The sequence below is a fragment of the Phoxinus phoxinus genome (assembly GCF_949152265.1).
Source record: "Phoxinus phoxinus genome assembly, chromosome: 17".
In the NCBI taxonomy this organism is placed as follows: domain Eukaryota; kingdom Metazoa; phylum Chordata; class Actinopteri; order Cypriniformes; family Leuciscidae; genus Phoxinus; species Phoxinus phoxinus.
The window spans coordinates 16,935,954-17,080,132 of record NC_136892.1 but is presented as its reverse complement, the minus strand read 5'-3'; the positions used below and the strand labels follow the sequence as shown (position 1 = coordinate 17,080,132).

The following is a 144,179-nucleotide window of genomic DNA, read 5'->3' as shown; positions in this document are numbered from 1 at the left end:
AAATGATCCAAAGCGTGAGAAGAAACTTGGTAAGCAATGAATTTTATTAATCATTATTATGAAATCAAATAATTAGGACTAGTAGTATTTTTCAAATTTGTCTTTCATTTACAAGCATTATCATCAGGGACAGCAAAAACTGCACATGTTGATTTAGAAGACTTTATTATTGATTTTGTTTATTGATACAAATGTGTCCTCTCTTTCCAGATCTTTATGTATTTGGAGTTGGAAAGGATGTAAATAAATACGACGTTAATGGCTTGGTGTCACTGAGGGACCGAGAAAAATATTTCTTTATGCTTCCAGACTTGGACAAGGTGCAGGAGACGTTTGACCACATGCTTGGTACCGTAGCTATAATTAATATTTAATATAGATATACATTTTTAGATATTATATTTATAGATATAAATCCTTCCTGCTTCTGTTCAATTCAAACATGGTGCCTCATAGCAGGTTTGACACCATTGACGGAAAATGTCATTAATTCTCGTGTATTTGTATGTGAGAGAATGCATTAGTTTGAATATGTGGAATGGACAATGGGATTTTCTTCAAAATGTCTACTTAGTCCTACAGGTTTGGAACTACATGGAGGTTAATGAATGTTGACAGAATAGAGAACTAATGCTTTAAGCATTGACTTAAGGAACCTCTAGTTCTCATCATGTAATGAATGATTGTTCCTATACCTGCTTCCTTACACAGATGAGAGCACCAGTGTTGAATTGTGTGGGATTCATCAAGACTATGACGACGATAATAAACGTCGTGCATTTCCCTGGTTGGCACAGATTAATGTTGTTGTAAGCATAACCTTTTTATCATATGTATATATATATATATATATATATATATATATATATATATATATATATATATATATATATATATATATATATATATATATATATATATATATATATATATATATATACAGGTGCTGGTCATAAAATTAGATTATCATCAAAAAGTTGATATATTTCAAGAATTCAACTTAACAGGTGAAACTAATATATTATATAGACTCATTACATGCAAAGTGAGATATTTCAAGCCTTTATTTTAATTTTGATGATTATGGCTTACAGCTTATGAAACCCACAAAATCAAAATCCCAGAAAATTAGAATATTACATGAAATCATACAGTAATTACACAGCAATACCATGGTCATAGAGCCAGGTTTTGGTTCTTTTGGCAGTGTGGGCAGGTGCAAATCCTGGTGGAAAATGAAGGAAGCATGAAGTGCTCTGAAAATGGAGGTTGGTTTTTGGTAGACCCTGAACCAGCTGGGTAGACAGCTGCGTTGACTCTGGATCTAATAAAGCACAGTGGAGCCTGTGAAACCCCGGCTAAAGTCGCAGAATCTAATTATGAGTTTAAGAGCGTCAAAGTAGTCATAGCCATAAAAATGACAAAAATAGGTCATGTGTGTTTATTGCTGTAAATGATAGATTATACCAAGGGTTTTGAGATGCAATACTCAATTTTTCATTTATAACATGATAAATAATGAAATTAATGATTTTATTGACACTGTTATACTTTTGCGAGAGAGAAAAAAGGACGTGGGCATCCTAAACATTGATTTTCAAGTCCTCTTTTCTGATGAGAGCAAATTTTGCATCTCATTTGCAACTCCAGCCGATGACATGGCTCCCCGAACCAACACAGACAGTGGAAACTTCACACTGGACTTCAAGCATCTTGGATTCTGTGCCTCTCCTCTCCTCCAGACTCTTGGACTTTGGTTTCCAAATGAGATGCAACATTTGCTCTCATCAGAAAAGAGGATGTTGGTCCACTGTGCTTTATTATATCCAGAGTCAACACAGCCGTCTATCAGGACATTTTCAGAGCACTTCATGCTTCCTTCATTTTCCAGCAGGATTTGCACCTGCCCACACCGCCGAAAGAACCTAAACCTGGCTCAATGACCATGGTATTACTGTGTAATTACTGTGTGATTTCATGTAATATTCTAATTTTCTGGGATTTTGATTTTGTGGGTTTCATAAGCTGTAAGCCATAATCATCAAAATTATAACAAATAATGGCTTGAAATATCTCACTTTGCATGTAATGAGTATATAATATATTAGTTTCACCTGTTGAATTCTTGACATAAATAAACTTTTTGATGATACTCTAATTTTATGACCAGCACCTGTATATAATTATATATATATACACACAGGTGAAACTCGAAAAATGAGAATATCGTGAAAAAGTTCATTTATTTCAGTAATTCAATTTAAAAGGTGAAACTAATATAGGCCATTATATAGACTTATTACATGCAAAATGAGATATTGCAAGCCTTTATTTGTTAGAATTTTGATGATTATGGCTTAAGTTACAGCTATGAAAACATTTTCACAATATTCTATTTTTGAATTTGGGGTTTTCATAAGCTGTAAGCCATAATCATCAAAATTATAATAAATAAAGGCTTGAAATATCTCACTTTGCATATAACATATTAGTTTCACCTTTTAAGTTGAATTACTGAAATAAATGAACTTTTGCACAATACTCTAATTTTTTGAGTTTATATATATATAATAATATATATTCATGTGTATAATACTTCGCCCATTTAAAAAAAAAACACACAGAGGCAAAAAGTTATATGGCAATAGAGATGAAGCATGACAACATCTATCTTCTCTGCTCTTCATGTAGCGTTCTCCACACAGTTCTAGGTGCATGGGGTCATTAGTTACCTCAACTTACATCTTGACAGCAGCTCAGTGCTTCAAAAACGGAGACACAGCTGATAAGATAACAGTTCTTCTGGAAAAAAACCTGAAAGGTAATGTTATGTCCTGAACTGATACACCCGCATTGTCAGACGATTAATGAAGAAAAATGTGTTACAGCATAAATCTTATCAATGATGTTTACTTGTCCTTTTGCAGTTCTAAAAGTGAAAAAATACATACTTCATCCTAAATATAACAACACAGCAAAACAGCATATGAAAATAAAGGAATATTTTGAATTTGATGTAGCTCTTATAAAGCTGGAAAAAGCTCTTACGATGAGTGCTAATCTACGGTGAGGAGTATGTAATGTGATGTAACTTTATTAAGAATATTTAAAAAAGGCTGAATTAATTATTTAAAGGCTGAAATAATTAAGAATATAATGTGTATCTCTGTACAGACCTATCTGCATCCCCTGCACCAAAGAAACCAATGGAGCTCTGAGACTTTCAGACAGTGAAGGGACGTGCAGAAAACATGGTAAGGTGCCAGATAAGACATCTGTCAGACATGCTGCATGCACATTAGAATCCTATCAAAAAGTGTGAAAGATGAATTAAATGAAGATATGTTTAACATGTGCCATTGCTTATACAACTAAATATACCAAACATAAAATGTCATATATTTTGCATTTGTTACAGAGGAATTATTAATGAGCAACGAACTTGTGGACGCTTTTTTTACGTCCAAAATGGAGATCGGAACTGATGTACCACGAAAAATAAGACACATCACGATCAAGCGTGGGAAATATGTAATGATTTTATTTTTGTTTCTAATCTGATGTGTAGTAATTTAAAAAGTTTCTCTTTAAAAAATGTATCCAGTGCATTATGAGTATAAGAAAGCAGCAAAACTTTAACTTTGATTTAATGGGGCCTAAATGTCACAAAATTCATATACAGCAAAATAATTTTTCTAGGACTTGAATTTAATTTAGCCATTTAACATTAATTATGTGCAATATGCAACAGAAAACATATTATTTAAATATATATATATATATATATTCTTGGTATACTTATTCTTTAGCGGGATGCTTGTGTTGAAGATGCAAAAAAAGCAGAAGGAGTCAACGTGACAAACGCAAGAGATGTAGTTACAGACAATTTTCTGTGCAGTGGTGGTAATGAACCACAAACAGATGATGTTGCCTGCAAAGGTATGTTTGATTTTTGCCATTGTGACAGCAGCTTATATTTGTCTCTAATCTACCACTTAGGTCATAACTAACAAACATTTAGTTGAAAACATTTTAATCAGAGATCTGAACTTAATTGATATAATTCTTATATGGTTCCTTGTGTCTGCATGTAATTTTGTAATAGGTGAATCCGGTGGGGCCACTTACATAAATAAAAAAGGTCGACTGATTCAGGTGAGATTTCCATTTCCTGTTAAAAACGTCACAGGTTACGTATGTAACCCTGGTTCCCTGAGAGGGAACGAGACGCTGCGTCGAGACGCGGTGGGAACGCCTTGCGTGATTGCGTCGTGAAGCACGTGTAAAATCAGTCCAATGGAAAAATGAGACGTCATAGGCGGGTGACGTCATCGACCAGGAAGCTATAAAGCACCCTTGCGATCATACCACATTAGCTTGGAAAAAGCCTGAAGCAAGTCGATCACAGGCATGCTGGGAGTATGGCAAGGCGACGCAGCGTCTCATTCCCTCTCAGGGAACTAGAGTTACATACGTAACCTGAGACGTTCCCTTTCAAGGGAACTCGAGCTGCGTCGAGACGCGGTGGGAAACCCTATACCCACGACGCCATATGACAAATGCCTGTTCTGTATGAAGACCATGCGCACACTAAGAAACAAGCCCCCTGGACCCTGGAGTGGAGTCATAAAAATTGACAAATGTATGCGGTGAGGAAACAGCCTGCCGCATTACAGATGTCGTGGAGAGAAACTCCTGAAATTAAAGCCTAGAGGCAGCCATACTCCTAGTAGAGTGGGCCCGGACAGCCAAAGGTGAAGGCTATCCAGCCGCTACATAAGCAAGTGAGATAGCCTCAACTACTCGCTTGCTCAATATCTGTCTTTAGCTTTTCCTGATTAAGGTGGAGGACAGAAGGCCTGCAGCACAAATGACCCGCAAATTGAGTAGGGACCTAGGAATACAACCCGGCCTGGGGTGAAGAAAGACTACCACCATACCAGGTGCAAATCCAAGTACGTGCAGGCCTCAGCCTCATGTACCACGAAGAAGATCTCTCCTCAGAGATAACCCAGCAAAGAAACATTCATTGCAGAAATCAAGTACTGTACCATAGGGCAGATAGCAAGATTCAGAAGGTGTTCTCCGCACCAGGCAGAGAACAGTTTACATTTCAATGCATATTCAGTCTTCTCGTGGAGGGAGCTCTAGACCATAGAGTATGGTCTCCACGACCTCAGTTGAAAGACCTGAATCTATGAGCTGGGCCCCCTCAGAGGCCGAGCCCACAGTATCCATGACTCCAGATGAGGGTAACTCCCGGGAGCAAAAGATATCGGGAAATGTGTACAGGTGTAGCCTCGACCACACCTAATACAATTGCATCCAGTCCAAGCGGTGCTGGATGCATCAGGGATAACCACAAGGGCAAAGTTTTAACCGAAGTTCTCCCAAAGAAGCTCCACCACCTCGGGGTGAAGTCTCCATTCCCTGGGCCTCAGCCCCTGGATATCTGCTCTGATATACGAGACCATCAGTGTGCTGTCCAGAAGGAAGCATCTGTCGATAGCATAAGCGCCGTCAAGAAGCCCCCAACACTGGGCCTGGGCGAGGAACTAAGGTTCTTTCACATGACCGAGGCACGTAGGCATAGCCGCGTGACCTTGATCATACGAAAACGGATTTCCCCTCGGAGAAAACCCCTTGATCCTGAGCCACCACTGCAGGGGTCTCATGTACAGAAGGCCAAAAGTAATTACGTTGGACGCAGCTGCCATAAGACCCAACAGTCTGAAACTGTTCCACAGTGAGTGACTGGCCTAGTTTTACCCCATTTACAGCGAATCATTTATAACACCTGGTAAAGTGGTCCTCTGAGCTGGGAGGAGCACACTCTTCTTGGCGTTTAGTCGCAACCCCAACATCTTTAAATGAGACAGAACGACATCTCGATGCCGAACTGCCATCTGCTCAAATTGAGCTAGGATCAACCAATCGTCGATAGTATAATACACGAATGCCCTGGAGTCTCAGAGGAGCCAGAGCTGCATCCACGCATATTGTAAAGGTGCAGGGTGATAAACCTAGGCTGAATAGAAGAACCCGATACTGGTATGCTTCGCCCCCGAAAGCAAACCTCAGGAACCTCCTGTGATGAGGATGGACAGATAAGCGTCCTTCAAGTCTATTGTGAAAGACCAGTTCTCGGGCTGAATCTGTGACACAATCATATTAGCGTAAGCATACTGTAAACATGAGATTCTGAAACCTGCTATTTAATTGACACAGGTCTAGCAACCCCTCATCCTCTTTTGGAACAATGAAGTAGCGGCTGTAAAAACCCTGACTGTCTGCTGGTAGGAGGAACCCCTTCTATAGCTCCTTTTTGCAGAAGTGTCAGTACTTCCTGCTTCATAACCAGAGCCTGCTTGGGGTCCACCACTGTGGGGAGGACCCCTAGAAATATGGGCGGACGAGAACCGAACTGAATTCTGAAACCCTTTTCTATAGTGTGCAGGACCCACTGAGAAATATGTGGCAGTAGTTTCCACGCTGCCAGAAATTCTGCTAAGGGCACCAGTCTCTCGAGACTGGCCTCTGGATTTGGTTGAACAGTCACTTCAGTGCTCTGAAGCGGCGAACCGGCAGGGAACAACCGAACTGACCGCTCTACGACCCTCCTCGGAGGATCGTTTGGGGATCCTCCTCAGAGAGTCGCACGCCAGAGGGCGCAGAGGAGAAACGATTTCTCAAAACCGTTCCTACCCCAGAGGAACCCTCAGAAGCCTGATAGCCTCAGCATCAGGACTTCTTGTCTAAGTTTCACTAGAGATAACGACAGTCCTCAGATCTTGCCTACCTCTAACTATCTTAGTTCATACGACCCACCTCGGAGGATCGTTGGAAAAAGCAGGCACCTCGGCGCCCTGAAACGGCGAACCGGCAGGGAAATCGAACTGACTGCTCTACGACCCTCCTCGGAGGATCGTTTGGGGAAGCTGACACCTAGGTGTCCTGAAACGGCAAACCGGCAGGAGAACCGAATTGGCAGTGTTGCGACCCTCCTCAGAGAGTCGCACCCCAGAGGGCGCAGAGGAGAACCGATTTCTCAAAACCTTCCCTACCCCGGAGGGGACCACCCTCAGAAGCCTGCAGCCTCAGCGTCAGGGCTTCTTCTTCCAAGCTATTTTAGAAATAAAACAATTCTCAGATCTTGCATATCTCTAACTGGCTAGATAGCGACCACCACCCAGGTCCCTCTCGATTGTGGATGAGCCCGAATGGCGACGCTCTATTTTGCAGCACTTTATTTGGAGCTTTAGTAGGCTGAGACTGCTCCCGCTCAGCAGTCTCAGGAACATTAGATCGGTGAGGAAGACACCTCTGGAACGCCGCTGGATAGTTTATATCTTCATTTTGTTGAAAGCGAAGTGTTCATAGAACTGACATATTTTTTATTTCTTTTTCTTTACATCAGAAAAACGTATATATATCACTCCGTGGCCACCAGCAGGAAAACAACCGAACTGGCAGTGCTGCGACCCTCCTCAGAGAGTCGCACCCCAGAGGACGCAGAGGAGAAACAATTTCTCGAAACCGTCCCTCCCCCATATAGTTTATCTGTTGCGCGAATAGTGTCAGTGCTAACATCCTCACATTCATCCATGTCCTTATATAGTTTACCCACCAATGCTGCCTAATAATATTTATCTATTATATATGATGGCTGGTGGATTAAGTCGGGGTAATGATGACGCCGACTCGGGAGAGAGATAGCTAGTAAGCGTCTCTTTAACCAGATGCACTGTCATATCATGATATTTAATACCCATAACATTACTATAGTATACATTTTGGGGATAAACACATAAAATAGAAACCGGTTTATTCCACGATCTCAACTCCTCAGTGTGGAGATAGGAAAAAATGGCAATCCCAGACGAGGAGGCTGAGATATAGAGATTTGCTAATATTCTCACTCTCATAATGTTCAGCTGGCCAGAAACATTTAACTTGGCAATCAGCACAAAATAAAACCTCCTTTTATAAGCTCCTCTTTATACAACAGAGTTATGAGACTTATTTATGTATTCCTTGAAAACTCACAAAAATCTGCTTTATTATATACACATATATCCTTCCTTTTTTTTTTTTTTTTTTTTTTTTTTTTTAAACACTAACGATCACAAATTCCTCGGAACTGGAGATCGCAGCACGAGTGTCTCATCCCGGGGAGAAGAAACCGCAGCGCGTGCTTCTCCCTGAGATAAGGCACTGGATCTAACTGGTGAAAGCTGAGATAGGGCGGCGCCCGTCTCAACCTTCCTGTTGGATCCATTTCCATCCCTAAGATGCGCGTCGCCCCTGTGCCTCGGCAGCAGCGGGACTCGCGCCTCGGGGAACGCGCACCGAACCGTGCTCCTCGAAGAACGCCCGGCGGGAGCGAGGTGATTTCTTTTTTAACAGACAACCTCTCGCAATGCTCAGTCAGCCCCCTCGAGAACTGACTGGGTATGCTCTACTCCCAAACAAGCAACGCAAAGCTGATGCGCGTCCCCACCCGAGATAAAACGAGGGTACGGAACAACACAACGTTTGAATTCTTGTTTCTCCATAATATATATCTAGATACTGAGACAGACAACAATAAATAGACATGGACATCACAGAAAGCGCTTGCTGAAGGCAACAAAGCTAATGTGGTATGATCGCAAGGGTGCTTTATAGCTTCCTGGTCGATGACGTCACCCGCCTATGACGTCTCATTTTTCCATTGGACTGATTTTACACGTGCTTCACGACGCAATCACGCAAGGCGTTTCCACCGCGTATCGACCCAGCTCGAGTTCCCTTGAAAGGGAACAGTGTTGGTGATGTGGCAGTGAAGTCTCGTATAAAATGGCTCTTCAGGGAGGGGACGCCGTTAAATAGGGGCATTCCAAACTAAAGTGAACACCTTCATGAAGGGCCCTTCCACAAGTCCGTCAGCGAAGGGTACATGCCATGCTCACTTCAAAGGAAGTAACTTTACCATTTATGGTCATATGACTCAGGGTGGTGAGTCCTCGTGATTGGATGGTATGAACAGAGTTGATGTATGAACAGAATAATTCAAGTTGTTTTTTGTTTTGTTTTGTTTTTATCACATTTTCATCATACATTATTTAAAATAAGTTATGTATACGTGAGAAATACGTTTAATGGTAGAAACGTTATGTTATGTGATTAACTGGGTCCAAAGAAAAGACGGCAATTTTTGAAGAGCAGAGAGGAAACTCTCACGCATACACACATATTTATGAATTTAAAGATTCATTTGAGAGAAGCTGAGAAATAGGAACCTTTTTTAATATCTGTAAAATCTTTGATAGGTTGGTGTCGTAAGCTGGGGAGTGAAGGACATCTGCACAAGAAAAAACACGGACCCCGTTTCGCAAGCAGCCACCAGAGATTACCACACAAATCTTTTCAGTGCGGATATACTATCATTCCTGAAAGACCACCTAGGAAATGACCAAATAGGCAACCCTCTAACGTTCTTCTGAATGTTTTAGCAGACTGAAACTGTGTGAGTGCAATTTGATACAATACTTTTATACATTTTCATTGATATATTAAAACAATTTTAAGTCAAATAGCTGATCTTTGTTAAACATTAATCCAGTTTATTATCAACAGTATTTCATATGTTATTCTTTTAATTTTATGTCTATGTTTGTACAAGACTGTACAAGATCTGTATGTCCAACCAATGGCAAGCAGGGGAGTGTCATTCTTTTTTTGCAATTTTGTTTGGTGATGCCAGTTGTGTAGAAATTGTACGCTGCAAATGTAATTACAAAATAATAACCACTGACACAGAAGTATATTTTGAAACAGTGCTTTCGGGCGTTTTGGTAATAAATAAATAAACCTACAAATTGCTTAATCTCTGTGCATGCACACACAACCTTTAATCACATCATTTTTAAAAAACAAACTTGTCTTCAAGTCTTTTTAAGAGAACATGCCTTGATATAATATTGTTTGTTCTACGCTCTAATGATTAACACAAATATAAACAATATTATCGTTCAGCAATATATATATAAATTTGGATGTACTGTATAGTGCATACATACAGTACACTCACATAAAGCAATACATTATTTATATAAATAATATCCCGGCTGTGTGATTGCATATATGTGACCCTGGACCACAAAACCAGTCACAAGGGTCCATTTTCTTTAAATTGAGATTTATACATCATCTGAAAGCTGAATAAATAAGCTTTCCATTGATGTATGGTTTGTTATGATATGACAATAATTGGTCGAGATATGACTGTTTGAAAATCTGGAATCTGAGGGTGAAAAAAGACACATTGAGAAAATCGCCTTTAAAGTTGTCCATTTATGTTCGCAATTGTGCTGCATTCACTTACAAATATAAATGTTGTATATATTTGCGGTAGGAAATTTACTAAATATCTTAATGGAATATGATCTTTACTTAATATCCTAATTACAGCGATATTTCAATGATTCCATCAAACTGTGGTTTACTGTTACCAGCAGGTCCCATGAGAAAGATTCAGATCTCTGAAACGTTTAGATTTCATGCATTTAAAAAATCGGATTATTGTGTGTGTTTCTTTGCTGGACCTGTCCCAGAAAGGTCCAATTAAATGGATTTTATGAAACTTTGTTGTTAAACTTTAACATAATAACACATATACAGTATATAGCCTATATATAGCATGTTAAAATTGTAATATGTAATATGTTACGTTGGACAGACGTTGTATTGTGGTTGAAAATGTAATTTCCAACCAAAATCCAATGTATTTCCGACGTCGGATGTTGACGTCAACTTGATGTTGGGTTCTAGAAGTGTACTTAAGTACAGTTCTCAATTAAATGTATTTTGTTACTGTCCACCTCTGAATATAAGACGTGTAAAGAAACAAGGTATACCTTGAATATAGGGATGTAACAATAGACTATATCGCAATACAAAAAATGTAATGTGGATAGCGACAATATGCATCACATTACCCAAAATTTATGTCTATACAGGTTTAATTTAGCATCAAATATTGAAATGGCACATAAAATATTGTAAACCCAGGTGGTCACACATTTGAGCTTTCATGTAAATTAAAAATAAAATTCTTTATTCAATAAAATACAATATTTAAAACTAATGTGTGCAGTCAGTGACTGAGTGTCTAACATAATTCTGTATTTTCAGCTAAGCAGAATCATGAATATTTCTATTCTGGTGTTATCATTTCCCTGTGCATGGAGGAAAAGGAAAAAAGCCTATTCAAGGCTGTTCAATACCAAATTTAGCATTTTTTATAAACAGTTAACTGTTTCTCATGTCTTAGAAGTAATAACTTAAAAATGTAACTATATTTTGGCTTTGTTTAAAGTAACGTGTGATCAGTCTTTTGTATCGAATTGAATCATGACACAAGTGTATTGTTGCACCCTTAGTAAATATCACATGTGAGCAGAATAATTTTTTGTGGTATTTCCAGCCAAGCTGTAAATTTAAAGTGTGTAAATATTATTTTTTAATTATATGCTTTTTTTTAAGATACTTAAAATGCTAGTTATGAAATTAGTCTTAGCAAGACAAAAGAGTTCCAAAATGTCATTTCAATCACAGATTTTTGAGAGGAGATGACAGTGTTGGGAAATTCAATTCATTTCAGTAATAAATAAAGATAAACATATATATATATTTAATTATCCTATTGTGTATTTACTGCTATGTATATTCAGTACTGGAACTTGATAGTGCGAAAAGTATGATTTAAGAGTCCAGAGAGCCAAAATTGCAAGTACACTAATAAAAGATGTCAAAACATCTAAATGTCATAAAAAAACTTAATTATGAATTAAGGCTTGGCTGTAAGTACATTTGCTCAGTTTCAAAAGCTCCTCCAAAGTTAAGCATATGCTCCTCATGGACCCATTTAAGTGTCTGTTCACATCAAGTCAACTGTATCACGACTCTGTTCTCACCAGAACACATTTCTCATTTTACACTCAAACACTCAGTCATGTTAGCGTTACACGTCTGTTGTTAAGATCAAAAGTGTGTGCATTTCCCACTGGAATCTTTTTTAGGACGGAATCCTGCTTTGATCCCCCATTTCCTTCTGTCAGCAGATTCTCCCCATCTCTGTCTCTCTCGTTCTCTCTCTCTCAGGCAAGTCACACAGAGAAACAGACAGCATAGCATGATCGCAATAAGATTATAGATTTGCTGGAGTAGAATCAAGCCTGTGTGAAATTGTCTACAGACCAAACAATTCCAGAGAGGATGTTCTCCAAACGACTTCCTCTGCACATGAGTTCACAAGCAACCTGGCAAATACATTATGTGCATGCAAAGAACAAATGTAGATGCTTCTGATAGCTTTGGGTCATGCTCAGTTTCCCAAGCTTAAACTGGTAAAGTAGGATTTCAAATGTAAAACTATAGGTTCCCTTTTCAGGGAACTCAACGCTGCGTCGTAACATTGACGTTATAGGAACGCCCCTTGCGTGACCGGTGTCTGAAGCATGCTTGAAAACACGGCAATTGATTGGCAGATGGCAGATGACCGAAATAGTGCGCGCGGGAGCACACAAGCAAAACAGTTTTGTAAAATTATATATGAATAATTTTTTATTTTATCATATATCATTTTACAAAACACTATTTCGGTCACAACACAATCCGAGGAGAACGGCGCTGAATCCATCAACTATCGATGCTGTTCTCTTCTTTCATAACCCGAGAAGGATATATTTGTGTAAATAGTTGTGAAACACTGCACAAACTTTGTTTTGAAGTTTAATGTTTTAGTTCCAGAGGAATTTGTGACTGTTTCACCTGTTCAACCACAGCACAGTTTCGTAATTGGTAAGTCCGTGCTTTTTCTCTTTTTTTTCTTGTGTGTTGACTGCTGAAGGGGCCACTGTGCCTTGGTGAAATTGTGTTTGTACATATATATTTGTTTCATTATCGTTGCAAGCAATCATAAAATACAGCATATTGCCAAAAAAAAAGTATTTACTGTGAGAAACAGACCTCGGGTTCGGGTTTAAAATATAACCATAATGGTCGGGTCAGGTCGGGTCGGGTTAAATGATTTTGGGTACGGGCCGGGTTCAGGCTTCAGTTTAAAGCCTGTGCAGACCTTTACTCTCCGCGCTGTATTCTCTTTGCCAATACAATCCTTGACAATACTAGTTACTCTGCTCTTGAGGGAGCTGAATGCAATCACTGTGACGGAACATGGTGAGAGATTCTTTTCTTTAGATATTAGAATCGACTCGTCTGCATCTCGCAGCTCGTGCTCCGTGTTTGCTTGTGCAGCGCGGCAGTTTTGAACTGCTGAGAGCAGCGTAGGTGAATGTTTTTTGCTTCTCTCACTGGCCAGGCCGGGTTCGGACAGATATTTAGAAATGATGATCGGGTTCGGGTCGGTCACATCAGCGCGATAAGGCATTGAACATTTTACATTTAAAACAGCTTATTATGTAGGTAGCCAATGTGCCTGTTTCACTTGATGCAAAAGTTCGTTTTTGTGATTAAAATACATGTAAAATTTTACTCTAACATCCGTCTTCCTGTGTGTGGAAATTTGTTTATGCAGCTGTGACAACAAAACACGTGCATGCGCGCCTGTGTTAACATGCGCTTGTTGCTCCGTGCACACTGATGCGCTCATCTATTGACATTTCCGAATGCCTTCCTACAGTTGCTTAATAAAAGCGGGCTTTCCACACAAACAAACGTTAATGTGTCATTAGTATGAGAAAAAAAATGAGATTTTAACTGTCGGGCTCAGACATAAATATCTTAATGCCTGTCGGGCTCGGGTCGGGTTCGGTTACTGCTCTGTCGGACGCGGGCTGGGCTCAGACAGAAAAATCCGGACTCTGCAAGGCATGTGCAGAAGCAGCTCTGGCCATGAGGCTCTGCAGATAATTGGGTTTGTCTAGTCTCCACTCAGCAACACTGCTGGAGTATGAGCCCACCACCACCACCACCACCACCACTCCCTCTGTGGAGAGTATGGGGTACTGCTCGCATTCCAGACTATCCTTCTGAGGGGTATTATTTCCTGAGGCAGTCCTAAAAAAAGCTGCATAGCCACAGGCTAGCCCTCCATGCTGTGTAGCTCTAAAAAACTGCTATGGTGGCTGCAGAGAGGCGTCTGTTGACAAGAAGAATTGTAATCTTTCCCCTTGATGCTCTGATCTTGCACTCTGGCTTCTTCAGACTGCCTGTGAGACGTGTGGACGTCTTTTTACTCAGCTAGCAACTTTTAAGGAAATATATCCCTCTCTGGGATCTATGATGGTTGAAGGATTAATACTATGTAGCAGAGGTAGAGGAAACATTTCTCTCACGCTTTATAGGCGTCCAGCCTATGCCAATGTTGGGGTTGGCTTTCATGGACCCGCAGGGTTTTTCCTATGGAGAAGTTTACGAACAGCTCTATTGCAGCTATATTGGACATAGTGGATCTAGGTAACACATTTCCTAATGTCTGTGAGAAATAATAAGACAGAGTATAAAAGTTTCATAGCGCTGTGGCGGGCTACTCTCTGTCCTCTTCGCTGGAGCTATGGGAATAGGCAACCGTTAGCTGATGAGGCTATAGAGCTTGGTCCTCCCCAAGCATTTTTGGCTGATAGTGGGGTTTATAGGCTCCCCAGGGTAGGGTGTGGGTTGCTGTTAATAATGCCCTTCCTCGATAGGTCACGGTGATGTGCGTGAATTTTGGTGCTAGCTCACTATGATTATGCATTTCTTCACAGCTTAGTGAGGCAGGCACTTGTGTAGCATGAGGAATTGGGTATTAATGTTCCCAAAGCGTCAACATTATGACGCAGCGTTGAGTTCCCTCAAAAGGGAAAGTCTAGATTATGACTATAACCTGGGAACTAATTATCAATTATAAGGTTACTCTAAGAGACGGATTCATCATAATTTTTTATTATTATGATGGATAAACCCTCTTGAGTTCTGTGCTGATGTAATATGGAGCTGATAAATGGGCACTTGCTCATTCTTGCTTATCCTTGCTTATCCTACTACAGTAGAATATTCTTAAAAATAAGAATATTATACATTATTAGAAGTAGCCATCCTAATAGAACATTATTAAGAACAATCAGTTTCTCACAACAGTTTATAATTACTCATTAGTTCCCAATAAATAAAAACATAAATAAATTATGTAGTGTAGAAAATCAATATATACTATGTATACACAAATATCCTTATATTTCTCATCAATTGTAATCTTTCCATATAGTACAAAAGGAAAGTACAATTTTGGACACCAATCAGTCATGATAAAAACTTGGCACAGGGGACTAATATCATGTTTAGGAACTTGGTTGGAGCGAAAATGTTTTATTGTGAGCGCTGACAGTCAGAGGCTGTTGTCATGTAATGGTCCATCAGTTCCTTATGGGGGCCTTTGTAGAATTAGCTATCCAGTACAGGCTGCTGAGAAATGATCTCAGATGTCCATATGCAGGGACGCACACACCTAACAGAGCAGATAAAAAAAAGAAAAAAGAAAAGCTTCTGGCATGCAAGTACTGCCAGTCAGTCTTTTTTTTTAATGGTGTGATTAATTACCATATGAGTTCTGTTTCATCACACATGTAATTAGGAGCCAGACAGTAAATCAACTAGAGTTGATTTACAGTTGTTTTGGTTGTGGGAGAATGTATTTAACTAAATATGTTTAATGCATATGGACAAATGTATGATAAGTATTGAGACAACCAATTTGGAAAAACACATGCAAGTATTTTCTTTCAGTATCAGTTCTTTCGTCACATACTCACATACACAAAATGTGTTAAAAGAAGCTGAATTTATCAAGTCGTTGGCCCTGCAGCCTGAGACTCTTATACATTTTTAAAGATGTGTAGGAAGGGTGATAATTTGTTCGCAGTGTGTGTTCACAAAGGTATCTGTTTTACCAACTAGAGCCAATAATTATGTCATTATCACTAATAGCACCATTCAGAACTTGGATAGCGGTTCAATTTGGGCTGAGACAAGTTTCGTTTCAGCTTCTGTCTTTTCCCATCTGCAGGTAGAAGCATGCCAATGAAACATAGCTATTTCTAAAGTTGGCTAAATGAAAGAAGGAAGTGTTCTGATGCTCAGAACATTTTTGTCCAGATTATTGGCTCAAAGTTGATCATGTAACTGTCACAAAATGGGAAATCCTTCATATTTGTATATAATACTTTCGGAGTAGTCTGTGCCCACAATGTTTACAAGTAGATTGTATATACCGGTATGCCATATCAGCCTCAAATTATATGCTAATGCTGTATATCAAATAACATAACAAATAAAAAATATACTACTTGTATATATTTAAATCTTACCACAAACTTTTGAACAATATGTGTATATACACATATGTTGGGTTTTCATGTTTTATGGGGACATATAGACGTAGCTCGAATAGGACACACACACACACACACACACACACACACACACACACACACACACACACACACACACACACTACTGTTCAAAAGTTTGTGGTAAAACTTGTATTCAGAAAGTATGGACAAAGTCACCATAGTGATGCATCAGCTCTTCTTGTCCAGAAAATCATAATGAGTTGCTTATATAGCTCTCCAGTCACTAATATACTGCAAATGTTTTCCTGTGACCACGTGTAATGAGAGTTTCTGTAATAATAATAATCACCCAGCTGAGCTGTTTACCATCCTTCATTATGAATATCACACCAAGAGTCTTTTCATCTTCATCAATGCTGACCCACGAGAGAGCCAGGAGTCCCTTTTTGGGGAAACGAGGAGTATCTCTGATCCGTAATTAAAACATTTCAGAAAAAATGTTTAATGAGGACATGCAAAAAATAAAAACATAATTTAGTTTTAAGGGTAATTTCATAATAATAATCTTTTACCATTTTTGTATGATGGAATGATAATGTTGTCCAGATGTAAGTACCATTGTTGTGGCACTGTGTACTTTATGCAATCACAAGCAAATGCATTATTCACCCAATGTATTATTCACATTAAGTGAGGAAACGTTCAGCAGAGTACAAAGGTACACAACTTCAAAGCTCAGCCTTTCCCAGCATGCATTTCCTATGATGTTATGGAGTCTTCCAAACTGAGGGACTGCTCTGGACAAAAGACTCAAAATAATTATAATTCAACAAAATATTTTAACCGCAATGCATATAGAACTACAAAAAAACAGAATGTGCAAAGTGTCTTTGACTTGCCTATACTGCAGCAAAGCCTACAGTATGTTGAGCCAGTCAAGCAATAAGAAATAGATCTTCATGCTACCAGATGGAAGGAAGGAGTCTTGCCATCCTTTCTTGATGTTGTCAGAGCCATTACAACCTCTGTGGAACAACATGTGGGACATTTTAACACAGCACAGCTTTTAAGAACAGACAAAACTTACAATCATTGAGCTACTTGAAGGGTAACAAACAGAAAAAAAAAAATAACCAATTAAAGCACTCTAATGCACTTCTTTGGCAAAACAGTTCCCAGTCAAGGACTTTTGAAGCATAATTCTCCTGCCAACCTATTCTCTGTCATTACCTTTTTGTTTATGATGGCTGTTTCGTCTCCAAAAGGACTGTTGAGAACTCTTAAACACATTGTCTCTTCATTAACATGCAAAATTCAAATGTACAGATCTGACTTGCAAATGCTGCCATTTACATTCCCTAATGTGGCCAACATCACAGTCGTGTTTAAACAGCAAGTACAACTACAAAGGAAGCTCCCATTACACAATATTCAAAGGTAAAAAATGAAGCAAGAATGACGTGAAGGTCATTATCATGTTCTGCTTGATTTGAACCAATATATCCCTTCAGTGCAGGGCCAAACAGCAGGCACACTTTCATCTCAAACAGAAGCCATAAAGCAGATTACATTTTAAAATGAGAACATGTGGCATCATCACATATAGAAAATACAGATCACTGGCTACAGCGAATCTGAACTGCTGAATGTGGCATCATGTGTCGCCAAACCCACCACATTGGCTCATGCAAGATTATGGATGATGTTTACTTCATTCCCGACACGAAAGACAACATTACACCACATTCAAATTAGTCTTTTCTTTAGGAATGCATTAATATTAAATGCTGGTCTATACTGATCAGCCCATGATTATTGTTATGCTATGGCCAACAACTAATAAACTTACTGCAAAAAATAAGTTAAAAACTGAAATTAAAATTAGCCTTAAGCTAAATAGAAATACTATTTTGACAGAATGGTTTGATGAACATGATTGTGAAGTTGAACATCTCCCATGGCCAGCTCAATCATCAGATCTAAATATTATTGAGAGACTTTTAGGTGTTTTAGAGGAGCCAGTCAGAAAACGTTTTCCTCCACCAGCTTCACATAGCGACCGGCCACTTTTCTGGAAGAAGAATGGCTCAAAATCCCTCTGGCCACAGTGAAGGATTTGTGTCTGTCATTTCCAAGACAAAGTGATGCTGTATTGGCTGCAAAAGGAGGCCCCACACCACTAATAATAAATTATTGTGGTCTAAAACATATATATCCTCTCTAATAACAGAAAAAAAATCTCTGATAACCAATTTGGTGGCTCTATAATGTGCATCCCAAATATTTACAGCAGCAAGAACCTTTATTTTTACATTTTTTTACAGTAGCAAGTTAGCAACTCATGGTAGTTTTCTAAAGAGCATTTTAAATTGATTCTTGGTGTTCCTTTTCAGTTTATGTGCATTTCTGTTTACATGACAGAGAGACGGAAATAGGGACGGATGGAGCTTCCTGAGTCACCAGTAGTTTTTAACCTATTGGCCCCTCCACTTTTACTGTTTGTACACCTACTATGTGCTCTATATTCTCCACAGAGCATAAATGCTCAGTTGACTAACAGGATTTCAGAGCCAGTCCAAAGCTGATGTGTGTGCATTTCTCCTTCAGGTGAAATGTAAGGAATCGTAATCGAGAAAGTGTCTGGGAAAGCATTTCTACAGCAAGAAAGTGCCACACATGCAGAACACCACTCACTTATAAACCCATTGAGACCCCAGTGGAGCTCTAAACGCTCAAACAAGAAAAAAAAGTCGACATGAAGGAGTCTTGCTAGCCTTGCATTGTGTTTCGTCCAGTCTTGACTAAAGTTAAAAAAAAAACAGCCTTAGGTAAGTGCAGTAGAATGCCAAGATGCCACAGAAAATGGAGGCACTTCTCTTTACTTAAAGTCACCCTGTGGTGAAAAACATTTTGTTTATATGTCTATGTGGTGTTTTTAATGTGCTTTAAGACAAACCATGTGAAAATTCATGTCAACACCATTCCTGAGTATTTTCTCTTTAAAACTACTGTGATCTAAAGACAGTTTCAAAAAAGCGTTTTGAAATCGCTGGTGTTTCTGACATCACTAACTACCTTGTAATCAATCACGTCATGAGAGGGACGGGCTTTAGCATATCATCAACTGTTCTCTGAAGCAGTGGAGTCTCAAGAGAAGCCAGGTTATCCCGGTATAATTTTCTGTTGATCTGAAAAATCGGGTCGATTTAGCAATATAGCGGGGGAATTATATATGATGTTACAATGTTATGATGAACTATATGCCTTTCTCCACTAAGGTTCTATAAAGTTCAAAGCGTTTTTAAGGATACTGATTGTTAAAAGGCAGTTGTCTAAGTAACGCTGAGATGGTGAACGGGAAAATGGTTTGTGTAACATTAGCTGCAGCACATTATAAGTTGTTTGATAACGTAGTCATGCAAAAGGCTAATCGTATTAATTACCATTATGTGTCCGACATTGTAAGAGCGTTAAGGTTAGGGTTAGCCATTGTGCAGCGTTTACCTCAGTAATTTGACAGAGTGATTCTCTGAACTGGTGTGAGTGAATATAGAGGCGGGGCTAATTCGCATTACTAATTTGCGTACACTAAAAGAAGCAAGGGTGCAGAGTTACATTCAAGCTACTTTAAGGCATTACGATTTTTTTTTCACAGGAAGATCAAAGATGAGTTTTAAGGGATGGAATTATTGACTACAGGGAGACTTTCAAAATGCACCAGACAGTGAATAAATAATTGTTTACTAGGGATTTTCCTCAGGCAATTCAGTTCGCTTCTCAACTTAGTTTTGCATTTTATTTTCATCTCCTTTTTTTTTTTACTCTTTTCTAGCATCTCATTTTATATGTATGTGAGTCTTTATGTACAGAGCCCTCAAAAATGTTGGAAGCACCAGGTTATAGCAATATCAGCAACAGAATATGATACCACATTCCATAAAAAAAAGAGTGAATCCAGAACACAGGGAAATAACTGTGCTATTTGAAAGTGATTGAGATTACTACATTGCTACATCCAAATTCCTGTGTCAACTAGTAGCTATAGCCGCAACCAAAAGCATCTGAAAAATGTAAATAAGGGAAATCATCAAATTTGTCAACTATTTTAAAGAAAGTAAAAGTCCATTAGCTCGCGCAGTAGGCCAAGTATTATAAATATATAAAAGAGTTTGGCCTTCTGCATATGCTAATCTTATGCGATTCTCAAAGCACAAGCCACCTGAAGCCGGACTGAAATTTCAGCTTAAGAAGTTCAGCGGGTCCTCTGGCAGCCGAGTCAGCTCTCTGTCCCTCACGTCAAGCCAATGATAGAAAGTCAGAAATAGTGGAATCATAACAGGAAATGGAACATCTGCTGACAGCATGACACATCTTCATCACCAACCCTCAGAAAATCTGTCCGTGGAGAAGTGAGAGCTAAAAGGAGGGCAGCGATAATCTCGACAGCCAAAAAGATCACGGAAAAGAGATGGAAAGATGAAGTCCAAGAGCTGCCAAAACCATCCAGACGCTATATTTGACAGAAAAAAAAGATAAATAACCCCAGAGATGTTGTTCTAATGGCTTTCCCACATTTTATTTTAGAAGTGTTATAGCTGCTCACAGATGGAGAGGGGCTCCCTTTGTTTTGTTGTTTTGTGTCAAGAGACGTGGTGCCGCTCAGCAACATTTCCTGACATGACTGAATGAGTAATAGGTTCCTGAGCTGCCCATTCCCTTAATCCATATTTAGCCTTACATTTGCAGACTACATGCCAAAGTGCTGTTAACTATCACAGTTAATGCTCATTTAAACCCACAGGGACATCGCCATCTGCTAAATGCATGTGACTAAAGAAAAAGGCTGTTTTATACACCAGCTATATTTTTAGATGCACTGATTTTAAAAAAAACAAGTCAATAATAATTTTCTTGTTTGTGGTGATTGTGCATTGATGCCATGGGTAATATCAATGTTTAGTTTCATGTTTAGGTAGAAAACTGATAAATATAAAAATACTATAGTAAATAAATTAAAACTAAAACGCTAAAAACTTAACTCAGTCATTTTGAATGATACAAGAGAATTTAAGCATTGTGACATTACAATGTAAAGTATAAAAAAAATGGATATTCACAAGTCTTCACAACGTAACTGAGCATTTCATGACAAAATTAAATATCCAATAAAAATTTCTAATATTGGCCGCTAACCTATATGGTGCCTACATGTTGTGCTTCCCTATATTTTTGCATGGTCTATAAAAATCATCCCAAAAATCATTGAAAAAGAGCTGAGGAAAAAGCGTAAAAAAATTGGCATCTGAATAATTTGGCTTTAATTTTAGCTTACGCCACACAGAGTCAAACGTGTGGATCAAACGTGTGGATTGCGGCACGAATAGTTACCGGCTAAACCAATCAACAAACATCCTGAAGCCATGAAGCAAAACTCACTTTCAAGACTGAACTATCGTATGCTACGGTGTCACAAACCATAGGTTTAAGAGATTATTCAAATAGTGAACAAGTGCCATATGGCCATTATATGAATATGCATATTCATCATAAATATCCTTCTAGACACTCATTTGTCAAACTTTGACTCTTAAATGATTTTCTGAAAACAGAAAACATAAACAGGGACGGTAAAGATGCAGCAGAATTACATAACTTCATCTATGTTATTGTGGGCTTTATGCCAAACGTCACATGAACAAACAGGAAACAGCTGTACAAACTGGCCGCGATATCCATGGACTTTAAGGTAATCATCTAACCTAGATAGTTATTTTAATTGCTGCCGTTTTATTCATTTTAAATGTCTAAATGTTAGTGAGAAGAAGAAAAATAAAATACAAAAATTAGTTGATGGTCATCTTTGCTTGCTCCTTTGAAGGCATCTTGAAAACAGATATACAACGAAGCACAAAAGACCTGAACCAGAAATTATGCAACTGTTTTACAGAATATGGAAGTTTGTGGCACATAATTCTGCTATCCGCAATACAGGATGCTGTACTCCCTTTCTGGACTATGAAATTAGGATTAGTATGAAATCATGAATTGTTTTGCTCCTTTACTTCTAAATGTCTATAATTATTAGTATTATTTTTACATAATTATCTAGAATGTAGGGAACTGATTATCTTTGCATACAACACCTATGTGAACTTTTTTGACTTTGAAATATAATCCTCATCCATAGATTAATAACTAAACAAAACAAAAAAAGATCATATATCCCACTCATTAAACAACTTTAGTCACATGAGTGGGAGGACGATGTAAGGGAGGGAAATTTATGCACTATTGACAGAGGGAACGCAATTTCATCCCTGTTCTCTAATGACTGTACTCAAGAACCGAGAAATATGGAGAGTGGGCCATTTCAGACATGCTTAATTATTGCTCAAGGTTAGTTATCCAGTTAATGGGACATTTGGGATATAAAGATGGTGTAATATGCAGTGATTCTAAATCTAATATTATAACTTGTGTAGGAACAAACAGATGCATTGCTTGTTTTCAACTCATCAAAAAATATTAATAAACCATTCTGTTTGTCCTAATTGCTTGGTTTTATTACATTGATAAATTGCATTGAATTTGATAGTAGTTGGTAGTGATTAGAGAGAACGCCGCTTTTCCCCAAGGAAATATTGCTTACCTGGCTTATTTACCATTCGGGAAAGACAGACAACCAATCGTGAGTGCCTCAGTATTTACCTCATTAAATATTTATGGACTTTGTTTAGGAGAGCAGAAACTCTACCGCAGTGTTTTGAGGGGATCCGTTTGAAGAACAGCGACTACAAACGCAAAAAACTGGGGTGATGCGACACTATTTTGTAGTATGTTTTCAACCACTTAAGACATCCAGAGAGGATTTGCATTGCAATATTTCCAACAACTCAATCAACTTCAATAAACGTTACTGATCTTATTAATATGTAGCCTAAATAAGAGCTTTAACTCAAAAGGTATTAAATCTTGAAACAAAAACAAAAAAAATACTAACCCACATTAAAGTAGACAGGCCCATGAACACTGTGAACAGGCATTTGTATTGTAGGATAACCTAAATACTTCATTATAAATTAGGCAGCCTGTCTCATTTAACTGGAAAAACATTGTTAAGTAGGCCCAATTATTGAATTATGTATTTTCTATGGAACAAGTTAACTCATTTGTGCAGTTCCTGGATCACCTCTTTGAACTAAACCTGCCAACCTTTGTAATGTTGACTGCTAGTCTTCTTAGCCCATCTTTTGTAGCCAGCAGGAGGGAGACACGCAGTATATCTGTCAGTGCACTCTGACCATCCTTTGACAGGAGCTTGCCCTGTCTCTCTCTGGAAGCACAGAGTTCTTCCGAATCGTCCTACCCTGAACATCAGTTCTGCTGAGGTCTTTTGTGATGCCTCAGGCATTTTTTGCTGTCAGCCTCATCAGGAGAGTCTGCAGACACTCACACATTATCTTGTGTTTGTTTGGGACTTCCTGGATGCTACTGTATGACTTTCTTTTAAAAATATTGAGTTCAGCTGTTGTTATGGAAACTTTCTGACCACTCTCACACTTTTTGAGAACTGACGCCGCAATTCATTTCTGAATACTCTGAAATCTTCTCACATGCCTGTAAATCCAAAACTGTACTGTTGTCTGCACCATTGCAATGCATTTTAGAAAAATTTGTAAATGGTATTAAAATCCTGGATGTAGATGTTACTCTGTTATATTGCGTGTGTGGGTATCAGTATAGTGAGCAAGTGAGCAAACGAGTGATGTTGTTCAATGTGTGTTTAGTGTTGTTATATTTACTTGCTTGTTCTCTTTTCTGGTTCATTTTCCACTTTCCATTCTTGCAGATTCTGTTAAATAACACTTATTAACATCAGTGATGATGACACCCCTGGTGTGATTGGTCAGGGAAAATGACACCCGCAGCAAACACTAAACCTCCCTTCTCCTGATTCAGTCTGCTGTTGTAGCTATTGTTGTGTTTACGCTTTGTTTGAATGGCAAAGTGCCTTAAGTTTGGTAGACTCCATTATCATTCTCAATTGGTTTTCCTTCGTTCAGATTGTTGTAAACAAGAGTAAAAGGTGGCCGTAAGGAGTGCAATTTGGGGGATGGGTGCAATTTTCTTTTTTAGCAACATTGTTTTCACCTGTTGTTTGCCAGAAAGGTATAGCTGCAACCATAGTTTCCATTTATTTATGTTTTTCTCTTAAACAGGTTAAAAGAGAAGATCTCTCTCAAAGAGATCGATGACTAACTTCCCCCATACCAAAATTGTTATGAAATTTTAATTTAATTAAATGGTTTCTTTGGCTTTGCAAAACCTCACCGTGAACTTGAAGTGCTGGAATGGTAGAAGGAGCTCCGACTGCAACCTTTTTAACTTCTCCCCAACGCTAGACTGGAAAGAGAAAGGATGGATTTGTTATTGGTTGGTGAAAACTTGCCAAGGACAGGCATGACTGTTCAGACAGTAAGCTGACAGGAAATGAAGACCAGGAGGGCATTTAACTCTCTTTAGAAAGTCACACACATACTCATATATACATTTATGGGATTACATAATACAAACATCAGGTGATCAGGACAAACATCGCTGATTTATTAAATATGACAAATCCTTAAGCCCTTAATTAAACCATGTCAAGGTCACAGTTTTTATAAAAAACCACTCCTTTCTAAGGTTAAACCACATATATATTTGACTTATTTGAGCTAATTCATTCTTTTCTCAGTGGGATATTACATTTTTATCTGTGCATCTCAAAAACATTATAGGCTAGCACTTTATAGGGAAAATGCTTATATGTTTTTGGAACAGTGTTTAAAAGTCAATTTATTGACTTCCTAAAATTACTTGTCGCAGGTCATACGGGTCAACAAAATGCCAAGCTGTGAGTGTTGGCAAAATTATGAAATTTGGTGGGTCAATGCAGAAGCAAAGAGACTCATGATGAGTGTCTCATGGAGAGTGGTAACCATAGCAACAAGCATCCAAAGACGAGTCCCAGCTGAAAATCTAAGTTATCTTAACGTGTATCATCAGAGAAATGCACTCTATCCCACAAAAATCTGACCAACGCTGACTACAAGCATGTCTGAGTGAAGTAAATAAATAGTGCACATTAATCACAACAGAAGATTAAAGCATTTCACGGACTGAAAAAAAAAATTTAGCATTCATTCTCACAAATCTAGCCAGATTTGATATTGAAGATGATGGTATAAATTGAAAAGTATATTCTTTGTATTTTAAAATGTATGCATTTGATCAATACTGGCATTGTGACAAACTATTACAACTCACTTATTTGAGTTTCATATTAAAAACGGTCAAAGGCCACAACAACACAAGAACAGATCAATCACAGACTTACAGAACAGGTCAACTTCTATTTAAGGAGTTTTATCCTTTTGACCTCATTGATTTATCACAAAAGCCTCTTGGGAATTTGATGAACTGGCTACATGTACATAGATGGGAGTTTTACAATGTGGCTAATCACAAAGGAATAATGCATTTTTACCCATTAGCCTGGCACCTTAAGGCTAAAAATTGTGAACTTTTTAATATAATCAAGAATAACAGTTGAGCGGACAATATGATGGACTTGGAGCCTAAAATTTTCTATTATATCTGCTCTACTGAAATACGTTGCAGGTAAGGTAAAGCATCAGCATGCAATGCGTTTTTATGATATTAATTTGCTTATATTATACTGTGGGGGAAATAATTATTTGATCCCCTGCTGATTTTGTAAGTTTGCCCACTTACAAAGAAATGAAGGGTCTATAATTTGGATGGTAGGTTTATTTTTACAGATAGAGACAGAATATCAACCAAAAAATCCAGAAAAAAAACACATTATATACAGGTTGTAAATTAATTAGCATTTGACCGAGTGAAATAAGTATTTCATCCCCAATCAACCAGCAATAATTCTGCCACCCACGGATTGGTGATGTGCCCATGTGGAACACAGATTAGTCCTGTCACTTTAAGAAAGTACTCCCACTGTCCTAATGGCAGTGGACACCTGTCCACAGAATCTGTCTCTTCCATTCCAACCTCTCCACCACCATGGGCAATACCAAAGAGCTGTCAAACGTCAGGGGCCAGATTGTAGACCTGCACAAGACTGGAATGGGCTACAAGATCATCAGCCAGAACCTTGGAAAGAAGGAGACTTACTTGTTGGTGAGATTATTCGGAAATGGAAGAAATACAAAATGAAATATAGCTGCAAGCAGCCATCACGGGGCCAAGCGCAAAAGCAGACGACGAGACATGCTAAAGTGGCTGGGAGTGTGAGGCCAACTGCAGCAAGGAGCAATTGAAGACATTTAAAGATGAATTTTGGCAAAATGGTTGAAAAATCACATACATTAACTAAAAATATGATTATCACTTTCGACCAGTAGGTGGCGCAGTTACGAAACAGATGTGATGTGGTCAGAGTGAAGTGACAATGACACATACAAAGTTTGGTGTCAATCTGTCAAGGCATTGCAGATATAAAGCCTGAATAGTCATTTTGGCATCATGCCTCAACTTTGCCACTGCGGTATACGAAAACGGTTTTGTCTATCGACACGAAATCCATAACTTTTACTCGGCACGGTCTGGAGATGACACGATCCGATTTTGGTGAAAATCGGACGTTCGGTCTAGGAGGAGTTCGCAAAAGTAGGTTTTAAAAGAAAATAAAGATGGCGGACAGGAAGTTTGGCTGACTATGGCAAAATTGCTATCTATGTTTTCAGCATAACCCAAGGAATCTATTAAGATCAGTGTCATTACTATAGGCAAATTTATTCAAAAGTTATTAGCATTTTTGGAAATTTCATTATAACTTTTGATCAAAAGGTGGCGCTGTCTCTTAAATTTTTGAGTACCTTTAGGGCGTTGTACTGATGACTCATACTGAGTTTCGTAATGATACGTTCAAGCGTTCATAAAATACAGCATTTTAGCACATAATTCAAAACGGCCGACAGCCAAAATGGCCGATATGGGAAAATTGGATATCAGTCAACTCAGCACGACGCCCTGAATCTAACGAGACCACTTTTGTGATTTTTGGACAAACCGTTCAGAAGTTATAAGCAAAAACATAAATTCTTCATATCTCCGGACCAGTAGGTGGCGCTGCGCCGAAACGCAGCATGTAGCCTCAAGTCATGCTTGTGATAACATGTACCAAATTTGGTCTGAATCCGATAAAGCGTTGTGGAGATACGGCCTTACGTCGGTTTTCGCAAGCGCTACGTAAAATTTATTTGAGCGGTATTCGAGAACGGTAATTCGAATCAACTTGAATTCCATAACTTTTGGTCGTCAAGGTCTGGAGGTGATCTGGTTCATTTTTCGTGAAATTCGGAGCAACAGCCTAGGAGGAGTTCGAAAAAATAGGTTTTTCGGAAAATTCAAAATGGCGGGAAAACTATTATGACGGAAAATGACGTCATAGGGTGCAGTCGAATCGTCATGAGCTCAGGAATCAGAGGAAAAAAGAATTTTGTTTCTAGCCCTTGTGGTTCAAAAGTTATTAGCATAAACATGAGTGAAACTTTGAACAGCTGGTGGCGCTAGAGGGAATGAGTTGGAGACTCCAAATTTGCTATGGTGATAGTTCAGGCTGTCCTCTATCACTGTGCCAATTTGTATAAGTTTCCCGCAAACGGTTCTATAGGCTGCCATAGACGCCCAGTCGGAAGAAAAAGAAAAAGAAAAAGAAAAAGAAAAAGAAAAAGAAGAATAAGAACGGGAACAGATACAATAGGTGCCCGCACCTTCAGTGCTTGGCCCCTAAAAATCCATCGCCCTCAGTCTGTAGCTCCATGCAAGATCTGGCCTCATGGGGTAAGGATGATAAAGGTGAGGGATCAGCCCAGAACTACACAGTAGGAGCTTGTTAATGATTTAAAGGCAGTTGGGACCACAGTCTACCAAGCAAACCATTGGTAACACACTACACCGCAATGGATTGAAATCCTGCAGCACACGTGCTCAAGAAGGCACATGTAGAAGCCCGTCTGAAGTTTGCCAATAAACATCTAATGTTTCAGAGAAGGCTTGGGAGAAAGTGCTGTGGTCAGATGAGACCAAAACTGAGCTCTTTGGCATCAGCTCAACTCGCCGTGTTTGGAGGAAGAGAAATGCAAGAACACCATCCCATGTACCGTCAAATCTTGGACGAGAACCTCCTTCCTTCAGCCAGAACACTGAAGATGGGTCGTGGATGGGTCTTCCAGCAATGACAGTGACCCAAAACATACCTCCGAGGCAACAAAGGAGTGGCTCAAGAAAAAGCACATTAAGGTCATGGAGTGGCCTAGCCAGTCTCCAGAACTTAATCCTATAGAAAATCTGCGGAGGGAGCCGAAACTTTGAGTTGCCAAGCGACAGCCAAGAAACCTTAAGGATTTAGAGAGTATCTGTAAAAAGGAGTGGCCCAAAATCCCTCCTGAGATGTGTGCAAATCTGGTAACCAACTACAAGAAACGTCTTACCTCTGTGCTTGCAAAGGTTTCTCCACAAGTACTTAGGCATGTTTTGCTTGGGGGTCAAACTTATTTCACTCACTGAAATGCAAATCAATTTACAACCTTTATATAATGTTTTTTCTGGATTTTTTGGTTGATATTCTGTCTCTATCCATTAAAATAAACCTACCATCAAAATTATAGACCCTTCATTTCATTGTAGGCAAACTAACAAAATCATCGGGGGTTAAAATAATTATTTCCCCCATAAGGATGAAAGAAGTTTGTGTTCACCCAAAAATTAAAATTCTTTCATCATTTAAACCCTAAAGTAATTTTTATCTTTCTATCTTCTGTAGAACAGAACTTTTTTCTTTCGTCAAATCAACTTAGATAATTAATGTGGTTCAGATAAAATCATATTTTGAGTTTATATTTATTAAACCAATCTCCTTCATTGTGTTAACTAAAAAATTTTATTTCAATGAACTCAAAATTTTAAGGCAGCCTGGCAACTTAATTTTTTAAGGTAAACCAACGATACTTTTTTTTTTTTTTTTTTACAGTGAACACATACACAAAGCTATTTTGGAAAATATCTTTTTTTTCATATACAATGAAAGTCAATAACAATATTTGAATAATGTCTTCCATTGTATGACTAAAAACAGTTTACCTGTTCTTCAAAATATCTTTCTTTTGTGTTTTCTTTTATGTTTCACAGAAAAAAAGTAAGTTGTACAGGTTTGGAATTAGATGAGGGCGAGTAAACAATTATAGAATTTAAATTTTTGGTTGAACTATCTCTTTAAAGTATAGCCAGTCAATCATTATCACAAATTAATAGACCAATTTTAATAATGTCTTCTTTTGTCTAATGTTCTAATGCTTCTGAAACTTGCTTCTTAAATAGTGAGCGAAAACTCATTTGGCCGCCCACTCACTCCATTAACGCACAAGCACAAAGAAAATGTCCTGCTGATACAAAAATCCCTGCTTTTCCTTTTCTTTGTTATTGCTTGGATCATGTTTTTAGTCTTTTGCTTCCTGTAGCCTCTTCCCATAATCCTTTGTAGTGTGTCTGTCCAGACTGCAGCTATAATGAAGAGAAGAACAGCGGGAAATGCAAGGAAAGAGCATTATAGACCAGTCCGAGATTAAATAAACATCAGTGCTTAGGTCTGAAATGCAGCAGCTCTGCCACTGCCAGATAAGACGTCACTGTCAAAGATGTTCTGTCACACAAATGGAAATGAAGACATTCAGAAAGCTTACTGGATTGTGCCAACAGGAAAAAAAAAATGCTGCATCTAAACGAGTGAATAATAAGTGTCTGAGCGGAGTGTGGATAGCGCTTCAGTGGTCATTGATTTAAACAGCCATCACCAACAGCACCAGCTGCAACCCAATAATTGAGCGGAGTTGAGAAGTCGTTCACATTCAGGCCTATTTGAAGATGTTTTAATGGATAGACGCAGATGCAGTTTATTCCTACAGTGGTCAAACTGTGGAACTGAGTACACAGACTTGGCAGCAGGTGGTAATAGTGTGTTCAAAAGAGATTTAGCAGTCCATAACATGACTAGCGGAGCTGCACACTGCAGTTGTTCCCCACATTAAAAAAAGGCTCTTTGTGTCAGGAAGCAGATAACACGCTCCTGATACCACCACACTGTTCTTTTGGGAGTTGGAGTTGATACAAGGCAGAGAATATAACAGAATAACAAGGTTGTGCAGAATTGAGAAGTGAAGATTCAGCTTTCATGAGTGTATTTTTGAATTGAATTAATTCACATCCCACAAGAAGTTTGAATTGGAATTGGAATGAATAGAATGAATAGAGTAGAAATTTGAAAAAGTGAATATTCAAATATGATGAAATGTTTGAACTAAAAACCAATTTGTATGTTGCATTTCAAACATCTATCTATCTATCTATCTATCTATCTATCTATCTATCTGTCTATCTGTCTGTCTGTCTATGTATCTATCTATCTATCTATCTATCTATCTATGAAGACTGTGTTTTAGCTCTGAAGAACAAAGCTGAAGTGTGTGTTGCACGCCGGCCGCCTTATGTCTTGAGGGCGTGGCCAGACATGCAAATTCCACAAGCCAATTCCATTGGCCTTTTCTGAGTGACCTCTCATGTCCATATTTCAACACAACATTGAAAGTGACCGACAGAAAGGAAACCAATTTTACTCACTTATGAAGCAGAAAAAAACGCAACCTCTGCTTCCGTTTTCAGGCCTTCCCGCTTAGGTCTCTCCAGTGCTGGAAAGCTTTTCTAATATTAGCGCGGGTTCTAAAGCTCTTGCCTGATCATAACCCTTCTTCTTCCAATTATATTCCTCTGAACTTTTCTCTTTTGTAATGTCTCTCAGCCGTCTCTCTTTCTACAGTCTTTCTTCAAATCTCCATCTTGCTCACTCTCTCTCCTCCCCCATCATGAGTGCACGAGTGCTGCTCGGCCCGATCCACTTTCAACAGCGTTTCTCAGAAATCGCTTACTGCACCTTTAGCTTGCATGAAATGTTTACCCAGTTTCAAAAATACGGATATGTGAAGTGAACAGAGCTTAGGAACATTGACAGCAGTCTTGAGAGTGGGATATTGCTAGATACAAATATTGGAACTTGTCTTTACATTTGTCTACATAAAAAAATCTATAGCTACTTATTAGCGGTGAGCTGACATGACTTTTTAATGATGTTATTCAGTGAAATTAAGGATTTGGAGCTTAGGGAAAGGTTTCTTTTATCATTTTTTCTTTTTTTTTTAAACAGTTTGTCATGATGAATTTTTCATTTTCATTAAAGCAGTATGAATTTATTTTACATCAAAACATTCTAATTTGAATTGCAAATCTGCATCCTGCTTGTCGATACAAATTCAGGAATTGAATTGGAATTTAAAAGGCATTCTCAATTCAGTTCTGAATGCCGCCAAAGTCTGAATGGGATGAGATTTCGGTTTGCAGTCCTCCGGTCATAGTCAACAAGACACACAAGTCACATTCGAAAGACATTTGCTTCATAAGTCTCAATCCCACTTGAGGTCGTCTATAACACAGTATTGATCTGGATATAAATAAACCATCTCTGGCAGGCATTTACGTAAGCTGACATTTGTGAGGATCAGTGACAGTAGATCATAGGTCATTCACAGAGGACATCAAAGCTAATGTAGTCATAGTCACATTCAGTTTCAGTGTTTGTCACCTATTCATAATTAAGGGCAGCAAAGACACATCTTTTCCTTTAATGCATCTATTAAAAACTTCATAGAGATTTTCCAAATGGCTCCTTAAGAACTCATTTAGGGCTTAATTGAGGGCACAAACGATTTCCTTTCCCCTTGCTGAAATTCAAAGCGCGGTTCTAATTCAGAGATGCTTTTCGAAGCTCAGACGGGGAGGAAAACTGACGGCTGCTTTATCTGTGCCGTTTCAGTGTGACTGTAGCAGGCATTAATCATGTCTGTCAAGTCATGAAGGCAGTGCTTAGAACGGTGAGGAATGAGAATGCTTCATATGTTAGGTGACATTCATTAAGTATTAATACAAACTATGCAGAATCTATGAGGGCAATTTAAACAGAATGACAGCTGTGAGCCACTGGGAATCCAACTGCACAGTACAGTGTGTTCTGTTGTACATTCCTGTGGGGCTGAACTACAATATCAGAGGTCACCAATCCAGATCCAAACTTGGGATTGGTTCCATTCGGACTGCAAATCAATTCTCTTAATTTAACAGAATTTCTATCATGACGACTCTTCCCATGCCATGGGAACTAACTGAAATAAATAAGTTTATGCTGAAGTACTACAACTAAACTGAAAACTGAATATACAGTATAAAATAAAAGCATACAATATAATAGTAGCCTATATAAATAATACTAAAATAACACTGTTCTAATTACAAAAAGGTATATAATCTAAAACGATATTGCTAACTGAATTAGCTTCATGATTTTAGTTGATTTTGTCAAAAGTGCACTTTAACTACATCAAATTATGAATTGCTTGAAATCTACAATGTTCCACAGGACTTTTTTAATGTAGTGAAACAGCAGAAACGTATAAGCGGTTGACTCTGCTGCACTGTTTATACCCCTGGCATGTTACGGTGGCTTTAAATACAAATGAACTGGACTTTTTTTTATCACTTTCTCATCTTTTCTGTGACTTTTAACTCGATTTCCAAGCCGAGGCATTTGTCACAGGCCACAGCAATCCGAGCGTGGTTTCCCCAGAGGCTCAATGTGTCCTTAACTCATTGGCTCATTAGGTAAAACCCCTGCCCTCTGGCTCAGAGAAACATGACAAGCTTACACTCCACCGTCATCTTTTCAAGCCCTCCTGTAATTAAATCTGTCCATGCTAATCACAGCTGACCGTCACCATGACAACACACAAGGGGCTAATTATGGTCAACATGAGTTTAACTGCAGGGCACACTTGCAAAGTTTTGGATTCAGGCTGTAAGTACCGAACATAAATTGCATTACAGCTGTGGTCTCAGGACATGGGAGGGTAGCGGTGGCGGATTTTACTCACTCACTGTCTATGAAACCATGCATTAAAACTCAGATCAATGGTCTCGGCTTTTGTTATGCGGCTAAAACAGCCAAACAGTGGGTGGAAGGGGCTCTTTCTTTCAATTATTTCGCTGGGTGACAGAAGTGCAGGTGGTAATTTGAAGCGCTCGTTCCCAGGTGCAGCATGCAATCAGATGTAGAGATATGTCACTCATTTCTATATGGAAAGTGCGGTGACTGGTGCAGCTCTCCACGCCCACTTCAGAGAACATGACCTTCAACAAGAAGAACTGCATTAAAAAGGCCCTGGTTATTTCATTTTTCTTCCTTACTTCATTCATTATAACATCACACAGATGAACGTTTGCATAGGTTTTTCTCAAATAGTTTTATTTGGAAAGTTTGGGAGGATTGTGTAAGTGTGTTCAAAGTTGCATCTTTAATTTCAGCAATAGGCCTAGGATTGAGCAAAATTGAGAATTTGAGGAAGCAGCTCTCATTCAATCATGTTGGAATTTACAATTCCACAGGACATTGAATTGGAACTTGAATTGGAATAGGAAGCAGAATTTACAGAATTGCAATTAAAAGAAATTCCACACAACAGGAATTTGTCAGAATTTAGTCCAAAGTAAAAGGATAAAACATATAATTAAATCATTACTTTTGACTAATCACACCAAATGATTTATGTCATTTGTTTCCCTCAATTAATTAAAATAGACATCAAAACACTTTATTTTTGTTGTAATCTAGAACAATACCATTTTATCTAAATAATATATCTCTATAAATAAATGAATATGTATTAATAAAGCATTGCAATAATAAAAAAAAATAATGGTCATTTATTACCCTTATCTGTAGGCCTACTTTACAATACATTTGTTAACTTTTGTTAACATAAACTAACAATGTAAAATACTTCTAAAGCATTTATTAATATTAGTGTTAATCTCAGCATTTACAACTAAAATAAAAAGTTATATATGTTAAAACTATTTAATGGTTCTGAGCTAACATGAACAAACAATAAGCAGTTTTAATGTAATGTAACATTAACGAAGATTAATAAATACTGTAACAAATGCATTGCTGATTGTTAGTTACTGCATCATCTAATATGAGTATAAAAAAAACAATTAAACTAATTGTGAGTAAGAAGAATTTTATATATCTGTCTGAATAATATCTGTCTTTAAAAGCCAATGAATAATTCTCATCTCCCAACAACACTGAGAATGGAGTTATCTGTATTACTATTGGACAATACGTTAAGATGAGAATAAGCTATCAGAGGGGGTTTCAGATGAGTCTGAGAACTGCTGCTAAGTAAATAGTTTGTGAAGGAACAAAAGGAATGAGGAAACAGACAGCAGGTTCATTCAGGGATTGCAAAGATCAATCAAAGACAACAGAGGCCTGCAGATTTTTGAACATGGCTGATTTCCCTCCAAAAAATGAAATCTTTGTCTAGCTGTGAGACTATGAATACAAATAGAGGCACAGTGCATTTCATTGGTCTTTGAGACATTTCTCTGGAAAGTTCTTCACAGAAAATGAAATATATTTCAACGGCATATTCCATAGAATATTCTACTGTTGGAAAGCAAAATATCCAAATATTCTAGAGTGATGTGGACCAAATATAATAGTTAAAAAAATAAAACATGCTTAATATATTTAAAACTTAATTTATTTAATACTTATGGTGTTATTCTGCTGGAGGACATGTGAAAAACAGTGATGTGCAAGTGGGACACACGTTATGATACATGGTGCTTAATATTTATGCACAGGGACGTGACTCGCATATATATTTCAGGAGGAGCATACAGGCCCGTCTCTGTTTATCTCTCTCTCTTTCCCTGCATTTTGCAGCACTTGTCATTTTACATGGAGAAAGAGAAATGTGAAAGTTAATCCACACTAGGTGCTGTCATTAATATGTTGGCAAGAGTTCAATTTACAATTCTAATGTGTTGATTTGCACATATGCTCTGCCGAGATATTATAGCTGCAGAAGTCACTGAAAACCAGAAGCAATGTATAGAATGGGTAAGTTGGCACTTCTTTGATCAGCACAACAAAGGAAATAGCGCATTCTGCTCAGTCATGAGGATGATACGGGCTGTTTATAGCGAGGCAGTAAACACGAGACTAACTTAATCTCATGACATCCCTCTCTGACTTTCCCAGCTGCAGACATTTAAATTTTTTATGTTTATAAGCCACTTATTGTGTTTCTACGTTGACTTCTGTCCAGAAAGCCAGTCATGCTCTATTTACTGAGCAGTATGAACAGCGGTAGCTCTGTGATCCTCTGCTCTACCTCAGGGCCACATGCTGCCCTCACAGAGCTTCTGTTCACCAGCCGCCTGCCTGGAATGTGATAGTAGCCTAGGCTGCTTTCTCAGAGGACTTGAGCCCCGCAACATCTGTAACAGCTTCAGCACTGGAGAACTCAGGTGTCAGAACATTTAAAACCACTTCTCTGGGGTGCATAAGGAAAAATAGGCTCCGATGAAACCTGCAGCAAAATATTCCTGTCCCAAATGAAATCACAGACAGCCGTTTCCAGGTCACCGTCTTGGCTCCTAGGTAGGTTTTTTTGTTTCATCCCAACAAGTGAGAGAAATAGGTATGATAATTACAAGAGGATCTGAAGGCAGCTAAAATGAAGACACTGTTTGCATGAGCTACTGTAAATCTTCACTCTATAGAAACAATAATTGATTCTTTCAGTTAATGGTTCCTCAATCCATTTATGAACAATGTGTGCAGTGTGCCTGGGTGAGTTATCCTGCAAAAAGAGGAACACCAGGGAACACCATTGTCGTGAAGAGGTGTCCCTGGTCTGCAACAGTGTTTAGGTAGGTGGCACGTGTCAATTTGACATCTTCATGAATGGCCGGACCCAGGGTTTCCCAGCAGAACATTGCCCAGAGCATCACACTCCCTGCACTGGCTTGTCGTCATCCCACAGTGCATCCTGGTTCCATCACTTCCTCAGGTAAACAGTGCACGCATACACGGCCATCCAAGTGATGTAAAGAAAATTGGACTCATCGGACCAATGCTCATGTGTAGGCCCTTTCGACAGTGTATAGGGTTCATCATAGGTACTGTGTGTTATGACACATTCCTCGCAAAAACCATCATTTAAATTTTGTGTGACTTCTGCCATAGAAGACCTTCTGCTGGCTCAGACTAGCTTTTGTTGCCCTTGTGCATCAATGAGCCTTGGGCGCCCAACACCACGTTGACGGTTTATGGTTTGTCCCTCCTCGGAACACTGTAGGTAAATTGTCACCACTGCTGACCGGGACCAACCCACAAATCTTGCCGTTTACGAGATATTCTGACCCTGCCATAACAAATTGGCCCTTGTCAAATTTGCTTAGATCTTTATTCATGCCCATTTCTTCTCCATCCATCATATTTTCTACAAGAAATCGTTTGCTTATCATCTAATGCACCCAGAACTTGACATGTGAACTTGTTGGGAGATAATCAACTAAATTTGCTTCACCAATGGATGGACATACTGTTTTGGCTTGTCAGTCCCTCTGTAGTCAATAATTGTATCCCTTAAAACTCATCTATATTTACCAAAACGTTTTTACCTGTGAAAAAAAAAAAAATCTTCATGCCTTTCAATAGCTTGAATGCAATTTTTTTGCACCATAGGTAAATTATTGTATTTACATTTTTCATATAAAAAATATATTAATATGATTTGATCTATTCATACTCCAGAAAACACTGTATCACTACATATAATGAAAAAGAAACAAACACCAACCTCTCATTGCTGGGAGGGATACACAGTCCTCACTGCCAGTCATTATCATCTTTCCTATACCATCACCAGCTCTAAAGCCCACTCTGTAATAAAACCAAGTAATACAATGTCAATGACACCATAGAGAAATTAACCTATATCTAGTTGATACAACAGAGCATAAAATAGACAGGCATGATGGGACCACAGTCCACATCTACGATCAGAAAGTCCCACTGGGATCTATTTCTCGGTCCTGAATTGTGCTTGTGAAGACAGCATGCGGTTACTGCACACGCAAGATATGCGCGACTGAGCGAAGATGAAGCACAAGGACATTCGCCGTCATGGATTATTGCTACTCTACAGGGGCTGATGCCCTACACGTGACCTTACAACAATGGAGGAATAAAAAAAGACAGCATTGGTATAATGCAAACATTACCTATATGCTGAAACGCACTACATCACAGTGCTGTTATAACAGAAATGCAGCCACAAAACGCCCTGTTGAGCAAAAGCATGTCACATCAAACATGTCAAAAGCATGACATATGTACAGGTGCTTAATCTACAATGTCAGTTGACATTTTAAAAACCTTTAAATTTGTACAATCATAACCCCTATTCTAAGGGGGTTTTCGCAGTGATGCCATAGAAGAACCATTTTTGGTTCCCCAAATAACCTTTCAGTGATCAGTTCTTAAAAAAACATTTTAAAAAACATTTGATCACTTTTTGTAGAATGGAAACATTTCATGGATGTTAAAGGAACCACAGATGCCAATAAAGAACATTTATTTTCAAGAGTATCAGCATGCCACATCTACTTTCCTGTGCAAAATATGCATAACAACTCTGAAATGATCAAACAGTTTTGTTCTGTTTCACATGGCTTTTCTTTTTGAATTAATATCCTAGCATCTTTCCCACAAGCTTCTATCAAATATGAGACCAATGCTGAATGAAGAATCAATTAGTTTTAAGAGCAAATCCATCTAAATGTTATAGATTTAATTCATATATTATACCTAAACAGATAATGACTAAATAGATTCTGGAGACCACAACAAAAAAAGTGTGAAAGTTGCAAATTATGAGGAACTCAGTCAGTTCCTTTTCTGACAGGAAGAAGAACCTTTTGGAAAGGCGAGACAATGCCTCTGAAAGCTTCAATGGCGATTTCTCACACTTCAGATTATCTGACAACTTTTATGACAAGGCAGGTATTCATCTAGAGAGAAACGTTTTGGGAGAATATGCAATTACTATTCAGGTTTTGTGTCTGTTGTCAAATTTTAAATTCTGAACTCGCCACTATTTTGTTGTGTTTGCAAGCGCCATGCAACAAAAGCAGAAATGGTGACGGGGAGCTGTGGTGAATGTTTTGATGATTTAAGCAGTACGGCAATGTCGGCAATGTTTCGAGCATCTTACCCTTGAGAGAGATAACAGAAAGTGAAATGAACAGCCTCTTAGGCACAACACAAACCTGACCGTGTGACATTTCACACTTTTGCAGCTGTCATTGGGTGTAAAGGGAACAGAGTATGAAAACTTCAGAGCTGCTTATTATACTGAATGTATAATGAGAGATAGTGAGAGCAGAATTTCAACAACTTGAGAGTCTAGGAACATTTTAGGCAACAATTTCACTTATTTTGCTGATATTTAAGAAAACTATGATATTGCATTGAGTGACATATTTATACATCATTAGCCAGCAAGTGGCTAGCATATGTGTTATTTTAAAGCAAGCAAATGAGTTATTTTAAATGATTCCTCAGGCCAATATACAGCGCTTGACACTATCAATGCTCCGAGTGGGGCTGCTCTCTTGAAGTACCGCCTATGTAAGTTTTGAGAAGATGCACCGTCTTTGGCCAGGTCATGTGACCTGGAGAACGAATCACTTTACGACCGTCACGTGACCACAAGCTCTGATATACTCAAGGAACGCCTTTGCTACTATTTTTCCGCCTGCTCTACAAGGTACAAGTTTAAAACTGCTTCTGAGGAGGCAAAAAAGAGAGGGAAAACGCGAGAGGGATCTTGGATGTCTTCTTGACTTTTGCGACAGTGCTGCGGCTCTTGTGGCCTCTAGGGGCGCTCAACGTGAAAGTTACAGGTCTAGCGCCCCTAGTGGCCAAAATTTATGCGGTGTGCCTTTAATATAAAAGTTTATGCTAGCCTTGTTTTGGTTTATATTTACTCTTTTTTTTGTTGCAGTCGGTCTTATTCTTAATATCTCAATATTTCCTTCCATTACATAAGATGGCATATCCCGTAGGCTAAAGATTGTTGTTTTTTATATTCTTCCTAATACTCTGAATAGTTTTTTAGTGTATGTATCAAGTATATGGCTCTAAAGAAGATCAATGTGGGTGTGAATTTACAGTATATGTATTTGTGGCTAAAAGTTGTTAATTAATTACAATTAAAAATGACTATACTGTGACTCAAGTACGTCAAGTATGCCTAAATATTTACCTTATATACTTCACTTACTGTGTATCTGGAGTATAAAGTTTAATGCCAAAAGGAGCACTAGTCCCTATAATAGTGGCAATAGCATGATGGTGTTTTTTTGCAAACCAATCCAAACATTTTTATGGTTTCCTGAGATTCAAAAGTTTTCAAGCCATCTGGTTATCTCCAGTCAGCTGGATTATATTTTGTCCTTATCAAACGCAAACAAAACAGGAAATAATTTATACAAGCATGAATAAATATTTCTGAAAAGAAATTAGAGAGCTCCTTGTGCATCATTTTATGAGTTCAGTCTCACCCACAAGCATGCAGATGACAAATTAAATGCAACACTGATTGTTCCTCCTCCTTTATTCATATCTCACTGGGAGCATACTGTTCGGGAAGCGAGATCAAAATGGCTCCACTTAATCTATGCCTCTGAAAATATTTCCGAGAAGCCTTTGCTGAAGCTTTCAGCATGACTCAGTTATTTCACCGCAGTCCATTTATACCATCAAAGTTGATCCTCTCAAAGCACGGTTGGAAAGAAAAAGTCAGCGTGCAGATTTGTAGCAGGAATACTGCCTGTAAGGTGCTCGTATGTGCAAACTCGCGTGTAGCTCTGCATCAGGACCAAAAAGGACTTTATGTACGGTTTTTGGTTGTTGTTCAAACTAAGTAAAGAACTGAAATTGCTCACATGCAGAGTAATTGGCAAATTCAACGTCTGTCTTTTCGGAGTACAATATGTAATTGCTGCTGACCCCCTCATCATTGATCTGTGAGAATGTTGATGAAAAATGTCTAGACTCCCCTTTGTAAACCTTATGATTTCAGATTATTATAGTTAACCCAGCCATGAAAATGCAATAAAAAAGAAGAATAGTAGCATGTACTCATGCTGAAATTGGAGCCTTCAACTTTAATGACTCATTCAAATATTGTCTAAACAAAATGGCTTCTACTTCGCAGACTCTCAGTAAATCTGTGAGAAATAGTCTTCTGTGCACCAACCGAGCCATTTATTTTCATTACCTTAATCACCGAATCAATAGAGTGCCAAATGGCCCACATTCATCTCAGCAGAAAATAATATATGGTCTTACATGCAAATACAGAGCATTGCACAAGGCACAACCAGATTAACAGCACAGAATGGAAATTTATTTTAAATAGGTGTACAAGGAGGCAGGGGCTAAACAAACATTTTATTTCTTTGTTGACAGAACTGTGGAGAGGCATCGCTCTTTTCAAATGGTTTCAGGTTCATATATTAATAACAGTACCAAGTTTGTAGGCTAAAAATGAGACAGGCTGGTGCCTACAGTGATCCTGAAAATGTTATTACTGGAGGATATGGTTTAATCCCCAGATGAAAATGAACTGAATTAAGGTGTTCCAAAATTTATAGTAAAGAGAATTGCTGTTAAAAGTGAACTGTGGATTTTTGTTTGGGTAAAAATAAACACAAAAAATGATTAAATGATTATATTATTGAACAAGTAAATAAAAATGTGTTCCTGCTCAATTCGGTGTACCTACAATAAAAGAAAAATTTGAGCAGTCAGTCCGGTTTGGCAGGAAACCTTAGGTTACGTCATTTATCCTTGTGTGTTATCATGTAGGCCTATGTAACTATACTTAATTAAATAATTATATTAATTTAATATAATGAATTATAATATAATATGATGATAATATCATATACATAAAAGTAAAAACAAACCTTTGTTTTTTATTCTTGATCAAGAGATTTAAGGGGTCTTTTTGAGCTCTTACTTTTTCAACTTTAGTTGGTGTGTATTGTTGCTGTTTGAACATAAAAAAGATCTGCAAGGTTACAAAGCTCAAAGTCCACTCCAAAGGGAGATATTGTATTTAACATAATTCACTTTCCAAGAACTACAACAAACGACTCATTTGGACTACGTGTTTTTTCTGGGCTTTGTGAAGTCACAATGTTACTAATTTAAATAATTCCTGACAAACTTTGATTAAAATCTATTTTAAACACTGTTCCTAAACATTATAATCCCAATGTTTATCTGTGTGCAGCACATTTTGAGAACAGAGAACAGCTTCAGAACATAAGAGAGTACAATGCAGGCTAAGCACAAAAGATTTTCCTGAAATGGAGCAGTTCCCATTGTCGGGACAATCTGTTGTTTGTGGATCACAACTTGTAAGTGTGTCTCATTATTTGTAGTTGTTTCTATTAACAGTTTCAATTATAAGTTTTATGTTGTTGCTACGATCTAAAGAAAGGGCAAAGCTTTGCCTCCACTCGCCTGCTAGCCAACAGTAGTTTTCCGACAAATATCATGATTAAATAGTGTATAACATTGTATCTAAAATGTATACTAATTTTTTTTTAAAAACCATACCACTCTGAAACGTCCTGTGAAATCCGTGCTTGCAAAGTCCATGAAATCCATTCAGGGGGTGCGTTTCCCGTACAACAACAACAACTCATTGCTTAACTACCATAGTATGATGCATCATTGAAGAAATCAAGTAGCTAGTGACAACTCTTTCCCGAAAACATATTGTTGCATAGTGGTCGTTCAACCACATTGGTTAATGATGTCACGCATGTGGTGGAGTAATAACTTATTTTAATGAGTCTGTTTGAGATCGAATTAATGCTAGACGTTTTGCTATAAATTATGGCACATGGCATATATTACGGACATGGCATATGAGGACTATTTCTTTATATTTTGCTTTATTTCCAGATTATATCATAGGCTCGTTCTTACGTATTAGAGCACGTACGTCGTACGCACATGCACACTCTTCAAAAACTGCACTTTAAATCTCGACAAACTAAAAGACGTAAGTGACATTTGTATTCTAAATAAAAGGTACAGATTGTACTGAATGTCAGCTTGCTAATTTAGCTCAAGATAAGGATTTATTGAGTCCACATGGCATGCAAACAAGAAACTACAATGAACGAGTTAGACTTGGCTTTTTATCTAAAAGAGAAACAGAAGACGGCGCTCGAATCATTCCTTTGCAAGAAGGACGCTTTTGCTGTTTTGCCGACCGGATACGGCAAGAGACTAATCTACAGTTAGCTCCGCTGGTAGCTACGCATATGGGGCTTAGACAGTGTATTGTTGTGATTGGTCGTAGTGTTATCCAATTGCGTGCAGTGAGATTTTCAAATACATGCTTGGTGCTGCCCCTCGAGTTGGGGCGATTTTCATTACTCAATTTGGGTCTGGATTTCCAGGCTAGAATCAGGCTTGAATTGGTTTGAAATTGACGCCATTGTTAATATTTACATATCTGAGTAGAGATAACTCTGATGTAAATATTACTTCTTTCAGATAAATCCATTAAGGCTGTAGGTATGTGTGCGTATACATATATAGGTATATATATATATAATACTGATACGCCCAACCCTCAAAAGCAAAAATCAAGGCGTTGAATTACGCGTCCTTCAGGTCGATCACTGCAAACCAATCTTGAGGGCGAATGCATGTGAGAATGCGTTTCTGCGTTAGCATCTTGAACGGGAGCTTGTGAAGTGCTCAAGGTCAACACTCACAGATCTAAGATCGGCCATAACCCACCGCCTTTCTTGGGTACGATGAAGTAAGGGCTGTAAAACCTAGGAGTGTTGAAATTATTCGTTTCTACGATACTTCGCGATGCGGATGATTCTGCATAGACCATAATTATTTATAACATACTGACGTTGTTTCTGATGGCATAATTATGGTCCACATGTTTTTGTTTTCATTGATCCTTTTTCTTTTTTTTTTCATGTACGTGGGTATGCTTCACACGTGTTGGCTGTTGTGCTTATTATTCCCCTCTTTCTCTAGTTCACTCTCTGTCTACTCTTAGGTTGCTGTGATTGGCGGGATCAGATGCCCATCATCAAGGCGGTGCTTGAAAGCCAATTTGATGTCGCCCAGCTGGGTTAAAAGGACGGCGTTTTTCATTCCTGGGGCGGCTACCGAACTGAGTTGTGTACTGTCTGTTCTGTTTATTTGTGATTCAGTATTTGTTGTAGTTCAGTATCTGAGCGATTAGTTTGTTTTCTGTGTCTTGCTCACCATTGCTCGGAGTTAACGGCTGTAAAGCTAATTTTGGGAAAGCAAACAGGTGAATGTTTGAAAAAATGTTAGACACCCTAGGCAAGGAGTGTGCGCCACTCTTTGTAGTTTTGCTTTATTAGGTAGGTTTAGTTAGGCGCCGGATGCGCCGAAGATTTCGGTTTTATTTCTACATTTTGCTTTGGTTAGTTAGGAGTAGAAATAAGGAGTGTTTGGTTATATTTCGTTCTTTGCTTTGGCGCCACTTAAGTTCCTTTCCCTATTTCTTTTTATTTGATTGCATGTTTATTTTTCTTTCACTGCACTGTACATAGTGCATTTCTGTAACTGGATCTAGTGGCTTCGGCTTGTGGTAATAAATATCCAGTTGACTTTTCCCTTCAAGTTGGTCTGACATGTGTCTTTCTGCTCTATCCCATCCACCAGTGGTAATATGATATCATAAATGTTACGGTACAGCCCCTAGATTTTAAAGGTTCATAACAGTCGCATACTCGCTTCTTAAAATAGCGGAGGGAGACAAAACACAAAAGCGAGAATAAAAAAATACACCCACTATTACCATTTACAGCGTGCGTGCGTGTGAGTGCGAGTGTGTGTGTGTGTGTGTGTGTGTGTGTGTGTGTGTGTGTGTGTGTGTGTGTGTGTGTGTGTGTGTGTGTGTGTGTGTGTGTGTGTGTGTGTGTGTGTGTGTGTGTGTGTGTGTGTGTGTGTGTGTGTGTGTGCGTGCGTGCATGTTTGCGAGTGTGTGTGAAAGTCATTGTGTCTTAAGTACACTACTTGACAGTTTCTAATCAGCTGAGCCTAATAGTCTGAATGAGCCATCAGGATGAGCTGGGAAGCACTAGCCAGGCTCCCAGACTTGGCGCGAACAACACCAGAGAAACAACCATCATTCCCGCAGAGGGGCGGAGAGAAGGATCGCTGAGACCCAACCTGGGAAGTGGATTGTCCCGAAGAGGCAGTGAGTGTGACAATTACCTGGGTCCAAAGATCCCACCAGGAGGTGGCTAGATGAAACCTGACTTCTTGGCCTGTGGCGAAAGGGGCGTCGAGGCTAGGAGTGAGGAAGCGTAGCATCGCTCACTGCCAGACCACACCCAGTATGACCCAAAGACTGGGGAAGCTGCTCTTTTATTGAAAATTTGGCCCAGCAGCAGAACAGAAATAAACCTCTGGGGGAAGGAGTGATGCGATCAACACCTCCTGGTTCAGAGCAGCTCCTCCATCTCTGGGTCGCTCGTCTCAGAGCCGCAGGGGGATGCCCTCGCCGACGAGCAGACTGAGGGCCAGCCCTTGGCGGACACAGATGACACAGATGTGTCTGATGGTCTCTGTCTGCTTTGGGACTACCGAGAACTGCTGGGCAAAGTCCTCAACGTCCAAAAGGGCATTGAGAAAATGAGAAAGGGCTGAACCTTGGTATCCCACTTCTCTTCAAGGTTCAGCCAGAGATGGCATTCCTGAACCAACCCTAGCTCAGAACTACCCTTGTGCAGGTCTTTGAGTGCTTTGGCCTGATATACTTGCAGGATGGCCATCGCATGCAGGGCGGACGTGGCCTCTCCACCGGCACTGTAAGCCTTAACAGCCAGGGCTGGCGTCAGCTTACAGGCCTTGGACGGGAGCCACAGACGGTTGTGGCACAAGTGCACTACGGGAAAGCATATTCAACCCAGCGTGAGCAACCACCCCAAAGCAAGGAAGCTCAGCCTTGTCTTCATCCCCAGGGGGCAATAGCCCACTTTCTGATGTAGCTATCGACATCTGGTCCCTGGCCGGAACCCTGAATGACACGCAAGAGAGATCTTCCAGCAAGAAAGTGGATGCATGCCTCCATCTTATATACTCATATGTACGGGGAAGTGCCTTGGCATGCAAATTTAGCCATTTTTCTAAAACTCTAAAAGTATTTTGGGCTCACAAGTGAGACCCCATTTGTCAGTCGAAATAACGTTGAACATGACTGACAAAAAGGGAACTGAACCTTGTACTGTACAAGATTGTACAAGACATTATTACGGTTTAGAAAAAAACCTTCCAATACCAATTTATGCATATAGCATTGACATGTTCCCTTTAAGAAAATATTACTACATTTCAGTTGCTGCAGTCCTGAAGTTACAGACTTCTGCAAAGGCAAAGCATATGCTCTCCTCAGAAGTGCATCTTAGCCCATCTGCAGTCATGAGGGAACATCTTTATTCAATGTGTGCTCTATCTGTAGCCATAGCTGCAGGGCAAAAAAAAAAAAAATTGGCTACCAACAGTACCCCAACAAATGCTCAGCAAGTACTGGGTTCTTCAGAAAGTTGCACATAAACATTGTACAAAATGATATATAACATGTAATTTAGTCACTATATAAACAGATTATGTACACTCATAATATATGTGAACATATATTACTATGTTCCAGTTTGGTACCAAGTTAATTCCCCTGTCACTCACCACAACAGGATTACTGAGCACCTCCCCCCAGGACTCATCAACATTTCTCCATTAAGTCAGTTTCACAGTCTAAAACCAAAAGAACAGATGCTCACGTATAGAATAACTCCGGCAGTCATTTCCTTAAAGTGAATATATCAATGGCTATATGCATAAAAGGACTTGAAGTCAAAAGAACACTAGTAGTTTTGTCTAGCATTACCTTTTCATATGTCTAAAGGAAGTCAAATGTTTATGCTTTCATTGCAACATAAGATGGTCTTTGGATCATTCTCAGATAATGTTGGAGATCATTAGGTTTTACACAACTTGTGGAGTTTATACTGTTTAAATGCTGCATTAAAAAAAATACAAATACATTCTAAAATTCATGTACTTTTAAGTTGATAATATCATTTGTAATACACTTTTGTGCAAAATAGAAGCATTTTGACTACTGGTCTCAGACCTTTGGACCCCATTACATGTAAATATGTGTAACACAAACAGTTGCATCTATATTAAAGAAAAGCAAACCATATATGGTCAGCATCGAAGAGGGAGATCGACCGTGGCACCAGTGAGCCTGATGGATTTCTGAAAAATATCACTAAATTGGACTCCCTCATTCCAAATTACAACAAATGTCCTTCCAATTGCTCGTAATCTGGAGGTCAGGCTCCGGTGGCTCTGGTAATTGGGTACATGCGATTTAGGGCAGAGTGAGTCTAAGCAATTCAGAACCCCAATTCATCTGCTTCTATTCACGCTGGTCTACCAGGACAGTGCCAGAAAACCACAGCATTCAAACGCCATTTACCTGGATTGAAATTAGATTATGCAAAATAAAACACGGCCTGTTACGACCAATTTTGTGACCATTTATTTCTAGTTTCTAGTTTAATCGCAAACAGCAGAAAGAAGAGCCAAAGAGTTGGTTTACTCACAATGCATTTTTGAGTTGCGCTCCATCTGAATTGCTTTTGACTTTACCACCATTCCACCGTTTTGTCAACATACTGCGCATGTGAATTAAAAGAAAAACCTTTTTAAAAAACTGTCAATAGAAAAAAAAAAAAAAAAAAATTTTGTTGTGAAAATTATGTGATCTAAAACCTTATGATCTAAAACCTTACAATGTGCATGCCATTGTAAAGACTGTCTATCCCGCACAGTCTTGTTTTCATCTACGTTAAATTCAATATGGTGTCTAACCTGACTAGGGTCTGTAATCCGGACATACTTGTACATTTGTCATTATCATGTGACATTATCATGTTATCCTCACCCGTGGCCTCATGGGATAGTACAGTGTCATTGGATGCACACTTTAGTATCTCACCGAAAGTAGTAGGTTATCCTGTTACTTTTTGCCTATTGTTTTATGAATGCTGTAAATTCAGACATACTACTATTTATAGGCTATAGTAGGAAAGTATGCACATTTGGATATACCATATGCGTGTGAAGTGCTTCCAAACCCTGCAATCTTTTCCATTCCTTAGTGGCACGTCTCGCATTTTTAAAGGCAAAGACGAGTTCTGTATGAAAGGCACCTGCAACCACACGCAGGCTCTGAGTTGACTGATGTACAGCTGCTTTATCATGCACCTGTCAACATGTTTCACAATATAATATAAGGGTCTATATTTCACACACCCACACTTCTTCCTGTCATTTTTCAAAAGAATTGCCTTCTTTGTGATATTATAGTTCATTGTGGAAGTCATATGAAAAATCTGGAGCAGTAGGTGGCAGGAAGTTCCCTGACACTTTGGGATGATAGATTTTTGAGCGGGGGGTTAAAAATCTGTTTTAGCAGTCACAGTTTCCGCTCTTTCCCTTTTTCTTCTCTCGAAGGACCCTGATGTTATAACCAGTGATTATGCATATTGCACAAAAATGCAGCTGAAAAGTATTGAGCAATGGGTTGTTATGTTTCTTCATCACTGTCCCTGTAGGGCCTCCTAGAGAGCTGTGACGCTGAGTCATTTTGATTTGATAATAACAGCCATAGATTCTTTACGAAGTGGGCGTCTTAATTGTGAGTCACACATTTGTGCTTTTGAATGCTTTTGTTTTATCGTTCTTTAAGAAGGGTGGCCTTTTCCTGCCATCTTTCAAGTCAGACTCAGCAGTGCTTATGAATAGGATTGAAAGGCACAGAAGGCAGCTTCCTGAAACAAAAGATTCCTGTATGACACTAATGTATGCCCTCATTATAACATTCATGCAAGTTCATCTAAGCCAATCTAATCAAACTAGGATTTATATAATGGCAATGTTTGTGTTGTTCTTCTGTGGAAAATATGAAATAATGTAAACTCCAGGGAGATTTGAATAGGATATCATGGTGTCTCTCCTTCTCTCTTTTTCTCAGTCCCTGAACATATTTGCCAACAGACCATAAGGCTCTCCTGGGGAAACAAAGGTAAAACTCCTGGGACCTTGTGTTTCTGATGTTGCCACACACCATCCCTGTGGGTATTTTCTAAGAACAGATGTTTCTGTGTTAGTGCATCAGCTGAAGGCAGTTTGAGCAACCAAAGGACCTTAAAGCTGACCGTAAACAAAGTTCCATTCAGGCAAGTCATTTCACTCAGCGGCCATCTTTGAAACGCCTCACGGGCAGTCATGCATGTGCCGCTATCTCTTTAAATGGGGAAACATAAAAGTATCCAAAGCTGTTCACCAAGCTTATGATTAAATGTCATTGTGCTCACCAATGAAATCTGAGAACAACTGTCCAATAAATTTGTTTCTAAATGCTCAAAACAGAATATTTCAATCTGGATCAGACAATGTACATGCGCAGTCCTAAGAAACACTGAGACTGTGTTCAAAATCATTACCTTTAAATAGGGCACTATTTGAAGGGACAGCCATTTGTAGTGATGTCTGAATGGCGCCACCAGCGGAATCATCCATCCATTCATTTTCCAAACCGCTGGTCCAATGTGGCTACAGGGTAATATCATACAGATATAAATTACTTTGTAATTGATTATTAAAGGATGTTTTATTAGCAATGTTCAGGAGGACCACGTTCAAATTGGAGGCTTATACTGTATATATAGCCGACTCACCTTCCTACATTACTGCCACCCTGACGACTCACTCTCAGCTAGTTACTATCCCAGCCAGGGATACGGGGGAGTACTCTGGGTTTGAGCCACATTCCGAGTTTGGAGCCCTCCCCCAGAACAGCACGCCAAACACATACTATTTTACTCTGTCTAATTATTTGTAAGTGTGAACTCGTGAAATTGTTTAGTTAAGTTTATACATGCAAGTTTCCATGACAGAGTTCAAGATCAATCTTTTCATTACTACTGGGGCTGCCAGTTTGCTAGGTTTCAAATGATTATTAAACAGCAACTACCCAGCAGTGGGCAGCCATTTGCAGCAGTGGCCGGGGAACGATTGGGGGTTAGGTGCCTTGCCCAAGGGCACCTAATTCGTGTCCTGCCGGTATTGAGAATAGAACCCGTGACCTTCAGGTTACAAGTCCGAGAGCTTCTAACGGCAGCTGCAGTCATGCAATGACTTTACCAATTACCAGTAATGTTTTTTTTCTAAGGCACATCCATAAAAGCTACTTACATGTCCTAATACATAGTTCCTACATGACGTCACAACATACGGGCATTTGCCGACCCGGCGCCATTTCTGTGGGCAGAACATTAGAAGAAGAAGCTGAATCGAGTTAATTTTGTGATAAAAAGTGAAAATGGTCATCTCCTGCTGGGTCAATGGATGTTCAAATCGTGCCGGAGGTTCAGTTAAATTTGGATTTTACAGTATACCGATTCAATTTGCAGTTTGAATGATGTCCTGTATGAACAAAATGACGAGGTATTAAAAACATACAAAAACAACATTGTTTCCACTGTTTGATCGCGCCCGCGCCTCTCTCACTCACACACACACACACGCGCATTCCAGCATAGCAATCTCAGATTATGTCCCTAAAGAACCCGCATATAAAGTAGTTCCGCATTATATTAATTCATTTGCACGCAAATTTTATTTATTTTTATACCGTGTATATTCATGCACCGAACCGTGACGCCCGTACCGTTTCGGTTCAATACGAAAACATGTACCGTTCCACCCCTATTCTTCAGTGTACAAATAAGTACATGCATATTACAGAAAGCACCGATGACTGTTTTAAGGAAGACATAGGAATTAAGTTGTGCAGGCTATGGCTTTTTAATAGACAGATAGTCTAGCATCATGCTACATGCCTTCGCTATGATGACTACTTTTCCATCGATTGCACTTGAGCAAACTTCACCAACCCAACCCTCGGCAAACTGATTGTACGCCTCCAGTGATTTCCAGGCTCGGAATTGCTCACATTGTGTAAAAACTCCTAGCCAATACCAGATAATGGTACACATGATAATACTGTAACTTATCTGAGGCAAAGCTGCATAATCAGTTCTCAGTGCTTCCTTCGTTAGCGCATACGGATCCACACCATTTATGACTGAAATTTTCGCATTGTACCTCTCTCTGTCTTGTGTTAATAGAGCCTCTTTATAATCTCTGTCACTTTGTCTCTTCATGATTTTCGTAACATTATAAACAGATAGAAATATTCGAAATTTGCTTGTAAAACTTTGTAAATACAGCAGCTTATGCCATCAAAGATGGCGTCTCCGGGGAGGTCACGTGACATTATTTGGCCTGTGGGAACTATGTATAGAAATATAGGGCCTAATCCCGACTTTATCTAAGCCCTGTCTGTGAAATCAGGCCTTAGATTTTATAAATGTGCCATAGTAAAAAACTACTGGTGTGCATCTTGAGACAAAACAATGCCAGTGACATATTTTAAGGATATGCCAGTGCAAGTTACTTTCAGTTAAAACAGCTCAAACATGCATTTTAGTCTGGGACTAGGCTTAAAATCTGATTTTAACAGTATTTAAATATTGAATGTATACGGCTCAACACCTAAGAGACATGCCAGTGAAAACAAGAAACAGTTGACTTGTGAGGAGAGCAAATACATGATTTTTTTCTAAAATCAAAATAAAATTAAACACCTCAATATTGCAATAAATCAAGGTCGACACAACAGCCTGCTAATGCCCTTGCATTGAAGTAAAAAAATAAAAATAAATTAAATACATTAAAGTAGCCTCGATGACAAGTTTCAGTAAAACACAAAGGAGTACCTTCAATGTCCTGTAGATGGCAGTATCACTTATTTTGTAGCAGAAATAAACTGGAGCAGAAAAAGTTAGGTGCCATGCAATATGTTATGAGTTATTGCATTACTCATCACAAATGTATTGGAGTAAAGAATACATAGGCCTATACTAATTCAAAAAAATATAGTCGAGTAGGGAGTAAAAGTTGTTCATATCTTTGATACTTCGTAAACTACAAAGTAGCCAAAAAGACACTTAACAACACTGCACTACATGGAGATTGTTTCAGATTCAGATTTCAGAGTAGAATTTTACCAGCTAGAGATTTTAATTAGCCAAAGTATGAGTCTATAAACCCATGTTCTGATTGAAAACGTTGCCGTAAGGGAGAAAGAAAGGTCTGATGACCGGGGTGCCATATTGAACCCCTGGAGAAATTTGCAGGTGAGTGCTTCTCTCCCGTGAGCCAGTCACGAGTCATTTCCCAACATGTGCCTTACTCTTCAGGCATAGTTGGGAAAGAGATGTCTGAGTTACTGCAGGCAAATCACCCCCGTTACTCCAATTGACAGGAGATGAAGAAAGACGGGATGCGTCTAATAAGCAGGGGGAACATGGTGTGATATGTCAGGCACAATGCAGCATTGTAACGCAGCCTTGCACTACAGCACTTATGTAAACCTCCTTCACATCCACAGCGTGTTTACGTAACCGTGCGCGAGAGAACGCACCTTCAGACAGACTCTGATCTCTCATGCGCTCAGACTGCTCGTCTCCTTTCTGCCACTAAAAAAATCCATCTGAACACAGCTGGCCCTTCAATACTGTTACAAACACGTCCAGCCTTTGACACAGTCTTGCACAAAACCAGCCTCTTCACCATTTCCACTCTGCTTTTGTCCTTCACAGCCGCTTGCATGTGACTCCGTCAGACCTGGACGGCGTGTGCAATCCCTTTGTCATGACTTCCATTAGTACACAGTTGCCATGACAACTGGCTCTTATGAAAGCTCTCCACAGTTTCCAAGGATGGATGTTCTATTGGCTCTTTTGAGATTTAAACGAAGCTTTTTGGCGCAGACTGACTCGCACGTCAGTGCTGCCCTAGATTAGTTTAAGCAGCAGAACGCTTTGTGATTCACACCTGTTAGCGGTTTTAAATCTGTTTGAGCCATTCCAGAAGTACAAGGTCAGGAGAGTTTTTAATGCTTTGAGGTACCAATTAACAGGAGTTAATGGAACACTCCAGATTAAGTATAAGTTAAGGCATTTGTGGTATATGTTGATTACCACAAAAATACTTTTTAAAAATACTACAAAAAATACGTACAAATTTTTTTGTTTGTTTACTTTTTACGCATTATGTTGGCAATGAAGTTTAACTTTTCACACTAAAATCATGCAACATGCATATTGTTTAGCCTACTTCTTGTAGGAATACTTAAGTGAATATTTAACCATTTACAGATTGGCCCCATTTCCGGCCTACCTCTGTGACCCAGATTTTTGCCTTGTGAGGGTCAAGTCGAAATCAATTTTTGTTGTTTTTAACAAAAAATTGTTATACATTTTATTTATGTCACAAGTGCCACAATCCTGTATTTCTGACTTTCTTCTGCAGAACACAGATTTTCTATTTTGAGAAATGCCCATACAATGGAAGTCAATGGTAACCAAAATGGTACCAACATTTTTTAAGATTGGCTAATCTTTTAGGTTCCACAGAAGAAAGAAACTTATACAGATTTGAAACGACATGAGGGAGAGTAAATGATGACAGATTTTTAATGTTTTGGTGAACTTTAACTTCGATTGAACCCGGAATATTCTCTAAGGCAACAGTTGCACAAATAAACAGGGTTATTTTGATGTCCATGAAATGCTCACTGAGATTAAATTGTTTCAGAGTAATTGTGCCAGAACGAAATCCTTCCAGTGTTGAAACCTATTCATGTTTTTTTATAGGTTTAGCTGAAATAAGCAATTGAAACATTCGTGGCAGAGAGCTGGCGGTTAATAGTGATTTGCTTCACTGCTTTGTTTGTGAACGTTTGTTTCTATTCAGCACTCTTTATTGATGCCAGCTGCATAAGGCCGGCTTGTTTCATCCCAACTTAAATTTTTTATACATTCCTATGGCTCTTTTATTACTCTGTGATGAAGACCAACACTTTAAACTCCCATTATGCACTTAAGAACTTGCATTTTTGTTTCCATCTATAGGGTACTGAATTGGGCCTTGAAAATGTAATCTCATTTACAAACCAATGGATGAATGGATCAACCAATGGATAAAACAGGTCTGGAGCTTCTATCAGCATTTAGTGTGTGCAGGTGGCTTCTGTGTTAGTTAATATTAAGCATTATTTCATATGTCACTCCTTTTATAGTCTACCATTGACAATTTAGAAAAATGTGATTCATGGACTTATCAAGTTGTTGCTCTTGGAGTTTATAAATCACTTTTTAAGATGCACTACAGACGACACTCTCAATGGCGATGGTTGAAGTTGTATGGATGAAGAGGTGCAGGGGTGGAGGCAGGGTTCATGTGGGAAGTGGACTTTAAAACGGGTGAACATTGCAATGCTCTGTTAAGCACAGCTGCGGCACGTCGAGCGGCAGCAAGGAGGAGGAAAGGGGCCGATCTTTCTGCAAATGTGAGGACAAATCTCTTAACGCAGCCCCAGGGCTTTTATGGGGTTATTCAAAGGTTATGAATAAACTCTCTCTCCATTCAACTCTTTAATTGTGACTAAAAGTCAGTCGGGTCGCTATATTCAGTAATTTGCCATTGGACCAGCTGTCCACAAAGCAGATTATATTGTGAGGATTTTTGCTTGAACATGAAAGGCCTGTTCCGTTGTTCCAGGATTATAAACTTGGAGTGATTTGGGTCATTTTGAATGAGCAAGTTTAAGAGCAGTGAGCAATGCTAAACAATTATATGCAGAGCACAATAGATTAAGTCCATCACCTTAATGATTTGGCCACCTCATCTCCCTCTACTGGCTGGCTGTTTACCCAAGGGCTTCACCCACATCTGTCATTTCAACCAATGGCATGTTTAACTAATTGGTTCTATTTCATAAACTGTAAATTATACCCTTGATATGGGGATAGTGAAGAGAATCTCAGTATAGATAATGCTGTGTAACAACAAACAAATGATACTCCCCAACACACACACACACACAATAGCTCAACAACAGTTTTCTCAGATTGAGTCTTTCAATATCAGACGTTAAAAGAGTGTGTGAGCTTTGAATCAAAAAGGGCAATGGTATTTACAAAGATTCAACTTTCAATGAAAAACGCTTTATCTTAAATCCTTTCCACATGTTCTAATGCATTATTTCTGGTAAATGTGCTGTGGTGATTATGCGTAGGTGAGCACAGAGAACCTTACATTTGTGTTTCTCTGGATCCATCTGGTGGTGAGAATGGAAAATATACATTTTTGTGAACCCATAATTAAAAATCCCAGTAGGGATTACTTTAGGGGTGTAAAAAGAGTAGGGGTGTAAGCATCCTGGCCAAATTAGCCCAATGACCTCTGTCCATCATGGCCTCCTAATCATCCCCCATATACTCATTGGCTTCATCACTCTGTCTCCTCTCCACCAATAAGCTGGTGTGTGGTGGGTGTATGGCTGCCGTCACATCATCCAGGTGGATGCTTTATAAAACGGCTAAAAATAGGTAGCCTATCACTACAAAAGGTGAACGTGATTTCACCAAGTACCACATGCTCCTGGAACAACATTCCAATCAACCAATCAAATTTGAGGGACAAGTTTACAGTTTATATCAAGTTTAGGTTTAGAACCAGAGTTAGGTGCTTCAGCATCAGTGTTATTCACCTATCGTTTCCCTCTGATTTAAGGGAAAAGTTATGGGTAGGGTAGGGTTAGGTTTAGGGGCAGGGATAGGATGAGGACTAAATTTAGGGACAGGAATGTTATTCCAGGATCAACAAAATATGTTGATCCAGGAACATGTCTTAGCCTACTTGGCAAAATCACGGCGACCCACTAGAAAACACCCTTAGCAATCACTTTTAGCAACTTAAACATGTGTTTGTTTTCATTGATATAGGCCTAGTTAATTGGTTAAAGAAGTTTACTGTAGGCTAGTAGCTAGAGATTAGTATTGTGAGAGATCGAGTGAGAGAGTGTATTAACGTTACCTGCCTTTAGATATAGCATTTTCCTTCAGGTCAGTCCTATGTTCTTAATAATAAAAAAAATCCGTTTGAATGTCCGCTGAGATATCTTATCCTTTAAGGGTTTTTCCCGTCCCTGTCAGTTTTGTTGTGTCAAGCTCTGTGTTCACGAACTTTCAGTCCTTTCCTTTCACGGACTGACTCACTCATAAAGAAAGTCTTTGCCGCCATCTAACGGCGTAATAATGTAACTTCTGTTGCTGTTCACAGCAGGGGACTATTTTTTCCAGCGGAAGGGAGGTTTTTAGTGATTTAAATTTACTTTATAAAAGTTGCATTTGTATTGTATGGTAACTGTTTTATGAAAGCATTAAGGTACTTAAGGTTCTGTTTCGTGAATAAGTCACGGCTGAAGGGGTTGCCAGCACTCCTCTTTGTGTCATGGCTAACAACGCCTTTCAGCCATGACTTATTCATGATACAGCACAGCCTCTTGTACCTCATTGCTTACGTAATGTATTCAAAATGTATAAAAAAAATGTAATGCTTCAAATAATATAAATTCAGACAAAGATGCTGAAAGAGATCTGATTTCTCTAGGCCTTCTGAAAGGTCAAAGGTCTGTCTCTTGGCCTGGAGAGCAGGAACAGCTGTGTGGTGCTTATATAGATCTCTGGTCATTTCCTCCCTATAGGGATCAGCTCAGACACAGCTGCTCTGAGGCACCATGCGTCTGGTGTTGGATGACTCTCTCTGTGTGGGACACAGCAGCTGAGCCGGGGGAAACACCACTCTGTGGTCTGAAGCAGAACTGGTTCATGTTTTTACACACTAAACCTTATGTTTGCCCAGAGAGTCATGCAAGTCGAGACATCCTTTGTCTGAAATCATATAAAAAGGGCCACTTACTAAATAAAGCAAATATTTCATGTAGCCTATGTGCGTAAACACACACACGTCAGGATCCGGTCACCTTGATCGGTCTTGTTCTTAGTTATATAATATAAGTTATATATATATAACTATATCATTTATATGATATTGTATGTAATGAAATCTAGCATATATTATAATATTATGTTATATATAATGATGAAAATGCCTTATACAAATCGTATATTTACGATACTGTAAAGTGCAAAAAGACCATGTTATTAAATTGCTACTGCCTAGTGAACAATACTTTTATATATTCAACCAGAAAACATATATACACACACATATATATATATATATATATGTATATATGTTTTCTGGTTGAATATATTTTTTAAAGTCGCTTTTAATTAGTTTAATGCGTCCTTGATTTATAAAAGTATTGTTCACTCTAGGCAGTAGCAATTTAATAACATGGTCTTTTTGCACTTTACATACAGTATCGTAAATATACGATTTGTATAAGGCATTTTCATCATTATATATAACATAATATTATAATATGTGCTAGATTTCATTACATACAATATCATATAAATTATATATATAGGCTATATATATAATCATAATATTTTACACTAGTGTGTTTGTCTTTCTTTCTTTCTTTTTTTAGGTTGTCCACTCCCTAAATCTTTCACATAATTGTGTCTTATTTCCCTAACTGAATAAAATCTGCTACACCCCTCAGCATGTGCATGGTCAGCAGATTTACAATTTGAAATCTGCCCCTCCCTTCCAAGTTCATGAATATTTCATGGCATGTGAGGGGAAATGAAAGACAAAGGGGGGATGTAGCCAATCAAATAACCCTGTGGACAGTGAGGCGGTGTAACCCCCTCCTCATCCCACACACACACGCACACACACAAGGCAGAACCTGCTGCTCATCCAACCACACTTTCTCTTTCAGCTCTCGTGTCCATACACTACATCACGGTAAGACTTTCTACACTCCAAACTTCTGGAAGCTTTAGAGTTGTCTTTGTGTTCTTTCTACTTATTTTCTGTGAGAGAGAGTCTGAATTGTCAAGAGATATAAAGTGAGAAGCAGAGAAACGACTCTGAGAAGCAGGACACAGAACAAAGACAGAGGCGTGACATTCCCAGTTCCCAGAAAGAAAGGATGGTCAACAGTCATCATTATGTATCAGATTGGCAATGGTTATTAAGAAATACGTTCCTAAATATAAGCAGCTGAATTGTCTTATTGATTGAATGAATGATTCTATTTTTACACAATTAAAATAAAAAAGAATGGATGGGACTAAACGAATATGAATTTATTTGTGCAAGTAATATTACACAAATTAAATATTGAACTTGCATTTTTTTTGTTTATAGTCTAAAAACATGGATGACAAACCCAACATGACGGAAATCACATCTTTTGATAAAACTAAACTCAGGAAAACAGAGACCCAAGAAAAGAATCCCTTGCCAACCAAAGAAAGTAAGTATCTGATCCCGAAACAATGGCCAAGGATGTCATTGTGATTACCGTATGTTAAGATCAATGCATTGTTTTGTTTTTGTATAAATATATTGTTTATGTTTTGATTTAAAAAAATATAATGACAGGTACAGGAAACCTACTGCATGTGAAATTACCTAGAATCATCTATTTTTTTCCCATATTTTCATTTGGAAAGTAAATAATAAAAAAACACGTTAACACGTAATTCATTAGGCTAAGTTGTCTGGCTCCTTTTCCTTTTTTTCACAGTAATGATATCAAGTGATTTCACTCATTTGTTTCTTGCTCTAGAAAAAAAAAAACTTTAATCTTAAATCACTGTAAACACTTCTCAATGTCTGTCTTTCTTTCTGTAGCTATTGAACAGGAGAGGCAAGGAGAGTCCACTCCGTGATTGATGTTTGTAACTGAAGTCACACAGCAAAGAGTGAAGTGAATGACTGAGATCAACAGAGAAGAGACTGAGAGAAATCTAACTAGTAACTGAGATGTATTTGGTTTTATAGATTTGTTTGTTTGTTCGAGAATGAAATAAAAATGTACGAATGTGTTTCATCGAGTGCAGGCAGAAAACCAATAAAATACTTGAAAAGCATGACGAGGTGGCCGAGTGGTTAAGGCGATGGACTGCTAATCCATTGTGCTCTGCACGCGTGGGTTCGAATCCCATCCTCGTCGGAAATTAATATTATGGTTATATAATTCACAATAAACTTTCGAAACATGAAGAGGGTTAGAAAACAGGTGTATAAAAAAAATTAATCATTGGTTATTCCAAATGTATATCCTGTAGATGTTTTAATCGCGTTGTATTAGCAAAATGCGTCAATCAATTCTTGGTAACAACGCGTCTCCAAACCAAACGAATATAGGTATTTATGATTTTATTTTATCAGTAAAATAATGCATTCCGAAACTGCTGACACAGCGCCTAACTGTACCACTAGATGGCACTATAGACCAGGATTAACACACTGCGATACACAACTACTGCAGCTATTTGTTTCTAAATGGCCTATAACTATCAGTGTTTGGCAAGGTACTCTAAAAAGTAATTTATTAAAAGTAATAAGTACTAATTTAAAAAATGTCATTTTATCATTAGTTAACTTTTTTTTATTAAATCCTCTATTGTTTTATTTATAATTGTTCTATAGTCCACCAATACAGTATTTAATGCAATTACATCAGAATTAACTAATTAAATAGCAGACAAAAATAGGAGTAATACCTTAGGCTACTTTACCTTTTCAAGGGATAAAGAAAAAAAAATTGCCGTAATTATTGTAATGCATTACAACCAATACTGATAACTATAAATTATTAGTGAACAATTACATGCTATTTATAATTAATAGCCTATTAAATACTAATTTTATATTTTGACATGGTTTGTCCTGCATTTCAGCTGTATTTTAAGTATATGCCTAGCTATGGATATACAGTCAAACTAAAATTTATTCAGACACCTTCAATATTTCTCACATTATCACAGTTTATACGCTATAGTTTAGAAAATGGTTAACTATTAATAGTTATCAAATCAATTAATATTTCACTGGCCATCCTTCCATTTCCATTTATGGCCATCCTTCTGTTAGACTGTCTCACAGATGAATTAGGTTGAATGGCTGTCAGCTGTTAAATTTAGGTCAACCAATAACCAATGCTTAAACAAGTTGTAATGCACTCATGCTTCATTCAGTGTGTCAAAAAGTATATAATACACTAAAATACACTAATCCACCCCTCTCGCCATCAATATATTGCATTTAATTCCTTCACAAATGCTGAAACCCATATGCTTGCAATCTGTCTACGTACTAACAGTATATGATATTAGGCCTATTATATTATCTTCCCCACGATCCTAGGACAAGCGGTTGTGCAAATGTATAGATAATGCAAGACTACATGCTACAGGAATGCATGTGTGTGTGTGTGTATATATATATATATATATATATATATATATATATATATATATATACACACACACACACACAAAATTAAAAGGTTTACATGCTTCAGGAGATGCAGTCTGTTTAGCTAAAAAATAAAATTAAATAAAAAACATGAACATTCAATATGGTAGTAATGAAGTAGCAAACTCAGTAGGCCTATTGACAACCAATCTGACGCATCACTGTAAAATAACTTGAGAAAATAAATCGGCATCAGCTGGTGTAAACATTGGCCTACGTGATGCCGGTTAGACCAACGAAGAACTTCCAGGATTGAGTCTCAAGGTTGAGGACGAGAAGAATGATAAGAAGCTAAGCAAAACAACAGGTGGTTTTTGTGTAACGTTACCAAAGACACTATCAGCAGGTCGTTCACTATTAGCCTGACATCATGCGAGTTCACATCACACGTGCTTTAGCCAAACTGGCATTGAGCCATGGCCGTGTCCGTTTTCAAAAGCAAGATCAATAGGCTATAACAAAATTATTTAATTCTAAACTAAAAGAAAAAGTTGTGTGATGGTGACCAAAAAAGAAACATACGGGGAAAACAATCTGCTGATCGTCATGACCTGGTCAAGGTAAACAAGTCTCTCATATAGGCTAACCGCCAGATAATGAGTTTGATGTCCACTCATATTTATTCAAGGTGCAGTGAATATAGGCCTACAGTTGTGAATGAAATTATTAATGTTTCAATTGGTTTCCCCAAATTCAACTGAAAATGCCACTTTTAATGATTTCTGCAGTCTCAAAATTATTCAACCCCTGGCAAGTATCTTTAGTATTTAGTAGCGTTAGCTACTGAGGGGAGGGCAGGGCGGGTTCATAAGAGACGCTAAGAAAAGCAGGGATTAAACTCCAACACCGACTTGAATTAACCGAACAAATAAGTTGGGGCTAAATCTGTTTCATAAAGGGTAATTGAAGTAGGCTACTACTAATTTGTAGAACTTTAAATTAATGCCACTAATTTGATCCAGGTTTATAGAGGTGCCTGGATATCATTTATCATGACAGAATATGCTAATCAATGACTTGAAGATGTTAACTCCACGTGAGCTACATAAATTCATAAACTAACCATTCAGAAACGCCCTGTTGCATTCTACATGTCACTTCTTCTTGAGTCTCTCCATCACTGTCCGACTTTGGTTTGTTTGAACATAAAAGGAAGAAAATTTTCTGAATTTTAAAGTCGGCATGAAATCAAATTGACCCTATTTACTTTGTTAGCGGATACATGCCAACCCTCCCGATTTTTCCGGGAGACTCCCGAATTTCAAAGCCCCTCCCGAAAATCTCCCGGACCGACCTTTCTCCCGAATTTCTCACGATTTCCACCTGGACAACAATATTGCTACACCATCCGTCACTGGGCGCCGTTTCAGACCGAACAATAATAAAGGTACACACCTAGAAGTCAAGCGCGGCCATAGACATCATATAGATAGACGCCCTATCGACCGCTACTGCCTATTAGCGCGGTCGAGCCGTGGGGCCGCCATTTTAAACCGGTCACCCGCTCCACTCAGTGTAATCTGTATGGCAGGTGCAATGAGCTGTTTAATTAATTTATATCTCACTGAATACCGAACTGATTTTCACGCGGGGTTTTTTTCTGCAAATGTCATTCATGTAGCCTAGCTATGATACAGGACACATGGTTCGGCATATTTTAATATTTATAGTAGGCTTAACAGTAATATAATATTCTGATATAAGATATAAAGTGCCAGACGTCCAAAATCAAAATATGTGATGTAGGATATAAGGTATTTTATAAATCACACACTATAAATATGATAAAGAAGCAGAAACAGATAGGCCTAATTGCAGCTAAGTAAGATATTTTAATAAGTTGAAGAAACTAATGATTTGTGACACACACACTTACTCTCTCTCTCACACACACACACACACACACACTTACTCTCTCTCTCACACTCACACACACACACACTCGATTTGCGCATCGCCGTCATGTGTGTATTACACAGGTAACGTTATTAAAGGGTTAGTTCGCCCATTTAAGACATGAAGTTGTATGCAATCCTTACCAGCACTTGCATACACACTCTGTGGTAACCTCCCTGGTCAGAGTTCTGGCCGCTGGAAGTTTTTCAAGAAAGTAGTCCTGGTTAGTTTCCGGGGCCACAAAACTGTGCGTTTCTACGTGAAAAAATTATTTGCGTTTCAAAGCTTGATTAATTTACATCACAAAAAACACGCCGTACAAAATTCATACCTCAGTTTTAATCGGCACTATTTTATTTCCATTTCTATCAATCCGCGCGCGCTGCTGTCAACGTCAACAGTGCGCACGTTCCGATCAGCTGCTGATAGCGCGACTCGCTGACAACATGTCTGACTACGAAACTTCTGATGATGAAACCAATTTTAGCACAATGTCAGACGGAACAGATGATGATGAAAGTAATTTTAGCACAACGCCAAAGGGATACCTTTGAACCGGAGTATACCGATGCCGAACTTCAGCAAATGGAGATAGAACGGGAAGAGAGAGAGCGAGGACAGAGATGAAGTTGTCCAAGTTGATGCTGGGCCCACAGCTGTAGCAAAAGCCAGGATGAACGACAAATGGTGGTGCACTTGTTCAAATTGTCAAGTTATGCCAACAGAGGTTGAAAGCTATTGCTGCCTGCCACGAATGGGAACTCATTATGCCACAGATACAAAACCTTTTGATTGACGAGGAGACTAACGCAGCGTCTGTCTGCATTACAACTATGAAGTTAGTAAATAGAGCTTACCCGTGTTACTGGTACAGCAAAACTTTTTAAAATTTGTTTTTTTTTATTTTTCTTCCTTGGTTGGGGATGTAATCGTCTTCGCTGAAGTGAGCACTGCACACACGAAAATCCTTGATTCTGGATATTTTTGCTCCCGCAGTAGCCGATGGCAACCAGCCAAAGCTGTCTATATCCGAAACAGGAAAACGATGGAATGTGAACGGTGATCCCGGCACATTCTTGTGGTCACAACCTGGGAATTTACAAGTTGGCACCATTGTTCGTTTTCTACTTTTTGCGTCTTTGTCATTCGATCGATTGTGTAAACACAATCTGAACAGCTGATCAGAACGTGCGCACTCCAAGGGGTGGGCGGCACCCTTAGCATTTGCCTATTCCGCCTATGCCCAGGGCCGGCCCTGGGTTTGCTTATAGCCCCCCAGCTCAGCCACCATGTGTTGCCGCCTTCAGGTCGGGGATAGGTCTCTCACTGTCGTGTGTGCCTACGGGCCGAATGGCAGTGCAGAGTACCCGGCCCTCTTGGGGTCTCTGGGAGGGGTGCTGGAATGTGCTCCGACTGGGGACTCCGTCGTTCTACTGGGGGACTTCAACGCCCACATGGGCAACGACAGTGACACCTGGAGGGGGGTGATTGGGAGGAACGGCCCCTCTGATCTGAACCCGAGCGGTGTTCTGTTATTGGACTTGTGTGCTAATTACAGCTTGTCCATAACGAAGACCATGTTCAAGCATAAAGGTGTCCATCAGTACACGTGGCACCAGGACACCCTAGGCCGGAGGTCGATGATCGACTTTGTGGTTGTTTCATCCGACCTCCGGCTGTATTTCTTGGACACTCGGGTGAAGAGAGGGGCGGAGTTGTCAACTGATCACCACCTGGTGGTGAGTTGGATCCGATGGCGGGGGAGGAAGCTGGACAGACTCGGCAGACCAAACGTACTGTGAGGGTCTGTTAGGAACGTTTGGCCGAGTCTCCTGTCAGAGAGATCTTCCACCTCCAGCTTCGACTGGATTCTGGAGTCCGGAGATATTGAGTCCGAGTGGACCGTGTTCTCCAACTCCATTGTCGACGCGGCCGCTCTGAGCTATGGCCGCAAGGTCTCCGGTGCCTGCCGAGGCGGCAATCCCCGAACCCGGTGGTGGACACCGGAAGTAAGAGATGCAGTCAAGCTGAAGAAGGAATCCTATCGGGCCTGGCTGGCTTGTGGGACTCCTGAGGCAGCTGACTGGTACCGGCAGGGGACAGTACCTATGGGCTGGCAGACCGGGGTGGTGGTCCCTCTTTTTAAGAGGGGGGACCGGAGGGTAAGTTCCAACTACAGGGGAATCACACTTCTCAGCCTCCCCGGGAAAGTCTATGCCAGGGAACTGGAGAGGAGAATTCACCTGATAGTAGAACCTCGGATTCAGGAGGAACAGTGCGATTTTCGTCACGGTCGTGGAACTCTGGACCAGTTCTATACCCTCTACAGGGTGCTGGAGAGTTCATGGGAGTTTTCCCAACCAATCCACATGTGCTTTGTGGATTTGGAGAAGGCATTGGGAGTATGGGGTCCGGGGCCCTGTACGATCGGAGCAGGAGCTTGACTCGCATTGCCTGCAGTAAGTCAGACTTGTTCCCGGTGCATGTTGGACTCTGGCAGGGCTGCCCTTTGTCACCGGTTCTGCTCATAATTTTTATGGACAGAATTTCTCGGCGCAGCCAGGGGCTGGAGGGTGTCAGATTTGGGGACCAAACGATTTCATCTCTGCTTTTTGCGGATGATGTTGTCGTGTTGGCCCCATCAGACCAGGACCTTCAGCATGCACTGGGACGGTTTGCAGTGTGGCTGGGATGGGAATCAGCACCTCCAAATCCGAGGCTATGGTTCTCAGTCGGATAAGGGTGGCTTGCCCAATTCAGGTTGGTGGAGAGTTCCTGTCTCAAGGGGAGGAGTTCAAGTATCTTGGGGTCATGTTCACGAGTGAGGGAAGGATGGAACAGGAGATTGACATACGGATCGGTGCAGCTTCTACAGTAATGCGGTCGATGTACCGGTCTGTCGTGGTGAAGAAGGTTCGATTTACTGGTTAATCTACATTCCTACTCTCACCTATGGTCAGGAGCTTGTCCTTTTTTTCACCGAAAGGACAAGATCCCAGATACAGGCGGCCGAAATGAGCTTTCTCCGCAGGGTGGCCCCTTAGAAATAGGGTGAGGAGCTGCTCCTCCACATCGAGAGGGGTCAGCTGAGGTGGCTTAGGCATCTGTTCCGGATGCTTCCTGGATGCCTTCCCGGGAAGGTGTTCCGGGCGCGTCCCACCGGTAAGGGGGCCCCGGGGAAGACCTAGGACACGCTGGAGGGGTTCTGTCTCCCGGCTGGCCTGGGAACGCCTCGGGGTCCCCCCGGAAGAGCTGGAGGAAGTGTCTGGGGACAGGGAAGTCTGGGCATCTCTGCTTAGACTGCTGCCCCCGCGTCCCGGCCACGGATAAGCGGAAGATGCATGCATGTATGATTTTAAAAAGCTTTTTAAGATTGTAAAGTTCTAATGTTCTTCTAATAACCATAAAAAAGTACTACAGCTATACCAAACAAATCCAGATAGAAATGTATTCATAAATCTTTAAAACATAAATCTTTAAATCTTGTATTCTAATCTTGTTTTATGGCACAGCCCTCTGGTGCAACTAATAAAGCCCTTGATCAGTTGCATCAGGTCAGGTGTGCTTGAGACGACACCTGTTTTGCACATTTTTGCTATTGTGAGGGATTCTATTCAGGGGGTTGAATAATCGAGACTGCAGAAATCAGTAAAAGTTGGATTTTCAGTTAAATTTGGGGAAACCACTTGAAACATTTGTTGTGTTGAGCTATTTGAATTTTATTTGTTTATTGCTGAAATTCTGTCAATTTTGCAAATAAACCTGATTTGCAATGGGGGTTGAATATATTATATTTTTACCCGATGGCAACATCAAAATTATATTTTGTGTCATTTAATTTAAACTTTTCTTGAAAATGGTCTAAAATAAAAAAAATTGATAGAATTTAAAATATGGAACCAACATAAATAGAAAGAGTACATTTCGGTGAACTTTTTAAACTAGAATTTTTAAATATTTTTTCTTTATAATGCACTCCTATACCTATATGTCAAATCCAATTAACAGGGAAAACAATCATCCAAATATCATTCTCAGACACGTTTTGTGCATGAGAAACAAACTGCTTTCAGGAGGATGGGCTAGACAGTTACTGGTCATCGTTCAGGGACAGAATGTGCATTACCCTGGCAGCACTTCATTATTTCTCAATATCGACAAAGGCATTCTGGAACAGGACAGGGTGTGTGGCCAAATTCTCTCATGCTTAGGACAAAGTGCATGCTCAGGACTTTCTGTATTGAAGGTGGTAAGACTGAAAGGACATTACACCAAACAATGGATGGGTGGAAGTTCAAAAGAAAACTTCTTCACATCCTCATTACAGATAATAGTATTTCATGCATGGGAACATATTTCCTTAAAAATATGTTGCTTTATCCAAAACTAGGTTAAATGCAAAAGAGGCACCTTAACCACGAACAAAAGCACTGCTGATATTACAGGTGACCGGTCTACGTTACATTGATGGGAAGGAGTCCAATTAACTGATCATGTTCCAATACGTTTTTAATTACTTCGCCTAATCTCAAAAAATATGCATAAAAATATGTTACAGAGGAACTTGCATCTGAAGTCAATTGAGCCTATTTGTTTCAATAGTACAACAATATGCGTTAACATGATTTTAGGTTGACAAAAAATGCTTGCTAAACCTTTCTGTCTAGTTATACCTAATTTTACAACTTTGTTGCTGGACAACATAACACCTAAAAAAAAAACTAACATGCCTATAAAATTATTTGAACTTCACAGCTCAAATACAACAACATTTTTAACAGAATGAATGAATGTAAAATCATATCTGCTTTTACGTCCTACAAAAGTTGGGGTAGCACTTTATTTTACAGTCCCTTTTCCCCATATACATACCCAGATATTGCAATATAATAAGTATATAGTAATAACTAGGTGCCAACCCTGAACCTAACTTTAACCCATGTAGTTACCTTATATTAACCAGTACCTTCTTAGGCAAGTACACAGTAAGTTCATATGCTAAAGTAAAGTGCAACCAAAGATGATGCATTACTTTATTTTGAAGAAAATTAGCTATACATCAACACTTTTTGTTATTACCAACCACAAATGCAGGGGATTTATATAGAACTGTCGAAATTCTTTTAAACTATTTGAATGCAATACATTAACCCTACATGATACAGTATGTGTAATTTTAAAAACTTGAAGACAAGTCAAAGACTTGTTTAGTTTTATTCCAAAAAATCATATTATATCCAGAGAACAGTACAGTTGATTTCTGGCATTCTGGATTTTCTTAAATGCCCCTCATAGGGTCATAATTCCATTACAAAAATGAGATAGCTGCATTTGAACTATTCTCAGATATTACCTTCCGAATGGTTAAAAAAAAAAAGGAAGGGACTGAATCGCAGCTGCATTTTCAACATACTACCAAACTCAAAATGCTCCTCCCCACAACAGACACACTTGCTCTGAGCAGTTCATTATTTAGGTAGAGTGAAAATAAAGCATGGAGGGAATAATGAAGGGATCCACAGCTGGTGTGATCTTCCCTCAGATCATGAGCACTGGTAGAACAGGCTGAGACAGTCCATTTTTCCACAGGAGCTGGAGACAACCATCATATATCCATCACAAACTGGCTGTCATCAACTGAGGAGAGAGAGAGGGGGGGGGGGGGGGGGGGGAGAGGGAGAGGGAGAGGGTGTGCAAGTTAGAATGGGTTGAAAATGTGATCTCTTCTATAAAAATCCTTTGAACGGTGTCACCCCTTTCACACAAAGTGCAGTACACCATGTGGAAATCAGACTTGCCAATAGTGAACAGGTCAGGTGCATTTTTGTTTGCTTTTCTCATGAAGTGACTTCACTGACACCAAAATGTGACCTTGAGCTTAGAATGGAGAAGAAAAACAGTGTTTTTTTTCTTTGATAACTGAGTATATCTACTCCAAATCCTACTGCATTTGAGATGCCTGGGGAAGTGTTGAAAATAATGGGGGCACATTACATGACAGACATTTTAGTAGTTTGGCATAATGTTGTATTACAATTTCAAATAGTAATAAAACTATAAAAAGTAATAAAACGCTAAAAAGTAATGTGCGATATTATAAAGGATTAAAACCAGATTAAATACTAATTACTAAAAAAAAGAAAGTGTTTCTTTTAAATAAAATGTGTAATGTATTCTTGATAGTGCTGTGAAATTGATCAATGACGCTTAATCGATTCTAAAATAGAAGTTTGGCTTTATATAATATATTATATATGTATGTGTATATGTATATAGGCTATATAATTATATAAATGTGTGTATGTGCACACAGAAACATGTACATATATACAGAAGTATATAAATATATGCGTGCGTGCGTGTGTGTGTGTATATATATATATATACACAAACACACACATTATATATACACATTATATAAGCAAAAACTTTTATTTTAGAATCGATTCATCGATCTGACAGTGACAGCACAGATTCTTGATTCTTGAAAGGTTTTTCAAAATCAAATGAAACCAGCATGGAAATAAAGAGTACATTTTAATCTTTTTTAAAGATCTTTCCTTATCATTATGATCACTATCATTTGCCACTGACCCATATACTATACAGAAATTTACACGAGACTTTATCCGTCACATACTGTATTCCAGTAGACAACCATAACGTGACATGCAACTTAAGTATATTTATCGACTTGCAGCAAGAAAAGAAAAATGCAATCAAGCAGGCTTTTGCTTGAGGCTGTTGATTTGGAAATCGAAAATGGTATACATTAGGCCATATGTGAGACGTCAGATGAGGTTATTAAAAAAAAAAACATGCTTCTATAGGTGGAGGAATTACCAGATAGTTCTTTGCTGTCATGCTCCTGCTCTGCTGGTTGCAGTGAGGGTCTGGTGACCCCTGGAATGTGGGGGAGGCAACAGGGTGGGGTGCGTGCGATTGGGGAGTTTCGACATTCCAAGAGAAATTTTCGATCATAGATTATGCGAGTTCCTACAGGGAAAATACCAATATTAGTTTAAGAGGTTCAGCCTCAAAAAAAAAAAAAAGTTGGCACAAGTTCACAGCATTCTTTGCATCAAGGGACTTTCTTCCTGCTGTGTTCTGTTTGAAAAACATGTTATGTCACCCAAGTGAAAGCCTATAGTTTGTTTCAGATCATGCTGGAGTAATGGAAACGGGGTGAAGAACTGACTAGGGTGCTTTCTAAAAGCATGCAGGTGAAAACATTAATAAAAACAAGGTGCCCCTGTTTTGATGTCCTGAAGTAACCCAAGCAGCAAGAAAATTTTGCAACACCACCCATTGCTACATAAAGACCCAGCGTGATTGGACAGACTGAGCTCTGGCTCTATTAACAATGTCTAAAACACTGATTAAAATAAGCAAGTTTCAAACCCAAAATAAGAAATGAATTAGTTCTTAGATACGACTATGTTTTCAAGTCAATTTGATTTGTTGGACATCTCCTCTGATGACCCAAGCACATGGTGACCCAAGCTCATATCTATATGAGATATGGTTCCAAGCAGGGTGGGTTTTAATGAAAAAAATTATTGTAACTACAAAGTCAACTGATGGAATAACATTTCAACACGTAAGCTTCAATAGCCATGTGATCAATATTGACAATTGAGGTGGTACAAGTCTGTATGGGTGTTTATTCTACAGGAACTTGAGCTCTGTGTAGTATTTTTGTTTTGTTTTAAGCCATGCCATAATATTTTTTAAATTGTTTTATGAATTTTCTTTGCCCAACAGACTACACATAACATTTATAAAAATACATTTAAAATATTTCATTTTCCACAGTGTGAAATAAACAATTTCAATAAATCATTCTGAAAACCAAATTACAATCCGCTTCTAATAGCTCTGCAAAAATGTGTGTAGACTTATTTGCGAAGACAACATCGATGTCTTGCCATGACTATTAGAAAATATAAAAAAGTTAAGGTAAATATTATTTATTATACCATGTATAATTTTCGATCAAGGTATTCTTGTCTACTTTAACAGCACGAAAAATATATTTGCGATATAGCCTATCGTAAAGTAGTCAGCAAAGGAGTCAATTTAGAAATTGTCATTACAAAAAATGTTTTGTAAAATGATGAAAAACATTTTGTTCATGTTTGATGTGGTGAAAATGACTGATGAAAACGTTAATGGATTTCAAAGAAGTTAAATGACAGTTATCCTGTGATGCACACACGAGTAACGTTGAATGGAAGTGAGCAGACAGCTAGCTTGTGGGATAAAAAGTGCGCTCAAGCAACGTGCAAAAACTCATACACATAGAAAAAGTACTATTCAAGAATATTCAAAACATTAGGTCGACATCTTACCCCCAGGAGTTGTCGAAAACAGAGTTCCTCCTGGAGTCTGACTGTAGCTGTCCGGGAGTGGAGACCAGCTTTTCTCATGGATGGAGCGGCTCGGAATCGGGCAGGTAGACGAAGCTTCGCAGCTGGTTGACATGACTGTAAATCTAACTCGGATATTTTAATGAACACACGCTAAAGACTTGGTTGATCTGCAGTAGCGCTGCGTGTCTGTGCGCTCCACATGTTGGAACCTTCGAGGGAGGAGATTTCTCACGTGCTGCAAACGATCCAATCAGGCCTATCAGAAAGACAAATCCACCCCTGCCCTGACGACAGCACTGAGGCCCTCTGTAGGGAGCAAGTGTTTAGAGCCATTTCATGGAATGTAAACTCCTCGAACTGCACGAGGTTTTCAGAGTGATTCAGTTGAGCACGTGATATGAAAACTACTAGACTATATGACAAAATATGTGCTGTACTAAAAGCATGAATTTCCACTCTACATGCTTCCTCGTAATGTTACGGATGCCTCCCCATATTGGCAGTGCATCTTGGCATTTTCCTGTATGAAAATGCATTTTATATCCCAATTGTATTTTTCTGTTTTACAAGATGTGCTGCCTTGTGCTAAGATGTCTAAGATGTTTAAATTTCTCATAGGTCATCTTGAGATTTAGGTCAGATTTTCACAGCGCAAGTCATCTCAAAATGTGAAAACTGTCATCTAATTACATCCAAGAAAAAACATCTTTATTTGGACTTGCCATCCAAAACTAGTTTTACTTCTTTAACCAGTAATATGCCTTACCATACAGATGCAATAGATACCTGTTGCAAGCATTAACATTCTTAGATTGTCAGTGGTTACCCATGAAAAATCAATTGACATCAAAATAACTTTCACACACCAGATACATTTCCAACTTTTTATTGAATATTAAGGTAAATATTTCACATTAATACAGGCTACATAAAGTAGAGCCACTATACGACATGAAATTTACTCTCATTTTTAACCCTTTTTTCAGTATGTAAACAATTATACAGGTATTTACCACTCTAAAAGGTCTGATTTCATTCTTTACGCAATCATCTAGGTCTTGGCCAAGTATAAATAGCGCACTGTCCTATTGAGCCCTGCCGACCAAGAACACTTTTACGTGGGGCTTAAATGTCAAAATGGCTATACTACTCAGAATGTATCCTGTTGAACAGGCAATCGATTTGTTCATAGACAGTGGTAAACACGTTAAATCCCACACTGGATTCTTTCTTTTTAGTTAGGCACATCGAGGGTGTCCATCTCTCAAATTTCTTAACTTGTTTAACATTTTTGGGGGGACACATCTAGGTTAATACCACGTCTCAGTAATTAGGTAATTATCTTGTTCTTTTTAACGTGTTTCTTGTTACTGCTCCTAGGCCTCTCGATCACTGTTTAGTTGACATGATTCAAATGCACATTTCCCACATGTGGGGCCCAAGTGCCTGGCCATACCTGCAACAGCAAGGATTTCAAGAGTTAGACAACAAATAAGGCTCTAATTTGCAAACACATTCAGTTGTGGCCAGCTAAGAACAATTACCTGCTGTGGGTCGGAATTCTCAGCAGAGTTGGGAACAACCTTTAGGATGGGATTCCAGGCAGGGTCAGAAGTGTGAAGACCATTGTATACAGGGCCTCCAGGACCCTCCGCCATCTGAGGATGAGGAGGGATCATCGTGCCACCGTACATTGACATTGGCAGCCCCTATACAGTCCATGAAACAAAAGATTTGTCATTGGAGCTACACATTAAAATTCTCCTTATTGAATGAACAAAACAAACCAAAATTTAATTCTTAAAGAGAGTCTCTGTACAGTGTACCTTTTGAAAATCCATGAAGTTGGTGGGCATAGGTTGGTGGAAAGTATTAGAAGGAGCCACAATCCCAGTATCATCTCGCTCCATAGCCTGGTGCTGAGAGAAAGCTGATGGCTCCTGCATCTGCTGGTGCATCACTGGCCCTCCCATCAGGGGCTGAGACCAGCCTGACATTGTCTCTGTGAAGAACAGAGACATATTTATTAAGTTCTTTAAATGTGGAGAGTTGGTATTGGATCTAGTGCAATTAGCTATACAAGCGAAAACAATTGTCACTGAATATGCAAATATGTTCCATTTCGTAACATGTAGAGCAATTTGAGAATGCCTTTTACATTTCAGTCAGACTCACCGGAGGCACTGCCCACTCCAAAAGACCAGATTCCACCCTGTCCAACTGGTGGGGTGTAGCTGGTGGGCAGCATGGTGTGGTTGACAGAGCCAGTTTGCCGGATTCGGGCCAGGCGCTCAGTTCCAATGGGAGGGGGCACTTTGCGGTCCTGCTGGTTGGAGCTACTTGCTTTTGCCTGGATAAGAGCAGGAGTCACCGTAGATGTGCAAAGAGGTGAGGATGCCCCGGAAGAGACAGAGGGCACTGGAGACTCACCTAAAATCAATGAGAAATGAAGGGATAATCAGAATGAACACATGAGCACTATCGTCTTATAAAACGTGATGCTGTGCTTTAAGCATTTGCGTTAAAATAACTTATTGACATACAAGAGGTGGAGGCACTCCAGGGGTGGGGAGAGAAGTGCTGACGGCTGAAAGACGGTGTGCCCACAGGAACAGAACCCTGCAGGAACACAGGGCTGGCAGATATGCTTGTGGTAAAGCTGGTGAGCGCAGTGGATGAGGACATGGAGTTGTCCATGGGGTGTATTCCTGTGGAACATAGGGAATAGTATTACTCAGAGGATTTGACCCCAATCTCAAAACATAGATGCAAGGTCATCAGAAATAGTGGTGTCTAATCCTGCTCTCGGAGGGGCACCATCCAACAGAGTTTAGCTTCAACTAGGGATGGGACGATTACCGGTTTCACGATAAACCACGATAAAATGTACTAATGGTTAGTATTATCGTTTAAAATGTAATTATCATTAAAACCGTGTTTGATTATCGTGATTTTAATAACTCACTGTAGCCTAAATCCTGTCCAGCCAGCAACAGTCTGACGCAGGCGCTGCGCGGAATGTTGTTGTTGTTTTTTTATTTGAGAAGGAGTGGTGGTAGGTAGTGACCGTGTTCAGGAGATTTTTCAGCCTTTTAAGAGGACCAAATCTGAGGTGTGGTTATATTTAGGATTTTACAAAAGTCCTGAGGGAAACTTAATCAAGGATGGTCACCCTGTCTGCAGAACAAAAAGTCGCTGCAATAGAAACACTTAAGATCTGCCGAGTCGTCTTGTGTGACCATCACCCACTGTTGTATAGCGAACCGCAAGCCAAGTTAACTTTGACCTCAATACCAAAACTACGTCTGGGAAATAATTGGGCACGAAATGTTATTTTGAGTTGAAATATTTTCTCACTCGCTTGAAATAAACGTGAAGCTTCCGCGAAGAAAAGTTTGCAGCAAGTGGCTTTGAGCCAAAGACGAACGAATAAGTGCAAACAAGACTATTAAAGAGTGCCATTTATGGGATAATAATGTATAGATACATTGTACACTTATTACACCGTTTCTTTTTTTTTTACCACATAATTACGGAGACGTATTGAATTGAGATTAATGTTTTAAATCTTACCCGTTTATAAATCCATTTTGTACAGCGTAACGTTACAAAACTATCGTCCAGAAAAGATGATCACAACAATATTATCAATCTCTGTAAACAATAAATCAACTCTGATTTCATTTTCAATACAATCAAAAACGGAGACGCAAGACAGCAAGTTGTATTTGAATAAAACGAGAGAGCGCGCCCGTTGTGATACATGGATGTGCGCTGTGTTATAATACGTAATAAATACGTAAATTATAAGCCAAATAAATAAATAAATAGCTAAAGCTATAACTCTGTTTTCTTGTAACAAAATACTTTTGAAAAACAAACAGAACTATACTCCATTGTGGAGATGATTCGAGCATGTTAAAAATTCTTCTGAGGTAACCGAGGCTTACTGTCGGTGCTGTAAACCACAAATAATATATTGCCTATTCCGCATGACCCGCATCTCAAGCGCAGGAATAACGCTTGCCACAAAGTGAACGCGCCTATATAGAGAAATGCACACTTCCTACGAATTAGCATAAGCCGCCATTTCTTTATGTTTTGAATTAACGTTAAATCAAGTAAAAGTATTTCAAGCTTTCTAAGTTTCGATTCGTTTATGAGGTGAGCTCCAGTTCACGCACGCGCCGGTGCCACACACACACACACACACACACACAAGCAAACACCGCACGCTTTGCTCACTTGCTCTGGTGTTTGCTTGTGTGTGTGTGTGTGTGTGTGTGTGTGTGTGTGTGTGTGTGTGTGTGTGTGTGTGTGTGTGTGTGTGTGTGTGTGTGTGTGTGCTTGTGCTTGCGCGCGCGCGTGTGTGCGTGTGGGGGAGAGGTGCGATTTTTGAATAATAATCAAATGATACCCAGCGATCTTCGAATATTATTTTTGCTTGAAATTCCCATACCTAATATGTAAAAGACCCCGTCACAGCCCTAGGATCTATTCTGGACGAGAAAGATAAGTCTGGGAAGGGGTGTGTCGATCGCGATCTGCCTTCTCATACCGCGACACAGGTTCGTGGATCTGAGTGTCGCGATTTCGGTTTAATATCGTAAATCGTTACAGCCCTAATTGATAATCACGATAATTTTGGTCACTATAATCGTGATATGAAATTTTCATACCGTCCCATCTAGGGCTGTAACGATACAGCAAACCCACGATTCGGTTCGTATCCCGATTTCTGACCCACGATTCGATACAAACCGCGATTCTTGCGAGGAGGGAGGATTTTAAAAGCCAAATAAATAAATAAATAAATAAATAGCTAAAGCTATAACTCTGTTTTCTTGTAACAAAATACTTTTGAAAAACAAACAGAACTATACTCCATTGTGGAGATGATTCGAGCATGTTAAAAATTATTCTGAGGTAACCGAGGCTTACTGTCTGTGCTGTAACCACAAATAATATATTGCCTATTCCGCATGACCCGCATCTCAAGCGCAGGAATAACGCTTGCCACAAAGTGAACGCGCATAGAGAACACTTCCTACGAATTAGCCTAAGCAGCCATTTCTTTATGTTTTGAATTAACGTTAAATCAAGTAAAAGTATTTCAAGCTTTCTAAGTTTCGATTCGTTTATGAGGTGAGCTCCAGTTCACGCGCGCGCCGGTGCCACACACACACATACAAGCAAACACAGCGCGCTTTGCTCACTTGCTCTGGTGTTTGCTTGTGTGTGTGCTCGCGCGCGCGCGCGCGTGTGGGGGAGAGGTGCGATTTTTGAATAATAATCAAATGATACCCAGCGATCTTCGAATATTATTTTTGCTTGAAATTCCCATACCTAATATGTAAAAGACCCCGTCACAGCCCTATAGGATCTATTCTGGACGAGAAAGATAAGTCTGGGAAGGGGTGTGTCGATCGCGATCTGCCTTCTCATACCGCGACACAGGTTCGTGGATCTGAGTGTCGCGATTTCGGTTTAATATCGTAAATCGTTACAGCCCTAGTCCCATCCCTAGCTTCAACCCCAATTAAACACACCCGAACCAGCTAGTTAAGGTCTTCAGGAATACTAGAAACTTCCAGGTGGTTGTGTTGAAGCAAAGCTCTGCATGAAGGTGGCCCTCCAGGAACACGATTGGACACCCTTGATTCAAAGGTTGCACTCACCAATGGGACTGGAAACCATCCGCTGTGAGGTGCAGCGATACCCTGGAGCTTTTGACCCATCAGGAGGCATGACATTTTCCATCTGCCCCATTCCCCCTATATAGGCATTAGGTGGGGCATTGTAGGGCTGCTCCTGTGGAGTACGTGTAGGTAAATGGCAGGCACCCCAAACCTGGTTGTTGCCCACCTGGTTGTTTTCAAAGATGCTGCTGAAGTGATTGAAGAGAGCCGCAGGGCCAAAGTTGGGGGGCAGTTGCGCTTTTCCACTGTGGAGGTGCATTTGAGAGCCGTTTACCATGCCCATGGTGGAGGACATTGGAAGTGAGGGAGGTGGCATGCCTGTCGGAGCCATGTTTGGCTGAGGTGGAGGCTGTTGTTGTTGTTGTTGCTGCTGCTGTTTGAGGGACTCCTGTGAGGCTCCCTGAGGCACAAACACAGACTGCTGCTCCTGCAGGGCCCCTGAAGCCATGGGGTAGTAGGATGTGGGTGGCTGCATGCGGGGAGTCACACCAGGTGCAGTGGGGTTGGCGTAATGAGGTAAGGTGCTGCTGGTATTAGTGACTGTGCTGCTGCAGGTTGGAGGTGGCAGGCGTGTGACAGGGTGAGATGATCCTGGCTGAATTGAGGAAGAGGAACTGGATTCTGAGCTGGAGGTGAAGTGTGACGAAATCGGTTGCCGGCTGTCGGGCTTTGCGGTTAGCATCGATGGGCCTGAGGGAGATGAAGTGAAGTGCAGGGGAGCGGAGGAGCTGGGCCCATCAGATGGAGCTCCTGTGGCAGGTGCGGCGAGCTCTGTGACAGGCTTCTCTTTAGCAGGGGTACTAATAAGGCTGGCCGGCTCTGGCTTGGGGGGAGGATGCTGCGGAGTTGGAGCAATGGGCGCAGATGGAGATGAAGGGGTCGTAGGGGTTGTGGGAGCACAGCTGATGGGAGAGGGAGCCACTTGCGCAGAGGGAGCGCTGCTGCCGCTAGTGGCCACAACAACTCCACTCCCAGACCTGGGCTCTGTTGAGAAAAGCTGCTTCCTGACAGAAGAAGGCGTGGGGGTGTTAACAGGTGCGGTACTGATGGGAGAAGTGGTGGAAGCAGTGGGAGTCGAGGTGCTGGACAAAGGAGCAACAGGATGCTCAGTGTGGGTCGAAGTAGAGCTGCCGAGACGCAGTGCAGAATTACCGCTGTGTTTGGGTGAGCTGTTAGCACTACCAGGGCTCACTGGACGCACAGGGAAAGGACCCCAAGTGTTGGGAGAGGATGAGAAAGTGCCACCAAACTGCGCCATGGGCAATCGAGGGTGGCGGATCTGGTTCATAGTCTGTGCTGCTAGAAGGGCCAGCTGCGGATGAGCATAAGCAAGTGGTGGCAAAGAAACGAAGGGGGGCCTGACACCTGGTGCCATACTTTTGCCTAACTTGCCAGCCTGCTGAGCCGTAAAGTTGGTGGAGGACTGGAACGACATGCTGGGGGAGGGCACTACAGATGGCAGGCCTTTCGAACTGGCTGCAGTAGTGCTTGTGGCCCCAGTGGAGGTTGTGTAGGTGGAGCTGATTTTGGTGTTGGCGCCAGGCGGCCGGATGTGGTTACGAGGGATCAGGTCCTCTAGCTCTTTGGCTGGGTCCTGGATCAGCGCATTGATCAACTGCACTGCGTGCCGTGTGGACTCTGTGCCACCTCTGCAAACCAAAAGAGTGAGCATATGTAAGAAATCCATGCAGGATGAACAATAATTATTATAATTACAATAATTACTAGTGTCTTAAAAACTTTCAGCATCATTTTTACCTGATTGTGATCATTCTTTCTCCATTCTTGTCCTTCTGTTTGTCCACGTCAATGTGTGCACCCGTAACGTCTTGGATGGCCGTAATGTTGCAGCCACCTCTACCCATAATCCGAGACACCACAGAGGCAGGTACAGAGAGCTTCTTGGATCTAAGGCAAAAATGGCAAAAAATGTGATGAGACAGTGCTAGGTGTTTGCCAGGACATTTCAGTTTGAGAAATGTTTTTAGCACACTGCTAAATATAAAGATCTTATCCTTATATTTCTGAGATATTTTGATCCCTAGATATGGCTTATATCCTTGCTTCACGGTAAATCATTTAGATTTTTTTCATCCTGTTTTATGGCCGAAGTCTGATTGCTTAGAAAAATAACAGCACATCTCTCCTAAAACTGCACGGCTTAATGCATTATAGCAAGATGTCCATAGCACAAACAATGCAAGATGGGTTTCAGCAATCATCACTAAGCATAAACTTCTAATAATAGTAATAACCATGTCTGTTTGAGAAAAAATATAATATGTAAATGGTGTACATATTTATATAATAAAAATAAAAAAAATAAAAAAAATGCAACTCACCTTCGAACCACCTCTTTCCATCCCTCTTCTCTCTTCTGGCCTCTCTTTGGGCTAGTGAGATTCATCTTAATGTTGGGCGAGGTGACTGGCAGTGAAATGGTCTTGAATGAGCAAGGCAGGGAACTGGGGGTCAGGTCACTGTTGAGGTCATGAGATCTGTTAAAAAAGGGAATAGAACAAGAAGTTTAATCATCTCCCCACAAATATTTTTTTGCAAAAATCAGCAAATGCAATATCTTGTCAGATCATTTGTCGGACTAAAACAAACTCTTACTACCAACGCTCAAGAAAATAAACAACTTTGTAAGATCTGTCAAATGTCTGCTCTCTGTTAGTTTGCTGAGGTAATGATGGAAATTTGCATTAAGTAACTGTCTTGACCTGCACAATGAGAAGTGTAGGTAAGTGGTAGTGGCAAGCAGAATTATATTAACTCTTACCTCTGTTGTGGTTTGGAGATGGACACCGTGACCTTCTCCTCACGAGAGCCCGGCAGCGATGGCCCCTGTCTCTTCTCACTTGCGATGTGGAACTGGTTAGAACCTGCAAGTACTGAAGGGGCAGAGAAGGAAGAGGACGATGATGAAGGGAGGTCAGCGAGCTCCTGACTCTTACTGCCGTTGCTGCTCTCACTGTTGCAGTCGGTGCTATCTAGATTATCAGAGTCACTGGTTCCTCCCGGTGCCCCACCCCCTCGAGGTTCTCCGTGGATCTTATTTTTGTCTGCTTTCTGCTGTGCCAGTGCCACCTGCGGGTCCTGAAGAATAATGGGTTCACTAGGTGAATCCTTGGTCTTGTTCTTTTTGTTTTTGCGATTGGTGCTCGGTGTGGTGGCCACATTGGCTCGCTTTTTGCCGAAAGTGTTAGAGAAGGTTGCGGAGGTGGCGGAGATACCAATGGTTGTGGTGGTGGTAGCACTTGGGGGCTCGATGGGAACCTCCACCTCTGCGGGATAAAATAATGACAAAAGGTTATTCATGGCATACTTAAGTAATGGCTTATAACTAAAAAACAAAACAAAAAAACAAGACATCAAGTTCATGATCTTGTTTAATAGAAAAGCTTTAACATTTTTAAGAAAATAAATTGATAATGTTTAGAGGTTCTTGTGTTACTACTCTGCATCACTTTTTCTAGGGGGTTTCCTCAGCAATTTATTGATTCATTTTATAATTATTCATGCTTAACACGATGAATATCAGAAAGTATATGACAGGTCATAAAATAAAGTTTGGGCTTGTTCATCATATCAACTGCATCTGAGGCAAATTTTGTGTTATCACAAAGCAATCAAAACTTATGGCATTTGGAACCATGGTAGCCTTTTTATCAAAAGTCCAAAAACCTCTACTAACAAATGTTTACTGAACATAAGAACTTGCATGTGTAAATGCCACAAAGCATACAAATATTTAGAATTACACAGAATAAGTAACACGTTATAAGATCCTGGTTGATGAGTGATGATCTTCCAGCGCTGTTTCACTGTGCGCTACTATTTTATGGCACTCGGTAAATCAAGACCTGTCAATGTGAGCTGTAAAACAGTGTCCGATTGGTCTCGACATATTGTCCCTACCCACCATACCCAACATTCAGATCATTGGTTGAACTTTCAAATGACGTTAGAAAACATTGCACCATGATCGCGATGCAATCAGATCCTGGAAGTCCTATAACTTTAGCCAAGCAGCATCTCATGTCAGTCCATGAGGATTTTCTCAAGATCTACGCATCATTTTATGTTGTGGGCTCATTTGAATCGAGACAACCAGCTCTAAAAAAAAGATGTGATTTACTATGGTTTACCAATGTTTCATGAAGTTACAAAGCAGAACATGGCGCAAAACTCATCTGTACACTGCTTAAATGGCCGTCAGCGGCACCTTTTTATGGTTTTATGCGGTCGAGATCGGTTCATTTTAATTGGCCAAATTTAGTGACCAATCAAGTCATAGAATGTGATTATCCGCCGATCGATTTGTTTACAAACAATTACAATGCGCATAAAGCAGTTTTAAAATATAAACTTTTAAATTATATAATTATGTTTCTACTTCGATTCGGTGTTGTGGTCACATGAACTGAGTCGGCTACAACAATCTGTCACACCATATTAAAGAGCGGCAAAAAAATAAATATTGTTTGAATTTCGTGATAAAATTGGAAAGGAGAGACCATTTCAAATGAAAAGTAACAAAACTTATTACATTCATTGGATGAGAGATGCAGTACAAATAATGTTTAGTGAAGTTTTGTTAACACATAACAAAATAACAGACTAAATGATTGATGTTGGGATTTAAGAAATGATTTAGTTTCATCAAAATGAAGATAGACAGAAATTGAGAAATCTATCATTTCAACCTAGCCATAGCATTCACAGAGATGGCATGTTTTTTAGATTATCCACATGTGCACAAAATAGATGAGTCAAAAAGCGGCATTGGCAAAGCGGCAACTAAACGTCGTTGATTTTGGAACTCCAAAAATATTTTTTTGCTGTGTCTGCTTTTCAGTGCATCACTAAAAAGGTAATAATTTCTTTCATTAAGCTTTCTATGATATCTGGACATAAACCAACAAGGTGTTCCTCACCTTCTGCAGAGTCCTCCTTCTGATCCTCCATCTCACAGAACACTTCTTTCACCTTTGCCTCTTCTTCCTCCAGCTTCCTCTTCTGCTCTTCCTTCTTTTTCTTGCGTTTCTCCTTTCTCTTCTCTCGCTTTGCTGCCAGAGCCTGCTTTTTGCTTTCTTCACGAGACTGTTAAGAAATAATTTGAGAAGAACCAAGTTCACCGTGATGCACCATGCCGCAGAATGTTGTGACTAATATAAAAACCAATTAGTTAGCTCAATAGTTGATCTAACTGGTCATCTGAAGATACAAACCTTCTCCAGATCAAGCTCCTTAAGCAGAATGCTGGCGTTCTTGTTCGCCTCCGCTGCCTGCTGATCTTTGGCTTTGACAATGGTTTCCATGCACTGATGACATTTCTTCAGCAGTTCCTGCAGAGTGGACGCATCGATTAATAGGTTCTCAAATCATGCAAACAGTCCCCTAAGGGTATATTCCAAGGCAGTTTCTGCATTTTGGTCTTTTATACCTTATCTGCAATAGTTGCAATGTATCTCATGCACTCAATGTCAGATGGGAACTGGTTTACTTCCTTCACCAGGTACTGGACAACTTTTACATGGCCCTAAAAAGGACATATTAAAGTGTTTTATGGCAGCTTATCATTCATTATTTTTCAACAAAAGAGCAGCACAGCATCAGTGACATTCAGTCATAAGCAAAGATATCCATCAATCCTATGAACGGCATGGCACAACGCTCACCTTGCGGAACGCTGCCATGAGGGGGGTTATCTTGCGGTTGTCGGCTGCATCCACATCGGCTCCAGCCTGCACCAACAGCTGCACCACATCAAAGTGGCCACCGTTAGCAGCCAGCCACAAAGGGGTGTTCCCCTTCTTATTTCGCACGTCAATGTGAGCCCCTCTACATTAACAGAGCAGAAAGAGCAGCATGAGACACTACAATCTGAAGAGAGGACTGACTGGTACTGAACACTACCAGTGTTTTAAAAACAAACCTGCTGATGAGAAGCTCACAAAACTTGTAGTGGCCCTTGTCTGCAGCAATGGTGAGGGCGGTGTCACGAGAGGAGGGAACTGGGGGGGCATTGACATCCGCCCCTTTATCCAACAAAACACGGCCCACTTCAGCATATCCGCCAGACGCAGCCTCCATGAGAGGGGTGAGGCCAGTCTAGAGGAAGGAAAGGCCCCTTTACCATTAAAATGAATATTTAGGAAATTAAACATTTTGCTACAAATCAACACATGCTAGGTTTTCAACTTGCATCTTTTTCAAAAATCTTTCAAAATATAGCTGCAGATTTACACCACTTTTTTTTTTGTCGTCAACTGAATACAATTTAGGCATTTTAAAGCCACTATTTTAAGTTTACAAAACAATAATCTTAACTAAAAAAGTTAGTGAAGACTCCAAGATCACAAATACGTTAAGATAGGGGAGACAAAAAAATGTGCAGTGTTGGGGAGTACTTTAGGACCAGGATTGGGAACAACTGGCTTATGATGAATTAATGACTTTTTTTAATACTTCAAAAAGTTATTAAAAGGTTTTAGGTTGACGCAGATAGAGATTTGACTGGGTATGCAGCTTTTATTTAAGGTTTGTGTGCATGGTTTTGTGCACTACAATGATGTATGCGAGAATCAACAAGCCATTGTGGCGCACTCAAGGCAAACTAACTAGTCTGAGGGTGCTGTCACACTGGCGGCTTAGTTCGAAACTGGGCATGGTTCACATGAAAAATGGTAATGTGAAAGCTGTCATGTGGACCCAGGAGCGTATTGGGGTACCAAACCCAATCCGTTGTCTCCTCAAAAGAATCCATTTCCACCTGCCAACCACCCAAATCTATGATATTCTCTGATTCAGATATCTGCATCTGATCATCACATTACAATTATTCAAATTCTCAGTGTTAAGCATTGTGATATGCTAAAATATCACACTGAAGTAGGCTGATTTAAAAATAACATTTAAAATAAAAGTTCTTCTTTTGGCAAAATTACATTTCCCTTTTTTTTAAAAACACACACGTCCCGGACAAGCGTTAATGTTGAGCCCTGATATGTTTTCCTTGATTGGTTTTCCTTCAGGAAAATTTTGTTGAAAACGAAAGTAAAAGAGTAATGCACGTTCATTGCGTTTTACAGTGATGAGAGATCCGTGTCTTTATTAAACTCAACACATTATAATGAATTATCGGTCATCCACCCTCGATTAATTGTAACGTTGTGTTTTTATAACTTGCCCCGCCGACCTGCGGATTATGATCCGTGCAGCACTATTGGCAAACTATACGGTTTGAGAATGGACACAGGCCGGGAACCCGCAACTTAACCTTCACGGTGGAAAAAGTGTATCTGAGTATGTGACCGTCTGTCCGAGATTTGTCGGGAGCCGGAGGCGGCACGAAATTTGACGGAGGCGGCCACCTCATAATTCTCTATGCAGGAAAAACCCTGTATTTTCGGGAAAAAATGCACAGTAGTCAACTGCGAGAGCAGTGCAGACCCCGGACAGTTTAGAGGAGCACACATGCTCGCAACAGGAAAAGCATTATGAAGCTTACTTGACAACAACAATACATATATCAATATCATAACGAATAGAAATAACATTGAATAATGTAGATCTTTCCATCTTTTATGTGTAGTGTTACTTTTTTACACACAAGAATCGCATTCAGCGATGTAAATTCGCAATTGTGAGGAAAAAAAGTCAGAACTGAGAGATTATTTTTTATTCTGTGGCAGAAACAAGCTTCCATGGTTTTTAAATATATTTCAATACGATGTAAAATGATTTCACACACTTAAAGCATTATTGTTATTATTGTATTATGCAGTTTTCTTCAATATCGTGCAGCCCTACTCAAGGACCTTACTGCACAAGTAACAATGTGCTATGGTGATTACGGACCTTGGCACGGTGTTCCACGTTGGCCTTCCGGTCAAGAAGCAGGCTGACAACCTCTGCTCTGCCTTGGAAGCAAGCCAAGGTCAGTGCTGTGTTACGATTGGTCTCAATCTGTGCATTGATATCAGACCCCATGTCCAACAGCAGCTTTACTGCAGGCACATGCCCGTTCATGGCCGCCAACATGAGCGGAGAAATGCCCAGCTTACTGCCAGTCCTGAAAGAGAAACGAGAGAAGAGATCAAAAGAGAAGAAGAAAAAAAGACAGAAAATAGTTTATACAGTGTCTTAATGCTTCCTAACACAAGTCTTAAGACACCTGATTAAACCAATAGTAGCAGATGTTCTGACCTAGAGTTGATCTCAGCACCAGCATTCAGAAGGATCTTGATGATGTTGACGTAGCCCCCTGAGGCCGCCAAGCTGAGCGGGGTGTAGTCGGAAACGTTACGGTGCTCCTTATTAGCCCCGCGAAGCAACAACAGTTCCACCACCTGCAAAGATGGAGATAAATTAACAAACTTCCAAGTCTTTGGGGCATTTTGGAAGGTTTAAAAGCTGGTGAATGTTGAGATAAAACTGTTAGGGTACCTCTTGTCTGCCACCTGAGCAGGCGAGGGACAGAGGGGTGTCTTTGGTCCTCTCAGACTGAGCTTCAATGTCCCCTCCCTTGTCCAGCAGGATCTCCACCACACCCACATGGCCCGCTGTAGCCGCTAGGATTAGGGGAGTGAACCCTGTAGGCAGACATGAAGAGCAACACTCAACATCTCTGTAAACGTATCATACAGATAAGATTTCACACAACAAATTAAGGAGCCTTTTACCCTTCTTGTCCCGGTGCTCGATGTTGGCCCCACGTGCAATGAGCACTGAGACAAGTTCTTCATGGCCACCTGCACAGGCCAGGGTCAGTGCAGTGTCATGATTGCTCTCAGTCTGAGGGGGGAAAAGATGAATACGCTTCAATGTCACTTAAAGACAAATATGGACAATTTGATGTATAGTTTTATCATGTCTACAAATACTCCACAGCAGTCATTTGTGTTATACGTTACATGCGGAGAAGATGGTCTTACATGTGCGTCAATGTCCACTGAGGGATACAGAGGGAGCATGGAGGGTGGGGAGACTGTGTTGATGGGCGTCTGTACGGAGGGCTGAGGGGAGGGCGAAGTTGTAGTGTTTACCACAGGCACTCTGCTGTTCACAGCTGCAAAGACAGAGACAGACCAGTGGCATTTTAGTATTATTAATATACTGTTTTAGTATTTATTAACATTTTAAATTGGCTTTAATTTTTATTTTTCATTTTGTTTAGTGATTTTTAGTAATAATTTGTATTAGGTTTTGTTTTTGAAGTAATTTTAGTACTTCAACAAACTTATTTCAGTTAGCCAAAGAAATTTCTAATTTTCGTTTAACTTTTTAATTTGAGGTTTTTCATCTAATATTTCTAATATTATTCCCGAAAAAAAAAAGAAAAAAAAAAAAGAGGAAGTTGGGGAAAAAACATTCCCTCATCCCCTTTTTTATACTCCCAAACATTTTAGTTTGCATGAAAGTCAGTCGCAGCTTATATTAGGGGAGGGATATTCCCATTCTCTAAAGCATTTGATTGGCCATAAATTCATATACAACCATTTGTGGTCATCACTATTTTTGGTCTGTTGGTTCTTGTTGCAGTGAGCTTACCCGCCATGATGTCATCAAGCGTATCTGTGAGCGTTTGTGCGGGTGTGGCGACCATGAGTCCATCGGGTGCCTGTGTAAGAAGCCCCGGCCCCAACCCTGTCAGCTGCTGACCTAGCAACACCCTCTGCATGTCTGGGCTGCTGCTTCCCGGGTACTCTGCGTTACTGAAGTCTGTGGACTGCTGCATGGCCAGAGGCTGGATGGGAACGAAGCTGGTCTGCAGAGGGGGACTCTGGAGGGCCTGGTTCTGAGGAGGCGGAGGAGGCGGCGGCTGCGTTGCCTCTCTGTACAGAATGGTATCCACCTGTGGCAGCTTGGCACACTCAATGTCATCTTCATACTCGTCCTCATCTTCGTCCTCCTCATCCTCATCATTGGTAGAGGCGGGCCTGTGGTCCTCCTCTCTGCAATTAACCTCACTTTCGTTGTCAGAGCCCAGCTGTGTGGCCTGCAGGGGCAGGGGGGTGCCGGGCAACTCCACCCCTGCCGCCTGGCCCAGCTCCTCCTTGAGCCCCTTGGTCTCCATGTATTCTTTGGTGAACTGCTGCTGCGTCTTCAGCTGCAACTGCCGCTCCACCTTCTGCAGCTCCTTCAGGATCTTCTTCTTTTTCTGCACCTGCTCCTCGCGACTCTTCTTTAGCTCCTCGATCTTGTCTTTGGTGAGCGGCTCACCCTGGATGAGCTCAAGTGACTGCAGCTGGGCCTTCTCGATGGCACTGATGCGCTGGCCCAGCTCATTCAGCTTGCCCTCCGTCTCCTCTACGATGCACTCCAGAGGCTGGTACGAGTGAAAGGGCGGCAGCAGGTCAGCGTCTAAGCCGCCCGAAGCCACAGAGTTGCTCTGAAGGGAGCTCAGCCTTTGCTTGGACGCACCTAAGAGAAAAAACAAACTAATGCTCAAACCAAAAAGCTGATATTAACCAGACATCATGCAAACAGTACAACTAAACTGAATGCATTTCGATACTAATGGGCCCCCTTTAAACAAGAGATTTTTATCTGGACTGCAGTAAGACTTTCATTCCAACACATCTAAAGCATGAGAGCAGTGTCTGTTGTCTTTTGTTAAGAGCAGAAGAAACAGCAACAAACGCTGTCGAGTCATGTATACGATAATGTACAGTGTAAATAAGCGTGCATATTACTTGCCTATCTGAATATGGATGGCGAAAATGCACTTGCATTTACAACTACATCAAATATTCAAAATCTAAAACCATCTTTAAATGCTTATGGTGATCCTGTCACAATGCATCTAGAGTGCATTGTGTAAGCTGCCTTTTAACATGGCCAAGCATTATTCAATTGTGATATGATCACAGAAAACAAAGTGGATTCTTCATTTGTGAAATGGCAGAGAATTGATACAATAACAGTTCATAAAGGCTACGTTCACACTGTCAGTCCAAATACAAATATTTGTGTATCCGACTGGAATCTGATCTAAATAAGTGACTGTCCTTATGCATCGCAACTGTTCCGATCCAATTTGTGTGTTATGTAGCACTCTTTCATTTTCTTTCTTTCATTGGTTTCTATGGCAATGATGTGCAAAAATACACGTTTTTTTTGCAATTCACACTTGCTAAGTATGATTGGATTTTGAATTGATATGCACAAAAATCAGATTTGCACTGACAGTGAACAATAAGACTACAGCCACTTTGCTAAGTGGTGCGTCATCTTGAGCAAAACATCCAGTTGATTAGAACTTTACCAGAAATTCTAGTCAAACTAACCTTTGCTTGTAACGGGTGGGGGCGTGGGGATGGTGGAGGGCACTCTGTCTGGCTCCTGGGGGGGCACCACCATAGCCAGTGCTTGGAATGGGACTCGAGGGGCCTGCACGTGAAACAAAATTGACAATCTATTAAAGAAAATTTTTAAACTATTATATAATACACATTCGTGTTGCATACACTTGGCTCTCCACACATTTGTATTTTAATCTCTCATTAAGCATTAAAAGCGTTAGGTAAATTAAAAAGGGTAATAAGTAGTGATGCTTAGACTGTTGGATAGTGTAACGCATGTTTCTGCTCACCTGAGAAGTGTCATGAGAGGGCGGTGTGAGTTGTGACATGTCTGGGGCAGGGACTGACAGGATGTTGTTTGGGTAGTCTAGCAGGTAGGACACCACATTAGTGTGACCACCTTTAGCAGCTTCAATCAGCATTGTGGAGCCATCCTGTGAGTAGAAAAGAAATTCTGATTAACACAGGGGACTGACCAAAGTTTGTGTGACTACATATCACCCGTTAGCATCTGGGCAGTGTCATTCTCTGGAACCCTCACCTTCAGTCTGTGGGTGGGGTCAGCACCATGGGCCAACAGCAGCTCCACCACAGCCAGATGGCCACCCGCACAAGCCAGAGAAACCACTGTGTGATCATTGTTGGCTGTGGCTCTATTAACATTAGCACCTGTAGACAAAAGTGTGTGGTTGAATTTTAAAATACAATGTAAAATAAGAAACAAAGGGGGCAGAAGCTGACATAAAATGTAATTTACAGTGGTTCATCATTTGATAGTTTTAAAATAAAAATCGTTGGTATCTAAAATGTCATAACCTTATTTATTATAATACATGGTTATATGGGCCATAAACAACGAAAACAATAGCTGTATACCAAATGACGCACTATGCACTTATACACTATGTACTCAACCGTGTAGTGTATGAAATTTATACGTTTATATTGTCTTTCAACATCGGAGTCTGATAGCCCCTCCCTCTCCGCTAATTAAAGCTGTGATAGGTAAGTGGATGAAGTGTCAAATAAGCGGTTTTTTCGGTTAAATAAATGCATCATCTGGCTACTTGGTGCACTTTTTTCTTTTTAGAATTTTCAGTGTGAATGCACTACTCACACTATTTATACTACAAAATGGTGCAGAATAGTGCACAAGTACAAGATTTGGGACACACCTATCAACTTTTTTTGTGGTTAAGGCCAGAATTAAAAACCTTAGCTTTGAGCACTGAAATATTATGTTAAAAAAAGAAAACAGCTAGTTTAAATTATGTTAATATTTCACAAAATGTCATTGTTTTTACTTTATTTTGATCCCGTAAATAGAGTCCTGTTGAGCACTAGATACTGCTTTGAACATAAAAAACAACTTTTCAGCTGTTTTAATGTGACAAAAACAGTGATATTCAATTTTTTATTTGCAGTTGTAATGAGCAACCTGCCAAAATTAAAGGGCCTGTTTACACCTGGTCACTTTCACGGATTAGATAGCTGTCTGATTGTGAAAAGACAAGGTGTAAATGCCCTCCGAAACGCTTTCGAGACAGTTAAATCCGATCACAGAAACCACTTCAGAAGGTGGTCTGAGACACATTCCAGACGAAACTGGACAAGTGTAAATGCATCTGGTTGTCGAAACCAATTTTCTTCTCCAGAAAAGTAAAAAAATAAACGTGTGAGAGCCCGTTATAGGCTATATGACATGTTATAGTCAGATATGACAGCGCTAATGCAACACGCATCGTCACGGATGAGTAGCTGGGTATCTCTTCAGCAAGCAGATGTGCAAACTGCCACAAATGAAACAGTCGCAGACGCTCAAAACACAATCACCTTCATTAAAAGAAGTTAGACTAAATGATCTTACCAGTGCTGATGCCACGCTCTCTCCTAATGCGGTCTTTGATCTTGAAATTAGCTGATGATAAATAAAATGCAGCTCATATCTGTTGCTTTCGTTGATGTGAACTCCGTTAAATTTGCATATAGCGGCGGAATTGAAGATTGGATTTATATTCGTTTTGTGGAGACATCTATGTGGCCGTGTAAATTTAACCGTTTTAACAAAACAGATATTCGATAAGTAAAAACACATGAAGTGACCAGATGTAAACAGGCCCTAACTATAAGCTCATGACCTTAAACATTTAACATGAAGTGACCCCTCACTATGCGGATTGCGAAGACCCAATTAATTGGTGATGAAATTCATTATTTTCATCATCATATAGTGTCAATCTCATTGATTATTTGTTGCAGCCCTAGTTTGGGACGTCACAACTTGCCTTTGCTGATGAGAAACTGCACAGTGCACAGGTGTCCTGCTCTGGCTGCTTTCATCAGTGGAGTCCTGCCCCCTTCTGATTCATGTTCCTGAGAAACAAAGAGACCAGTAACACCTCTAAACAGGCTTTAATTGTATAAATCTCAAAATTAAAAAAAAGGAAGGAGAAAAAAAAACATAAAAAAAGCAATCATGGTAAATCAGGATATCCACAAACCAGGTCAGCCCCTGTTTGCAGCAGCACGTCGGCCACATCCGTGTGTCCATTCTCACATGCATATGTCAGAGCTGTGTCACCCGTGGCTGTTGTGGCATGGACATTAGCTCCTGAACAGAGAGAGAAAAGTCTGTGAACACATTACGTCATATGCAGGAGAAAGAAATTTGAAGAATTACATTCAATGCAAAGCCTTACCTGCAGCCAACAAGTATTTGACCAGTTCCAGATGCCCCTCCTGTGCAGCCTCCATGAGTGGGGTTGAGCAACCCAACTCAATGTCCGCCCCAGCTTTGATGAGGAAATCAGCCACCTCTAGGAAACCTCCACAACATGCTAGAGTCAACGCAGTCTCCTGCGTCTCCTCTGTCTGCGCGTTAATATTTGCACCTAAAACCAAACAATCAAGATCAATTTTCAGTTTGTGAACAAGAATGATCATTAGGGATGTCCCGATACCACTTTTTCCAGACCGAGTCCGATACTTTCATTTTTGGTACTCGCCGATACCGATGCCGAAACCGATCCTTGTATTTTTAATTTTCAATTCATGCATTTGTCATTTTTAAATGTATTGGTAGAGAAACCAAAAGAATATCAATCATATTAGTTGTTTATTAAATTTAAACTTAATTTGTTCATCAAATATATTTCATGCACTACATATTCATTACTGTATAAATTAAATATAGTTAAAAAAAGGTAGCCTATTTAGTCAAGAGCAGTGAGTAATTTATTTGTCCTTTGTTTGATTAACATTTAAACACAGCAGCAGATTAATTAAACTGCAGCACCTTTAAGACCGAATGCACGGACCCCATTTGAATATACCGTCTACGTTCAGTTGAGATATAACAGACTTTGTTTATTAGGAAACTCGCTAAGACGGGCATTTTTACATTTTGTGTGAATTAATCCGTAGAAGCGCAAGACGTGAAAGACTAATTCAGTATTCGCGCGCTGAGACACTTGGTTTTTTGAGCGCTCGCTTTGGATGTTTGAAGTTCATGTAACTTCTTGACCTGCAAATGTCCTGTAATAATGCAGGCAACCACTCGTTAAACATAAATAAGGTAACAGTTCATTTTTTACTTGCATATACAATTTAGTTTTAATCCAAATAACACGTGCTGAGTGAACGATCAGCAATCAAGAGCATTCAACAGAAGTGCGCTCTCTCTCTCTCTCTCTCTCTCTCTCTCAAAGGTCAGTTAATGTTGATAATAAGCTACATGCCTCATTTTACTTTCTTTGCCATTGACATCCGACTCAACTACAAACTTTGCACTGACGTCTGCTGCGCTCGACCAGCTCACGCGTCTGTGCCGGGGCGCGCTCAATCCACTGCGCGTTTTTTCTCTTATCAGCTCACGCACCACAGCTATATAGGCGTTACTATATTCTGTTTAATATTTCAATAATAAGATATATTTTTTATCCCCATTATAATTTCTGTTGTCAGTGTTCCTTTGTCTGGACACAAACACTGTACACACGCTGCCTGGTATCGTTTGCTGGTATCGGGGCATTTTTACGAGTACATGAGCTCAGTATCGGGCCGATACCCGATACTGGTATCGGTGCATCCCTAATGATCATGCAAAGGAAACTTAACACTCAGATAGTCAGAGTTTGAAAACAGACATTTTTAACAATGCAAGCTTTGTATTTCTAATAGTTTCTAATAATTGAGATAGTATTACTTTTTTAAATGGATTCTGGTTGTCTTATTGACTTAAATCCTAAGAGCAAAGTCTACGAAACTGAGATGACCCCAGTACCTTGTGCCAGGAGCAGTGCTACCATCTCTTCATGGCCCTCACGAGCTGCCTCCATCAGTGGAGTGTAGCCCTCATCATTCACTTCTTCCAGGTTGGCCCCCCTCTCGATCAGAAGTGCAGCCAGCTCCACGTGACCCCCGCAGGCAGCCAGCGTTAGAGGCGACTCAAATGAGTCTGCAGGCATGTTTACCTGTGCCCCACTATCCAATAGCAGCCGTGCCACCTCCACATGCCCATCCTACACAAGACAACCATGAGAATAACAATTTAAAAGACCAGCACAAATATCAGAGGAAGTACCTTCAAGAATGTGAACATAAAAGCTGGTGTTACCATGCAGGCCTCCATGAGAGCAGTGTGCATCTCATCTGTCTTGTGCTCCTGGTCAGCTCCTGCTTCTAAGAGAAATCGGACCATGTCCAAGTGCCCTGAGGAACAGGCAGCATATGGTCAATATTACTCCAAAATGTACCAAACTGATTGCTTTCATAATATAAAGTTTAGCATACTATTTCAATGAACACAATTTACATGCACATCATTGTCCATATAAGGTCTATATTCTGGTAATAAGTCTTTATTATGAGTGGACAGTAATAACATGCTCCACAGATATTGGAATATTCCAGTAGACGAGTTTAGGGGTTCTTTTGATGAATAGAAAGTTCAAAAGAACAGCATTTAAATGAAACAAAAATATTTTGTCTATATGTCTTTACCGTCACTTTTGATAAATTTAATGCATCCTAAAGAACTTTATTTTTTTAAGAAAAACAAAAAACCTACTGACCCCAAACTTTTGAACGGTACTGTACACAGCATATTTCAAATAAACTAAGATATGAAACGTTTTTTTTCTTGCTGCCCTCTACTATAAATACTATTTATTACAATGCCAGTAGGCAAATTGTCTGTTTCAATCTGCAGCTAAACATGAATGATCAGTTACAGTGGATTTTCTGAAAAACCTTTTACAAAATTCAGATTAATACAGGCATATGGCTACTTCATCATTCAGATTTCTAAGTTCTTAGTCTGATTGTTAGTGCATTAACCAGATTCTTTTAACCAGAATAAGACCATTTTCTGATTATCTTATGCATGTAAACAGTCTATGATACAATGAGACGCACCTTTATAGCAGGCGAGTGTGAGTGCGCTCTCCTTAAATTCGTTGGAGTGTGTGTTGATTCCAGCGCCATACTCCAGGAGCACACGAGCGACCTCCACGTGGCCTGCACTGGCAGCCTCCATTAACGGAGTGTGACCATTCTCATTGTGATCCTCAATGTTAGCACCCTCCTTCAGCAACACCTTTACTACATCCAGAAAGCCTCCTGCACACGCATATGTTAAGGCTGTGTTACCTGCAAAAAAGGGAAAGGCAACAGATGAACAAGCTGTGTATGCAAGCATGCATTTGTAGGTTTGCACAAGAGTGAAAATGTCCTCTACTCTTTTTGGTACATTTCAGCCCACTTTCAATTCACACTGTTGTTTATATTTATTGCAAAAAAATGGTTGTATATTGTTGTACCTGTCGAGGACTGTGCGTTAACGTCGGCTCCGTGCACTAAGAGCAGTTTGACGATGTCAACGTAACCACCGCTTGCAGCAGCCATAAGTGGCGTGATGTCTCCTTTGATCCCTCTGTCCTCCACGTTAGCATGCATGGCCAGCAAGACCTACAACCCCAAACTCAAATCAACAGACATTCTTCTCAGATAACCACAGTACATGCTTCAATTAAAACTGAAAATTAAAGGTAAAGCATGCAATTTCTTCACCACTAACAGCACCATAACCAATTGCAGTCAGGAATGTTTTTATTTATTTATTTTTATTTGAAGTAACAAGGTATAAATATAAAGGATAGTAGCCTTGATAATACTTAATATAAGAATCTCATAAATCATGAGATAATAAACGGGGACTAGCCAAGACAAGTTTATTTGTATAGCACTTTTACAATACACAGTTTTCAAAGAAGCTTTACAAAAAAAATCATGACGTTAATGTTTAATATCTTAATATCGTCATGCCTTACAGTCGCATATAGAAGATAATAATATAGTTATTATCTGGGCGATAATATAGTTTACATTTTGCGACAATACAAGAAGTTGAAATTTGCTATACAGTATATATCAAACTCTGAGTGTTCAGAATGCATGTGGATAAAGTTGGACAAACTATCTATACAACTTTATATATAGAGCGCTAAAATAGATATAGATAGATGTGACAATATAGATATACATTCAGCGATGATATAATGTCGCCGAGATTTGCTAACTACCTGTTTGTCTTGGAAAAAATGGCAGAAGGGAAATGTTTCTGAAATTTATTTGAATGGTTTTTTTTGTTAAATTCAGTTCAATGCTGCTTCAAGTGCTGAAATTACACACACAACCTTAACTTAACATTTCAATAATTTATTTGATTTTAATTATTTAAAAAATGAATCATTCATGCATTTGACAAGGAGTTGTTTTGGCTGTTAGCAACTGAAAGGAAAGCTTCAGGCTTGGAAGTTTTGTAGCACAAACCACTAAGTGTCCGAGTCTGTACACGGTACCTGTGCAAGCTCATAGTATCCAGCTGAGCAGGCCAGACACAGCAGGCTCTCGCCCTCCTCTGTGTGTTCGTTGACGCTGCGTCCCTCGTCTAGCAGCTTCCGCACCGCATTCACGTCGCCGTCCGAGCAGGCCTCAGCCAGGCTACGGCTAAAAATAACCAGACTACTACAATTACTGCGACTGTGCAGGCGAAGCTAAGCTAACTACTCTAACTCAAGGAGGAACAAGAAGACTCATACAGCTGCTTGTCTAATTACAGAGGTTTCAGATATCAAGTGCACTTTAAACATTCAGACAAAGCTTAAAACACATTTAATATTGCTCAGCTTTTAGCTTTAATGTAATAATTGGTTGAACATGAGTGTTGCATCATGATGTGTGGGCACAGGAGAAGAAATTGTATGTGTGAGAAAAGATGCCTACTTGTCGGCCTGGCTGGCGTTGAGTGTGTTTTCGGCCCTCATGCGGGTGAGGGCGGCGGCGGCCTCATCCAGCGCGCAACTCACCGACGACGTCAGGCGGCGTAACACCTCTGGATCTGCAAAGGCTTTGCCATCGGCAGTGGAGAGTTTACCAATGCCTGCAGCATCCAGCCCCACACCAGCACCACACGCCATCCAGCAAGAACAAATGCATCCATGGTTAGTACAGGCCCAACGCTCACACACAGGAAATACAACGGTTGGTTAGTCAAATTCACACCATGCAGTTTTAGTAATGTATAAACTTGTCTAAAACTAAATTTCAAAGCTCCCACAGAGTTTCAGAATGGCATAATACTATAAATGCTCAAAGAAATTATTAGCCTATGATTTTCCCGTAAAATTAATTATATTTATTAGAGGTTGACCGATAATGCATTTTGTTGATACCAATAAGCAACGTGAGAAAACAATTTCCAGTATTCTGTATTCTGAAATATCTTTGCTCCCTGCGGCACTCAAGCAGATAAATGGTTGTCAATAAACAGGGCTGTCCCTATCAATTGGCAATAAAGCATGCTGCTAAATATTTTGACTATGTAATATAGTCAATATGACAAAATATTTTTGTCCCACTATACTGAGGTGTTAGGACCCACACAGACCACAGGGTGAGCAACCCCTGCTGGCCTCACTAACACCTCTTCCAGATGTACACAAAAGGCCCATTTCTCTCAAATATTGTTCACAAATTTGTCTAAATCTGTGTTAGTGAGCACTTCTTTGCCGAGATAATCCATCCACCTCACCGGTGTGACATATTAAGATGCTGATTAGACAGCATGATTATTGCACGTGTGCCTTAGGCTGGCCACAATAAAAGGCCACTCTAAAATGTGCAGTTTTACTGTATATTACGGTTTATCTCGGCAAAGGAGAAGTGCTCACTAACACAGATTTAGACAGATTTGTGAACAATATTTGAGAAACAGGCCTTGTGTACATAGAAAAAGTCTTAGATCTTTGAGTTCAGCTCATAAAAAATAGGGGCAAAAACAAAAGTGTTGCATTTATAATTTTGTTCAGTGTGTGTGTGTGCGCGCGTGTTTTATCTCATATAGGATGCATTCAGTTAAGAATTCACTAATCGAATTTGCAAAAAAAAAAAGACAATTTACAAATTACAAGCAGAAGCACAACTAAATACAATAAAATAAAAATATGCAAGTGAAATGAGTGCTTTAAGGTATTCAGGTAGGTCTAACAGTATTCAGGTAGGTCTAACAGTATTTAGGTAAAGAAATTAAATAAAATGTAATGTTTCATTGTATAAGTTAAATAGATGAATTGATTCTCTACCATAGTTGGTGTATTGCTGTTTTTCAATTCGGTTTGAATATCATTATACCCCTACAAATGACCATCTTTTGTGGTCAAAATTGACAGAATCAGCATGCATATGATAGGTAGCCTGCAGAGTATGCTTAGCAAATCACACTACATTACTGCTGTTCTCAACAGTGTACCTTTGTAAAAGGGTTTTAGCACTTACTAACATGAACAACAAATAGACACGGACTGTGCATGGATAACAATTTAAGACTTAAAATCTCTGTGCGAGTTCTTGTTTTTAATGTTGAAAATATCTTAGGCTATACGAGCAAGGAGGCAATTTGTCCCGAATATCCACACGATTGCAAATGTGAACATTTTATACAACAGTTCAACAAACAAAAAGGTCATATTAAGTGATGTACATTTTAAACACTGTATTGTCAATATTGTTTGCTCTTTTTTGCAACAAATCCACAGCAGTTGAGTGTCTCCAAGAAACAGTGGTGTTTCGTTAGTGAACGAATCTGCGGCTTTAAATGAATCGCGAGAGTCAATGATTCAATAACCCATCCATAAATACAGATGTGTTAAAGTGAGGATAAAATATAAATGACAGCAGATCTAGACACAGCAAACAGGATTTTTGCTGAAAGTTATAAAGGCTATTTTCGGCAGAAATCGGTCGACCTCTAAACTTACGCCTTGAAACGTGTATGTTATGCACCATTCCCAACCCTTCAAATTTTATTAGCAGGTTGTTTTTAATTCCACCTTGGATTTTCATGAAAACAGTGCTGTATTTGAGCATATACCACTAGCCAACTGTACAGTGGTAGATTTCAAGTGATTTAACCTCAATAAGGAAGAGCAGTATTTGCTTTCCCATGATGCCGTAAAACAGATAATGCTCGTGGTAGCAGGTAATACACGTGGTATAGATGTGTTCAGTCACAATAGTGTGGTTCAGGTGGAATGAAAACACGTCAAAGCATGTGTAAACAGTAGGTAACTTATGAACAGCATAACAGGCGCACAATTAAGAGCAAGACAGACAATAACAAGGCACACAGAAACTAACGACCAGACAGAAAAAGACACACGTTCACAAGCTCAGCACAGATGGAAAAAGCAATAGTGATGCTCATGGACACAGATGAAGACACACACACCGAACACAAGTGTACTAAAGGCCAGTGCTGAGTCATGAGCGATGCTGCTGCTGCTGTATGGAAATCCATTGTTGCCACTAATCTCCCCTTTGGTTTCTCTGCGAGATAACTATCCGCTCACGGGGCAGGGCAGGCTAGTGTAGAGAATCAGGCCTAACACGCTGGGCCTCACCCAAACCAACTCATCCCAAACAAACACACACAAGGGCACAACACAGACTAGCTTAACAGAACATGGCACCAGTTTTCTAGTTTATAATAAAACAATTATAAAATGTTATGCACACAAACCATGTGACAGTGACCCTGAGCCCATCAGCACTTGTATGCAACAAAAGCTCACAGTGAGCTATAAGGAGAAAACGCACTACAGAATGTAAAAATAAACCGGTTTAAGGATTTGGAGGGCTATATTAAGTGCTAGCTCCCTGTATACAGATATTTCTGTGTGTGATCTCAAAAAACCTCTGTGCTGCTCAATCAGTAGTAGATCTATATATACTGTAACCGACCGTGAGCTTTATAGCCGAGAGACCCAGATACAGCGCTTGTTTTTTGTTCATAATAAAATTTACATTTACAAGAAACAGATTAACATTGTGGCTGCACTCTGTAGTTTTGAAAAATAACTGCTTTTTTGTTAGGGCTGCAACTTGCAAATATTTAGAAAATCGATCAGTCCGTTACAAACCTCTACAATGCCAGTAAATAACTCACAAGAGAACAAATTTCATGCTAGGCGACTAAAAAAATAAAAGTCTTTAATTAGCCAATGGCTAGTAAATTGTATGATTTCAGATGCCTGTGATGGACTTCCAAAGACATGCACCCATTCACTCCCATTATAAAGCTTGGAAGAGCCAGACTATTCAACTGGAGCAAGAGGGGTGAGGAGGAGGGTGTGTGTCAACTTCGCAGTCGGACAGAATAGCGAGTAAGAAAACAGCTGGTATCGTGTATCGATACTGCAGAAAATGAGTATTGGAATAATTGTAGTTATTTCAGTATCAATGCATATAATAAAATCTGTATTTTTAATAACACTACTGCAATGTATATTATGCAGACCTGCACACTCACAAGTGGTGAAAAATGTGACATGTTTACAAAGCAGACAAGTGTTAATGTCAACCCCTGTGTTCATTCATGATTTTTTTCGTGCTGTAAACGGAATAGGTGATCAGTTCATGTGTGCTCCACAAGCCACTTGCTTGAACTGAGGCGCTACAGCGATCTGTGACTGTCACGCAACATTACAGCGCAGAAAAAGATAGCGACAGATCGAGAGACGTCTATGGTCTCACTCCAGTCTCTATGTGAAATTAGCCAATGTCCAATTATTATTATCCTTGCAGGAAGGTTATCTTTGCACGGTACAAAGACTATTCATTAGTGGCAAGAGGCTATTTATTAGATTGATATTTATCTCTGATTTTTTTTTTTATTGATTATAATTGGTTAGTGGTTGCAGTCCTTAATTTTAGATTTATAAATATTTATGATTCTGTGGGGATTTTTGTGGAAACAACAAAAATAACCAACAAAAAGCCATTTGAAGGAACTCTAACAGTTTGCTCTAAAACCTAAAACACAAGAAACGAAAGCACGTCTCATGCTCAGCACTGTGAAGACGTTAAATAAACAAGTGTGAGCACATGCATGCATAGACACAGGATAAATCATTAGGCTTAATGCGATCACATCAGGGTTGGCCGGAGGATGTACCTGCTGCTTCTAGTAATGCCTCGAGCCGGGCCTGTGTTTCTGGGTCTACTGTTCTGAGGTCGGCTCCGTCTGCTGCGCTGGATAGGAGAAGCTCTGAAGCTGTCTTTAGTACGGGGTTATCCAGATCCTCCTGGTCTAGTATGAACGATTCCACCTGCATGGAAAGAGACAGTGTCAGCAACTGTCTGCTTATGATATTTACCAAACCAGAAAAGAAAAAAAAGAAAAGGATGTGGTCTTGCACACATTTTTATATAGCAAAATAAACTCAAAAGGCAACTTCAATTAGTCTGAAGAAGGAAATCTGGTTTTAAAAAGAGATTATCTTATGTGTAATGGGCAGCATTTGTGTCAATCAGAATCTGCAGACTGTGGCCTGAATTGTGAAAAATTTATATGGTCTGCTGTGCTCCAATGAACACAGCGACTCCACAGTGACAATACCATACATCAGGAATTGCTGAAATGATACAAGAGCTTCACACTGATCCTCAGATACAAAGTAAACCATACACTGACACAAGCAAAGTTCAGTTGTTTCTGGCAAAGAAACAAAACCTTTAGTCACCCTTTAGTCAGACTTTCAGTTGAATGCATGACATTGCAAGTATTTAAATCTGATTAATTGGCATATCAACATTTGCTGAGAAAAGACTCTAAAGTAAACTAAAGCATTGAATAAACATGACTAAGTCAACATATGCCCATATCATTGTGTGCAATATGGACTATATGCCAGAAACTTTCATCAATCTCTCTAAGGTAGACATGTTGTATTGCAACGGAATTATTATTAATTGCTTAATTGTTATTAATATTGCACGAAAAAAGTTTTTGTTTTTGGTCGCATTTTTGCTGTATTTTTCTAACACGATCAAGTTAAATGTAGTTCATCTATGATTCACACGTCTCGACAACCCTACATTCTTTGTAGACACCTGACGTTCTTTTGCACTGTCCAGCTGTCTTTGAAAACAAAACGTAGCCTGTGCATTTAGCTCAAGCATTTTGTATGTGTGGTTTGATGACGTGTGTCACCTGTAGTAGCAGCTGAAGCATTCACAAAAACATGCTCCTCCCAGTCTGCGACGGACAGTAATCAGTTTTGAGCGCCACATTTATAATAAGTATGGAGGAGATTCAAACTGTACTGCAGTTGTGTTTGTGATGTATTGCGGACATTGAATGTGAGATGGCTGGGACGAACGCGCAGAAAATTTCCTGTTACACAAATACGCTTAATAAAGCCTGAACCTCGTCGTCGGTCCAGCTGGGTTTTTTTAATTTTTTTTATTAAATTCCATATTTGCAGACAGACAACTCTTAATGCATGAAGCCACGAACCGCAATAGATTTTTAAAAATGCCGGTTAACTTAGAATGCTGCGTGGAGTCCTCCAGTCAAAATGCGGCGTGAACACAACCAATCAGCATGTTCAGCGCACAAGTCCCACCCCCGAAAGTTCCTGAACTTTGAAAAAGTACTACCTCACGAGCAGGGACTTTCTGAGGGGGACATATTTACCCGGAACTTCATTTAGACCCTGGTTCCTGCGGTGTAAACACACAGAGTACCACCCCAAAGTTCCTAGTTCCTGAGGAAAGTTCCCGCGGTGGAAACGCGCCTTTGTATGAAAGTCCAGGGGCATGATTACACATGCTAATTTTTAAAGTGTTTTTAAAGTCGTGAATAAACAAAAGTAGTGGCAGATCTTTTCTTTTGTATTGTGACATGCTGCACACTTTTTGAAGTCAAATGTAAGGCTTTTAAGACCTGAAGAAATCAAAATGAATACTATACATTAGGGGTGTGCAATATTGACAAAAAATACATCTCGATCTTTAAGTTTTGTTGATAATTAATGATATTTTACTGATTGTGTTTTTGGGATGGTGCCATTGCTGGTTTAGGCCTAGGCCTGTTGTTGATAGCTTATTTATTCATATTTTTCATATTCTATGCAGTGGTCAGTTCACAGCTCCAGTAACATTTTTATTTATTTATTATTATTAAGGGGCAATATTTGCCACCATAAATTGATTTTTCATTTTCAGATCCCCTTTTCACCTATATACAGACATTTTTAGATATGTGTAGGCCTATCACCTTTTATGTCAAATTCTATTAGAAATAACAAAACCACTGTTACCAGTCAAATTAAAACATTAAAATCAAAATCCATCTTTGCAGTGCAGACGTGACACAGAAGCATCATCAGAACTGGCATTAATATATTTACACTGTATTTACAATTTTATAAATAAAGCTTTGAGATAGTTTTTTTTATTCAACATTTAAAATGTTTTAATTAAAGGGTACTTTAAATATGAAACCAAACCCGTCAGTAGGTGGTGGAAAGTCACTGTCTTAAGGGAGTTGGAGTCATTCATTCAACAGACTTGTTCGAATGGCTGATTCGTTCAGAAAAAAGCAGCAAGGGAGGGGTCATTGAATCATTATATTGATTCGTTCAAAACGCGGATTTCAGTCCAAAAAAAATAAAATAATAATCATCACTGTCTGTTGCATTGAGACTCTGCTACTCTGTTACATTTTATAAACAATATTGTCAATATAGCAATGTTAATTTATTGTTCATTTAACTCTTGTATAAAATAAAAATCACATTTGCAATTGTGCATGGGAAAACAGCACTCTTGCTCATGTGATATTGTATTATGTGTATTAGTGTTTGTAGTCTCATACACTATTCAATGAAATGTGACTTCCTGCTTATGACGCAAAAGGACCATTTTTACGTCATTATAAGCAGGAAGTGAAACACTTAAATCCTTATTTCTCCCATCTCAGGGAAAAATTAAGGAAAAAAACCCACGACCATTATAATATATGACTGGTTTTCGAACAATACAAAGCTTAATGCAAATGGGTGAAGTGTCCCTTTAATACATAGTGTTTGAACGGGTGACATTTTATGTTTTGGCTCTTCAGTTAGTTCAAAATAAAATGGACAACAAAATAACACGTTATTTTTTTTTAAACTGAGTCGTTTAGATATCTTTCGACTAATTTTTTGATTAGAACGACTATAGTCGTTAGAAAATATATCTTTAGTGGCAGCAATAGTTAACACTGAATTTGTGTTTTATTTTTTCTTGATTTATCTTTATTATTATCCTCATTTTTAATGTAGGAATTTAAACGGTCATTTTGCTTTATAGCTCTTTTGCATATAGCATAGGTTATATATATATATATATATATATTCACTATATATGTTTTCATAGCATTTAGTTGGCACATTTGTTTTAAGGACAACATTGGGCAGGATGTGGAAATGTGTTGTGGAAAACACAAAAAAGGAAAACAGGGCTTTTTTTATCCAATTAATCAAAGGAATAATCAGCCAACTAATCGATAATGAAAATAATAGTTAGTTGCAGCTAGGGGTGGGGGGGGGGGGGAATGTATTCTTAAAAGCATCACGATGCGGACGATTCTGAATCGTAGTATACTTGACACAAATGTCAAGAATCGATTTTCTAAATGTTACTTGATAGGGTAATGTTGAATGAAAGCAAAAGGCGCCTGGACAGTCTGTGACGTACAGCTGTTCACATAACAGACACATGATGGTTGAGCAAGAAATCCAACCCAGCACCCTCTGCATTAAAATCATTGTCAAATTGGTTAGAGCTGCAACTTCTGTGACATACAGGAAACATCAAACGAAAGTGAAACGAAACCATGCTATCCGGTTGAGCTGCGCTGAACGTTTAGCGCAGAGCGAGCTCAGACCAGGTTTACCCATGGGCCGATCTCAATCACGCGACACTGTTATTAACACAGCGCTGGGAGATCCAGTGAGAAAGCATTGGAATTCTCCGCAGAATTAATAACATCGCAGCGAGATCTAATTGGAAGCATTCAAATTTGTTGCAGAATTCTGTTATAAACCACACACGTCAGATCAAACAGCGCTGACATGGAAAACAGGACCACCTTAAAAGCTTCCACCCAACTTGGAAAAGGCAAAGCGAATTACAAACTGTATCGCAACATTTGCCAAATCACTTCCATTTGTTAATAAAATATATTGGAAGTAAATTCATTATGGATCATTACAAATACTTCGCTTTAAAAGTACAAAGTAGTCACACAGTGAGAAAAAAGAACATCTGTATAGAAAATAAAGTTGCAGCCCTAGTGATAATAATAGATAAGTGACATGAACAATTTTATTGTGAGAATTTTTTTTGCCCATATCACCCAGCCCTATGGTGCATATTAGAGATGCACCAATCCGACACTCAGTATCGGTATCGGCTCCGATACTGCCATTCTTGGCCGGATCAGGTATCATTCTGTGTAGGGATGGAACGGTATGAAAATGTAATATGATTATAGTGACCAAAATTATTGTGATTATCAATATCATCACGGTTTTGTTAAAACGAGATGAAAGTGTTCAAAAAGAACTGATGCTCATACTGAAAACATTTCAACAAGTTTTATATTTGAAAATCAAACAAAACAAGCCGCTCTAAGCACTTTTTTAAGCAAGATTCTATTCTGTGGCATTTCCTTCATTATAATGGCCGCCGTCAATAGCAATGCATTTTAACAGCGCACATCCTTGACATGCATCACAACGGACGCACTGTTTCATTCAAATACAACTACTGCAATGAAACTATTGAAAATTAAATCAGAGTTGATTTATTCTTTACAGAGTTTGATAATATTGTTGTGATCATCTTGTCTGGACGATTGTTTTGTACGCTGTACAAAATGGATTTAATATAAATGGGTAAGATTTAAAATATTCAATATGTCTCAATTCAATATGTCCCCATATCTATGTGGTAAAAAAAAAACTACAAATTATCGGTGTAAAAGTGTACAATGAATCTATACATTATTATCCCTTAAATGTCACTCTTAATAATAGTCTTGTTTGAACTTGACTTGTTCGTTCGTCTTTGGCTCAAAACCACTTGCTGCAAACTTTTCTTTGCGGAAGCTTAACGATTATTTCAAGTGAGAGTGAGATAACATTTAAACTCAAAACAACTTTTTGTGCCCAATTATTTCCCAGACGTAGTTTAGGTATCGAGGTCAAAATTAACTTGCCTTGCGTTCGCTATTCAACAGTGGGTGATGGTCACACAAGACGACTCTTTTTAAGTGTTTCTATTGCAGAGGCTTTTTGTTCTGCAGACAGGGTGACCATCCTCGATTAAGTTTCCCTCAGGACTTTTGTAAAAGCCTAAATATGACCACACCTCAGATTTGGTCCTCTTAAAAAGCTGAAAAATCTCCCGAGCACGGTCACTGCCTTCCACCATTCCTTCACGAAAAAAAAGAAAAAAAAAACATTCCGAAAATCCAATAACATCAGCCATTTTCATTCAAGTAGCTGATTTCTGTAAATGAATGTAAAACTAAATGTATATTGCAGCACAGAGTGAAGTCAGTAAATACATTAATGACGATTTGAGACAGATACATGTGAATTTAATATAAAACTATGTAAATGGCGTTCTGTGGTGCGGCAGGATTTTCAACACGGTCCTGAGCCGTTGCTAGGCGCTGCAGACAGACGCCGAATGGCGCCACCGGTGTGTGTACACTCAGAGAATAATGTCTTCGAATTTTAAAAACGTGGCGCTGCGCTTCTCGTCCGGTGTGCGACCCCCTTAAGGCTATCAATAAACTGCCATTGCGCAAAAGTATTGTAATATGAAAGGCTCCAATTCAGAGGCACGAAACGCTTATGCGCATCCCGTGCGCAGAATGATGCGCTTGAAGCAACATTGAGTCACAGTGCACATCGCTTTGTCCGCATTGAAAAGTTGAAAGAACAAAAAGAAGATGTATATTTATTTATTCAATAGTTTGAGCCTTTTAACAGTTTTAAATTTCAGTTACGTTGTGCGTGAAGAACAATTATGTCGCTCTCTACTCAAGTGTTGTGATCGAACAGACACCCGGAAGAAAGTGAAACATGTGAAACTCCAGCAAAATAAAGTCCTTTTATGCAAAACCATATACCTTTATCTACATACCTACAGTATTATAATAGAAACATTGAATCATCTTGGAGAGTTTCATCGCGTTGACTGTCGTAACCGAGCGTGACGCGCTGTTTGAGTGCCGAATGGAGAATGACAGAATGGAGGAAAGCACTTAGGTGAACTTGAATTTAACGACTTCAATCTGTACCTCACATTAAACTATACGGAATGGCTTCAGAAAAGTTGGAATATAGTGCATGAAAACATTATGGTGCTTTATGATGTTTTTATGCCTTTTGTGTTGTATAACAATAACATACGCACAATATCGGATTTGGATGGTATCGTCTGGCCGATACCCGATCCGGAAAAAATTGGCAGTATCGGAGCAATACCGATACAGAGTATCGGATCAGCGCACCCCTAGTTACGATAGTCAACACAATGAAACTCTCTCCAAGATGATTCAATGTTACTATTATTATACTTGATCTGTAGATACAGGTCTATGGATTCGCATAAAACAACTTTATCTTGCTGGACTTTATTGCTGTACCTTAATCATGTTAATTTCTACCGGGTGTCTGTTAGAGTCGGAGCACTATAATTGTTCTTCACGCGCACAGTAACTGAAATTTAAAACTGTTAAAAGAAAAGGCTCAATAAATTAATGCATAGATAGATACTGTATAATACACTATGCATCAATGTCTTTCCTTTGTGCTTTGAACTTTTCAATGCGGACTCGAAGCGCTGCGCGCTGTGACTCCATGTTGCTTCAAGCGCATCATTCTGCGTACGGGATTAAGCACTTTGTGCCACACTGTATTGGAGCCTTTCATATCATAATACTTTTGCACAATGATTCAGATTATTAATAGCCTTTCTTGTTCTGTCCTATCAATCATATGTTGCTGCTTCATTAAACAGCTGCACTATACAGTTAAAATATGTCTTAATTTGATAGAATATATATAGGCTATACTTGTTTTTCATGAATGTTTTTTACAACAATACAAAGAGCAACAGTAACTGTGGTAACTTTTTACCACATTTAGTGCTACACTTATCTCCCATTTATTCCCACTAAATGGTCAGATTTATACAATTATTGTGCACTCGTGATTTTTCTAGAGTAACTTTTACAGCTGAATTATCTACCAATTCAGTTTATAATAGCTTTTCTGTCATTGATTATGATCATGTATTTTTTGGATTAGTTTTTTTCTTTAATGAATTTGGATTTAGTAGGTTGTGTTTAACACACAAAAAAAGAGTGATTATCAGTTCAACACACAGTTATGGAAATTCTACTTGATTTAAAAAATAAATAAAAAACTGAGCTGGCATCAGATCGGTATCGGTCGATACTCCGAATGTTTGTTATCGGATCTGAAAAAAATGGAATCGGTGCATCCCTAGTGCTAATTTTAAATCGCAATAAACAGGCATGTTTATTTAATCGCATCTATTCTACAGTTACCAAAGTGCGCATATGCTTGCGGAGTTCACGGATGACGCGTCACTCCTGGAGTGGTGTGCCGATTCAATTCAACATGGTGTTGAAAAAGGCATCACATTTTTGGGAAATGTTATATGCATGAAACAGCATGAATATAATGCAGTATTGATGGTCTACTCTAAAAATTCAAAATGGAGACATTTTTAAATCATTTCTCACCAAAAAAAAAGAAAGCCGAATACCAAAGAACCAGCGAACAAATCTGTGTGTGCTGGAAGAGCTTGAAGGTAGAGTTTACTATTCTCAGCAATAATCAGAATAATGAAAATTGCATGTACAAAGGAGAGAAACGTTTTGAAAAGGTAATCTGAACACATTACAGCAATCTGATCCTTAACTCTGATTATTGAAAATTACATTATTGGTTCACATGTAAACTTAGTCATTGTGATTAAACATTGCATGGCCATTTTTTTTATTAAATGCATACATGGATGAATCATTTACAATAAGATATTTAACATGCATTTACAAAACAGAGTGAATTTTCTTGGTGACTTTAAGGTGTTAAAATGTCTATTCCATGACCCTCTAGAACAGTGGTCGCCAACCCGTCGATCGCGATCGACTGGTAGATCTTTATCACTGTCCCGGTAGCTCCCGAAAAAAGTTCAGTTTTGCAAGCATCTGTATTTCTTAATCCAACTGCTTTATTTAAAATGACCAATGAGCAGTGCCGCTGGCGCTGCTAGCCATTTTGGTGCCCTAAGCATAATTGCATAATTCCTTTATGATGCCCTTTACCCCGATAAACTTCGGCGGCGGAGGCGGGGATATGCGCTTCATGATGAGGCACACGCGCGCGGTCTCTTGCTCTCTCTGCCGTGCACGCGCTACGCGGTTTGGAGCACAGTCTCTGTCTCGCGGGCGCGCTCGCTCTAGATTCCGGAGATTTTAACTTAGTTATTGTTACTACGCCCGTCAAACAATTGAGAACCATAGCCATGGCTGGGTTGAGCTCCATACATTAAGTGATTGGGTTTGGAGTAATGCAGCAGACATATCCTCCAGGGCACGACAGAAGGTATAGACATAATAGCGCACGGGAGCACATGAACTAAACAGTTTTGTAAAATTATGTATCAATAATTTTTATTTGATCATATATAATTTTACAAAACTGTTTTGCGCATGTGCTCCCGCCGCCGCGCGCGCTATTTCAGTCACAACACTGCAATCAGAGGACGCGCTGAAACCATCAACTCTCGATGCTGTTCTCTTCATTCATAACTCAGCCTACTGAGAAGGATATATTTGTGTAAATAGTTGTGCAACTGCGCGAACTTTGTTTTGAAGTTTAATGTTTGAGTTCCAGAGGAATTTGTGACTGTGTACCTGTTCAACCACATCAAAGTTTTGTAATTAGTAAGTCTTTTTCTCTCTTTTTTTCTCTTGTTTGCTGACTGATGAGGGGGCCGCAGTGCCGTAGTGAAACGGTGTTTGTACATGTAGCCTATTTTGTAATAATAGTTGAAAGCAATCATAAAATACAGCAAGTTTTAAGCCCGTGCAGACCTCACTGCCATAGGCGCATCGTTTCACTATCTTGCTGGAATCGGAATGTTTGACGGAGGTCCTTCTCCTTAGTTACAGTTGCTGAGCTAGGATTGGACAGTCACACTGACTTGAGTAACATTATTGCAGCAGTTTTGCCTTCTGGTGGCATTGTAAAAAGTGATGTTGCATAAGATGGGACATAACTGCACTTAGCTTAATTGAGATTATTGATCATTTTGTTACAGTTCATTTATTAAATGTTAAGGGTAGTACCTTGAGAAACTTCAGTGAATAAGCACTTCACTGCTGACAATGGCATTTGTTTTAGTTCAGTGCCACTTCATATGATCTGATCATAAGATGGTTGCATCAGGTTTAAAGTATTAAAAAAAAAAATTAATGTATTTAATGTATATTAAATTCAAATACATGTAGGCTAAAATATGAAATAAAAGGCCTCAAGTTGGAAGTACAATCTGGGCTGTCTTTTTCTATCTATTCTTCGATAGGTAGATCTTGCCTTTCATTTAGGCCGAGGTCAGGGATCTTCAGCTTGAAAAGGTTGGTGACCACTGCTCTAGAACAATAATGTTGCTGCACATGGTGTGTCCCCTTGAACAGGGACAGGTAATTAACACAAATGTGGGGCACTAGTCACAAAGTTCACATCAGCCACTAGGCCCACCCCTCTCTTAAACGCAGCTGGGAGAAAAAGCTGCATGCTATTTAGGCCCTGAGCCTTTCAGCCTTTGAATTACTGTAAGCATTAAGATGAGCTGATCAGCGGGTTTCCCCCTCCCTCTTCTCTCCCTGTGCCCTTGACCTCCACACACCTCCCTTAACACCAGCAGGGAGGGTAGGACATCCCACACTGTGAGGTACTGGGAGGAACTGGGCTCCTTGTTAACGTAGGCAGAAGCACATTGATGGCTACCAACCTGGGCAGGCTAGACCAGCACAATGATCTCAAAAGCCATCAGCAGAGTTTTCAGAAAGTCCAGGTGTAATGACATTTTTATTAGAGACAAAAACAAAAACACTCTTTCCTGGTAAAAAAAAAAGAACTAAAAAGTTAATAATATAAATACACAGTGGTGTCAATGCATCTCCTAGCAATAAAGCTACAACCTTTAAAACTGACATGGCAAGTGAGAGACATCAAAAGTTCAGCCAGGTCCAACTCAGCAAAATTGAACTCAGATCCCATGACGGTCACAGACCAAGATAGATAGATGTACACGCACTCAAACGTTTGTTTTTGAAAAAAGCCTCTTTCAAAGCTCACCAAAGCTGAATTTATTTGATAAAATCATTAAAATTTATATTGTGAAATATTATTACAAATTTAAAATAACTCATTTAATTTATTCCTGTGAAGGCAAAGCTGAATTTCTCTAGTCTTCAGAGTCACATGATCTTTCACAAATCAATCTAATATGCTGATTTGGTACTCAAGAATTTTTTCTTTTAATTATCAATGTTGAAAACTGTTGTGCTGCTTAATATTTTTGAGGAAACCAGAATACATTTTGTACAACGTGGGGCATGAATCTTTGAATAGAAAGCTCAAAATAACAGAATTTACAAGGAGGTTTTAAAGTACTAAAAAAAAAAGATCTGTGAAGAGCTCATATAATGCTACATGAACTTTGGCCATCACTCATACAAAGGCAGATCAAGTTCACTGTACTACTAATAATAATGTAAATAGTCAGATATGATGAGAGAATCACATACTCCATAGTAAGCTATCCTATATGTTTTGCCCATGTCTTTGGTTTTAACAGGAAACTTTCAATCATCAATCAAATAAATAAATGTCCTTTCCATACATATCAGATAATACATCTAACAATGCAGAGTAAACTTGTATGAGTTTTTAATTGTTTGTTCCTGTGGTCTGTCACAGAACCCTTCAAATCCAGTGTGACACATGAGGCTGCCCAAATAATAGGTTTACTAAAAAAAAAAAAAAAAAAAAAAAAATGCAAATAGAAAAGACAAGCATGCTTAAATAACCCAGTTGTAAACACTTGCTTCATATAAACAGAGCAGAAGGCATATGACGTGCATGAAGCATTTAATCAAATTGTGTTAAGCTAAAATCTGTTTGCTATTGCCAGTACAAACTGTTGATAAAGTTCTAGACTACCAACACACCCACACATGAGAATATCTGCCCTGTGCTGCAGTTTCACAGACAGACTCACATGGATTTTGGTTTGATTTCTTTACCAATGAGAATGAATGGGCAAATATACACAATTCTTATTGCCTTTACTACATTCATGATGAGGCTGTCAAATTTATATTTTATAATTCAAACTAAATAGTATTACAGAATCAGAAAAAAAGACGACAAACACACATTTCCTGGAAAACAAATTCCATTCATTGAGCAGTCAGTGTGCTATGATTCAAAAGTTCTTTCACTTAAAAAAAAAAAAGAAAACACTTTTATTCTGTTAGGATTTTCTTACTATTTCAAATGCTGATCTTTTGAACTATTTATCAAAAAACCCTGAAGAAAAAGCATCACAGTTTTATCAAAATTATTAAGCAACACAACTGTTCTCACCATTGATAATAATAATAAGAAACATTAGAATGATTTTAAAAGGATCATGTGACACTGAAGACGGGAGTAATGACCGTTGGTGCTCGGGCCCTAATAAATCAGCAAACTTTTAAGCATTTATGCATACAGCCAACAAAAAACAAGATGTGCGGCGATCGTCATGTCAACCGCTCAGATGCCTATTCAGCATACTTTAGTACTGTATTCCACCCACATTGGCAGAAGGACGCACACATTTCACAAGCATTAATGGAAGTGAACAAGATGAAAATCTTGTATTTTCTATGAGAAAGAACAAAATACTCAATTTCAAACCTTACAGAACAGTTATACAATTTAGGAGTCCTTGGTTCCTGTCAAAATCTAGGAGGCCACCACCAGAAACACTGCAAAACACAACACACCATTCTGGTTGTTCTTATAATTATGTCAAGAGATTACCCTTTTTGTGTACTGAAGTTTCAAGACCAAGGAACTGGGAGGGGTCATACAATTTCAGACGAGATAAATATGAAGGGCTGCCAAAAGGAGCTGACCCAAAAAGCAGGGTGAGTAAGGCAGCGAGGCCGGGCGTGGTCAAAGCAGAGAGCCCATCTGCAGTAAGAGTAATTAAAAGCATACAGCAGCATTTGAATGTGCAGGGCTCTGGTGTGGCTGGAATTGCTGTGCTCTGGTCTCAGACTCTGGGAAGCATCTGTCTCAGGGTGTGAGTGAGAGAGAAAGAGAGATGAGGGCGAGACCAGAGGCTACGTCCAAAAAAGTGACTCTCATTACCTCATCTCTGCACTGAGAGACAGACTGTGAGTGCTACACTTCCAGCAAGAGGCAAGAGCTGGAGGAGGCAGCACAATTCCTTTATTACACACAAATACCTGACATGTCTGGTGGTTGCAGACAGGTTAAGGGCTGGAAACCCTAAACCATCATGAAAACAATAGGATGACTCGGTGAAATCAAAAACACTAGCTCATATTCCTACGTCTTGAGGTGTCGTTAAACAAAGTGCTTTCACTCAATATCTTGAGATGGGAAAAACAAAAATGACAGTGAAAATTTAGCCATGCATGCAGGCAACCTGGCAGAGAGACTTCTGACAACAATAACATGCAGTGTGTAAAGTCCAAAACAGCAACTTGCCCCAACAGTTCTGCACAACATATGACCCGTGTCAGCCAGGTTCATACAAACTAATCACAGCATATTTATCTGCTTGTGTTTTGAGGTCACATGTAGATGAGGAAAATCAGAGGGATAACATTTAGTATGGACATGCTCTTCAGATAAACACAGAATATCTGATAAAAAAGCATGTGTAAGGTATTGGTCAATCACATGTGTATCCTAAAGGAAAAGTTCCCCCCAAAAATTAATGTTTAGTCATTATTTACTTATGGTGTTGTTCCTAACCAGTTTGATTTAATTTCTTCAATTCATGCAGTTATTCACTATTAATCTCAGCTGCAACAGATCCTAAATTGCATCTTCATATTTATATATGGCACAACAAAACATCACAATGATGAAAGATATTCTTGGTTCTTGTGAGTCTCTTAACCAGAGGTGTCAAGTAACGAAGTACAAATACTTCGTTACATTACTTAAGTAGAAATTTTGGGTATCTGTACTTTACTTGAGTAATTATTTTTCAGCCGACTTTTTACTTCTACTTCTTACATTTTCACGCAATTATCTGTACTTTCTACTCCTTACATTTTAAAAATAGCCTCGTTACTCCTATTTCATTTCTGCTTGTTTTCATTCCCGCTTGTTTTCATTCTGGCTTGTCGTCGTTCAAAAAATGGCCAATTATACAATAGATCTGAGTCCCGCCTCCTGAACACACATCGCTAAACTGATTGGCTTTGTGTTTTCTTTCTAACTTGTGAGAGGCTGTCCGCGCGGCGCGCTGTAGTTACATTTGGTTTGTGCTAAGCGGCAAAACTCCTCCGAAGGAAACCTACTGTAGATGCGGTAAGCGAGGGAGAAATTAATCAACAGTTTTGTGCTCAAGAATACGGGGCAAATGGCGTCAAATATTGCTTTGGGGACAGCCGTTTTTACAATATTGCCTACTGTATGACAATCGCGGGATAAGTGGCAAACATAATCGTTAGTGTGTGTGTGTGCGTGCGCGCGTGTGTGTGTGAGAGAGAGGAGAGAGAGAGTGTGTGCGTGTGTGTGAGAGAGCGAGTGTGTGTGAGAGGGAGACTGAGTGTGTGTGTGTGTGTGTGTGTGTGTGTGTGTGTGTGTGTGATAGAGAGAGAGAGAGAGAGAGAGTGTGTGTGTGTGAGAGAGAGAGAGTGTGTGTGTGAGAGAGAGAGAGAGAGTGTGTGTGTGAGAGAGAGAGAGAGAGTGTGTGTGTGTGTGTGAGAGAGAGAGAGAGAGAGTGTGTGTGTGTGTGTGTGTGTGTGTGTGTGTGTGTGAGAGAGTGCGTGCGTGTGTGTGTGAGAGAGACAGAGAGGAGAGAGAGAGTGTGTGTGCGCGCAACCATTATAGTGTCAAAATATCCCCACAAAGATGGCAATATCCGAAATCCTTATATGCGGCTGAAACAGGTATACCTGTTATACAGCTATAGCCTAGTGCCTCACAAGTTTTTCAACATTTACATTTTAATATATATAACATTATAGTCATTATGGCCTTAGAATGTTTGAGGAGGTGGGGTGCACTATAGGCCCCTTTGGCGCGGTCTAAGCTTTTGTCCTTAATGGCATTTTTTGCCTTGCATTACTTTTACTTTTATACTTTAAGTAGTTTTGAAACCATGTACTTTTACACTTTTAATTGAGTAAAAAGCTTGAGTTGATACTTCAACTTCTACAGAAGTCATTTTAAACCCTAGTATCTGTACTTCTACTTGAGTAATGAATGTGAATACTTTTGACACCTCTGCTCTTAACCTATCATGATGTGAGAAATATAAACAGGCATATATTTAAATCACGCAGCTGATATTGGAGAGCTGAAGACGACAATATTACAAATAGAGATGCACCGATTGATCGGCTGGTGACCGGAATTGGCCGATTTTCACGTGATCGGTCATGACCGCCGACCGGCCAGGTCAGTCTGACATATGCCGTTTTATGCCGGTCAAATGCACTCGGGCGCCGCATGATTAACCTTTTGAGCGGTACGGTCTCATATATGGGATTGTTAAAGGGTTAGTTCACCCAAAAATGAAAATAATGTCATTAATGACTCACCCTCATGTCGTTCTAAGCCCGTAAGACCTCCGTTCATCTTCGGAACACAGTTTAAGATATTTTAGATTTAGTCCGAGAGCTTTCTGTCCCTCCATTGAAAATGTATATACGGTAGACTGTCCATGTCCAGAAAGGTGATAAAAACATCATCACAGTAGTCCATGTGACATCAGTGGGTTAGTTAGAAGTTTTTGAAGCATCGAAAATACTTTTTGGACCAAAAATAACACAAAATAAGACTATTCAGCATTGTATTCTCTCCCGGGTCTTTAGTCCGAGAGCTTCGGACTAAAGCTCCCGGGTCTTTAGTCCGAGAGCGGTGCCCCTGAGAGTACGGTGCCACATTTAGCATGTTCAGTGACGTCGCATAACTGCCAGATTCAAACTGTGCTTTCGCGCGTTGGCTGGCGCCGAGCCAGAGTTGGACGCGTTCAGTGCTGTTATAGATCACAACGATGCAGTGTATTCAACCTCATAATGTTTATTTTAGGTTTCAGACATTTAAATAGTAAAAATGTAGTCTGGACGGGAGGTGCAAAGCTGCAAACGCAGCAAAAGGTCTCCGTTTCTAAACGAAAACGCAGTAGTGTGGATGGGGCCTAATTCCCCATTGAGGATGGGGCTGGCGAGACAAATCTGTATCTCCCCCATGAGTTTTCAGATTTAAAAATGTCTATAGATATAGAGACTACACTCGTTCTGCGGTACCGTTCCTCTCAAGGAACAGATAGACTATATATGCTTATTTAACTTTTTAGTGTTAAATAAAAAGTACCATCAGATGAAATCCTGTAGGTGTCAGTGCTTTCAGTCCATGCAATAGATGAGGGTGGCTTTCTAGTGCATTAACTAACTTCTGTAATATCTATTGTTAAACCCATTTGAGAGGTGGCAAAAATCAGAATTTAAAATGGACTTCAATGAGGGTGGCTTTCTAGTGCATTAACTAACTTCTGTAATATCTATTGTTAAACCCATTTGAGAGGTGGCAAAAATTTAGAATTTAAAATGGACTGAATAAAGCTCTCTACGCACTTTACCTGCGATGCCACGCTGACTGACATGCAGTGATGCCGGTAACGCGTTACTCTAATCTGACCACTTTTTTCAGTAACGAGTAATCTAACGCGTTACTTTTTCCAATCCAGTAATGAGATTAAAGTTACTTATCCAAGTCACTGTGCGTTACTATTTTTGCCATTTTCCTTAGTAAAAATTAGGGCTGTAATGCGATATGAAACCGGAATCGCGACACTCAGATCAACGAACCTGTGTCGCGGTGTGAGAGGGCAGAATCGCGAAACACCCCTTCCAACTCCCAGAGCTATCCTTCCCGTCCAGATCCAATGCTACCACATCTTTAAATTACTATTAGTATTATTTGAAGTCAACATTATAAAATACGTAGACCTACACCACAAAACTAGTTGATGATAAATTATTTAAAATCGGGCAATTCCAGCGTTATGGACGTGACATTTGCAGTAAAAAACTTTACATATAATATAATGAAATATAAATTATCAGAAAATGCATTTAATACCAATATATTGAAATGTCTGTTTATATATCCATACTAGGGGTGCACCGAAATTTCGTCGCCGAAAATGGCATTATCGGTTTCGGGCCGAAATAAAAAAGCCAGCCGAAAATGTCAACCGAAAATGAATGTCAACCGCGCCCCTCCCATCCGCGCGCAAGCACTTGGGTTTCACTCACGGTCAAGCTGTTATCACTCGTCACCCACCCCTCCCCTCCGTGCTCAAGCAGGTTTCACTCGCGGTCGAGCTGTTTGCACGCGTCTGCAAAGATTGAGCATGTCAGCGGTATGGAAGTATTTTAAAGTTTCAGATGAGGACAACCAGCGCCGCCGCTCCCACCACACGCATCATGCGCGCACATGTGCGTAGGGCACCAAGAGCTGAGAGGGCACCAAAAAATTGCGGAATGAAAAATCAATAATTATAATGCCGATATTATTTCAGTATAGAAATACAGACATCACAAGTCTCCCGGAAGTTCCGGGAGTCTCCCGCATATTGATAGCGGCTCACTGATGCCCGTGAATTAGTTAAAATCTCCGGAATCTAGAGCTAGCGCGCCCGTGAGACAGAGACTGTGCTCCAAACCGTGTAACGCGTGCACGGCAGAGAGGGAGAGAGAGCAAGAGACCGCGCGCATGTGCCTCATGAAGCGCATGTAATATAAAATATATATAATATATAAAATATTTTAGGTTTTGTTATGTAACTGTTAGTGGTAATAAAAGTTTGATGATTATTCTATTGATTGGTGATTTTTCATTTCAGATCCATTAAAAATTAAGCAATATAAATAAATATATATTAAAGTTTTTAAAAGAAGCCATTAGAAGCCAAAAGAAGATCACTAATCCATACTCCCTTAATAAAGGAGTCCAGACATTAGAAAAATATCAGTCTACACACATGCGTTTTATATTTAGGCTTATATGAGAGAAATACACACTGCACAAACCAAAAGTAATACTACCCACCGGATGAAGAAGGGTTGGCTCTACAGAGAACATAAAATATCCATTTTATTTTATTTTTCATGTTCGCATTTATGAGGAAAAAACAATGTTACGGACGCGACAGTTCTTCGTTACGGACGTGACCGTTCTGAAAGCGGCACTAAAATACTGCTTTTTCACACCGAGACCTCAAACAGAAAGCACAAAGCATTTCTTTAAAGTGAATTTCGTTTTGTATGAATTGTATCTTAATTTTAATCAATGTTTCATCGACCAATTGCCTGGATTTAATAAATAAGTAGTAGGCTAAATATAGCAGACAATAGATGATCACGACACGCAGGCTATTTTTATATTGAAATGTCTACTTTTAAAGGACAAGTTCGGTATTTTACACTTAAAGCCCTATTTACAGATCGTATCTGATGAAATATAACGGTTAAGTTTAAAATTTGGACACATGTTCCAGTCCCGAGAATTTTGGGTTTATTTCGCTTCCCCCCCACCCCCACACAATGGTTGTCTATGGCCACTGGAAGATTCCTTCCTAAAACACATTAAACTTTCGTTTACAAAGACGTGAAACTCACCGAGTGGTCAGGGGTGTTCACTGATACGGGCCCAAAAAAAAATCGCTGAAAAAGATGCTTTCCAACAGGTTTTATCGTAGTGTTTGTCCACCTCCATTGACTTGTATTGAATGTGCTGTGTGAGGTACGGTATTCCTCCGCCGCTTCTTCTTCTGCTTCTTCTGTGTATTAAATGAAATGCCAGCGGTTTGCTTGCAATCGGCAAAGGTGCATTATCGCCACCAACTGGTGTCTATTATTCAAGCTCTCAACGGAAGAATCTGGGTGTGACGCGTTTGGCAAAATAGGTCCACAAACGCTAAATAAAACTAAAATTCTCGGGACAGGAGCATGTGTCCAAATTTTAATCTTAACCGTTCTATTTCATCAGATACGATCTGTAAACAGGGCTTTAAGTGTAAAATACCGAACTTGTCCTTTAAACAGAACAATTCGAAACGAAAACAGACTGCTCTCTGCTTACGTAATCCGCACGAAATGTGCATTTCTCTCTGGCACGTTCATAGGCTACTTACAGTGAAGATCGCGAGTCAGCATCAGTCAGTCAGTCATAAAATGTCTTCTTGCTATATTTGACATTCATAATCATTACTTTTGCCGGTTCTTTGTGAGCTTGTAGGGTGCTTTATTGGCAGCGCCACCCTTACATGTTACATGAACGCGTCACCTTCCGCATCACCCCGTCACTATTTTGAGTTTGTGTCAGCTAAAGATGACAATGTTAAGGTTCGTTGTACAATCTGGTGGCGACAAAGTGCTATCTAGCTACAACAACAAAAAACACAAAAAAAACGACATCAAATTTGAAGAAACATTTGGAGTCAGGTCAAGAAAGACTGTCATTATTTTATTTAAAAAAAAAACATGTATTTATGTTAAGTCAAGAAAGACTGTCTTTATTTAAATTTTTTTTTATAAAAACATGTATTTTTTTTCAGGAAATAGTTAAGTTCAACTTAAAATGTCAGGAGATAAATGTTGAAATTACTGTTAAAAATGCACTTCCAATAAAGTGTGTGTTAGCAAAACCGGTTGTAATTTTTATGTTGAGGCGGCGGGGGTGTTGTCGGCAGCTGCTGAATGTAACTAATAAAGTAACTTGTAATCTAACTTAGTTACTTTACAGATTACTTGTTTTTAAAAGTAACTAAGTTACTTTTTAAAGGAGTAATCAGATTACTTTTTCAAAGTAACTGTGGCAACACTGCTGACATGTATGCGCATGAATCACTATCTCACGCACAAGCTCAGAGCAATATTGTAAGTTACTGCATGATGATACATTTTTAACCAGCAGAATAATAATGCATCACGATACACAGTCTCACTTTTAGTTATGTCTTAACTATTACAGTATTTTGAAGAGCAAAAACATTAACTTTAACTATTGGCTTTACTTCAAGTCGTCACTGTAGCGCGAGGCCAGTAGCATATAGCATTAGCTCCTAAGCCTGAGCAAACTCGATCACGTCGAGCTAGGCGGGCATGGTTTCAGTAACTAGGCACCTCAGCTCTACCCACGCCACGCCTTTCTGTCCATATTCTGTTATCCGGGAGTGACACGCAGCCAAGATGGCGACGGCCGGCTACGCCCACTTTAGGCTTCAAAAACACTCTTCAGAAACCTACGGGTGACGTCACGGACACTACAGTACATCCATATTTTTTTTACAGTCTATGGTTTATATCCAGCTGGTCACTTTTATGCATTCATTAGCCGGCGAAGTTGCATATGCTAGTGATGTGTGTTTCTGTCTGCTGCATGGACATAATGTTGAGAAAGCAAACAAATCAGAAACGCATTGGATTCAATTATTTTTTTATCACTGCAATACATATTGTAATTTTGATTATAAATATAATACATCTAATTTAGAAGCAAATAAAGTGAGAGACTATATATGTAATATACATTTATGCAATTTTAATGCTAGGGCCTTTGCAGATATTTAAAGATGGCCATTAAGCATAGCAGACTCTTTGGATTTATATGAAATAGTAACACTTCACAATAAGATAAAACATTTTTTAATTAACTAAGGTTAATTAAATGTTGTAGTATTGTCTATTGTTAGTTTGGTAATTTCAACATTTACGAATACATTTTAAAATTACGTTTTAATTTTTATTTTATCTGTTAACCTTAGTTAATGTACTATGGAACTAACATGAATGATCAAGGTACAATTGTCTTGCTCAAATATTAATACATGCTGTAAAAAAATATATGTATATGTATATGTATATGTATATGTATATATATATATATATATATATATATATATATATATATTGCACAATGCATAAAGCCTAGTTCATGAAAGCTAGCTAATACATCCTTGTTAATAAATGGGACTTTAAAATACCTATGCAAATTACGTACGTAGTTAAAGAAACCTGCAATTTTTTGATGTTTAAATTATTTTCTAAAGAACTTCTCATTTTAATATGTTTATTTTATTTAGCACATTTCAGTTCAGCACTGTTTTACTTGGAGCTTTATGTTATTTTTTTCATCCAGTATCCATTAAAAAAAAATATTGGTTGATTAATCGTTATCAGCACGTACAGTCAAACCTGAATATCGGTAAAATCCACTATCGGTCGACCTCTAAATTAGGCTACTTCACATAGTTTCTAACATACTACGGTTCATGGCTGAAACAACTCAAGTTTTTAAAGAATCATCATAAACTGGACCTACACAAGATGATGAAACTCCAACTACACCGTTACATATGGATAAAACTGCCAATGCAACAGAGAACTTGCTCTGAATGCATGTGTACTGTATGTACTTGGGTTATATAAAGCTGCTTCTCAAGCCGCAGAACGGCCACTACATCCATAGCCTTTATAAAAATATAAAAATATTTTGCATTTAAAACTTAATTCTTTCACATATATAGCAACGAGAAACTAACCCTTGCACTTAAATACACTCTGAACTACACAATAGTACAAAAACTACTTCGAGAGGATCATATACAAGTCTCATACAAGTTTAATTAAGTCAATAACTTAATACGAGTCATTTTTAATTAATACAGTGAATACAATAAAGTGTTTTATTTTACATTTGATTCAATTTCTGTAGTATTTCTTAAGACATGTCAAATAAAACTAGGCTACAGTACCTGAAAAACTTAGTTTAGTCTAATTTGTATATTTTTTTCTATTGTATTTGTACTGTTTATTTATTTTCATTTTATTTACCAGTTTTATATTTGCAAAAAATCTTATTTTTGTATCAAGGAATTTAACTTATATACTAAGTAGTTTTTCTATTTGTCTCAGGACTGCCTTGCTTTAATAAAGAAGACTGCCAGTCATTTGAGTAATGATTGCAGTCAGCTTAAATGGCATTTGTTTACAATTAATTCAGTGAGATTTTTTTTCTACTAGACCCATTATTAAACTGTCTACCGCAGTCAAATAAGAAAAGTAACAAAACCGTAAACTACCTCGAGAATTGATTTGAATTGCACTAGCCAGGATCTAAACTAGAAAGAAGGTAGAGGGATTGCCAGGTTTGTATATGATTATATCTAGTTTTCCCCAAAGACAGGGAGTTAACATGTAACGACTGTGTAGTTGACTCCCTCTTCAGAAAGCAATATGCAATTAATTAGAAAACACATGCTGTGTCATAGGCCACAGCCATGTGAATGTTCTTGGTCATTAAATGTGTTAAGGAAAAACACACACACACTAACAAATGCTCACAAGAAATACCCTTTTATGTTAGGAGTTTCTATAAGTCAAAAATATTATGGTGTAATGTTATGTTCATAAGACATTAAGATAAAAAGATGCTAATGAGGGATTCAGTAGAGGACAAGGACTTAATGCAATGCAAACTTTAATACTAGATGTGTTTTTTCTATTCTCATAAGAAAAAGCATTTGACACGAAGGCAGAAAGGGGCAATTGTCCACTACAAGTATGCTGCTCTTTTCATCTGACATTTGACTGACTCAGTTATTGATTTAACAAAGAATCTCTGAATGAACTTCACTTCTGTGCCTGTTAATATATATATAACATATAGTGGGTTTCCACATGTTGACCAATGTGTGAAAAACAACAACACACTCACAAGTAGTGATTAGAACAGTGTAACCATACAATTTAAATTGCCTTTAAAATTTCCCATGACCTTTTAATATTTCATTAATTTTCATACTTTCCCACAGAATTATGGTAATCACACTTTTGAAATTCTCTAATATTCCCAGATTTTCCAGAACCATGAATATAGCTTGCAGTAGAGGCCTATATTAAGAGAACAATTCACAGTCACAATTTAAAGTGACACAAATAAGATACAAGGCTCAGTATCTGAAACAGACTCTGCAAATGTATGACTAAAGACAACTGCAGAATTCCATGTAGAACTAATACAATCAAAAATAATGTCAAGAATTCAAATGTACCTAAAAAATGTAGTTGATTCGTAATTTAATGAATGTAATGTAGCAACTTCTCACATGATCCTGATTCCAGGTCAGATTGAATATCCGGATTCAGCTATACTTTGGGTTGCAGAATGACTAAACTTGTTTTTCACATACATGATTACATTTCTAAACATATTCAGTCTAATTTTAAGTCATAAAGCATAGAGCAGACTGACTCATGAAGCAGAGTGACCTAACGGGAAGTTCATGCAGAGTGCCGGAACTTGTGGGAATGCGGGTCCTACCTGAGCTTGTCATCATCTCTGTACCTCCACCGACTTTAATACCCCTCCCCCTAAATTCCAAACAAATACCAACAACACATGGGGAGGGGGCAACCATTACAAGTTATAAAAGGCAACAACAGACACACCCCTGTACTCCAGGCAGAGGGGGGTCACATGAAGCTCTGAAATACAACGGTGCATGTTTGTAAGAGTTTCAGCACAGCTTACTCATTTACATTAAAACAGGCCTACGGTTGATATGCAGCCAACAGCACATTCATATTTTTTAAAAACACTTCACACTTGGTTGAGGAGCAAGTATGCGATATATCAATAGACACGATAAGAAGAAATTTGTCAACCGGTAGAGTTTGCGGTTATGCTCTCATGATATGCTTCGTCATGAAAGTCTATCAGTTGTATGCGTTTTTAAGACATGCCAGTTAAATTTAAAAAATGGATACACAAAACAAAAACGTAAATAAAATGGCAGTAACAGATCTTTTCTTCCATTATAGTAATGTACATCCAAGTGCAACGGATTATAAAAAAAGATAATTTTTTGGTTGAGACTTGGTTTATATGCATCAGTTTTTGATATGTAGCCGTTGCACAAAATCTGGGGTTTACGTGGAGTAAATGATTGGAGAAGACCAGAGAGAAGTTTGTTGTTTATGCCGGAAGATCCAGTTATTAATAAAATAGAATCCATTAATAGAATAGTATCAGATTAATTGTTCACAATAAGATCTAGAAGATGTATTTAGAAAATTGACAGGGTGAAATTTTAAAAGTTCAAGCGATTTTATACAGATCAAGCCCAATTTGCCATGAAAGAGAACTCAATTTGGTATTCACGCGCCATAGATCGACCTAAAAAAAAACAAGTACAGTTTACTTAATTTGCATCTGTGTTCTATTATATTGATTTGTTCTACAGCTCATAATTTTATGTAAAAAGTTGTCAACTTTACTGAAGACATTAGTTAGGCTAGTATTAGTTTTTGTGGTGAAATCAAATTTGGTGTTAATAATGTCAATACTATCTAAACTTTTGATATCGCAACAACCTAATTTGAAGCAAACCATATTGTGATACATCACCCACCCCTACACACATGCATTCATTTTTCATCATGCAATTCTTGCATGGCAAATGCATGTCATCTGTCAACAAAATAAAACAAAAATTAAGATTCAGACCATACCTCTGGCAGGCTGTTTGAGTATTACAAATGCTTGAATAAAGTGGAAGCATGCACTTGATTCTATTAGACGTTGCTACAGTTTTAGAAAATCGTCTTGAGTGGGATTGACAATTAAACATCAGGACCCAACAGGTGCATCTTGATGTACAAACCCACATGACAAGTAGCCCTGAAGCCCAGCGCCACACTTCATGATCACAATGGCTTATGATTGTCCCTCTGACATCAAAGAATAAATATCTTATCTTAAAGCTTGTTGTTTTAACATTTGCGTCCCATGAAATGACAGATCCTGCAGTGTGGATACATTTAACGTTACATGTCTTGAGCCTAAGTTCAAGTACTGACACTAAGGTTATGTGAACGTTATAACATCCTGCATCTGCTGACACAGATGTCAGATCTAAGTCAAACCTTAAGTTTACCAACACAGTGCAAAGGCCTGGCGAGGCACCGTCACGCAGATAAGCTTTGCTAAAAAGCTAATATTTCCAGCTAATATTTAGATACGTACCAAGAGCCACTTAGCCTCCCGGCTAGCGATATTTCTACATCCTTCAAAATGACTGTCACTAAGACGCGACGTGTGATAAGTTACACTTTAAAGGCGTAAACTAAAGTGACAAGTGGTTGAAATCGGTGAAATTATTTGGGATGGCTCACTAGCAGACGATGGCGTTGCCCCCTGATGTTCTCTTTAGGCCCAAATCGCAGCCTTCATCTGAGCCCGTGCTAAGCTAAGCTAACTCGCCTGAATATGAGCTATTTAGAAACGCAACTGGCAACGTGGGTCGCGCGATACGCTACTGAAATAGTTGCAAACGGCGCTCCGCGCAAAGGTGGTGTTGTGTAAATGTTGTCAAAAGTGGGACGTGATAAGTCGGCCTCTTTAGATGAGGTGATTAATTCCAGGGTTTTGGTGGGTTGGGAATGAAGCCTATTAGGGCTAGCAGGACTTAGCATGTGAGCTAGCACTCACACACACACACTCTCTCCACTTTCCTGCAGGCTGACTCGCTCTCACCTCAGACACCTCATCCTCGTCGCTGCCGGATCCGGGGCCTGACGATAACACCGCGGCCGCTGTGAGTTTGAAATCAAGTCTGTCTGTGGTGGGCCCGCCAGCCTCCCCGAACAAGCGGACTTTCTTGCCACCAAGGCCCCCGAGTCCGGCTCCTGGTGTAGCTCCAACCCCCATCCCTAACGCAGGGGAACGCGGAGTCACCGAGTCAATCTCGTCCTCGAAGCCGTCCGTCAGCATTGCCGTCCCGGCTACTGCATCCTGCATACTTTCCTAAATAATACGTCTATTTGTGAAGGTAATGTTGTCCTTTCACTTTCTTTGGGGTTATATTGTTATAAAATAATTACGTTTTACTTCAGAAAAATCCTCAAACTCTCCTGAAGCGAGAAGAGAATCTCTTTCCCCCAAGCCATTAACTTTCTAACAACCTAACCTACTTCGTTCCATTTGTGTATTGTCCCGCCCTTGTTCAAAATATGCGTAGGTTATTGGGCGCGAGAGTTAAGTACTGGAACCTGATTGGCTGCAACGCACGCTACTCAAGCGAAAGCACGCGACGTCAAGGTTGGTTTACAAGAGGGCTTTAAGATTTAACGCCAGGAAACATCCTTTAGTAAAGACGATTGGACGCGGGCACGCTTGTCACAAATTCCCGCCCTCTCGATACGCCTATTTTTGTCTTTATCGAGAAAGTAGAGGTTAATTTGTTTCAGAATCATATTTAGGAAGTTTTGTACATTTCCGAGGTGTCATGTTTATAGTAACGCAATGCTAGATGCATTAGATTAGTCGGTCAATAACTGTCTAATTATTTAATAAATATAATATCTTACGTGTTGACAGTTAAAAGTCTAGCTGTCATCTCTTTGCGTCCGATATTAAACAACTCTTACTATTTAACATGTTAGGACAACTGTGTCAATAACATTCTGTTTAGAGGAGGGCGCGACCGACCTGGGTGAAGCAATACCCGGATTTCTCTGGAAGATTTCATTATGGGACTTGTAGTTTAATTTTGACTCGTGTATATAATATTGTACACAAACGATAATATCCTTCTTTTCTGGGAAAATCGTATTTTTTTATAGGGAATTTTTTTTCACATTCTTCTGCATAAACATATTTAGCCTCTTATATTGGTACAGAAGCTGTGTGCCACTTGGATTCATTTAAAAAAAATATTTATGACTCCATGGAATTTTTTTTATGAGTCTATGGAAAGCTTTTTCTTGGCAGTAAAAACAGAAAACTAATTGGAAGTTATTCAAAATCATATAAAATGTTCTACTGCATTTAAAGCCAAATTCAATGTTCACAATAAACTCTGTTTAGAATAGATGGCAATTGTAAGCTGAATAAAGATTTTAGACTTAAATAATTTGACATACTCAAGTTTGAATGTGAAAGATTAGAACAATTACAAGACAGTGGTTTATTATTTTTCAATAACAAACAGTGGTTTAATATTTTTCATTAAACAATGTGACATTTTAATATTCAAAATAATAAAACTCAGTTTCTGTTTACACGTGAAAGGTTTTTGTTTTGGTGAAATTTGTTTAAATCACTTGTTTCATCTATTTGCACTGCATACATTGGCTTTATGAATGAGCTCATAATATCGTTAAAAAAAAGTCACACTCTTCATTTTGAGTCTAAAATATGAATATGGGCCACATAACCTTAGTTTGACATATGTACATGCCACAATTATGATTTCTGTTCATGATTACAGTATTGCAAATGCATTTGATTGTATCTCATGTCAAATGAGCTGTAGGGATGTCTGTATGACAGTGATGCATTTCTTCAATATTAAATGGGTAAACCAGTCTGAACATAGATAAAATGAACCTGGAAATTGGTCATAAATGAATTACCTGCACTGATCATGAAAGCCGAAAATTATGAAACCAATCTTAATTATAATAATGAACTCAAAATCACAGAATGAGCCAACAGGTCCTCATTACTGAGTGAGTCAGAGGTATAATTGCAGGAGTATGAAATATTTAAGAACAGAGAATATCTAATGCATTTTTTTGAATTTATTTATTGCCACAACTTTTCAGTTATGTAAATCATCATTTTAAAACTGCCTTTCCTATGTCTGTGGGAACCCTGTAATATTAACTTTAATATTTTCTCTTAAGGAATAGTCTTCAGACCTAATGACAAAACTTATATAAATACTAATCTCTGCACTAAAAGCCAATGGTTTACAATTGAACTGTAGATGTAATTTGTCCAAAATGTCCTGCACTTTACATGTCCTGTCCTGCTTCAGTTATCATTGCAGAGGAGTTAAAAAAAAATCAGTGTAAAAAAAAAATGAGGTTTTAATTTTATACAAATAGGCTACATATGTACAACAAGCTAAATAAAAAATAAAATACAATCATAAATTCATTCAAATGACCAGAGACATAAATCCATAATACTAGTGAGGAATCACCAATGTACATCATTCTCACAGATCATTTTACATTTAGAGGCTACAAGGTGCTCAGAAACTCCTTCACCTGAAAAAAAAAAAAAAAAACATCAAATCATGGCAATTCTAAAACACTTTACTGATTGGCCTTTTTCACACTAGACGAGTAAGCAGAGCATTTTTTTCCCCGGCGCCCATGTTTACCCAAAAATGAACATTCTGTCATCATTTACCCTCAAGTTGTTGCAAACAGTTGTGGGGCATCAATGACTTCCACAATATTTTTTTCCATACTATGAAAGTCAATGGTGCCCCACAACGGTTTGCTTAAAAACATTTATCAAAATATCTTCTTTTGTGTTCAGCAGAACAAAGAAATGTATAGGTTTGGAACAACTTGAGGGTAAGTAAATTATGATTTTTATTTTTGGGTGAACTATCCCTTTAACAAATTTAGACTATTCAAACTGCACGCTAAGGCAGCTTGTAGCAGGAGCAGAGCAGAAGCGGCAGTGCCGCGATCGTTTTGGCGTGGAGTCTATTTTTGCTACGCCGCTCACGCTGGATTAAAGCCAAAGTACGTTGTTCTTAATCAAAATAGACCGGAGTTAAAATTTCAACATAAAATCATATAAGTGAGGTGTTCATGTTTCAAAATCACCAAATGACAATCAGCGCTGTGAAAAAATTAAATAAAATACATGAACACATTGCCAGAGTTTTTGCCCAAACTTCAAAAGCCTGTTTAAATTATTAAAACTAGAGGTATCTTAACGTTAAGATTACTTTTATCATTTAAACTACATATATAGAGCATTTTATATGAATGTGTGTGGGACAGTAGAAGAGGAACATTGTAGCAGAGTATGCTGCCCATCATAAATCAAAGAACATGAGAAGAACATCTGAAAAACATGACAGAATGGATGATACTCGTCTGTATTTGCAGAAACAAGCCGCGGTTCAGCTGCACACTACAAACGCTGCCTCCGCTCTGCTTGCGCACCCAGTGTGAAACAGGCATTAGAGGCAAAACTCTTAATGATGGCATTTGTCCACAGACCCATATATACATACCTTGTCAATTACACCTTCTTGCTTAATTCTGTCATTTTTAAAATCCTCATTAACATCCAGGACCAGTATTGGCAGGTCTTTAAGATACTCAAAATCCAACCTGTAATACGACAAGAGATCCATTTAGATGATGAATCAATGAAAACAGCTGAAATACAAGTTTTAGCACATATTAAGTTGACCACTAACTTTGTGGTTCGGTTGGACAGCCAACACTCATGCTTATAATGCAGCTTCTCCAGGTATTCCAGAGGAATCCCCTGTTCCTCCTCTCGCCCTCGGAACTGAAGGCGCTGCATGCACCTCTGCAGAGATCATGCGTTAAATCAATGAATCATAGTATATCCTTACATTTACATCACTTTTATATTACTACAGGTGATCCATTAAACATGTAAGGAGCTGCTAGATACCTCAGGATCAGCACGAAGATAGATCATGGCGTCCAGCTCAATCTGGGACTCAAACTGAGTGAGGAGCCATGAATGCCAGTCTTGGTAGATGGCCCACTCAGTCTCATTCAGATCTCCAGACTCAAAGAGGTTGGAAGCAAATACATATCTGGAGGATTAAAAACAATAAGACTTTTTCAGTTCAAAACCATTTTACATGTCTTTTTTTATTGTCTTATAAATTGTTGCGAGAAGCTGTTTGTATGTACCGATCACTATAGACAGAACGCTCAAAGAACTGGACCGGTTTCTCTGCCTGCTGAAGTTTGGCAGAAGGAGGCTGAAGCTGTGAACGGACACGACTCAGGCAGGCGTAGGTCTGGAAAGTGTAAGACCAGCGGCTGGGCTTGTCATATAACATCTGCAGCAGGTTGCCTCCACTCTTCTGGGATGTGCTGAGCTCCTACAAGGTTTGAATGGGATATATTAGTAAAAGAACTCCAATTGACATTTGAGACTGAGTTTGAAGACACTCCTTAATAAAAACCTCTTGTATACAAGTTAACTGTACCTCATACTCGTTCTCTGTGGTTTGTACATTGCACCACTTCCCAATGGGCTCTGGTATGACCTCCCATTCCTCTGACGCCCGATCCAGCAACCGCACAAAAGTTGACTTCCCTGCCGCTGTTGCAGACATAAAGGTTTTAAAATTCACAATACCAAAATAAACAATCATAACTTGTGTTGTCTCAAAATGATCAAAAATTACAACAATTCCCCTAGATGTTTATAACTTTGTATTAATTGCCAGAAGAATAACCAAAAATTATAGCAGTATGACATTTTATGTCATAAATGTTTATTTGTTTTTTTAGCTATAGCCTGGTTGTCATGGCTCTGCAACGTTATGAAACAACATCCTTTAGTTGGCAACATTTCTTTGATTTTTTTTTCCTAAGATTTCTTTTTTTTTTTTTAATGACCTAACATGAGGGAAGTTTGATTACCGGTAACTATTTCAAAACAATTCAGTCATAGTCGATGGTTGTGAAGCCTCACTATACAAAATACAGTATTTGGCGCCAACAGCACAACTGTAAGTTATAACAATACAAGACAGCTCTCGTGCAATACTGGTTCGTTTAATATGAAAACAATTAAAAGGTGTTAAAAACACTTACATAATATATGAAGTGCGTTTTATTTTATGTATATTATTTCGTTGATTAAAGCAACTTACCAATGTTTCCCTCTATTGAGATCTTCAATGCTCTTTTTTCGAAACTGAGGTCAACGTCGAGACTTGAACAAAATCTCTTGGGAGGAGTAGCCATTATCGTATAAAATACTTAAATATATCAACAAACCACTTGATTTGTTTTATATATATATATATTAAGTCTCTAAAACCAGCTTAAATGTTTCCGTGCGCGCCTAAACAGTTTGAACTGCTTGAAATTCGCGGCAAGCTTCACATGGTCAGAGACGCGGGGAAGGGCTCTATAGTAGTCGTTGTGTGATTGGCCAAGCCCACAGAAGCCGCTGTTTCATTGGTTGTGACGTTTACAGTGCGCTCAGCTGCGACTGCCTTCCCTGAGATGTTTCCTGTTCTTTATCTAGTAAACAGAGACTTGTAAATGCGAGACAACGTTAACCTTTCAGATATTTAAAATATGTAAACATCGATTCAAATGGTAAGTAATCGCAGATGTGGACAGAGAGATCCACATTTTAGATAGATTATATATATTAGATAGATCAATTTGAAAAGGAAATCATTGCTATTACATTATTCAGCTACACATGAATAATATATTTAATAATAAAATATTACACAATTAATCGTTTTGTATGCTTTGAATATGCTGGAGCTAACGTGTCCATATACGATTTTTTTAACGCATAGGAATTGAGTAATGTTATATAGGTACTATTATATAAATGTAATTTCATTGTGGCCAATAGAGGGCAGCAGGGGACTACGGTAAAAATTCCCCGCACATTTTTCAACCAAGATAAATAAGTGATACTTTCTATTGTTAGGTCTTTAACTATCACGTACAAAATGAAGCAGTGCATAGTCTCTATATATTTCAGGTTGGCAGTCAATGACATTAACTGTTGTTTGTGAGTTTAGTCTATTGTAGTGATATAACGTTAGTTTCAGCAATAATTATCTGCATTAGTAGTGTCTTTAAAGGTTTTCAAGAGCAGTTTCGTTCTTTCTAGAATGCGTTTTTCTAATAGCTCATTTTAATGTCTGTTTAGTGTTTACTAGAACAGTTTTGTGGTAGCGATTTAGCAACATATCATGGAGACAAATGTGCTTAAATAGCCATTTAGTAAATTAATGTTTTAATATTTACATAAAACGTATACAGTAAAGTCAAAATTAATGTGCGACATGAGTTACATATGTCCTTTGTATAGATAAGCACAAATGTGTATTATTTATATGACGAGGTGGCCGAGTGGTTAAGGCGATGGACTGCTAATCCATTGTGCTCTGCACGCGTGGGTTCGAATCCCATCCTCGTCGGAAACTACGTTTTTCAGTATTGACATATCAGGCAGTTTTTATTTGCATAAATTCTCTATATTTTTATCACACTAGAAAACATTAAATACTGTTTCTTCATTCCTGTAATTTCATGTACAAAAGTTTTTAAGATGAAAACTCATGTCATATTTCGTCATTAATAACATTGTTCTTTGTTTACTTTTACTTTCTTGAAGGATCCCACTCCGACGTCCATGCAGCCAATCAATCTAAAGCAATTCCTTAATGGAGCAGCTTCCCATATACCAAATGTAGACAGAAATACATTATGTAACTGTTAATGACAGATTTAAATAAAAATAAAAAATCAGACAAATATTTCAGCTGATCATCAAGTCAGTTAGAATAAAATTTATAAAAATTATTCTGCAAAGGATCTACAATCCTAATGCAGTAAACAAACTGACCCTGATTTTGATTTCATGCTTTTGCTGCTCCAAAATGGCTCATAGCACTTTTACAAAAAAATGTAAAAGTGTGAAAAATAATCTTTGGAAAACAACACATGATTAGGGGGAACAAAAACTGTACCATAACATAGTGCAAGTTCAGCTTTATTAAAATCACGTTAGTTTGTATAGAAATTAACTCAAATGTCATACAGTGACAGCTACTGGTGTGGCTGTGCCTGTACAACACAAAACAGCCAAGCAATAAAACACTTTTTGATAAACACAAAATGAGAATAGTGAGATACAGTGAAAAACGAATTTGTCGATGAAAGAAAATGTTTGTTATTATGTATGTAATATATAGGCTTCTAATATATGGAATAATAACAATAAAAAATATTTTTGCCATACGTTTTATTCTTTAATTTATTTTACTATTTCACTGAAGACATTGGTGTTTTGTGCTTGAACTGTTTCTTTAGTTTCATGACTATTACTGGTCTGTTCTATTTTTCTGTGACACTTTTCCCTTTTTCTGCCTTAATACTCAAAATAAAAGTAACATGTGCTACTGTATGTCTGATCCAATTGCCACAATGTTATAATAATATAACTTGTGCTGGATACAATGAAGGGATATTAACTGTAAGTTAAATGATGCACTCAAATATGTTTAATTTCTTATGTGTAAATGTCAATGATTGAAAACAGTTGTCTGGGCAAACTTGTAGTTACATACCTTACTGTTTGGGGGTGCTGTAGCATAAGCTATGACTGGAACAAATACATTTTATCTGTTGATATTTTTATTTTCACTTGAAGGCATCATACAAATTCTCATTCATTGTATTATACGAAAAATGGATGCATGCTAAATTCTGTTTGCTATGTCCTACTTTTCACAAAAATGTCTCTGTTTCAATAGAATTGTTGATGCTTTTAAAAATCTTATTCATTGTCTAAAACAATGTCTGAAAGTTATATTGTGCATCTAAGTGACATCCCACAGGGTCCTACAGAATACCAAAGTGACAGTGTGATCACACCAAAACAGCTTGACGAAGTCCAGGGTCATTGCTGCTTTTTTAATCAAATCAAATCAAAAGTCAAGTTAACTGTACATTACTCAAGCTCGAGATTTTGCTGTGCTTGACTTTTCAGTCTTGGAGGTGGTGGTCCAGCGGTAACAGTCTGTCACGCTTTTGCTCCGTGGCTCTACAGCACAACTTGTGCAATAAACAATACCTAAGGCTAACATGATCACAAGAAAAACACACAGTGGTACTAGCAGTGCCACAAGCAGCCAGCTTTTGTCGTGTTTCTTTCTGTCCCCTGGACGCTGTACTGTTCCTGATGAATCTTCTGGTATTTGTGATGTTTCAGGAGTGAGCATAACAAAATCCCATTTTCTCTTAGGTGCAGATGTCGAAGCCATTGAGGGTCTTTTGTCTCCTGAAGTCCTTACATCTGCTGTATCACCAGTTGCTATTGATATTTCCTCCTCATGTGCATCCTCTTTATTTGAATCAGCTGAAGTTGAAGTTGTAGTATCCATCAAAAAGTTAGGTGAAGATGAATCTGAGGATACATGCTCATTTAATTCAGGTTCCTGTGTAGCTACATCTCCTTCCTGGGTCTTCTCCGTAAACCAGCTCAGGTAAGTCGGATGCCACTCCATGCTTGGGGATCCTGTTAGCCACTCTAGAGGGCTGGCATCTGTCACCAGTTCAGGCAAGCTGGGATCATTCAGAGTTGCATCATCTGATTCGACCATCAAATGTTCATCCTCTTCGACTGGCCGACAGTAGTAGTTGTCTACTTGCAACATATAGCCCTCCTCACAAAGACACTCAAATCCACCTTCGTAATTTCTGCACACCTGATCACAAATGTCTGGAGTTTTACACTCATCGATATCTTCGCATTGATCTGGATCTTCTCTGAGTGGAGAGAATCCCTCGTGACAGCGGCACGTGTAGGAACCAGGCGAGTTCTCGCACAAATGATCGCACTTTCCTTCCATGCATTCATCTACGTCCACACATTCTCCAAACTCAGACGGAAGGTAGCCCTCGTAACATCTACACTCAAATGTACCAGGTGCATTGACACATTCCTGTGGACATGGTTTCTGCAAGCACTCATCTATATCAAGACAACTCTTACCATCCCCTGACAGGAGGTACCCATCAGGGCACTTGCAGTGGTGTCCCTGAGAAGTGGACTCGCACTCAAACTCGCAGTTGGCACTGTGGCAGGGGTCCGAAAGCTGGCAGGTCTTTCCATCCTCTCCCAGAACATAATTCTCGGAGCACTCGCAGTAGTAATGGGTATCTGAGTTCACGCAGTAGTGCTCGCATTCTCCATTGTCCTGTTCACACCAGTCCCTTGCAGTGTTCAAGCAGAGCGGTGCATCCTTCGACCAGCCAATGCTCCCGTCCTCCCTCAGCATGCACAGAACTGACTGGTCTTCCTTCTCGTTGTCAGGACAAGGAAGAGTTGCCACAGAGCCGAAAGGAATGTGAGTGAGAATAGTACTTGCCAGTTCAAATGGGGTGGTGTACAGTGCAGGACCCCCTCCTTCTTTTTGAAGAGCTGGGCACATCCCTTGGTAGGTGTAGTGGCAGAGGAATCCTTCCACAGCCACTGCACAAGACCCATCGAGCCATTTGAAGTTGTACTGGTCGTTGCCACTTTTGTCAGCTGTGTTGTAGGTAATGACCACACAACGATGAGCAGCACAAGCACTGGATAAGTCATCGCGTTGCCAGTTCGTATACTGCGTTTCCTGATCCCCAGTGATCCAGGTAAAGCCCCTTAAAGGACGCGTGGCCGAGCACTGCCGAGGCTGACGCTGAAGGCCAATCCACAGCCTGATTCTGGGTCGGGGGCCACGTCTAACCCCGGACGATAGGAGGTCATGGATCAAAGAGGCTTCTTCTGGTCCTTTCATAGTAGCCAGGTTCCCCCCTTTATCCTTGCAGCTCCTCCAGGACTCCCGGAACGTCTTGCGCTGGAGATGAATAGAATAGCATCCCTCTGCATTGCACACACCATCCTGCTCCTGCAAGCTTTGTCCCATGACTCCCTTAGACCAATTCAAATATAGAAGAACAAAAAAAAGACAGGGATATGCAGCACAGCATTTTCTAACAGTCCTGATTCCCATAACTGTTTTTTTTTTTTTTTCTGCAGCTGAGCTATTTCTGGTTTTGTCTGTTAATCCTACTTGTTTTTTGTTTTTTACCTAATCAAATGTTTCAATTTACCTATGAGCTCTTTCAAACCTCTGCTTTCTATGGTTAAAGGGATGACTTTTGTCTGCAGTCTGTCTGCAGCAGAGAGACAGAGAAGGAGGGTACAGGCATTTGTTATTAGAAGAGGGGGCGGGTAATGAGTTCACTGAGTGGTGGGGGGAGATTCGGCCTGTGGCTTTCCCTTGTGCCGTATGGTTTTCATAACTCTGTTTAAGGAAATAGTTTGTGACCCTGCCAACAAGTCCTCCCCCAGACCCCCCTCCTCCACTCACTCGTCCAATCACTGCAACAATCACCATCACAAATCCATCCATCCAACCTGAAAACTTCATCCTGGGTCATCCTGATCAGAATTTCTATTTTTTCCATTCTTCTATAGTTCATTTTTGCACAGCTGCTCAGACTGTTTTTCCTTTTGATTTTAAGTGAATTTAGCATACTTTTTAATTTAAATTATTTTGGTTAATATAAAATTATTTTAAAGTAATGGTTTAAAAACTATTTAACTTATTTTGTAAAGCCTATTCTGTCTCATCACAGTAACCAAGCTGTATTAATCCATTTAAATTCCTTTTCACAATGGAAAGTGACCAAACATGATTAGAGAATATGCAGGTTTAATTTAATGTCATCAAGAAATCTAAGTAAGTGAGGAGAAGATGGTTTGATAGCAAATGTTTCTTTTTGAGTCTAATATTTTTCTTGACTGACCACTGTAAAAATGTCAAAATAGGTTGTCTGTGCAAGACTACAAAAAATGAAAATCATGCATTATTTTTTTGTCATTAATCATGAATAATAATTAATTTTCATCATAACAAAAATTGTATTGTAATACCAACTTGTATGTCACTCACCATTAATCTGTCAAACATGCTATTGCAATAAAAATATACTGCTAAATCATGATTTATCATTTTTATTTCCAAGAAATATAAAATAATATATAATGCTTAAAATGTTTTTGTTACCTCAAGAACAAAGGAACAAAAAACGTTTAAAGTTCTCAAGATCTCAAGACAATTAGGTCATGACCATGACAAATCATGGTGGTCTCTTAAAGCTTCCATTAAAAATAAGCATAATAAAAGCAGAAGTGGCAGCTGAGCTCAAATTGCTATTGAACTGAATCAAGGTTTAAAGGAAATGTTTGAAAACGTGAGAATAATATGTAGAGGTTTTCTCACAGTGGTTACTGCCTTCTTCTCAATTGCATGGAGCAACTAAACCACATAGGTTCAAGGCGTCCCCCTTCAAGACAGGACAGAAGTATTTGTCCAAGACCACAACATAATGTTCTGCCATTTGAATTCAAACCCTCATGAGATCCAGTTGTCGATATGTTTTTCCACATTGATCCACAATGAATATGGATATCAAATGTGGCTATCAGTAACCTTCACCAGCACAGAATGATGTTAGCGGTTCAACAGTCAGGCAACTTGAGCAAAGGTTTCTTCATTGCTATTTCATCTCAGTTTCAATTACAGCACTCCAACTTGGAATAACCACACTCTTTGTCCCCACAAACTCTTTTACATCTATTTCTCTAATCCAAATAATAAACCTTTCTGAAATCCATCCCAAAAAAATCTCATCTACCTATTCCAATTTAAACAAGTCTGTCCAGGTGTGGACTTTCTATCTCGAACATGCTTTACCAAAATTCCCTAATACCTCATTGTATATGGTTAAAATAACAGAATAATTCATAAAAATTGACAGTGAAGAGACAAAAGTTGCTAAATAGATGAATTATGTAAAACCATGGATGAATTCTTTCAATGGGAAAAATAAAATTTAGCAAAAGAGGTGAATCTTGGTTTTGTTTATGTAACCCTCCAGAGAAATTAATCTACATGGGCCATTTTTTCCTCCTTAATTCTCAGATGTTGAAACACTCTCTAGTCTGAGAACACATCTGCCTGCATTTCCACATTAAATGTTGAGATTTGCATCTTTGCCTCTGCAAGAGAAGGCTTGAATGGAGATCAGAAAGACTGGATGCTTGAAGCACCACAACTGCTCTTGTGTTTCATAGCTTGGAACATTTCTATGACAAGCACATTAAAACTGATTCAGCTGAACAATTTTTTCCACCACATTGAGAAACGACTGTCAGTAAAACAGACTGAATGTATTGCCAAATTCACTTCATTTCAGCAGTCAAAAATGTACAGCTTGAAGTTCACACAGAAGTTCACAGTCAATCACGATCAATTGAGAACCTTTTTGTATTTACAGTTTTGTTTATGATAGTAATCTTTATGCACCCTAACAAGCTGGGTAAAACTATAGCCTATTAAAGTGATAACTGTCTGATGATGATTACAGCCAATTCAGTGTGTGCACTGCAGTTTTCAGACAGGCCTGCTATGGTCAGTCCAAAAAGGAAACACTTATATCAGATTGGCCCTCTCCACTGACTATGATTTCAACACAAATAAATAATATTCGTGAGTGACTGTTGCAATGGGTCAGCATCAGAGTGCAGACTAGAGATTTTATCATGTAGTGAACACAACCTCAGTAGAAGCTAGGCCTACAAGATTTAGGCTTTCTATCTATTAGGCCTAACTTATATGACTTTCGTCGATTTAGGGGAAATGTTGAAACCCAACACATTTACATTTCCCTACGTTAATTTATGTTGCAAAAACGTACAAGTAGCCTATAGCTACTGTAAGGCTGGAGAAACTGGTTAGAGAGATAGACTGGTCTGGACAAAGGACCTTGCTGGAAATTACCATCTGACCTCCCCCATACAGTTTCACTCCCTCTCACACCAAAGACTCACACAAGAATATATATGTGGTTTAATGTGAATGATTATTATGTTTAGTATCATTTAAAATGTCTCAGAGTGAGTGGTACAAATGTCTCATTTCCAACTAGATTAAACAAAAAGAAATCAGGTTTTGAGAAGTTTAGAGAAACTGACACACAAAGGAAGGTTGTCTCTGGCAAATGGTCTCCTACCCCCAAAAGGTGTCAACTCTGAATGTAAATTCCCATTGTTAACATATGAAAGAGGTTTTGGCTATTTAATGGAATGCAGCAGGAGAATCTGGGCTTTTCTGTATCTAGACTGGCCCGTGATGGCTGGGAGTGACCGAGACTTCCAGCCTCATGTAAATTGCATCAGGTTGGGTTCGCATCTCTTCTTTTTATTCATGTTTTATATTGATTATCTTTGAATTGATTATACAATTGACCTGATACCTGATTTAATAAATTGTTACATTTGATTATTCAAACTGATTTTGACCTTGTTCATTTAATAAGTCTAAAAGTAATAATCAAACATTCGCTCACTTTTAGTGATGCATAGATATTATCAAAACCTTTCATTTATGGAGTCAGATGAAATAACGAGTAAATACATATGAGAAATGTATTGCATTTAACCCAAATTACTTTGAGATGCTGGAAAGACGGAACGCGCAAGAAACCTTCCCGTGTTATTGGAAACCCTCATTGGACCAATATAGCGCGGCTTTTACAGTACACTACAAAAATAAATAAATAAATACTAAATGACGGTGCTTTGCAGGACCAATATGAAAGGAATAGTCGACCCAAAATAAAAATCCTGTCAATTTACTCACTATTTTACTCATTGTCTCTCCAAACCCGTATGACGTTTTCATCCGTGAAACCCGACGATGAGAGGTTGTCCTTGTGATTTGTGTGCATTATTTCTAGTCTTCTGAATTCATTCAATTAACTTATTTGAAAAACAAACAGTATTTTTAAAAAATATTAAAAAATCGTATTCTTGTCAACTGATCCGCAAGCGAGAACACATAAAAGCGCGAAGTGACAGACATCCACCATTTGGGAACCACTGCATTTGCCAGATAGGCTATGTTATTTTGGTTCATGTAAAAAAAAATTGACAGTATTCAAAATCTAGCCACAGCTGTGGAAGCCTTGTTGTTCAAATGCGGGACGGATATCATCATAATAAACCCCGCAACAATGAACACAGCACGAACTGTGATGATTCGCGAACATTACTCTTGTGAACTGGTTCACGAAAAAAGCCTCGAACTCACTCAGTCAGCGAATTACTAAATTCATAAATTAGGCCTACTCTCTGAACAGCTTGTAATTTTTCAGGTAGACTATGTCCGATTTTAAATGAGCCGGGAAGTTTTACTGTGAGGCTATATAGCCTACTTTAGGTTCTTGAAACATAGCCTATATTCATCAGTCTTTTTAAACTATAGCAAAAAGGACATAAAAAATCTTATGAAACAAAAAAACTAGGCTTATATTTAGCTATTTGACCACATTAAATTGGAACAAATAAAAAAACTAAGCCTATGTTTTGTTTTACTGGTTTCTTCTGGATTGGTCTTGCCTATATTGTTTTTTGTTTAAAAAAAATAGTAGGCCTATACTTCTCAGTCAAACGCTACAGTGTTTAACCTATTAAAGGCAACATTCCACCTCCCACTATCAAGGCTTCAAATTCCATATGACTAACAAAGGATGTTGTTTGTATGTTTGCCCCCAGCAGAGCATGAAGGACCCTGCCCGATGTATACACACAAAATTGATGGTCCCTAAGGGAATATCCTGGTGAGGAATGCTTGGAAACGGCGGGTAAGTAATTTTGGAAGGGGGGTTCTTTTAACATCCTGTCTCCAATTTTCTCAACACCCTACGTTGAGAGATCAGAAAACCACTAGAGATGTCGGCACTACAGATTTGATTTAGTAGGAATCTCTGCTATCCTCTCTAAGCGTCGATGACCTTTAGCTCATGAGGTCTTCACTGTGAACAGGAAAATACTGCTACATTGATTCTTGGGTGGTTGGGACTTGCTCTTTCTGTGTTTTTTTTTCTTTTCGATTCAAATGGGTCGTTTGGGCTGTTTTAAAGGGCTTGCAGGAATATACAACGCGTGTCGTTTGGTGGAGAAGAGTTTGGAAAAACTGGAAGCTTATGGGCTGTTATGTAATTCTTTTCTAATTCAGTACACAGGCCGAGCCTATATTTAATTCTGTCATCAGTTGTTCCAAGTCAGAGGTTGCCAACGTCAAAGCGCTACGTATACACTTTTCCTTTATTAGTTCAAAATAAATCATCATAATTACTTATTTGATAAAATATCAATAAAACACACATCCGAGACCTACTGTGGAGAATAAAACAATAACTCTTCTTTTTCACTACTTTATCCAAGATAAGCTTCTAATTTTTCCATATTAGATCAGATTCTTGAGAGCACTAACTTTCACAGAACTCTGAACATTTTTTTAATTCTACCATCCTTTTTTTGGAGGTTTTTATTCTTTAGACTTAAAAAAAATCTAGCCTTTTATCCTGGCCTCCTCCATCCCTCTCTGGTTTTTCATTTGTGACTGTAGGAGGCTTTGATCTATAAAACCGTCCTCAAGCCAGGTATGAAAGTCTGCAATGACTTCTAGTTTCTTTATTACCTCAGCCCCTCTTCTAACTGATGTGCATAGCATATGCTGGCCCCGTTGCGACTGATCTAGATAGCATCTGCTCATTCTCTCTGTAGATTTGCTTACCTAGACTGAGAAACCTTCACATTCCACAGAGCTTTCTTCCCTGCTGTGGCCGAGGTCTTTGTTGTGGAGTCTTCAGCAGTGATGCTTAATGAAAAGAATCGAATCACAGACGTCTCTCTGAATATCGCAACCTGACTATGGTCTAGACAAATCCAAAATAGTTTGTAAAGGCCAAGATATGAAGACAAACTCAAGTGTTTGGTGTCGTAGTCTATGATCTTAAAGTCCTCAAAATATCTCATTGGTCCCCTCGGAATAAAAGAGCTTGGCAGGCTTAGTGTCTGGTTACATTGCTAACAGAAGTATCACTATGTTGAGATCACATGTTTCTTCTGCTACTGCAAGGCTCTAAGCAGACTGCTTTTGGAACCCTCTACTGTTTGAAAAATTCTTGATTCACTGCCATCGAACGCAGTCCCTTATTATTTAGCAGCAGCTTAACTAATCCTATGTTATTTTTTTCCCTCATACCTATTATGCAATAACATATATCTGTCTACACACAATTGGACCATACAGGGAGCAGTAAAGGACACTAGGTGAGGTGTAAGGGTTAATGAAAACGATCTGGAAACCCCCGGTGGTACTGTGAGTGGTATAGATTAGGGTTTCCATAGCTTTTTACATCACGCAGACACTTTTATTCAAACCAACATTGTTTTCACATTTTATTAGTTCATGCATTCCCTGAATTGAACCCATGACCTTAGTGTTGTTAGTTGCACACTCTAATGTTTAAACACTTTTTCATGCTAGGTCCTATATAGAGAGGTGTAATAAATCTTGAGACCCACCATGAATGGTTTAGAACACATTTGGAAGAAGAAGAATATATAAATATATATTTTAACTTTCCTTATCATATTATAGTACTGGATAAACTTACTAATGCATTTCATTGCATATAATGTGTATGGAAAGGTATAAACGGACAGAAGACATGACTGTGCATACAGAAAAAAATGACTATATTTCTCGATGGCAAGGAGCTATATTCAAGTGCCTAATAATGCATTGGCCTTGCAGTTCAGGAAGTGAGCAATACTTTTATTCAGAAGCCAATCTGACGGATTCTATGAGTCAATTAAGTGAAGCATTAATTTGAAGATTTTAAACCTGAGTTCCTTCCAGAGTCCCTATGATCGATTCAATAAATATCCAGTTAATAAGAAATGACAGTTGTCTCACTAGGTCCGTTTACATGTAGCATTGTATTCCGATTGAAATATAAAGTGTTCATGTAAATGTGGCTATACTGTGTGTGTATTTTTGTGTGCTGCTGCATGTGAGTAACGCCTCCTCCAAAAACAAGAAACACTGCCGCGATCTGCAACACACTTGTGGTGAGTCATGTCAGAAAAATGTAAATACAAATTATGGCCATCAACAAACTTGCTCAATTGAATTTCAGAAATTTTCCGCTGGTTTCACAGACAACAAGGCTCAAGCCTAGTCCCAGACTAAAATGCACGTTTGAGCTGTTGTAACTGAAAGCAACTTACACTGGCATATCTTAAAATATGCCTGTGCCATTGTTTTGTCTCAAGATGCAGATCAGTAATGTTTTTGTTTTTCTAAGGCACGTTTATAAAAGATAATCTAAGCCCGGTCTGTGAAACCAGCCTATAATTCTTACGTGTCATGAACGCATCTCACACTTTACGCGACCTACCAGAGCATCACGAGTCACATCCCACTGTTTGAAAACCGATGATAGGCTATATCATTCTTAAACAGTTGGCCGTGAGATGTCAAAAAGGGATAAAAGAACATAAAATCTGCTTTGTTATGGCCTTTAGCTCCTTTACCTAACACATACCCTGACACACGTTACCTTGAAGCAGTACGTGTCATCCAATCATAATGAGCTTTATAAAAACAAGGTGTTGAGTTCATTCAATATGTGTGTACAGATTTAATAGGTTCCTTCGTTTGTTTATTCACTCAAAGCGGCAAGGCTCTCGAGCGAGGCTGACCCAACAGCGGCCTCTGAGCAGGAGGCAGCAGCCACTCATCATTCATTAGACATCCTGAAACTATTAGTCAAGACCACATGGTAAACGAATTCAGCAGAATGTATTCCCAAGGAAATTTCACCTTGAGAAAAGGCGACTCAATTACCATTAAAGTTTTCCATCTCACCGGGATAGCCCGTTTCCGTTAAGGAGATATTTGCAAGGGCTCAGACCATCTAAGCTGTCTCCAACTCATTCTTGAATTACTCCCGACCCTTTAAAAAGAACAACGGTGCAGTCACATGTCTACAGGATACAATGCACAGACTCCTTTGTTGTTTTATTCAGCCTGTTTAACATTGAGAAGCGGATGGTTTGAAGACAAAGCCACATCTTAGGGAACATTTAATAAGTTCCAGTTATCCATGTTTCAAAACATGGAGAAAAGTGACAGGGTAAACTTGAGCAACAAATGTTGCTCAAGTTTACCCTGTCATTTTTCTTGCACCACACATACTGTATATTATCAAATGTATGGTCTGTTAAACATAATATGTAAAGCCATGAATGGAATGTTGTGGGTTTTGTGGAATTCACCGTAACATGATATGGAAAGGCATTGATAGCAAGCTCAGAAAGTCTTTGCTTTTTCCATTTAAAACAGGACTTTAAAAATTTGCTTTGGCTCTTTGATAAAACAAAACAAAAAAATGCAGTTGAGGCAGAACAGACGAAAACTATCAAGATCTGTGTTAGTTTGTGCCAAAAATAGTTTTAACATCACAATAACGTCTGCTACTGAGACAGGAAATCTGGCCGTCCTGTAATTACACCGAAAACACCCTTTGTTGTCTTTGAAGAGGAAAAAAAATCTTTTAAATCACATTAAATTCCCTCGTGTCCACTTATCTGTTTGCTTGTACACAGAGAAAATGGGAAATCATGAAACAACGCTAAAACACTAAGTAGTGCTCTTATCATACAGCACACTGCATAGCTGGGATCCTAAAAAATCTGCTGTAAGTCTATGCACGGTCATCAGTGGAAAGTATAGGTAATGTTGGCTTTCTAAACAGGATGATCAGATCCCTTAATGAAGATTCCAGGGCTATCAATGTCTTTCTAACTCTTCACCTTGATAATACATGCAACAGACTGTCAGACGTAGCCAGGCAGACACCTGCTTATGACGGAGAAGGGGGCATGAAGATTTTGAGCAGTGTGAAGTGGAAAATGAATTAAAAGATGATCAGATATTCCATATTTCCCCAGCTGAATTGCTACAAAAGAGACCAATAAAGAGGAAAAGGTCTGGAATAGGAGGAGAGAGAGTCAAAACTCTCATTATTTCCATGATCTCTGGCTGTCTAGCTGGAGGCAACCCACTGACCTCAAACAGACTCCAATAATCCTCTTTTTCAATCATTAAAACAATATGTTCTTCCAATGGAAGTTTCTTAATATGCTTAACACTACTGCCGTTCTACTGCATGTAATTGAGCTTCAGTTCAGAGCAGTCAGTCATTTTTTCTTCATCTATGTTGGTGGATATTTTTTTCTGCTCGTGGTTATTAGAAAAACAGAACATCTTCCACAAAAAATGGCAAATAAATCACAGTTGCACAAAATAAATCGATACTTGGTTTCAGAATACACCAACTAACACCATATTTCACCAGCACTGATGGTTTTGTCATTGACACTGCCAGTGGAAAACCATATATTCACATGAGGCCAATGAAACACATATGTGAATATATATAACGGGAGAATGGTGAACACATTAACAATCGGCATGGATTCCGGGAGGCAAGATATCCTGGGAATGCTTCAAAGTTTCAGAACACAATGGCTGCCCTCGGAATTGCATTAGGCCCCCGACCGCAAAAAGTCAGCCGGTACTCCTGAGGGTGACTGTTAATTCATCATGGAAAATCCTAGAGTCAGACAATCTGGATTTCTTGTGAAGCTTTAGAGCGCTGCCTGATTTCATTTTATGAATTTATGCTACAATACAAAACATATAAGCAAACTCTCTTGGCTACTGAATGCCTTCAGTCCTTCACACCTGAGGGTCAATGTAGATGAAGCAAAGGGCAACAGTTTTGTTTGGAGAACGGTAATAAACCTCAGACAGCCCTGCCGCGTCCCACTGCGTCTATCTTGTTACAGCTCCCAGATACGCTGCGTTTGGGTTTCCACCAGGCCTCAGGAGGACCCTGGAATTAAAGTTTCCTGGAGCCTCAGTCTACCTCAGCCGAATCTGAACTGTTCGGAGCACTCAGAAGAGAAAAAAAGGGCTCAGGTTTTTTATCCTCAACGTCGCTGTGCTGACACGTACTCTAAAGTCTCAGATACAAAATATTTTTCTTTTTTTTTGTGGAAATCCTTTTTGTTGAACATCAAACGTTGTGTTGTATTGATTGGCAATCATTATTGGAAGACTGACAGCTGCTGATGCCCACCATATGGTTTGAAATCTCATACAGTCAAAACCCAACATTCCACAGAAATGTGTATTTGGCTGGAGCTGCCGTTTGGAAGATTTCTTTTCACTGTGACCTGAGAAGTTATATGGCAAACAAACACAGGATATATTATTTTTGTATGCAGGAAATGTTTTGCACTAGTACATTTTTGGAGGGTGTCAAATCATTGAAGATCCCAATCAAACAGAAGAAGATATAGATCCAAAATAGACAGAACTGCTTGTTAGAAGGAAGATGCACAATGCTGATTATAGGTCCAAACCCCAAGGTTATTTTGAAAGGCTATGCATAAATGAGGAGCACTCACAGGAGAGAACTGTACGGGACTTCTAGGTATTTTCAGCTCTTTGAGTCTGTTTGTTTAGTTATCTACATGTCTCTAAGGGGATGTTCTTCATACACTGGTCCTCATCACCATTACTAAACTGAAAATAGAAACAGAGTAAGCAAACCAAAAGTGCACTCAAGACAACGTTGATGATTTATAAGTTATATTGGGCTGCGTTTATGATAAAGTAAGTTTAAGATACGAAACATGAAATCTAAAACTAAAAATTATAATAAAAAAGTTTAATATATATATATATATATATAATAACACAATAAATTAAAAAGAAAACTGAAAATATTCAAATAAACCCAA

At 39.1% G+C, this 144,179-nt stretch overlaps 4 protein-coding genes and 2 long non-coding RNA genes across 8 annotated transcripts in view; 1 reads left to right on the top strand and 5 right to left on the bottom strand.

Annotated features, from left to right (window-relative positions):
• Positions 1-10,891, top strand: part of LOC306984464 (complement factor B-like) — a 16,578-nt gene extending 5,687 nt beyond the window's left edge. Inside the window, exons 9-18 of the mRNA XM_079585882.1 lie at positions 1-29; positions 211-348; positions 712-809; positions 2,692-2,821; positions 2,928-3,066; positions 3,175-3,254; positions 3,419-3,531; positions 3,810-3,939; positions 4,106-4,155; positions 9,312-10,891. The exon at positions 1-29 is cut by the window's left edge and continues 64 nt beyond it. Of these exons, the coding sequence (XP_079442008.1) occupies positions 1-29; positions 211-348; positions 712-809; positions 2,692-2,821; positions 2,928-3,066; positions 3,175-3,254; positions 3,419-3,531; positions 3,810-3,939; positions 4,106-4,155; positions 9,312-9,485 (1,081 nt within the window). The 3' untranslated portion in view covers positions 9,486-10,891. The remainder of the gene's footprint in view (positions 30-210; positions 349-711; positions 810-2,691; positions 2,822-2,927; positions 3,067-3,174; positions 3,255-3,418; positions 3,532-3,809; positions 3,940-4,105; positions 4,156-9,311) is intronic.
• Positions 10,892-33,265: 22,374 nt separating this feature from the next.
• On the bottom strand, positions 33,266-55,633 carry LOC306983971. The gene is made up of 3 exons (XR_013794457.1): positions 55,483-55,633; positions 37,175-37,257; positions 33,266-33,644 (listed from the first exon to the last, which is right to left on the bottom strand). It is a non-coding gene; the product is annotated as an uncharacterized lncRNA (long non-coding RNA).
• Positions 55,634-66,768: 11,135 nt separating this feature from the next.
• On the bottom strand, positions 66,769-70,238 carry LOC306984500. The gene is made up of 2 exons (XR_013794556.1): positions 70,101-70,238; positions 66,769-67,386 (listed from the first exon to the last, which is right to left on the bottom strand). It is a non-coding gene; the product is annotated as an uncharacterized lncRNA (long non-coding RNA).
• Positions 70,239-70,991: 753 nt separating this feature from the next.
• Positions 70,992-123,892, bottom strand: ankhd1 (ankyrin repeat and KH domain containing 1). Of its 3 annotated transcripts, XM_079586091.1 has the most exons (35): positions 123,432-123,884; positions 98,645-98,798; positions 94,417-94,573; positions 93,993-94,155; positions 92,952-93,099; positions 92,548-92,781; positions 91,748-91,842; positions 91,415-91,652; positions 89,832-90,023; positions 89,634-89,743; positions 89,418-89,505; positions 89,000-89,050; positions 87,674-87,801; positions 87,423-87,566; positions 87,118-87,220; positions 85,379-86,251; positions 84,763-84,896; positions 84,511-84,622; positions 84,275-84,420; positions 84,035-84,177; positions 83,687-83,900; positions 81,762-81,937; positions 81,505-81,667; positions 81,270-81,365; positions 81,055-81,171; positions 80,761-80,926; positions 78,603-79,107; positions 78,163-78,318; positions 77,579-77,728; positions 75,800-77,469; positions 72,665-72,829; positions 72,297-72,551; positions 71,948-72,123; positions 71,666-71,830; positions 70,992-71,577 (listed from the first exon to the last, which is right to left on the bottom strand). In XM_079586091.1, exons 1-35 carry the CDS (start codon positions 123,693-123,695, stop codon positions 71,518-71,520), a joined length of 7,911 nt encoding a protein of 2,636 aa, XP_079442217.1. In that variant the 5' UTR covers positions 123,696-123,884; the 3' UTR covers positions 70,992-71,517. The 3 variants fall into 3 exon arrangements, with proteins under 3 accessions (XP_079442217.1, XP_079442218.1, XP_079442219.1); XM_079586092.1 differs by lacking the exon at positions 89,000-89,050 and having other exon boundaries at positions 123,432-123,892; XM_079586093.1 differs by lacking the exon at positions 89,000-89,050 and having other exon boundaries at positions 93,993-94,140; positions 123,432-123,892.
• A 935-nt stretch (positions 123,893-124,827) lies between these two features.
• Positions 124,828-128,927, bottom strand: LOC306984605 (deoxycytidine kinase 2). The gene is made up of 7 exons (XM_079586090.1): positions 128,578-128,927; positions 127,906-128,021; positions 127,604-127,797; positions 127,356-127,503; positions 127,132-127,247; positions 126,943-127,042; positions 124,828-125,953 (listed from the first exon to the last, which is right to left on the bottom strand). The coding sequence occupies exons 1-7, from the start codon at positions 128,669-128,671 to the stop codon at positions 125,927-125,929; spliced, it is 795 nt and encodes a 264-aa protein (XP_079442216.1). The 5' UTR covers positions 128,672-128,927; the 3' UTR covers positions 124,828-125,926.
• A 1,215-nt stretch (positions 128,928-130,142) lies between these two features.
• Positions 130,143-133,630, bottom strand: cd248b (CD248 molecule, endosialin b). The gene has a single exon (XM_079586089.1). It carries the CDS (start codon positions 133,456-133,458, stop codon positions 131,416-131,418), a length of 2,043 nt encoding a protein of 680 aa, XP_079442215.1. The 5' UTR covers positions 133,459-133,630; the 3' UTR covers positions 130,143-131,415.
• Positions 133,631-144,179: the final 10,549 nt, after the last annotated feature.

Coding starts and splice junctions, on each gene's coding strand:
- LOC306984605 (XM_079586090.1), bottom strand. CDS start 128,671: ATGGCTACTCCTCCCAAGAGATTTTGTTCAAGTCTCGACGTTGACCTC. Junction 127,798..127,905: donor CCACAGAGAACGAGTATGAG/GTACAGTTAACT, acceptor CAAACCTTGTAG/GAGCTCAGCACATCCCAGAA. Junction 125,954..126,942: donor AAGAAGGTGTAATTGACAAG/GTATGTATATAT, acceptor TTTTTTTTTCAG/GTGAAGGAGTTTCTGAGCAC.
- ankhd1 (XM_079586091.1), bottom strand. CDS start 123,695: ATGCAGGATGCAGTAGCCGGGACGGCAATGCTGACGGACGGCTTCGAG. Junction 90,024..91,414: donor AGCACTGCTCCTGGCACAAG/GTACTGGGGTCA, acceptor GTTTGGTTTTAG/GTGCAAATATTAACGCGCAG. Junction 71,578..71,665: donor AGAATTCCGACCCACAGCAG/GTAATTGTTCTT, acceptor TTGCTGTTGCAG/GTATGGCCAGGCACTTGGGC.
- cd248b (XM_079586089.1), bottom strand. CDS start 133,458: ATGGGAATCAGGACTGTTAGAAAATGCTGTGCTGCATATCCCTGTCTT.